Source organism: Pleurodeles waltl, chromosome 3_1 (genome assembly GCF_031143425.1).
Source record: "Pleurodeles waltl isolate 20211129_DDA chromosome 3_1, aPleWal1.hap1.20221129, whole genome shotgun sequence".
In the NCBI taxonomy this organism is placed as follows: domain Eukaryota; kingdom Metazoa; phylum Chordata; class Amphibia; order Caudata; family Salamandridae; genus Pleurodeles; species Pleurodeles waltl.
In genome coordinates this window covers 1,491,923,393-1,492,067,571 of record NC_090440.1, presented here as the reverse complement: position 1 = coordinate 1,492,067,571, position 144,179 = coordinate 1,491,923,393, and positions in this window count along the sequence as shown.

Here is a 144,179-nt window from a genome sequence, read left to right as displayed (position 1 = left end):
GCCTATTGTCCATTTTCTTGCTCACTAAAAGGTCAATATTATCTTGTGCATCTTGACAAGAGATGTGCTAAACTTTAATGCTTAAAGTCTTAGCGTTTTCTGAACTTTGATGCTGAATCCTGATGCCTTGCTGAACGACTGATGTCCTAATGACGAAGTCTAATTTAGCTTGCCCATCCAGCTGTGGAGAGGTATTACTGTATATTTTTTTTTTTCTTTCTAGGTACCAACAGCACTGTTTTGCGAGAGCCATAGTCAGACGTTTTTCCACTTTTGTGTTACTAAATTGTTTTGCATGAAGCCCAACATGCTGATGCTAATCTGATGTTAGTTAAGGACGTTCACTGATGAAAGTCTGTCAATAGGGATTAACGGTTGATGTCTTTCCTTTCTTGAATCTAAATGCATGTGATCTCGTTTGCACAATCGTTCTTGCTATTAATTTGCACCGTAACCTTAGAATGTGTAATAGTTCAAGCTTTGATTAGATTACATTTCTTCCCTCACTTTGGACAGCCAGTGTTGTTTCTGTATGCGTTTCATTGTCATTTTGAGATTAATTTACATGACGTTAGCATTGTTAATATAGGGAAATAAATATTCTAAGTTTTACTAAAAGGCGTGATTATTCATGGCTGTAAGGTCATGGTGCATAACAATTACTGACTCCATTGATTGTTGAATGTTATTGGCTATTGATTATTAATCTGTATGTATTGGAGTTATGGTGGGATCATCTTCATTGCAAGTCCAAAGGTTCAATGGCCTAATCGCGTCCCCTTGTAAGTTTACTTATTAGGGTCAGACCCTCTAACACACTCTGGGGACTGAATGTTGGTTATTCTCAAACAGTAGTCATCTTGTGGGAGCCAAACCCCAATTATCATTTGAACCCCAATATTTTGGAACATCTAATTCTTACCCAATTAATTTGGCTCTATTGTCTCCATTTGATCTAGTAGTTAGAGGCTACAGTGCTCTTGAAAACATAAATAAAGAGAGCAAACTCCAATAACTGAGTACTAGATCAAAAATATGGAAAACAGAGATTTATCACAGAAGGTTTAGTAAAAGCGGTACAGGGGAAAACACATAAAAATTCCATAAAGTCTCAGTTATGGAAATACAGAATCATAAACCTTAGCCCAGTTGGGCAAGTCTAGGTATAAATATAAGGAAAATGAAAAAGATCTCAGAAAAGAAATCCAGCAGCAGGAGCACACATCATGAAAAGCACCATGCAAAAAATGAGCCCCTAAGAAAAACAGAATGGACCACATAAAAATAAGCCCAGTACTACCAAGACCCAAGATCATTTGCACACAAATCAGATTTCTATTAACAGATTTTGAAAATTCAGCATGGTATGATCATGGTTAGAGTCACATTTGGCAAATCAGAAACAGCAGTTAATATTAAAAACTATGAAATTATTTTGCACTAACCCATTTCTTAAGGGAAGTGAACTCTTCCACCTAGTCTCACAGCAACTGTTTCCCAGAGGTGATCAGCACAAAATGAAACATTTCTTAAACAATAGTTCATAGAGCTAGCACCAACAAGTCTTTAACTGAACTTCCATCAGAAGTACATGAACATGATACCTTGGGTACAGGGTGGAAGCTTCATTGACAATACACATTGTATAATAAAATCATCTATTTTTAAACCTTGATGTCAAGCACTAGATGTTCCATGGAAATATGAGAAGATATGATCTGCAGCAAGACACTGATTGAGAGGGGGAATGAACAGGAACAAGTTGAAGATAATGAGCAGAGCACCTTAAAACAGCATCCATATTAAAGCAAATGGCACCTCATTATAAAATGTGGCACAGCTATTTCATAATGTTAATTACACTTATAAATTGTCTTACTAAATTTGTTTCAAGTGCAACATCATTATTTCAGCCGCTACTACTCTATGGATCATTAATTAAAAATATTTTTCACATTGCACATTTGCATGGTTGTACACTTCAAAAAACACAACTACAAATCACCCCATGTGATTAAAATTCAAATCAATAAATGTGTTCATCAGCAGTATGTCTTTTGACCTCATCTGCTTGGTAGGGGAGTGTGACGGGCCAACCGGCACGGTGTCGGCCCTGCAGTACCCCAGGGGCACCTTTGGCTCTGGCCTGCCTGACCCTGAGGTACTGCTTCCATCCTCCAATCAGGGGCGACTTCCAGGTGAAGGAGGGATCTGGAAATCCCTCATCAGAGTTTCCAGGAGGTGACGAGGAGGAAACCAGGAGATCACTAGGGATTGCGGCAGGAGGAGGAGGATCGTGAGCACACCTAAAGAAGTCAGACAAGCGTCCATGTCCAGAGACCAGCACAGCAGGCCCCGACTCGGCAAGCGGCACATGACGACGGCAGTGTTTTCGCTGAGGCCGGGACCAGAGGACCCGGATGTGGCAACACCAAAAATCTGTCCACGCTCTGGGGCGAGCATGGCCTTGGCAGGAACGGTACCGCAGTGGACAGATCTAATGTATAAGCAATGTGAGGCGGGAGGTGGGAGGCGACATGCCAGTTGTGCTCTAAACGCTAGTATTGTAGAATTGGTAGTAGGATTTTGTTGTTTTGTAATTGGCTGACTTGGGTTTTATAGGTTTATGTTCCTTATTTCCATTTTTTTTTTTGGTTAACCATACAAAAAAAACAGAAAGTGGTTTTAGGTTGAGATAGAAGGGGTCGCATAAAAACCGTCTCTTAAACATACAAATGAAAACAAAACAAACCTCAGACAGAGGGATGTCGAAACTTTCGCTTATTTTGTTTTTCCTGCTGTACTAAAGTTGACAGAAAAGCCAAGACGGCTGAATTTTATTGTATTTTTAATTTTGTAACATTAAGAAGAACAGTGACTAAAAGGAACAGGGACAGCAACAGGAAGAGAGATAAGAGAACCTCAGAGGAGTCAAAGTGAGCCAAGAAGAAATAAGAACAGATAGATCCAGAGGATAAATAGCAAGAAAAGAAGAAAGCTAGAAAAGTAGAAGATAGCCAAAACGTACTTCAGAAAAGTTAAGACCCAGAGAAGGGGAGCAGGATTCAAAGAGAAAGAACAGTAGACAAGAAAAGATCAGGGAAAAGACAAACAGTGTAGAGAAAAGGGAACACAGAGAACCAAGAGAATCTTACCATTCCACCAACAGTTGTGTTTATCTTCTTCTTCCCCACATGCGCCTCTTGAGAATCCATCTGGAAGAAAGAAAAAGAAGAAGATGAACACCTTGTGAATTCCAAAAAGCAGACCAAAGAAGCAACCAAGATTATAAACTATGCACCATTGATACTATCAAATAAAGACAAACTTCACAGCATACCACTGACTATGAGTCGTCATTATGGTATCCCCCGTCACAGGAAGAAGTATCCTCCATCTTCTACTCTATCTCTATAATTATCTAATTCAAAATCTTTTGATATTTTCATTTTCCTTGAAGAATTGTCCTTGTAGCTTCTACTTTTCCCATTGCAGGCATATCTTTTAACCACAACTTCAATTAATTTTATACAAGAAATAGGGAAAGGTCACAAATCAACATTAATATTTTTATTGGTATTGATATAAATTGTAAAATTCGGCCACCAAAGCTACTCAGCCACTTATTTCCCTTCGTAAAAAACACTCTCTGTTTTCTTTATCCAAGAGCGTATATCTTCCCACAAACCTGATTCTTCTAATGACCTAATCTCATCATTCAAATTAGTTGTAGTTATGACATAGTTATGTTAATAATATGAATCAATGGGCCTGCTTCACAAAGGTAAAACTAGACCAAAAGTCTAAGTTTAGATGAAATTCTAAGTTTGGACCTAAAGTCTAAGGGCCTGATTTAAGAAAAGTGGTAGTGCACCCTGTGCAGCGCCACTTTTCTTCCGCCCTATAGCGCCCCCTAATGCCACCATGTGTGCTCCATTGCTAAGATACGGCGCAGCAGGGTGGTAGTTAGGGGAACTAATGTCAAAAATGGTCACGCAAGTTCAGAGCTTTGTAGGATTAGCATTAAAAATGATGGAGCTAATCCTGCCCATTGAGCCCATTGTAATCAATGATGTGCCTCTTTTTCACACATGCTCTGAGTAGGTGTTGAAAATGCTGAAAAAAATTATGAAAAGAAATCTTTTAGATTTTTTGGTGCCCTTTTTTTGGTCCCCTGTACCAGGGCAAAGCCCCTTTACATACATTATGCCTGGTTCAGGCATTATCTAGCGTAAAGTGTAACAAAGTGGCACAATGCATGCATTGCACCACTTTGTAAATTTGGGGCCAGATGTATGAAAATATTTTGCACTCGCAAACGGTGCGAATCGGTAAATTCAGCCGTTTCCGAGTGCAAAATAGTGGTCTGCAATGCATGAAAGGCATTCGCAGACCACAAAGTAGAAACCGCTAAAATAGCGATTTCTTGCGTTGCGACCTGGATTTTGCAAGTCGCAATTTGTGATTCGCTAAATCCAGGTCACAAGGCGATGCTGCAAAAAATCGCAAATTGCGATTTTTCGCAGAATGGCATTTTGCACATGCAAAATACCATGATATGCAACCAGGTGGTAACCTGGTGCAAAATTTAAAAATGCAGTTAAACTGCATTTTTAAGTTGAACATGTAAAGCACACATGCCCTTTTGGCATGTGTGTACCTTACATAGTGCAAAAAATGATTTTGGGGTGCAGCAGAGGGGGCATTAGGCCCCCGGCACCCTGGCCTTTTGCATTTCCAAAATTTTGATTTCTGGTTCAGAAATCGCAAATATGGAAATGCAAAAAATTTGCAGCTATGTGCCAATAGGCCCATAGCTGCGAATGGGGCCTGTATCGCAATTTGCGATTCGGTAATAGCATTCGCGATTTTTAAGAAATCGCTATTACCGAATCGCAAATGTGATACATGGCACTTTGCGAGTCGGTAATAGCGATTTCTTTAAAATTGCTATTACCGAATCGCAAAGGGCCGTGATGATACATCCTTGGTGCAGTGATTTTTGCTTTGTTGGGCCACACTAGCGTAAAAAGAAATTACGCTGATGTGGCACAACAAGGCACTTGGGGCACATAAATCTGCCCCTAAGTTTAGACTAAAAGTCTAACTTTACTTGTAGACCAAAAGTCTAAACCCAGACCAAAAGGCCAACTTTAATTAAAGGTAGACTTTTGGTCTAAAGGTACACTTTTTGTCTAAGTTTACCTTTCTAAATTTGGCCCAATCTCTCTACAATAAGAGATGTAGTTGCAACACTTCTTCTTCTTAATTACTTTACAGACACCACCCTTCTTTGCCAAAAGTATATATAAGACGAGACAGATTTGCAACACCTTTGCTCATACAGCTAACTGTAGGAAATTGGATTACCGGTTGAGGCAGGTGACACCCTAATCAACCAGAAACCAGAATTTTTATCAGGGTGAAGCTCAAGTAAACCCTAAGTTAACCTTCTCAACCATTTGGTACCTTGGCAGAGAGCAGTCAGGTGTAATTTAGAGGCTCTGTGTTTAGTATTTTTGCAGCACTTCAAACAGAAATAAAGTGAAACCGCCCACAAGAAAACGTCCACCACAATTTAGAAGAGTAGAGTGCAAGTATGGTAGGTGATAGCTCCTCCCCCTCATTAAAGAGGGCTGTTAATTGCAACTCTATAGACAGCAAACTCAAACTGTCGACCTACTCAAAATTGAAAGTTATTGCTTATTTAAATGTGATAAGGTAACTCCAATGTTGTCCGATGGGAGAGGTACACTTTGCAGTAGTGAAAAATCTGACATGAGGTTAATCTCAACAGGTCAAAATGTCAGTTTGAAACTGAAAACACAGACTGCAGTGCAGGCCTGAGACATGTTTAGAAGGACACGTTAGGTGGGTCGCACAATCAATGTTACAGGCCCCCTAGTAACATTTAATTTCTGGCCCTGGGTATACATGGTATCACTTTACTAGGGACTTATAATTAAATTATATGTGCCAATTGAGTATTAGCTGATTCCACCAAGCAGTTTAGCTCTGGTAAAGTGTGAAGAGTCATAAGGCCAGCAAAAACAAAATCTGTAAAAATAGGAGTGAAGGCAAAAAGTTAGGGAGGGAAGATCACCAGAAGGCTGACAGGTATAACACTAACATTTCAACACTTACTCATTTTAAGGACCGTGAATTATCGACAGCAAGTCTAGCTACAATCCTACATAATCTCCAAATCTTTGCATCATTCATGGGTTTTCCCATAGGAGGAACAATAACCACTAAAACATCCATGACTACCTGATTAAAATCTTTTTACTTTTCTCTCATCATGTTCCTCTTCTAAATCTTCGACATGATAAATTCTTGGAAAAACGGAAGCCAAATAACAAGAACCCACCCAGTCTTTACAAAACATAATAAATGCCTCTTGTTGGACCTGTCAGCCTTACGGTGGTATTCCCCCAATAGTTTGCCTACTTACCTTCATTTTTGTGCTGAAATTAATTTGTTTGGGCCTTAGGACTCTGTGCACTTCACCACTGCTAATCCATGCTAGAGTGCTCGTACTCACTGTCCTAAATATGGTTTGATTGACTTACACCTGATTGGCATATTTAATTTACTTATAAGCTCCTTGTAAAGTGGTCTACCATATACCGAGGACCTATAAATTAAATGCTGCCAGTGGATCTGCAGCACTTCTTGTGCCACCCACTTATGTAGCACTTAAAACAGGTTCCAGGCCTACCATTGCAGCCTGAATGCAGTTTAAACTGCACATTCGACTTGGCAATATAACCCTCTTGACCAAGCCATAAACTCTCCTGTTGTATCATGTAAGCCATCCTTAAGCATCAAGTTCATGCTTGGTATCTATGACATTGTAATAAAAATCCTCTTTAATGGTGAAGTCAGATTTTTAATTAATATTTTGTAAATGCCAATTTTGGAAATTTGCAATTTTCCTGCTCTTATTCCTTTGTGCCTACAGCCTGTCTTTGGTTTCATGGCTGGGTGTAACTGACAGTTAGACTTCGTGAATTCCTCCATGACAGTCACACAATAGCGAGATAAGGGCTCTGATTTATACTTTTTGATGCAAACCTGTGTTAGCATAGGTTTGCATCAAAAAGTTTACCGCCAGCTAGCGCCATTCCTGGATGCCAGCCGGGCATCATATTTAAGGAATGTTTGTGTTACTGTATGAATTACTACACAAATATGTTACCCATTGCCTTCTAGGCTAAGACTGTCTGCTCTGAGCCAAGTAATCGGAGGGTGAGCACAAGATAATTTAGGTTGTGTTGTGGCTCACACTGACTAGGATTGCGGTCCCTACTTGAACAGGATCCACACTTCTGCCAACTAGAGACCCAATTTCTAACAGACTTGTTTTAGTACTTCTGAAATCGAAGGTCAGGAGTAAACATATTTTGAAGGTACTCACTATTGTGTGAGAGACAACAGAAGCACCAGATCAGTGTAATTTTTAGGTCTGGTCTGGAGACAGCTTTAGCTGTTGGGCTAGCCCCATTTTTTCTAAAAATATATATATTTATGTATACAGATGTGAGGGTTTTCAGTAATCCCTCTTCATCCATTGTCCTGCTCAAGCGTAATTCACATTTTGCTTCCACCCTCCACACAAAATAGCATACGGTAGTGGCAATGGTGTAACAAAACTAGAGGGGGCCCTCTGCAAAGAACATGGAGAGCCCCCTCCTGACTCATTCAGGTCTTGTGCTGTGCTCAAGCATGTCCCTTAGCACTGTGAGAGCTGTGGGAGCCTTTGTTACACCACTGGGCAGTGGCTAGGCAGCCCACCTAATCCATTGGCTGTCTTCCGCTGTGAGTGATGGTATTTTGGCTGATCACATGTGCACACACCCCCTTAAAGGAAATTAATTTAAGTCCTAATACCGGTGGTCTACAGTATGCTTTCATTTGTGATTTTATCTTTTTTTTTGGCTTTGCAATTGTTTGAAGGTTTTCCCCAGTAAGGCCTTATCCTAGTGCAGCCCAAATGCAACTACTTCATACTGCTCCTGCATGGTCAACATTCATTTCAGTCCACCTTTGCTTTTGTTTTCTGTGAAGACAAAACCATCAATGCTATCAGGCCGACACCCTTAAATGCATCCTCTTGGTAATAGTAGTGGAGACAGATGTATATTTTGAATGCTGGTGACTTTTTTGAAGACTGCTGTGTATAAAAAATGCATGATGTTTGTGCTTAATTTGTTTCTGCTTGCATTTAATATAGCTAATTATGGTGTCCTATTGCTTGGTAACAGTTGCTCACACATGGCACGTGTTCAGTAGACTGCATGTAGTTAGAGATTACTTTGATGCTTCTATGCATGCTGTAGTGCCTCTCGTTTTTTGCATCCTTCTCTTGATCTTTCTGATCTATTTATTTCACACTTAGATCCTGTGATTACAATGCTCCTAACTTTGAATAACTGTGAAAGGGACCCTCTGGTTCATCACATTAGTAAATCTGTTTTATATATATTACACTTAAACATGAACACTTAGGGAAAACACTGCTTTACTATAGCAAAAGAACTGACTTGACCTGTGTGGATTTGAACATGTGGACAGGATTTTGCTGTGTTACGCACAAATGAACGTCCTGGCAGAATTTCTACGAGTGATTCAGCGTTTGTACTCCAAAACCGGGACAAAGATGAGCCTGTCACAAACAAGGGCCTAACCCCGCCAATCAGAACTGGATGAGATCTAAAACAAGTGTGTGTGCTGGCCCATTTTTTGTTCTACCTCTTCATTTTAGATCTAAGTGAAACGTTGGACAAGGCGCACTTACATTCTCCAAAATTGGAAAAACAACTGTTGATGTCACTCTAATAGGCTGTGACATAGTGCTCATGAATTTACCTTCAACGGGTTTACAAAACTTACTGAAGATGGCTCTGTACTGAGCAAAAAACCTGATGATAGTCAATTTATACAAAACTAAACTAGTAATCTTTAGAAACGGCCTCTAAAAGAAGGGAAAATTGCACATGGAGTTCCAGCTATAATTATGTATGCGTCGGGCTTCAAGATTGTCGTTCCCCTAGACTCCATCTAAATACACTAAAGTCCTGGCTAGCATCACTTATCACTGCTTTAAAAAAATATATACAATAAACTTTGGAAGCCAATTTTGGTAGCAGTTAAAGCAAAATTGATTCCATTGTTGGCCTTTTGGCCATTAGCCTTCCCAGGGAAGTTAAACTAATTTCTAAAGGACACCAAGAGTAACGTTTTCCACCTCACATCCCACTTCCCACAGAACACCTCCCCAGCACAAATGTGTTTAGTATTTGGACTACAAGAGCAAGAGCTGCCATAGCAAAGTGTGTTCAAGTACTTGTTATCTTTTAAGAGAAGGTGTGTCAGACTCAGTAATGACACTTATCTGGAAAGAGATTGAAGAAGGCAGTAGAACAAATTGTTGGTTCCATGCCAGAAGTGAGGCTACAGATGCACTGAACGAACATCGCCTCTCGGAAGCAAGTATTCCTCATAACTCTTTTGAACTCGCAATAAATAAGCAAACAAAATTACTTTCATGAGAGAAAGACAAGGAGCGCTTCAAAAAGCGCAAACACTTTTGGCTATGTGTAAATACATACAAATCACCATTCCCACAGTACTACCTGTTAGAAACAATCAGTCTTTCAAAACTTCCAAGTTTCTAGTGCTATGGTTTAGCCTAACAACAATAAATGACACACTGGAGCCATGTGCCCCAATTCCAAGTTCAATGCTTTAAAAGCTGTGGTCGGCGCCAGAAGGAACTCTTTTGCATATATTGTGCATATGGACCAATTTGCAATCTGCATGGAAAAATCTCCTACATAACACCTTAATCACTCACAGAATAAGGATTTGCCGTCATGCTATTCTTTTCTTGTCTGCAAGAGTCGAGCACCCAGGTAATAGTCTGTCTGGTAAAGTTTACCATCATTACAAAGAATTTGCTTAAATGTTTCAAATAACGACCCTGAGTAGTACATTGCTGCATACAGTTGAACAGAAGTGTAAAAAGCCTCAGAATCCCCATTGAATCTGAAAGTGATAGAAAAAGGGAGCAAAAATGGAACTTCTATCATGTAAGTTGTCAGCCCTATAACTGGAACTGAACATAGTACTGCAGGACAATGACACTCAATACGTATGTAAACAGCGTTACCACCTGTACCCAACTTCTGACTTTTCCACGAGCTCTATAGCATTAGCCATCCTGAGTGCTCCTCTGGATTATACAAAGATCACCACTTTTGACTTTGTATGTCCAGCCTTTAACTTGTTGCTAGTTTGATATCATTTAAGTGCACTTTAAAAAGGAACCATGTGCTACTGCAGAAACCTTCGTGTAGGCTTAGTTGTACTTTTTTGAACCACTGCCACTGTTATCTTGTACTTTCTTCCACCATTAAGGTCAATGTTGTAATGGATCACTGGCACTAGTGCGCACGCTTTGAAAAATGGTATTGGATGACCCTGACCATACAGCTTTTTTAAACATGCTTTAAAAAAGATTTTGGATAGTGCCCATCCTTTGTATCTGTTTTTATATTCGTTACTTGCATTTCTCTCATCATGGAAATATTTTAGTTAACTATATCATAGTTATTAAATTAAATTCAAGATGTATGTGGAATGTGTGTATGTGTCAGTGAAGTTGGACCAAGTTACTCACATGTCTAAATGCCCCTGACCTCTTTCTCACATGTGGCACATGTATAGTAAGTATGATATAGGGTCATTTTCACAAGAGGGAGACATGCTTCCATTTTGAGGCAGTCTGCAGACACTCTCTTTCAGTCCGATGACTCGAAAGGCCTCATTTAGAAGAATCTGACACATCAGCTCCGATGTGTCAGATTTCTTGCGCTGCTCTGTGACCCCCTAATGATGCAATTTGTGCTCTAAATTTACAATACAGAGATTCATGGTGCATGTTTCCACAGATGTGTCAAAAATTCTGACACATCTGTGGTGCTAAACTGACTCATTGCTGGACTAGCATAAAAAAGTGTGGCGTAGGACCTTACAAACTGGTGCAATGGTGCCATTGCGCAGAATTGTAAATGAGGTGAAGTATCGAGCACTGCTTAATCCACTGAAGCATTAAAAAAGGTGATGTTACGGTGGCTCAATGGGCTTGTAAATAAGCCCCCAAGTCCCTTACATAGCAAACAGACATTGAGCATTATGGCATATGCAAAAATAAAAATAAATGCTAGAGCTAGAGCTTTTCCATCTCTTACTGTATTAAGTAGACTTCATCAAAGAGCATGTGTAATAGGAGGGTGAGAAAGATATATAAAAAAAGTCTTGGTCTGTGCAGACTCGAAAGGTACTTTTATGAGACAGAAATATATAGAATATATTTTAGCTGCTAAGCACACCTAAAATGAACATTGCTAACAATATTTTCATGTAGCTGACATCCTCTCTTGTTCTTAATAGGTAACAAAGCAGTCTTATTGATCAATTTTTTTAAATTCTAAATGCTAATTGCTTAGTGGCCTTAACACAGTTCTGTTGGAGTGTGTCTTTTAAAAGCAATATTAATCACGTAATCTTGCAATATATTGTGTAATGAAGCTGCGTAGAAAATGTGTTAACATAGAAAAATAATGCACGCATTTGAAATGTGCCCACGGGGAGTGGCTACCAATGTATACGAAGACTAATGAAAAGGCTTATTTATTCTGAATTATTATGCAATAATGTTTGAATTTGCATTAATATATCATAATTAGAGTTATGTGTTAAGAGAGTTGCTTTATTAAATCAGAGGACCTTAGCTTAGCGAGGGTTTGGGCCTAGCTGCCTGGACTCATATTGAATTGTATTTTCTAATGAGCAATGTGCTGTTTTCCTGAAGGACACAAAGCTGTATTTTTCCAGGAGCTATATGTGTGTAGCCATAGTAAATTCTTTCTCATGAGAACCGGCTTGCTCATGGCGACGTTCTTGCTAGATGCAACAGTGTAATTTGTAACAGGTGCAAGGCTAACCGTACTAGGAGAAGACAATGAAGACACTGACTAGAGCGTAAAGTGTAACATTTTCTAACTGACATTCCAACCGTTGAAGACGTCAGTAACATGGACCAATCCGGACTTGGGAACTGTAAACAGTGGAAAATTCTAGTAAGGTGCTTACCGAATTATTGGATAGAGATAATAATGAACCAAACTTCATCCAATGAGGAATAAGGGAATAGTTAGACAGTTTTGATTTAACGGCGTAACCCAAGGAAAACGAGAGACACTTTTTCTTTCACTTAAACGGGGACTCTTACCGTTGCCGTTTGCCATTCTCTTTGCTATGAGACTTTTGCTAGAGGACCTTTGCTAGTTGCCATATATAATCCGTTCCTTAGCTATGCTATCTTGAGACTTTGCCCCGCCCTATCTCTGCTGATGGTGAATCGACTGATGTCCTGAGGACGAAGACTGACGCTGCTTGCTGATTTGTGGGATTGGTAACTATCCGATGCAAATTGTAATTATCTGTTTGCCTTTTCTTTCTAGGTACCAACTGCTATTTTGATAAAGGCCTTAGTTTAGATGTTTTCTAAATTTGTGTTCACTGAAATGTTTTTCATGAATCCCAACATGCTAATGCTGATTTGAGGTTAGTTAAGGCGTTCACTAATATATTGTGCAAATAGACAAATGACTGAGTTCTTGCTTTGTTGAATCATGTACTAATGAGACTGTGCTAAATTGCTTCATTTTAATGATGTGCCTAAATACTGAACGAATATAACTGATGCATTGATTAAGTTGTGCTTTGATTACTAATTAGGCTTGTTTGGCGTGGTTTATTGCTATTGAGATTAATAGACATGATATTAGATTGTAACTAATAGGGAAATACATATCCTACCACTAAATTAAACTGGTGTGGTTATTCATGACTGAGAAGTCATGGTGTGTTCAAATTTTGATTCTTATTAAATGTTTATTGAATAGTGATTGTTTATATTGATTGTTTATTGATCTATTGATTGGTGATGCCAAGAAAATATTTAGTACTGGGAAGTTCCCAAACGTGGTCCAAAGGTTTGTCGACCTAAATGCGGCTCCTTGTAAGTTTACTTATCAAGACTCTGACGCGCTAACAGTTCTGGTCCACGTGTGCGACGATTCAACAGCTAATGTTTTATTTTTGTTGCTGTGAAAGCGGTCTACGAGCTCACCTAGTTTTAGCTCACATGACAAATGGCTGATTTATTAGAGACCCTGGGAGATTTGTTTCAAGGGCTTACCATGTATCTGATCAAGAAACAATTATAATAATGATAATAATGCTAATAATGCAGGTGCACACACAACAGCAATAGAAAAAGTACAGGCCACACTTTTATAAGCTCCTTATCACATCTAATAGTCGTTAAGTATTCATTTAAAGAAAGTCACCAATGTTAGGGAATTTTTGTTTTTACTTTTATATCAGTGTTTCTCAAGCTGTGGGTTTTAAATTAACTTTTTGGTTTGTGGGTCGTGAAAGCCGGAGCAATAAGTAAAGATGGATTTAAGTTCTGTAATTATCCTGTAACACTGGCTGCACTTCAAAGACTGGGGTTGAAAGGGCTGCTTAGGTGTTTTTTTTAACATGGGTATTGGTCTTTACAATTTCCTTTAACTTTGCATTGTAGAATAAAAAAGAAAAGCAAATTATGTGACAATCTTGAGTCGGAAAGGCTGTGGGGTCCCAGCTTTTGTAAGACATAACAACATGTAAATATCTGCCAATGAACTGTACATATTCAGCAATTAGGAAAGCAAACAAAAAAAATAAAAAAAACTTTTTTTATTTTTGATGTACAATGGAAAGAAAGATTTCAATAGGATCAAAACAAATCAAAACACTTAAGTTGTTGATGTATAAATGATAAATATTCACTGAAATCCGATTTCCACACATTATCATTTGGATGCTGTTAGACCTGGCATACTTGGCATAGTTTACCCCTTAACTTTTTGCCTTTACCCTTCATGTTTGCTGACCCCATTTTTGCTTATGTTAGGTCTCTGCACACTTTACCACTGCTAACCAGAGTTAAAGTGTGAGTCCTCCCTATTTGAAACATGGTCAGTATGGCTTATACACTGTCTCCATATTTAATGTATCTGTAATACCTTAGTAAAGTGGTACTACATGCTCTCAGCGCCAGCAAATTAAATGCTACTACTGAGCCTGCAGCACTGAATGTGCCACCCACTTAAGTAGCACTTTAAGCATGTCTAAGGCCTGCCTTTGAGCCAAGTGTGTGTGTGTGTGTGTGTAGTTTTCAACTGCCATTTCGACCTGGCATAATAAACCATTTACCATGCCCAAACCATCCTTTTTAACACATATGTTATACCTAGAGTAGGGCCTGGACAGCCCAGGGGGCAAGGGTGCAGTGCATTTAAATAGTTGGACATGTACTTGCATGTCCTGGAAGTTAAAAAACTCATAAAGTAATTTCTCACTACCCGAAGGCATACCTCTTCTGTATGATAGCATTGGAGTTACCTTATTACATCTTATAGGGTTACTTTCCAAATGGTAACAGGCAATCATTTTTTGGTGTCTTGAATTTAAATGAAAAAGCCTAACTTCTAGAGAAGTTGGATTTTTAATAGCAATTTTGAAAATGCCACTTTTAGAAAGCCACTTTTTTCCTGCCTTAACCAATTGGTGCCTGCAGCCTGTCTCTGGGTCACATGACGGGGTGCTTTTGAAAGTTGGGCATTGTGTACTCCTCCTAGATAGCCACACACAATAGGGATCTGAGGTGTGCCTGCCCTGGATGAGCTATCACTGGCAGGATGGGGAGAAGAAACTGGAGCCAGCCCCACTTACACTTGCCTCAATACAAAGGGCTGCATTCCACCTGTAGTTAGTCTGGAGCAGGGGCCAGGAAGGCAGGGCACTTGCTCACTTCAAATACCTGTCTCTAGTAGCTTCTTCCCACTTCAAGGGCACAACTGGGTATAAATACAGGGCCTCAGACACCACCACTTTAGTTCACTTCTAGACCTGTGGATACTTTGCCAGTGAGAAGCACTGCTGTGCTGCTGAAAGGACTGCCACTCTGCTAAATTGGTGCTCTGACTGACTTCTGTCCTGCTGTGCTGACCTGCTACCAACTTGTCCAGATGAGAAGGACATACCTGCATCTCTTGAACTCATAAACCTAGAGTGACTCCAAAACTAGTTGGTTGGCCTCCCGATCTGAACCTTCTGAGACATAACATGCTTCCAACAATCTTACACCATCATTTGGACTCTGCCATCTTTGAGTCTACCCTCCCAAGTAAGTCCATCCCAGTCCTGGACCCTCCGAAATTGGATTAAGGTGCTCTGCCATCCTTTGAGATCCAGTGGAACTGATGCATCTATTTTGCTGCACGGTGCAAACCCGAGAAGAACAGACACATTACCACTGAAGAGTAGATCGGACCCTCCCAAGGACCTCCATCGCATTGCAGCCCATTTGAACCACTGCTGCATGGCACATCCTCAGCACAGGTGATGATGGCCCCGGACTCCGTATCATATCCTTGCAGCTGCTCTGAAGTGAGGCATCACTTTGACTGTGTGACGCATCCTCAATGTCTGACTTTGCATCGCAAGCCCTCAATGATGGGATTTTCAATGCCCACCAAAGCCCTCGCATCGAGACCTCATCTCAGAACCTGTCACGTAGGCTCTCATTATTCTAATGAGACTACTGGTTTTTGAGTGTCCAACCCACTGCAGGTGATGCATGTCACACCAAAATGGGTTTTGCTCCTGCTAAGTAGCAGTGCCTCATCTCTGCCCAAAGGCAGGGATGATTAGGCAGCAGAGCGCATGACATAAATGGTTTCTCAGGAAAGCCGTGGTCACTCAGGTCTCATCCATTTCTCTCAGTTACATTAGTCTCATGTACACAATTCCAAACAGAGGCAGTATAGGTTTCATAAGATTTTAATGAAGAGACTGCATCTTAGATAACAAAGCGTGAGCTGCAATAACCAGGACGACACAAAATAAGATTAAAATAGTGACTAGGAGAGTAAAACATAGGAATAACGCTATCATATTGTCACTAGAATCAATAGACTAATTCCTGCCTAGGCTATAACAGAGCACAGCATGTTAAGCTCTTATTATGTCCTTCAGGTTCCGCTGGGAAGACATCATCCCCGATACCTGAGCGAAGTCCTGAAGTCTGCGTTAGCAGCTGTAGCGAAGCATTTGGCAATCAGCATACAGTTGTAGTTCTCTTGCTGGAATCTCCCTTTAACGTGTAAGGGACAGGGAAGTGTTTTCATAATAAAACAGCTGATGTTATGAGAAACTGCCCCCACGTAAGGATGTGTGTTTTCTAAGAATGTCAGAGACTAAACTCATACCACGTTCACTGACAACCTATATTACTGCAGCCTTTGATGAAGTACAGCATGAGCAAGAAAGTCTTGCTTGAGAACAGAGTGCTGGTTTAGGCAAAAACAGTTAGATGGAGTAAAATAAAACAAGACCGTAAAAGTGGCTATTGTAACAATAATAAAGCAAAGCTGAATAAAATATATCTAGGTTACAGTGCACAGCTGCAGGCCTAGTATGTTAAAATTATGTGCATGAAGTTATAACTAAAATGGCTACACAACAAACCGATGCACTACTTTGACTGCTGATGCATCTTCAACACGGATCCCCTCAATGCACCACAATCCAGGATTTAAGGTACTTTGTTCAGCAGACGTAACTGGATCCCTGTAGCTGGCCCACGCTCCAGCCCAGTTGGCCTGAACTTGTGTCTTTGTCCCAGTCGAGCATGACCAGATATTCAGAGTTGGCGCTTTGTAATTATTTGCATTATGTTGGTTAAATCTTTAACATGTTATAACTCCTGTTCTACTGATTAGTTTATTCATTATAGAATGTTCTTACCTACCCTGGGATTCTTTTTATGTTGTGCTTTCTCTTTACTACTGTTTGAGTGTTGCACAAATACTTTACATATTTTCTCTAAGCCTGACTGCTCTGTGCCAAGTTACCAGAGTGTAAAGCACAGGTTATTTTATGGTTGGCTTGTGCCTAACCCTAAAAATTATTGTAGTTGCTGCTTGACCAGGGCTCACACCCTTGTCAATCAACAACCCAATTTCTTGCAAATGCAATAAAGTTTTATCAGTACAGCACAGGTTATTTTATGGTTGGCTTTTGCCTCACCCTAAAAATGATTGTAGTTGCTGCTTGACCAGGGATCACATCCTCGTCAATCAACAAACCAAATTCTTGCAAGTGCAATAAAGTTTCATCAGTACAGCTGTATGTCTGTGCAAAGTATTGGGCAATTCAATGCAAAATGTGCTGTCTGTAAAAACAGTGCTCTACGACAGGATGCTTTAGTTACATTAAAAAACTGCCAGCTTCAGGTCCATTAAAGCTAAGTGGATTGCAGCGTTTGTAGTGCTGAAAAGCAAATCTTAGTTCTGAAATGTTTGAGAGGCACTGTTTTAGGTTATTGGTCTGTTTGATACTGCTGTCAATAACACTGGCTTGCATCCAATTTTGCACTTAGACTTGTGAGTCTGTTCATGCATAGTCCCACACTATGGCCCTCATTATGATATTGGTGGTAAGTGCTGCTTACTGCCATGCTGACTGCCGCAAACATACTGAAACCGCGGCAGTATACCGCTACCCATATTATGACCCACACATAGAAATCCGCCACTATACAGACCCACAAACAAGTCCGCCAGACCAAAGGTCAGTGATAAGGTGGCAGTACCAAAATCCACACCGTTACACCAACAGAACTACGCCCACAGCATTATGACGCACGAATCACTGCGGCGGACATTCAACTGCGGTAAACCATTGGCGGTACATACTGCTGCGCTCAAAATACACACACACTAACAAAACACCACATTGGACAATTAAAACTACACACAACTGACACACATACACACACCACACCCACACACCACTATAAAACATACACCCACATTACCCACAACCCTTCACCACTATAAACAATTTACAACAGAGAGAGAGAGACACACCGGGAGTACCCACAGAACCAGAGCCACAGAAAACCATCACCCATACACCATCCACGCACCTCACAGCACACAGCCCAACACATCACCCCACACACACTCACACACACCACACACACTACACCCACGGCACCACAAAGACACCCGAGGTTCTCAGAGGAGGAGCTAAGGGTCATGGTGGAGGAAATCATCCGGGTAGAGCCACAGCTATTTGGATCACAGGTGCAGCAGACATCCATTGCTAGGAAGATGGAGCTATGGCGGAGGATCATGGACAGGGTCAACGCCGTGGGACAGCACCCCAGAACAAGGGATGACATCAGGAAGAGGTGGAACAACCTACGGGGGAAGGTGCGTTCAGTGGTTGCAAGACACCAGATAGCTCTATAGAGGACTGGTAGTGGACACCCACCTCCTCCCCCACAACTAACAACATGGGAGGAGCAAGTCTTGGCAATCATGCATCCTGAGGGCCTGGCAGTAGTAGCAGGAGGACTGGACTCTGGTAAGTCAAATCTTTACTACTTTCACCCCCCTTACCTGCATGACATCACATACCCCCACCTCTACCCTCACCCCATCACCCCACCACCTCACATATACCCCACCGTCACAACCCACTCATTCCAGTACCCAGCACTGCATGCAACAACAATTCATGGACACCACTCACAGCCCTGCATGGACACCCATCACCACAGCATGTCCAGCTGTGACAATCACTTAGCCAACCAAATAACAACTCACACATGCCAAAGCTGCCTTGGTAATAACAACCATAGAGGGAAACATACCCATGCACAAGATGTCACACGCAGAAACAATAACACTGCATTTACATCCCCACAGGACCCCCACACAACGTTACCTGAGAGTTGCCATCAACATCCAGTCCCCCCACAGAAGGGGCCCACAATGGTGACAGCAGCTCTGCACGCCTGGATCAGGATGACCAACCTGGCCCATCTGGGACCTCTAGACAGCTGGTTACCCAGGCACAGTCCCATCCCACCACAGAGCCTCCCCACTCAGGAAACACCAGCATAGCACCCACCCAGTGGGCCCTTACCACTGTCCCCAGGACACGTCAATCAGCAGTTTGTCCACCACTACAGGGATCCCAGGCAACCCCACAAACACAGGACGATCAGGGACCTGGGGTCAGTGGCAGTGGGCACATGGTTCAGGGGACAGAGGCACAGGACAAAAGGGAAGCTGAAAGGACTGCTGTGTGACAGGGGGAGGACAGGCCCAGGGAACCGACTCTCCACAAGGCACTCACCCACATCCTGGGATCATACCACCTTTCCCAGGAGACCATGGGTCAGATACTGGCCAAATTGCAGGAGACACAGCAGCTGCAGGAGGGACAGTACCTGGGGATCAGGGAGGACCTGAAGGACATCCCCACCACCCTTGTCACCATTGTAGGGGTGCTGACAGACATGGCCAACACCACAAGGGAGGCGGTGGCACGCCAACAGGCCCCTGACACTAGCCACACCGATGAACAGCCTTCCACCTCCACTGGCACTAGTGGACAGGAGGCCCCGCCACAGAAACAACAGGCCACCTGCACCCCACCCCCTGCAGAAGGAGAACCACCCCGCAAATGGTCCCTGCGATCCAGGCAGAAGCCAGAGAACAGTGCCAAGACCCCACCAGGATACAAGACTCTCCTGATTGTCACCCTTGTGTCCCACTCTGTCACCCTGTCCACCTTGAACTGACATTGCTCCCTTTCCTAATCCCCCTTGGACAATGCGCCTGTGATACCAATAGACTGGACTCCTCCCCGTCACTGTCCACAGGTTCCACCGCTGCCACACGACCATCTCCAGCCTCATCCTTCTGCAGAAAAGGCACATGGCGTCTCAAGGCTAGGTTGTGCAACATGCAACGACGATCTGGCAGACCTTCTTGGGTGAGTAGCACACGGATCCACCAGTCAGATGGAGGCACCTGAAGCTGGTCTTCAGGAGGCCAATGGTGCACTCAATGATCCTCCTTGTTCGCCCATGTGCCTCATTGTAACGTTCCTCTGCCCTTGTCCTGGCATTCCTCACTGAGGTCAGTAGCCATGAGAAGTTGGGATAACCAGAGTCACCAGTAAATATCGAGGGAATCCTGTTAGCCAGACATTCACCCTTAGGGCCAACCCCACACCCATATACCAACATACACTGGGTGGGGACCATGGTCTCACCTATTAGCCACACTCGGTGCCTCTGGAATTGAGCCAACACATATGGGATGCTGCTATTTCTCAGGATATAGGCATCATGCACAGACCCAGGATACTTTGCATTCACTTGGGAGATGTACTGGTCCTCCAGGCACACTATCTGCACATTCATAGAGTGAAAGCTTTTTCGATTTCTATACACCTGTTCATTTGTCCGGGGGGGGGGGGCAAAGGCAATATGTGTACCATCAATAGCACCAATGATGTTGGGGATATGTCCTATTGCACAGAAGCCAGCCTTCAATGTGGCCAAATCCTCCACCTGGGGGAAAACGATGTAGCTGTGCATGTGTTTCATCAGGGCACACAACACTCTGGTCAGCACGTTTGAGAACATAGGCTTTGACATCCTTGCTGCCATGGCAACTGTCGCTTGGAAGGAGCCACTTGCCAAGAAATGGAGCACTGATAGGACCTGCACAAGAGGGGGGATCCCAGTGGGGTGACGGATAGCTGTGATCAGGTCTGGCTCCAATTGGGCACACAGCTCTTGGACTGTGGCCCTCTCAAGTATGTAGGTGAGGATAATGTGCCTGTCCTTCATTGTTGCCAGGTCCACCACGGGTCTGTACACAGGGGTTTGTCTCCATCTCCTATTCATCCTCAGCGGTGAGTAGATGGTCATATTCTAACATATCCTTACAGTAAAATGCCTTGCATGTTGTGACAGAAACAGTATGTTAACGTGCAGTCCCGTAAATGTGCCTATGTCTGCTGTGACGCAGTTAGGTACCATGGCTTGTACCCCCTGAAATGGCGGCCGCCTCACCAGTGTGGAGGGACAAGTGGAAATTAGGTAATTCCGTTGACATGGACCGCTGTGCAACACCTCATTGGTTATCATTGGGCCCTATGGATTCCAGTAGCCAATGGTGATGTGTGACGGTACCCACCGCTGCGCACATGACCACCGTTTTCTACCTGTTAACTCACTTGCTACCAGACCCTCAACAGGAGAAGACCTACACTGCAAGTGCTGCTGTGACCTGTCTCTGGAAGCGACCATGGCTCGAGTGTTTGGGGAAAGGGCCCCTGCCTTAACTTTGGAGGAGTTGGAGAGATGAGTGGATGGGGTCCTACCCCAGTACCGTTTACTGTATGGTCCTCCAGACCAACAGGTGAGTAAACTGTGAGCACGATGCATGGGGCATGAATGCATGGAGTGCAGTGTGTGTAAGCCTTGTGTGGGGGGGAGGGTGGCTGAGGCGTCCTGGGCAGAGTGCTGCATGTATGGTGGTCAATGTCTGTGCGGAAGGGGATGGGAGGGATATGGTGGGCAATGAGTGTAACAGGCAGGACGGTATGGCTGATCCCCTTTCGTATGTATCATTGTCTGCAGGTCAGCACCCATCAGATAAAGGGTATTTGGAATGCCATTGCCAAAGATGTGTGGACCCTGGGGGTCTTTGACAGGCGGAGCACTCACTGTCACAAACAGTGGGAGGACCTGCACCACTGGGCAAGGAAGACGGCGGAGGCCCAGCTGGGGATGGCCTCCCAACGAGAAGAGGTGCCCGTCGAACCCTGAACCCCTGATGTTCCGCATCCTGGCAGTGTCCTATCCAGAGTTGGATGGGCGCTTAAAGGTATCACAGCAGCCACAAGGGGGTGAGCACAGTTTCAGAATCAGAAAAGTGCACGTGGTGAGGTGTTATCAGGGCGGGGAATGTGGACCTGTGGGTGCCCCTAGGCCAGGATGAACATGTCAGGATAGTTTCCATTTTGGGCAGGGTCTGATGCACTCCAGCCCCAAATATGCTAGTGGGCATCTACTACTGGGCAGGGTCCTGTGGGTTTCAGGTGCGCTGCTGTTGGCGTTAGGCATTATACTCCACGGCCTGGTGACTAGCATTGTAACTGGTAGTGCATGGCCTAGTGCATAGGCTATTCCCTGTGTGTTGTGTACGCCAATGGTGGTGTTGTTGCTGGCATTGACCAAGTGTATCCTCTGTCTCTTCCCCCCCTTTTTGTTTTGTCACCCTGTCCTTGTGTGCATTAGCATCATCTGGCGGAGGAGCAGATGCACCGGTGACGGAGGGAGTTGCATCCCACATGGGCCATGAGGCCAAATCCACTGACGGTGAGGCCTCTAGTGGGACGGAGGGCAAGGGGAGCACCATGGCAGAGACTGGAGGGGACAGTTCGGACAGCGACACCTCTGTTGCCACCACACCTACAGGTACAGACGCCACCCCCATACCAGCACCGCCCTCCCAGCAGCCCATCAGTGTGTTTGCCGTGCCCACTCACCCAGGAGGGAGGGCATCTCCTTCACGCCAGGCACCTCAGGCCCTGCCCTAGTCAGCCCTGCTGCCCTCAGTGGGGAGTCTCTTGACCTCCTGCGATCCATCTCTGTTGGGCAGTCAACCATAGTGAATGCCATCCAGGGTCTGGCAGGGCACTTGCAACAAACAAATGCATTCCTGGAGGTCATTCACTCTGGCATGTCAGCCCAACAGAGATCATTCCAGGCTCTGGCCAACTCCCTGATGGCAGCCATTGTCCCTGTCTCTAGCCTCCCCCTCCAGCTTCCTCTACCCAGTCCCATTCTCCTCAACCCAAGCCTATCCCAAGTACACCATCAGACCAGCATGCACCCAAATCATCACACAGAAGTGGCTCAGGCAAACACAAGCACCACACTTCATCCCACAGGCACTCACACAAGCACCATCCAGATGCAGACACACCAACAACCACTGCCTCCACTGTGTCCCCCTCCTCCTCCTCGTCTACCTCCCTCCAAGTAGCGTCTCCACTCATACCCGCATGCAATACATCCTCATCCACTACCCCCATCACCATCATGCCTATCAGTACACGCCCCTCAGTGGCAGTCACCACCCCCACATCCATGCACACATCCCCTGTGTCCTCTCCCACTGTGTCTGTGCCCCCTTCTCCCAAAGTACACAAACGCAAGCACTCAGACACCCAACAGCCATCCACCTCATGACAGCATTCAGCCCATGCACCTGTACCCAAACACAGCAGACGGACACCTCCTACAGCCACTCCCTCTTCCTCCACTCCCAAACCTTCACCCTCTTCCAGTCCCAGTGTTCCTAAAAAGCTTTTCCACTCCACCCTTGACCTGTTCCCTGCCCCTCCCCCCATCCTTCACTTTGGGCCAGGGTGGTCAGGACTCAGGCTAGCACCTCAGCCACCCAGTCCTTGGCCACTGTGGTTTCTGCAGCTACTGCAGGCTGAGAGGATCCAAGGAGGCACCTGTCAGCCCAGCCAGTGTGCCTGCACCAGCTGCCAAGGGCAAAAACGGAGCACCAGCTGGCAATGCCAGAAAGGGAGCACCAGGTGGCAAAGGCAAGGAGGCACCACCAGCTGGCAAAGGCAAGTAGGTACCACCTGCTGCCAAAAGCAAGGAAGCACCACCAGCTGGCAAAAGCAAGGAGACACCACCAGCTGGCAAAAGCAAGGAGTCACTACCTTCTGCCAAAGGCAAGGAGGCACCCCCAGCTGGAAAAGGCAATAAGGGGCCACCAGCTGTCAAGGGCAGGAAGGGACCACCAGTTGCCAAGGGCAATGAGAAAGGCACAGACGCTGCAGGCAGGATGGACATGGAGCCTGGTGCTGGAGCAGCATCTGAGCAAACAACACCAGCCATGGCACTTCAGCCATCCGAGGCTGCAGGGTATGGGCTGGAGCCTCCCCCACCACGGCCTGCACCGCCACCTGCACTGCCACCAGCACCACTGACAGCAGCAGTAGCCCCCATGGGCAGCCGTCCGAGGCTGCAGGGGAAGGGCTTGAGCCTCCCCCCACCATAGGCAGCACCGCCACCTGCACCGCCACCAGCACCGCAACCTGCACCACCACCAGCACCACTGCCAGCAGCAGCAGCCCCACTGGGCAGCCGTCCGAGGCTGCAGGAGAAGGGCTGGAGCCTCCCCCCACCACTGGCAGCACTGCCGCCAGCACCGACACTGCCACCACTGAGCAGACGTCACCGCTGGAGGGCAGTGTGTAGTCGTGCCCCCATGGGCTGTAGTGCATCCGGGCCCCTGCAAACACTGTAGGTGTGACACCCAGGTGAGAGACTGTGACATTGCACTCCCCAATATCTGCATCACGGGGCACAAAGCCCCCTCCCAAACCAGTGGAAGAAGGCATCCACTCACCCCCTCCTTGCCAGGATGAGGCACACTGGACACAAAGCCCCCTCCAGAACCAGTGGAAGAAGACATCCACTCACCCCCTCATGGCCAGGATGAAGCACACTGGGAACAAAGCCCCCTCCAGAACCAATGGAGAAGGCATCCACTTGAGAGACTGTAGCCTTACACTCCCCAGGACCAGGCAGTGGGCAAACCACCCACTAGAGAGACTGTGGCTTTGTACTCCCCGGGACAGAGTGATGGGCATGTCCCCATCTCCAGGAGCAGTGGCATTGTACCATCTTCTGGCTGAGGTGCCCCCCTTCCCCTTCCCCCTGAGGTACTTGTGTATTTTTGACCTGATGTCCCAGCGGTGTTCCCTCCATATTGAGGCAGGAGTCAAGTGGGACCTTGGCCTATGTGATATGGCCCTGTGGCCCACGGATTTTACAGACTGGGCAGGGTACCTCCATTTGTATATATTGTAGATACGGTTTTGTGCTTTCAGGACGTATAGAACTTTATATTATTACACTGACTTTACTCACTTCCTCTTGCGTTATTCCTAAGGGGTACTGGGTGGATGGGTAATGTTGTTGTATCAGTTTGTTGTATGGTGTTAGGGGTGGGGGTGTTGCGTGTTGCGTGTGTATGTCAGTTTCTTTTTCTTCTCCCCCTTGTGTGCTAGGTGCAGTACTCACCATGGTCGTCTTCACTGCCCTTGATATTCCTGGTTTAGGAGGAGGTAAACCTGCATTGGTAGCACCTGTAGTTCCATCTCCATGGCGTTGTAGTTCTTCCTTGAGTGGCCAGAGGTGAGTCGCTTCCCTTCTGTGTACTGTTTCTGCTGTGCTTTTGATGGCGTTGGTATCCGCCCCGGAAAAGCTGGTGGATTGGCTTGTTGGGTGGGCAGTACATTGTCTTCCGCCTGGCTGTTGGCGGTTACCGCCATGTTGCTTTTTGCTACCACCGTGGCAGTCGTTGTGTTAAAGTGGCTGTCTGTGTTGGTGGTTTCCACTGTGGCCATAATTCAATTTTTTTTACCGCTGGCCTGTTGACGGTATTACCGCCGCTTTATCACAGACCGCCAGGGTTGTAATGAGGGCCTATATGCATTTAGGGTAAAACATAGCAAGTAAGCCAGCGTTTCAAATGAGATCGCAGAAGAGCATAATAAAAAATATTGAAAAAAAAATTCTGTCATATTTGTGTTACAAAACTCCCACATGTAAATTTGTAAACATATTTTAACCCCTTAACTGCTGGCCCCCTCCATGCTGACCCCTTTTTTGGCTATTTGGGGTAGCTGGAGCTTAGGCCTTCATAACTTTTTGTCCACATAAGGCCAAATGTGCGTCCTTTTTTACCAAAGTCCCAGGGATTCTAAAGTTACCCAGCGTTTGTAGGTTCCCCTGAAGGAGACCAAGAAATTAGTCAAAATACAGCTAAAATGTATTTTTTTCAGACAAATGGGAAAAAAGGACTGCATAAGAAAGCATGTGTTTTTTTCCCTGGAAATGGCATCAAGAAAGGGTTTGCAGTGCTAAAATAACCATCTTTCCAGCTTTGAAGAACAGGCAGACTTAAATCAGAAAACCAAAGTTTTCAACACAATTTCGGCATTTTACGGAAACCTGCCCCATCATTACTATTTTTTATGCTTTTAGCCTCCTTCTAGGTAGTGACAAAAATGGGTGTGAAACCAATGCTGGATCCCGGACAGGTAAACATTTCTGAAAAGTAATCAAAATTCTGAATTAAGCATGGGGTCATTTGTGTAGATCCTTCAAGGTTTTCCTTCATAAAGAACCAGCTAAAATAAAAAAAAATGAAATTGAGGTAAAAAAAGAGCCATTTCTGTCTACGTTTTCTTCTACAACGTTTTCCAGCTATGGCAGATTTTTTAAAGCAATATACTGTTATGTGCGCTAGACTCTTCTGTTTGCGGGAAATATAGGGCTTATACGTTCATCAAGAACCCTAGGGACCCAGAACCAATAAATGAGCTGCACCTTGCAATGGGTTTTCATTGTGTGCCGGGTATGCAGCAATTTATTTGGTAAAATATAAAGAGTCAAAAATAGGTATCAAGGAAACTTCCGAATTTCCAAAATGGACACAAGATAAGGTGTTGAGAAGCACTTGTTATTTGCACATCTCTGAATTCAGGGGTCCCCATACTAGCATGTGAATTACAGGGCATTGCTCAAGTAAACTTCTTTATTACACACTGTCTTACATTTGGAAGGAACAAATGTAGAGAAAGGCAATGGAAAATAACATTTGTTCTTCTATTCTGTGTTCCCCCATGTCTCCCAATAAAAATGGTACCTCACTTGTGTGGGTAGGCCTAGTGCCCGCAACAGGAAATGCCCCAAAACACAATCTGGACACATCACATTTTCCCAAAGAAAACTGACTGTTTTTTATGCAAATTGCCTGGCTGTGGAATTTGGCCTCTAGTTCAGCCGGCACCTCAGGAGTCCTAGCAAACCTATACATTTTGTTAAACTAGACACCTAGGGAAATTCAGAATGGGGTGACTTATGGGGCTCTCACCAGGTTCTGATAGCCAGAATCCTTTGCAAACCTCAAAATATGGCAAAAAAAACTTTTCCCTCAAATTTGGGTGATAGAAAGTTCAGGAATCTTAGAGGAGCCACAAATTTCCTACCACCCTGCATTCACCCAAATCTTCCGATAAAAATGGTATCTCACTTGTGAAGGTAAGCCTAGTACCCACGACAGGAAATGCCTCAAAACACAACTTGGACACCACATTTTCCCAAAGAAAATGTATCTGTTTTTTTAAAAGTGCCTAGCTGCAGATTTTGGCCTCGAGCTCAGCCGGCACCTAGGGAAACCCAGCAAACCTGTACATTTTTTAAAGCTAGACAACTAGGGAAATTCAGAATGGGGTGACCTGTGGGGCTCTTACCAGGTTCTGTTACTCAGAATTCTTTGCAAACCTCAAAATTTCACAAAAAATGTTTTTTCTCACATTGCAGTGATAGAATGTTCAGTAATCTGAGAAAAGTCACAAATTCCCTTCCACCCAGAATTTCCCCAAGTCATCCGATAAGAATGGTACCTCACTTGTGAGGGTAGGCCTAGTGCCGTGACAGAAAAAGCCCCAAAACACAACATGGACACATCCTATTTTCCAAAAGAAAACTGACCTGTTTTTTGGAAAGTTCCTAGCTGTGGATTTTGGGCTGTAGCTCAGCAGGCACTTAGGGAAACCCACCACACCCACACATTTTTAAAAACTAGACTCCGCGGGGAACCGAAAATGCTGTGAGTTGTTGGGCGCTCACCAGGTTCTGTTACCCAGAAGCCTTTGCAAACCTCGAACTCTGGAAAAAGAAAAAACACTTTTCTTCACATTTCGGTGATAGAAAGTTCAGGAATCTGAGAGGAGTCACAAATTTTCTTCCACCCAGAATTTCCCCGAGTCATCTGATAAGAATGGTACCTCACTTGTGAGGGTAGGCCTAGTGCCGCGACAGAAAAAGCCCCAAAACACAACATGGACACATCCCATTTTCCAAAAGAAAACTGACCTGTTTTTTGGAAAGTTCCTAGCTGTGGAGTATGGGGACTATAATGCACGTTAATTGAACAGAACCCCTACCATGTTCTGACGGTGGATATAGGTCTCAAACAGGCGATAAGGAAGTTCATGATTTCCTGAAGTAGATTAAGTAAAATTCTGTGGCTGCTTGCCTAACAAAGCAGTGGCCCATGAACATTCGGTATCCATACACAGTCACTGAAAGGATTCCCCAACTGCAGCTCCACCTCAGTCGATTTCCCAGAACCTTGCTTGAGTATGATACAACGTAAAGCAAGTAGGGACACAGAGGCCTGGCTGAGATGGGTACTGGGGACAGTAATACCGACTCTCCTTCCACTTTCCATGCTTCCAGCACACTTTACAGCAACAACAAGGATGATCCTTTTTGGGTATTTTAGGAATGCGATCAGCAAAGTGTCGCTCCTGCAGCCTTGCCACATCCTCCAGAACGTATGAGGTGGAGGCTGCTGCTGCTTCTGTAACAGAAGTGAGACCTTCAATTACAGACAACTTGAAGTCAAGGCAAGTCATGAGTCTTTCTGTGGTTGTCTGACGGTAAACATACGCATTGTATGTTGCCATCTGGATCAGGTGGGTAAACAGTTTCTTGTACCAAGTGCGAGTTTTACGACACACATTGTATAGTTGAAGAACTTGGTCTTTCTTGTCCACTCCGGCCATGTACTTATTGTAATCAAGTATACAGACGGGCTTGTGGACTTCAGCCATCTGACCCTAAACCATGATGGGGGAAGTGCTCTCTTCATGAATTGCAGTGAGCACATATACATCACGCCTATCCAAGGACTTCACTACGATCAGTTAGTTGGAATGCAACGTAGTACTCTGGGATTTCTGGAGCTCCTGCTGGAATCCTTTGCGGTTACAACAAACTGTACGGCAGGCAACAGTGCCAGCTTTGTAGTGCTCACTGAACAGCTCTACTCCTGTATAGAAATTGTCCACATAAAGGCTATGACCTCTGTGAAGGAGTGGCTGGATAAGTTCTCATACAATCCTACCTGAGACCTCTAACGCCAGAGGGCAAATGTAGGAAAGTACCATCTTGCCTGGCATGTTACCCCTATTTTTCCTTATGTGTCAGTTTGTTTTTGCCTGTGTCACTGGGATCCTGCTAGCCAGGACCCCAGTGCTCATAGTTTGTGGCCTATATGTGTTCCCTATGTTGTGCCTAACTGTATCACTGAGGCTTTGCTAACCAGAACCTCAGTGTTTATGCTCTCTCTGCTTTTAAAATTGTCACTGCAGGCTAGTGTAGTGAATCCTAGTTTGTTTTAGTGGGATAACAGGAGTTAGCTTAGCCGTAGGCTTGTAAACTCATGCCCCCGTCACCCAGTGACTTTTAACCTACTTAGCTTGCTCTGTCATAGTCCATTTAATTATTTATTTCCTTTAAAATGGCGGCCTTGTTTATAGTTAGGCCACTTGTTATGGGTTCTATTATCAGTGTCATTGCGCCAAGGCGTCAAGATCAAGCACGAAAGACAAACATACAGTAGGCATTCACACTTAGGGATTTTCCCTCTCTATACTTTCGAGGGATTGTTGATATTAATTGCCGTCCCAAGCATGCCTGTTATCTATTGTTATGAATAACACTTATGTCAGGGGACCTTGTAGATCTGTATAAATACAACACACTTTCAGACAGATAATCAGAGGGATTCCGACCAGAGGGCATCGCCACCATCGCTGTTACCGATGCTGCAGTCATCTTGACACTGATCCAGTCTTCGTGTCCCTGCGGAGTCTGAGATAGAGACCTCATTCCAAGGTAACGAGGGTCGGGGGCTCCTCTCATGGACACGGTTTTGGCAGATTAGGTTTAACGAACCCAGCTCTTCCATTTTAGGTAGGAGGTTAGACCTACTCTCCTTAGGGTAGTAGGGCTTATTCCATCTTTTACATATACATATATTTTTATCTTATATTGCATAATGGTGGGGGTCTTTATAACAATGACTCTCCTCTTTACAATACTGTTGCTTGGTATATTCATTATCCTAATCATTGCAGTTCATGCAACTTATTACATATTGCAGTTATGTTGAATAAAAACTATTATAACTTTACTGCATCAGTGTTATTGCCTTTGTTTGTATAAGACATTATAAATCTGTGAGAAAAGGGTAATTTCCGTTTAACCACGACAACCCTGAGATATTGTATTTTGAGTCCATGCGTAAGCGACTGCTACAAATCACCTTTTACTATTGTGTTTTCGGTGAGGTACTGCTAGTAAGCCGGTAAGGTTTGGACAACAGTTACAAATAGTTGTAGGAAGAGACTTAGTCACCTACGAACGAAAGTACTGTCATCCTGAGACCAGCAGTCTTGCTCAGAGCAAGAGTCCAAACTACGACATGGCGCCACCAACGATGGTGTTTAGGCACTAATTTACGGATACCCTGACTATCACTGTCTCACAGACAACAGGTACCCTCAGTACCATTATACGGAGACGTCCGTGGTCTTTGGGAGAATCCTCCTCAGCCAAACAGGTAACACCTGCTTAGGCTGTAGGTTGTTCGAGCTCGAACTCACAAAAGGAAAAACTTCCCCTATTTTGGTGTTCCGTTTCTCTAAACAACTATGGCTAATACCATAGACATTCCTGCAAATGCTAGACATGCACTTACACAACATTTATTAGCGCATGGCCTTACAGAAGAGGGCGGGGAAGTTACTTTGATTATAGAAGCAACTGAAGCATACCAAACAGAAACATTTTATTGTTGGGTTGCCTTTCCTGAGGCAGACCAACTAACGCACACATTTCACACTTATGACATTGCGGACGTACCCGTACGGTACGAAGCATACCAGTATCATGAAATATCGCTCACATATCAGGAGCATCAAAACTGGTTTGAAGGCGCCCTACCACATATACTGCGGCGGGTGAGGTTAGGTCCTTTAAGTAATGAAGGGCCTACGTGGCCCATGTTTGCCACATATACACCTCACCCAGGCATACAGACTATGCCGCTTGTAGATTTAAGGATATTATATAATGAATTAGTAGCATTATATAGACGATTGGTCCAGTTCGTAATGCGAACATTGAACACTACACCAGCGCGTCCAGCACCGCCAGGAGCTGGTGGATATCAATTGGCTACTGGGATTAATCCACAAACAGTGCATACCATTATGGGTAAAGTGCCCTTGGATCGAGAAAAAATACCATTCTGGATTGCTCAGAAAACAAATCAGCTGGAAGCTGTGTTCCCCCATACGGGGCCACAGGAGAAACATAGATTGCTCACTATGTGCTTGCCATTCGGGATGGTTCCCTCGGTTGATGAATGTGCCACTTGGGGTACAGTTTTCGCTGCCGTTTATACTACCACGTATGGTACCCCTACACTGGCCAATTTGCCGGAAGTATTGAAACAAATACAAAATGAGCATGGGGCTGCACCATCCCTAGATCTGGGGATGAAATTGATGCGTAATTTTGACGCCGTCTCCTCGATAATATTGAGTAATATTAAAGGGGAAGCAGTAGCACTGGCGATACGCCAGCGTCTCCGGGAAACTCCACACCAGGAACAAGAGAGACAGCTACCGAAAATAATCTCTGATACCTATACTAGTATAGGACGGGATGGGCTGGGAGCCAAACCTAAAAAATTGGACATACCAAGTACCACCCATAAGGAAGGTACGAAGCAGGCACAAGAGGGCTCTAAGAAGCGCTGGGAAAAACAAAAAGATTTCAAGGATAGGAGAAACAAAAGAGCTGATTCTCCTCATCCGGAGTACTCTGAAAGGAGATATAATCTCAGAAATAGGGATAACATTAGAACTCCAGACAGATATACTGATTCACGTCCTTCTCGTTCCTTTCAGGACGCACCGGATAGACGTAGCGAGAGAGGGGGCCGTCAAGATCGACGTCCGGAATACGTGAAAGAAAAGAAAGACTCGCCACAGTCTACTGTTAAAAAAGAAGAAAAGACTCCTCAACAAAAGCCACAATTTAAAAAGAAAAAAGTGGCTGCACTGACCATTAAAAATGCCAGTAGTATTGAGAACACTGTTGAGGAACAAGAAGTGGGCAGTGACTCTGTTGGACAGCGCGGCAGAGGTCACGATATGTCGCCAGAATCTGAAAGATCATCTGGATGCGACAGCAACTAGCGATTACATCGCAGTTGAAACGGCCGATGGCCGCGTACTTCCACCCAATAGGGTTTTTGATTTTATAAATTAAGATAGAGGGAGACGTGGAACGCATTATTAGTGTAATATTCTGGGATGAACTTACTAGTGATATCCTATTGGCCGAGAGAGACTGGCCACCTGAACATGTCCGCATGCTCCCACATGGGGAAGATGTCATTTTGCCTTCTTTCTCCGATCTTGTTTCGGAGACAGACAAACGAGCATTAGCTGCTGAATGGGCTTTAGCACAGGCACCTGCATTATACGGTAATCATGTAGGATGGAACAAGGACTCTCCTTGCCATGTTATTCCCGTTCGGTCTACACCACACCCGCAGCCACAATACCCTGTTAAATATGAAGCAAAAGCTCCAGTGACGGAGATACTGTCACAACTTGAGTACCAGGGAGTAATTGAGCCCTGTACATCGGCAATGAATAATCCGCTATTTCCCGTTGCGAAACCTGATCATTCATATAGAATAGTGGTTGATTATAGGCACTTGAATAGTCATGCACGCACTTATGCTATACAAAATTCACACAGCACAGCGCTAATTAATAATATAGTGCGTAAAAAATACAAAACTACATTGGATATATCTAATGGTTTTTTCTGCCAGAATTTAGCACATGAAAGTAGAGACCTAAGTGCATTTTCCTATGGTTCTCAGAACGCTTTTGTCGTTTACCACAAGGCTATAAAAACAGCCCAGGACTGTTTTCGGCCCGTGTCACATCAATCTTACAGGAGCTTGATTCCGAGGCATTATCATATGTGGATGATATCTATCTCACTGATGACACCCTTAACATTCATCTTGCCAGGGTCGATCGGATTATTTTGGGATTTGCCGCCTTCGGATATAAATTTAATTTTAAGAAAAGCAAGATAGCCTTTCTTAGTGTATTGTTCCTAGGATATGAACTATCAAACGAGGGGAAGAGCCTGGCCCCACACTTCCTAGAGAAGTGTGCTCAGCTACAGCCTCCGAATACGCTTAAGAAATTGCTGTCATTACTGGGTTTCTTTAAGTTTGGCAGAACATATATTCCAGATTATGCTGAACGCGTAAAGCCACTATATGATTTAATTCAGCCCAATTATTCTAGCAGGCGATGGACAATTGAACACACACACACCCTAAGGGACATACAACGAGACATGCTAGAAGCTAGACACTTGTACACATGGGACAATAAAACGAATTTTGTCATCAGAATAATAGCTGGTGCCCTAGGATTTACCTATGTCACCTTTAATGAGGGTGACACGGTGCCAATAGCATACAAATCACATTTGTACTCCAATGCAGAAAAACGTTTTGCTCCTACTGAAAAATTCTGACGGCAGTTCAAGCCAAGGAGAGACGCTTGCCCAGGGGAAACGCATTGTTGTTGTCTCCCCGGTTCCGGCCTTAGAGGCTGTCACTAAAGCGAGCGTTCCTAACGCTAAGGCATTGCATCCACGCTGGATTCAATGGGCAACATCTCTGACCGCCACTGATGTTGATTATGTGTTTGACCCAAGACTTCAGACACAAGAATTTCTCCAGTATGAACAGGAGTACCCCGCTCCCTTACACATATTGCCAATAGACAGTTATGATACCATCATTTACACTGACGGATCGGCACAACCGGCTGTGGGTACTAAACATCAATACTCTGCAGCTTACGCAGCCGTGTGCGGGGTAATGGAAGACGGAGTTTTTCATTCTCATAACACGTACACTCAGACCTTAGGGGACTGTACAGCCCAGTTGGTCGAGCTTAAGGCTCTTCTTCTAGCGCTCGAACATTCAGAGCCAGGAACACAGACTTTGATCGTCTGTGATTCGTATTACTGCGTCCAGTCATACAATGAATACCTCAATCATTGGATACTGAACAGGTTTAGAGATTCTAAAGGGAACACCATTAAACACAAAATATTGTGGGGAAGGGTGGCTGATCTTAAGGATAAGCTGCCATGTGTCCATGTAGTTCATACATTGGGGCACCAACGTGTAGGAATACATGTTGCCGGTAATACATTGGCTGACGAAGCAGCCAAAGCTTCAGTAGCTACGGCTTCTGTGGCTGCAGTGACTCATTCTCGGACGAGGTTGGATAGTGAAATACTGATTGCCGTTAAAGCCTCGGCTGCAGGCAAGCCCCTTCCGAAAGGATACCCTACGAACTACACATATCATATCAGTGCACAGAATGTTGCTTTTGCAACAATTCCTGATGTTGGTGATCGAGTGATCCCAAATGAAGACCAAAGGTTGGAACTGATTACAGCTGCACATGAGGGTGTCGCTTCTGCACATGCTGGTATACAGGCCACTATCACCATTCTACAACAACGATACTGGTGGCCTGGTCTATGCAGACGGACTAAACAGTATGTCCTTTGCTGTGACATTTGTCAGCAGATTAAGGGCTCGAATGTCAGACGCCCTCCGCAGACATCTCTCTTAGTGTCAGACAAACCACTCCATTGTGTGTACCTGGACCATTGTGGTCCTTTGCAACCTGATGGTGCATACAAATACATTTTGGTGGCTGTAGATTCCTGTTCTAGATTCCTGTGGGTATGGCCACAGCGGTCGGCTGACGCCCGGACTGTTATAAAAGATTTGCTGATCTTTATCGGTACATATGCGGTTGCAGCATTCCATTCGGACCAGGGCCCTGCATTTGCCTCTAAGGCTTTCAGGGACACCATGAGGACGATGGGTGTTGAACTCCATTACTCCTCACCATACCATCCCGAGGGAAATTCGGTCGTGGAGAGGCGGAATCGTGATCTAAAGCAGTCCTTAACAGCTTGAGTATTAGGTTCAGGCCGTAGTTGGTTACATCACCTATATGGGGTCCAGAGAGCACTGAATAATCTGCCAAGACGGTCCTTGAGGGGCAAGTCTCCATATGAGGTTCTCTTTGGGACAACTATGTATGTTCCCGATCTTGATGCCCCTGGTATGGTGGCAGCAGAAACACCATTTGACATAAAAGAACGTCTCGCTGTTTTACAGGAGCTTCAACAATTCCGTGATGATAAATCATCTGCAAGCGCTGCCACCTTGGGAATAAGGGATTTGGCGAAAACTTCGACTGGCTGGATTCCTAACGTTGGGGATCTGGTTCGTGAGAAGATCGCTGTGAGAAAAGAGTTTGGTCCAGCATACAGAGCACCTGTACCGGTCTTGGGGATAAAAGGCACCAGGACTGTCATCCTTCCGCCATTGTCTGGTTCCAAATCAAACGGATTCATCTCTATTAATGACATCAAATTACACCATGTGGCCGATTCTTCACAGTAGACCAGGAGGTCCCTTGGGTGGTTCCCGATCCCCTCTCACTACTCAACAGGACATCCCTCTACATAGTAGGATGACCATCGCTACTACTGACTATGCAACTATGTCAGCTGCTGTTCCAGACACTTCCTCGACCATGGGGAGGGCGGAAAATGAACTTTTGTTGGTTCCTGTAACAACTTCGGAGAGCACACCGCTACATGATTTGGCTGTATTTTACACGAACCCTTCCACGACTGGTAACGTCATCTATCATGAACCTCCACGAACAGTGGATGGGAATTCGATGAGTCCTGTGTTTGCAGAGACTTCCTCTGGCTATTTTGTGGACATTGATGATTTTTCTTCAGATTCATCCTCAACTGAGACTGACAAATTTTCCAGAGGTGGCAAGTTCTATCAATGGCTTAAAAAGAACTATTTGATATATCCATGGAACTATCTCTGGTTCTGTTTGATATTTATTGCATTGTTTTTATGGATTGGTTTTGTGACTGTTTTCTTTTTACTAATTAATGGTCACTATATTGCTGATCGCTCCTTAGTGGAGCCTGTTGATGTAATTTTAACACCGCATCATTCATCACATAAGGTCCAACGTGATTTGTCCCCTGTCAATATTACAGCTATTCCAATTTCTGATGGGAGTGTTTGGGACAAAGTTCTGTTCGATATATACGGGCCTAAAGAGATAATTCAAATACCATACGTGTTCAAATTTTCTATGTCTGATGTTATTACACCTAATGTTGTCTCTGATGATTGGGATGTCCAAACAGTGGATTCCATGCTAAATGAAATGAAGGACTACTCTGCTTTTGGAAGTGATGATGTATATGATTTTACAATGAATTATGGTGAAATGTTCTGCTATAATAATTGGGGACATCACTACCTGCACCGTGCAACTAGATATAGGCCTCTTTTTTAACTACACAGAATGGGAACATTGTTCAACACCACGGGTGGGGAGTCCAAAGTATTACAGTGACAAATTCACATACTTTTCTGGGCATGATACAACAAAAGCTGAATCTTATTATTTTAAATTACCTAAGACACACATTAGAAAACTGTTGCTAACAGATACAAAACTGATTTATTCAGATCCCTTTGTTTCCCGACTTTCAATTGAGGGTTATGAATATTGGAAGAACACTATCGATTTGAAGAGTGTATGGGGGATGCAAGATTGGCAGATACAGGGTAGGGAGGCTTTGTTTCGAGCTTGCTTGATTCCTGTGCAAATGATTTTTTTAAATGACACTGTTGAGCAGACATAGGCGGTCATTCTGACCCTGGCGGTCAAAGACCGCCAGGGCGGAGGACCGCGGGAACACCGCCGACAGGCCGGCGGTGCTCCAATGGGGATTCTGACCGCGGCGGTAAAGCCGCGGTCGGACCGGCAACACTGGCGGTCTCCCGCCAGTGTACCGCCGCCCCATTGAATCCTCCAAGGCGGCGCAGCTTGCTGCGCCGCCGAGGGGATTCCGACCCCCCCTACTGCCATCCAGATCCCGGCGGTCCGACCGCCGGGATCCGGATGGCGGTAGGGGGGGTCGCGGGGCCCCTGGGGGCCCCTGCGGTGCCCATGCCACTGGCATGGGCATTGCAGGGGCCCCCGTAAGAGGGCCCCTAAATGTATTACACTGTCTGCTGCGCAGACAGTGAAATACGCGACGGGTGCAACTGCACCCGTCGCACAGCTTCCACTCCGCCGGCTCGATTCCGAGCCGGCTTCATCGTGGAAGCCTCTTTCCCGCTGGGCTGGCGGGCGGCCTGAAGGCGACCGCCCGCCAGCCCAGCGGGAAAGTCAGAATTACCGCCGCGGTCTTTCGACCGCGGAACGGTAACCTGACGGCGGGACTTTGGCGGGCGGCCTCCGCCGCCCGCCAAGGTCAGAATGAGGGCCATAATGTCTGGGATTAGCTAAAATAAAGGATCTAAACACACCCAGTATCCCTACACCGATAAAATTTAAAGATTGGCAACACTTTCTAAATGTTTCTGAGGAAAGGCTGGATGCATTGGTTAAGGCTGGTGACTATAATTCTTCACTTTCCAGTCCCGGGGATGGTTGGTATGGCCCACCGATACTGATGAGTGTCAAAGGCGTTTTTTGAACTCTTCAGGGTTTTTTTCCATTCATAGACCAGACCCTCGCTTTTTGTCAGGTCAGCATGCTGGTATAATTACAACTTACAGTGTGGGCAAGCTGTGCCAACAATGGGTACAAACGAACACCTTAACAGCGGTGAAACAACACCTGAATACTCTTTCTGACAGTATAGACCTACAAGATTTCCTATTAGGTCCTAGAAAGCAACGCTCGAAACGGTTTTTATATGCCATGTATAATGAAATTTGGAAACTTTCTCAAATAGAGGCTGCTGCACGTTTACAGCAACTTGATAAAGAGAATTTAGAAAATACATTGGCTGTTGTCGACAATGGCATGAACACGCTTTCCAACAGGATTTATTCCCTGTCGAATATAGTGTCATCTGCTATTGATATCACTCAGACTGATTTGTCTCGGTTATATCATGGGCAAACACAGCTGCGTTCCATCATGCAGCTGAGTTGGGCATTACAGACGCTGAAAAGTGGCCACATTCCATGGAAATACCTTAATGGGAGTGAACTGTTCGCTGCTTTTAATTTTTCCGGGGAACAAGTGACAATGGCTAAAAGAGAGGCTCGTTTCACCTTGCTTCAATTAGAAAAGTTAGATAAGTTGCCCTTCACGGTAGCAGAGAGTCCTTCAACTATCTGGCTCTTACACGGCATTATTAATTTACCGTTTTCAATGTTTCGTTTCTCAAGCTGCCTGAAACATCTTGCAGTGGGACGATATGAACGGCTAGGAGATAGCTTTATTAAGGAAGAGTGGGAGTTGCCCTTTGAGTATCGATGTCTGAACGGCGAACAAGAAGTCTTTCTTAGCGGAAGTGAATGTGAGACTAATGTTCGTCATTCCATGATATTCAAACAGGTGTCTCTTCACAGTCTTTGCAATGCGGGGGTCGCAAATTTGGCCTGTTTTCTGAAGGGTACTCCCGTCCCCTTGATTCGTTCAGTGTTTCATGTTCTTTCTAATGGGAGTTATGTTCTTCTGAGTGATGACAGCTGTTGCGGCTTGCGACCTGGAATTGCCTACGCAATCTCAGTCACGAAGGTTGTTACGTGTTGTGGCCATGTTTTGTTTCCCCCCACACGAGAGATACAAGTATCTGAAATGTGGCCCCACATTGATACTATTAATGTGAACTATGACAAGTTGAGTAGACTGAAGGCGCTATTGTTTCAAAAACAGGTCGCCTTGACATCCGCAAAAGAGACGTATGCTCTCCAGGTTGCGAGATCATCAGCCGAGATACAATCCCTTTTAAATACCGATTTCCCCATACACTTTGGAGAGCACCACTGGGATTGTTAATTTCTTTAAGGCTGTCGGGTCTGGTTTCGTGTCCATCTTCCAGACTGTCTTCGGAGTCATCCCATCAGCCATCCATTCACTCTTTTCCAGTGTGTTTGGTGGCTTTCCAATTATTTTGGCTTTAATTGGCGGACTACTACTGCTATATTTTCTGATTCGCGGTGTTTTTTTTTCCAGCGACACAGAGCAATGGAGCCGCTCCCGTCAACCCCGCTGTGCCGGGAACGCATGGTTCGGATCTTCGGTACACCTTGCTGGTGGAACTAGAGTTTGACTGGTCATTGTCATTCCGGCCTCTACTATGGTGTGTACAACCGGTGTTCCGCTGCATATGGTGTCTCTTTGAACATCTGCCTATGGTCTGTCTTGCTGTTGAACCAACATCTCCTGTGGACCACGAACTGCTGATGTCCCCGATGAGGGTTCATACACGGTCATGCCCCTTGAGACTGAGGTTGCTCCGCGAGGCCACCTATGAGCCTTCTGTTATACAAACTAACATGGGTGAGGACGCTGCAGCGAGTGTCGATTCACCGATGAATATGGCTCACTTCTGCTCTGTGGATCCGTTTGTCCGTCCAGCTCTCAATTTCACTTCAGACGATGTTGACTCATTTTTAAGATCCTTGAATGGTGACTTCGATGACATTCTTCAAGATCTTGCATATAGCACATAATTTGGTGAATTAGCTTGCCAGTTCCCGGTTCTAAAAACTAGGAATTTAACTGAAAGTTTGCTATACTTGTCATGGTTGATATTAACATCTCTGATTGTTTTAAAAAAAAAAAAAAAAAACATTTTAACACACAGCATTTATTTTTGTCATTATGTACATTTTTTTCGCTTGAGTTTTTATTATCGTTTTTTGGCTTTTTGGTTCAGTAGCAGCTTTTTTAGCGCCTGGGTTTCCTTACCTTCATCATACCTGTTACGGCAATGGGGAGGGTGTAGTGAATCCTAGTTTGTTTTAGCGGGATAACAGGAGTTAGCTTAGCCGTAGGCTTGTAAACTCGTGCCCCCGTCACCCAGTAACTTTTAACCTACTTAGCTTGCTCTGTCATAGTCCATTTAATTATTTATTTCCTTTAAAATGGCGGCCTTGTTTATAGTTAGGCCACTTGTTATGGGTTCTATTATCAGTGTCATTGCGCCAAGGCGTCAAGATCAAGCACGAAAGACAAACATACAGTAGGCATTCACACTTAGGGATTTTCCCTCTCTATACTTTCGAGGGATTGTTGATATTAATTGCCGTCCCAAGCATGCCTGTTATCTATTGTTATGAATAACACTTATGTCAGGGGACCTTGTAGATCTGTATAAATACAACACACTTTCAGACAGATAATCAGAGGGATTCCGACCAGAGGGCATCGCCACCATCGCTGATACCGATGCTGCAGTCATCTTGACACTGATCCAGTCTTCGTGTCCCTGCGGAGTCTGAGATAGAGACCTCATTCCAAGGTAACGAGGGTTGGGGGCTCCTCTCATCGACACGGTTTTGGCAGATTAGGTTTAATGAACCCAGCTCTTCCTTTTTAGGTAGGAGGTTAGACCTACTCTCCTTAGGGTATTAGGGCTTATTCCATCTTTTACATATACATATATTTTTATCTTATATTGCATAATGGTGGGGGTCTTTATAACAATGACTCTCCTCTTTACAATACTGTTGCTTGGTATATTCATTATCCTAATCATTGCAGTTCATGCAACTTATTACAAATTGCAGTTATGTTGAATAAAAACTATTATAACTTTACTGCATCAGTGTTATTGCCTTTGTTTGTATGAGACATTATAAATCTGTGAGAAAAGGGTAATTTCCGTTTAACCACGACAACCCTGAGATATTGTATTTTGAGTCCATGCGTAAGCGACTGCTACAAATCACCTTTTACTATTGTGTTTTCGGTGAGGTACGGCTAGTAAGCCGGTAAGGTTTGGACAACAGTTACAAATAGTTGTAGGAAGAGACTTAGGGCCTCATTCTCACCCTGGCGGTAATTACTGCCAGGGCGGAGGTCGGCGGTAGCACCGCCAACAGGCTGGCGGTGCTCCGCCGGGCATTCTGACCGGGGCGGTACAGCCGCGGCCAGAAGCAGAAAGCCGGCGGACTACTGCCGACTTTCCGCTGCCCGTCTGAATCCTCCATGGCGGCGGAGCGCGCTCCGACGCCATGGGGATTCAGACACCCCCTACCGCCATCCTGTTCATGGCGGCTCTCCCGCCATGAACAGGATGGCGGTAGGGGGTGCCGCGGGGCCCCCGTAAGAGGGCCCCAAAAAGTATTTCAGTGTCTGCCCAGTAGACACTGAAATTCGCGACGGGTGCAACTGCACCCGTCGCACCTTCCCACTCCGCCGGCTCAATTCTGAGCCGGCATCCTAGTGGGAAGGTTGATTTGCCCTGGGCTGGCGGGCGGCCTTTTGGCGGCCGCCCGCCAGCCCAGGGCAAATGTCAGAATCACCGCCGCGGTCTTTCGACCGCGGTGCGGTGTTCTGACGGCGGTACCTTGGCGGACGTCCTCCGCCATCCGCCAAGGTCAGAATGACCGCCTTAGTCACCTACGAACGAAAGTACTGTCATCCTGAGACCAGCAGTCTTGCTCAGAGCAAGAGTCCAAACTACGACACTAGTGACCATTTTTACCAATTCTGATTGGCATACTGGAACACCCTTATGATTCCCTAGTATATGGTACTTAGGTACCCAGGGTATTGGGGTTCCAGGAGATCACTATGGGCTGCAGCATTTCTCTTGCCACCCATAGGGCGCTCAGACAATTCTTACACAGGACTGCCACTGCAGCCTGAGTGAAATAACGTCCACGTTATTTCACAGCCATTTTTCACTGCACTTAAGTAACTTATAAGTCACCTATATGTCTAACCCTCACCTAGTGAAGGCTACATGCGAAGTTACTAAGTGTGAGGGCACCCTGGCACTAGCCACGGTGCCCCCACATTGTTCGGGTAATTTCCCCGGACTTTGTGAGTGCGGGGACACCATTACACGTGTGCACTACATATAGGTAAATACCTATATGTAGCTTCACAATGGTAACTCCGAATATGGCCATGTAACATGTCTAAGATCATGGAATTGCCACCCCCATACCAAATTTAGTATTGGGGTGCCAATCCCACACATCCCCGGGGCTCAAGCATGGACCCCGGGTACTGCCAAACTAGCTCTCTGGGGTTTTCTTTGCAGCTACTGCTGCTGCCAACCATCAGACAGGTTTCTGCCCTCCTGGGGTCTGGGCAGCCCAGTCCCAGGAAGGCAGAACAAAGGATTTCCTCTGAAAGAGAGTGTTACACCCTCTCCCTTTGGAAATAGGTGTTAAGTGCTGGGGAGGAGTAGCCTCCCCAGCCTCTGGAAATGCTTTGAAGGGCACAGAAGGTGCCCTCCGTGCATAAGCCAGTCCACACCGGTTCATGGATCCCCCAGCCCCTGCTCTGGAGTGAAACTGGACAAAGGAAAGGAGAGTGACCACTCCCCTGTCCATCACCACCCCAGGGGTGGTGCCCAGAGCTCCTCCAGTGTGTCTCAGACCTCTGCCATCTTGAATGCAGAGGTGTGAGGGCACAATGGGGGCCTCTGAGTGGCCAGTGCCAGCAGGTGACATCAGAGACCCCTCCTGATAGGTGCTTACCTGGATTAGGTGGCCAATCCTCCTCTGAGGGCTATTTAGGATCTCTCCAGTGGGTTTTTCCTCAGATAACAACTTGCAAGAATTCACCAGAGTTCCTCAACTTCTGCCAAGGATCGACCGCTGACTGCTCCAGGACGCCTGAAAAAACGCAGCAAAGTCGCAAGACGACTACCAGAAACATTGTAGCACCTAATCCTGCTGGCTTTCTCAACAGGTTCCTGGTGGTGCATGCTCTGAGGGCTGTCTGCCTTCACCCTGCACTGGAAGCCAAGAAAAAATCTCCCGTGGGCCGACAGAATCTTCCCCCTGCTAATACCGGCACCAAACTTCTGCATCACTGGTCCTCTGGGTCCCCTTTCATCTTGACGAGCGTGGTCCCTGGAACACAGGAGCTTGATACAAGTGACTCAGACAGTCCAGACGTCCTCCTGTTTAAATTTGGTGTAGGTAAATCCTTGCCTCCCCATGCCAGACAGTAATCCTGTATACTGCATGATCTGCAGCTGCTAGAGCTTCTCTGCATTTTTACAAGGAATCCTTCATGCACAGCATAGCCCTGGTCCCCAGCACTCTGTCCTGCTTTGCTCAACTTGCTGAGTTGACCACCGACTTCGTGGGACCCTCCTTTGTAGTGTTGAGATGACTGCCGTGCTCAGATTTCTTGAACGCCTGTTCAAGTGCTTCTGCGGGTGCTGCCTGCTTATGCATGGGCTCTCCATGCTGCTGAGGACCCCCTCTGTCTCCTCCTCCAAGGGGTGACCTCCTGGTCCTTCCTGGGCCCAGGCAGCACCCATTTTCTTCACAAGTGACTCTTGCAGCTAGAAAGGCTTGTTTGTAATATTTCTGCATGGAAACAACTCTGCATTCTCCAGCATGCTGTGGGACATCTTCTGACCCAAGGTGAAGTTCCTGGCACTTTCCGTTGTTGCAGAATCTTCAGCTTCTTCCACCCAGAGGCAGACCTTTTGCACCTTCATCTGGGGTTTAGTGGGTACCCCCCCCCCGGACACTTGCGTGACTCTTGGACTTGGTCCCCTTCCTTTACAGGTCCTCAGTTCCAGGAATCCGTCTTCAGTGCTTTACAGTCAGTTGTTGTCCTTGCAGAATCCACTATCTCAACTTTACTCTCTTTCTGGGGTAGTAGGGTAACTTTACTCTTACTTTTCAGGGTCTTGGGGTGTGGTATCTTGGACACATTAGTGTTTTCTTACACTCCCAGTGACCCTCTACACACTACACTAGGCCTGCGGTCCATTGGTGGTTCGCATTCCACTTTTGGAGTATATGGTTTGTGTTGCCTCTAGGCCTATTGTTTCCTATTGCATCCTATTGTATTTTACAGTGTTTGCACTACTTTTCTAACTGTTTACTTACCTGATTTCGGTTTGTGTGTACATTTTGTGTATTTTACTTACCTCCTAAGGGAGTATATCTTCTGAGATACTTTTGGCATATTGGGGGTCATTACAACATTGGGGGTAAAAGGCGCTTACCGCCGTGCAGAAGACCGCCAATACACCGCTGCGGCGGTGGCATTCCGCCACAGCTATTATGACACACATCTTGGAATCGGCAGAAATTCAGACACCCACACAAGACCGCCACATCAAAGGTCAGTGATAAACTGGTGATAACAAATCCTCCACCTCCACGCCAACAGAAACACGCCCATGCTATTACGACCCACGAATCCACGCTCAAAATACACACACATCTCCAAAACACCGCCACATCGGACAATTCCAAATACACACACCTGATACACATACACACACCACTCCCACACACCCAACACTATATAAAACACACACCCACATCACCCACAAACCCCTACGACCAAAAATTAGAGACGAAGGCGACAGAGAGAGCACAGAATAGACAACCCCACTACACAGAGGCACACAACACCATCACCCACACAACATCCACTCACAAAACACCACACACCACTACACTCACCACAACCATCACCACATACACCACCCCACACATCACCCACACCACCCCATGGCACGCCAAAGACACCCCCGCTTCTCCGAGGAGGAGCTCAGGGTCATGGTGGAGGAAATCGTACGGGTAGAGCCACAGCTATTTGGCTCACAGGTACAGCACACATCAATAGCCAGGAAGATGGAGTTATGGCGCAGAATGGTCGACAGGGTGAACGCCGTGGGACAGCACCCAAGAAATAGGGAGGACATCAGGAAGAGGTGGAACGACCTACGGGGGAAGGTGCGTTCAACGGTCTCCAGGCACAACATCGCGGTACAGCGGACTGGCGGCGGACCCCCACCTCCTCCCCCACAACTAACAACATGGGAGGAGCAAGTCTTGACCATCTTGCATCCTGAGGGCCTCGCTGGAGTCGGTGGAGGATGGGACACTGGTAAGTCAATTCTTAACTATCATATACCCCACCCTACCTGCATGCTATCACACACCCCCTCCCTCACCTCCTCCCCTATCACCACAACTCCTCACTAATGTACCCATGACACTGACCAACCATCCCAACACCAAGCCCTGCATGACACAACTAAGCATGGACACCCATCACTAAAGCATGCCCACTGCACATACCCAGTACACCCCCCCAACCATCACCACACAAACCAACACACAGGAATGCTTGCACTGGGGTACACAAACACCCACCCATTGCACACCATTACACACACACATGCAATAATCATGCACTTATGCCCCTGCAGGAACCCGAAGGACAGTCACCACACCAGAGGGTCCAGACAATACCACTCCACCCCCAGAAGAGGCCCACAGTGACGAGAGCAGCTCTGCCCTACTGGATCCTGATGACCAGCCCGGACCATCGTGGGCATCGGGACAGTCGGTTCCCCTTGCACAGGCACAGCCCAACACCGACCTTCCACCCTCTGGTAAAAACAGCACAGCACCCACCCAGCGGGCCCAAAACTCCCTACCCAGGACAGGCCAATCAGCGGTGTGTCCACCACTACAGGGCACCCAGATAACCCACCACCCCAACAACAACCGGGACCTGGGGGCAGTGGTAGTGGGCACATGGTCCAGGGGACGGAGGCACAGGAACACAGGGGAACTGGGAGGGCTGCTGTGCGACAGGGGGTGGACAGGCCAAGGGAACCCACTCTCCACGAGGCCCTATCCTCCATCATGGGAGCATACCACCACTCCCAGGAGACGATGGCCACGGTCCTGGACAAGTTGCAGGAGACCCTGCGCCTGCAGGACGAACTGTATTTGGGACTCAGGGAGGAGCTTAGGACCATCAGCTCCGCCCTGGGCACCATCGTAGGGGTGGTGAAGGACATACAGCAGACCTTGAGGGACACCGTGGCACTCCAAGGGGCCCCTGACACTAGCCAGGATGAGGAATTGCCCACCACCTCCGCCGGCGCTAGTGGACAGGACGCCCCGCCACAGGGCCACCACACCAGCACCCCACCCCCTGCAGACGGACAACCACCACGCAAGCGGTCCCTGAGATCCAGAAACAGGACAGAGCAAGATGGCAAGACCCCCGCCAGGAAATGAGACCACCCTGATTATCACCCCACTGTCCCACTTTGTTACCCTGTCCATACTTAAACTGCCCCAGCTCCACTTCCTATGCCCAGTTGGGCAGTGCACCTGTGAGACTAATAGACTGGACTCTGCCATGGACATTCCTCCGCCATCACCCATCCTCATTCTACAATCCCCTCCCATTTCTGAGCACTTCAATAAACACCCTTGAAACACAAAACAATCTGGAGTAAGTCTGTGATTTAGTAAACATGTAGTATCAATGACAGTGTCATAATGTGTGTACCATTGTAAAGCTAACATACCTATGTCATACATCACAAGCCCTTGAAGGATGCAAGCAGTTGACACGTAGGTAACCACACCTGTGAAACCGTATGGGAGGTACAACTCAGTTACCAAATAGTGATTTAATTCGAAAAACAGGATAGAGGTAGACGTGTGAAAGTTAATGTAATGCTAAAAATGTAAATGTTCTCACCTGTGTCTCACTGGAAATATTGCTGTATGACTGACTCCCTGTTGTCGTTGTCTTCTTCATCAGCTTCATCCTCATCACTGTCCACAGGCTCCACAGCTGCTACAACACCGTCATCTGGATCATCCTCCTGTAGAAAAGGCACCTGGTGTTGCAAAGCCAAATTATGGAGCATGGAGCAGGCGATGATGATGTCGCACACCTTCTTCGGTGAGTAGAATAGGGATCCACCTGTCATATGGAGGCTCCTGAACCTGGCCTTCAGGAGGCCGAAGGTGCGTTCGATCACCCTCTTAGTCCGCACATGGGCCTCATTGTAGCGTTCCTCTGCCCTGGCCCTGGGATTCCTCACTGGGGTCAGTAGCCATGACAGGTTGGGGTAACCAGAGTCCCCTAATAGCCACACACGGTGCCTCTGGAGTTGACCCATCATATCAGGGATGCTGCTATTCTGCAGGATGTAGTCGTCATGCACTGAGCCAGGGAACATAGCATTTACCTGCAAGATGTACTGGTCTGCCAAACAGACCATCTGGACATTCATGAAATGATAACTCTTCCTGTTCCTGTACACCTGTTCACTCCTGTGGGGGGGGGACCAGAGCTACATTGGTCCCATCAATGGCACCTATGACGTTGGGGATATGTCCAAGGGCATAGAAGTCACCTTTAACTGTAGGCAAATCTTCCACCTCAGGGAAAATGATGTATCTCCGTACGTGTTTCAGCAGGGCAGCCAACACTCTGGACAACAGGTTGGAAAACATAGGCTGGGACATCCCTGATGCTATGGCCACAGTTGTCTGAAAAGAGCCACTTGCAAGGAAATGGAGCATTGACAGCACCTGCACGTCAGGGGGGATTCCAGTCGGATGCGGATTGGTGACATCAGGTCTGGCTCCAACTGGGTGCATAGTTCCTGGATTGTGGCACGGTCAAACCGATAGGTTACGATGACATGTCGCTCTTCCATTGTCAACAGGTCCACCAGCGGTCGGTACACTGGAGGATTCCGCCATCTTCTCATATGTCCTAGCAGACGGTGCCTACGAAGGACAACAGCAAAAAAACAGTCATTATTCCTCCAGGTATTTACCCACAGTCACACACAAGACTACACCACTCACAAAACCCTTCCTGGATGTGTGATGAGTGTAGGCCTAGCTATGTGTGACGCAGTAGTAAATGAAGCCAAATGGGCCCCTGAAATGGCGGCTGCCTGACCTCTAAAGTGGGACAATGGGATTGTGAGGTAACTGCGCTGGCGTTGCACACCGTCGCGGTAGGCGGTCGTACACCGTGGCGCAATGCTGCATTGGTTAACATTGGACCCTATGGGTCCCAGGAGCCAATGAACAGGTGCGCTGGCGGTGATGATGCGCACCGCCGCGGACGTCACCGCCACGGACGTCACCGCCATTTTCTATCTCTTCAATCACTAGATACCTGACCTTCGACAGGAGAGGACCTACACTGCAAGTGCTGCTGTGACCTCGGTCTGGAAGCGACAATGGTTGCTGCGTCTGGGGAAAGGGCCCCTGCCTTCACTGCACAGGAGTTGGAGAAACTGTTAGACGGAGTCCTCCCCCAGTACACGCTACTATAAGGTCCTCCAGACCAACAGGTTAGTACACTGGGAGCACGTTGTATGGGCTAGGCCTGGGTGGAGAGGGCTGGTTTGAAGAGGGAAGGGGGCAGAGTTCATAGAACATTAATGCATGTGAATGAATGGGCCACATGGCCAGAGTAGGGAGGGGGCCACTCACAACGACGGTGCAGTTGGTAATGACTGTTCCTCTTTCCTTGTGCATTTCATGTAGGTCAGCGCCCACCAGAAGAGGGACATTTGGCGTGCCATCGTCAAGGAGGTCCGGACCCTGGGGGCCCACCAGAGACAGGGCACCCACTGCCATAAGAGGTGGGAGGACATTCACCGCTGCAGCAAAAAGACGGCGGAGGCTCAGCTGGGGATGGCCTCCCAACGTGGGAGGGGTGCCTGTCGCACCATGACCCCCCTGATGTTCCGGATCCTGGCGGTGGCCTACCCGGAGTTGGATGGGCGCTTGAGGACATCACAGCAGACACAAGGGGGTGAGTACACAATCATTCTGCGGACTTTGTGCGCAGTGGAGGTGTCTGGGTGGGGGAGGTGGGCTGTGGGTGTCCCTAGGCCAGGGCGAGTTCGGTAGGCAAGGCCCCTCCGTAATGTAGGCCATGTGGCACTCTACCCCACCTCAGCAGAGTGCCAAGTCGAGGTATAGTTGCCCCTGTGGCATCCATGTGCGCAGATGTCCACCATTGCCATATAGGCCATATCCCAGAAATTGCATGTGCAGACGGCAGAAGCACGGTGTAATGCAGGGGGCAGCTGCGTTTGTCTTGTCCGCCAACGGTAGCGGTATGCCATGCACTAAAACCCTCTTTCTTCTGTCTCCCCCCCTTTTTCTGCTCTCCCTGTCCTTTTGTACATCAGCATCAACAGGCGGAGGTACAGTGGCACCGGAGCACGAGGGAGCTGCATCCCACATGGCCATGGAGGGCCGCACCACGGACTCAGAATGAACCAGTGGGACGGAGGGCGAGGGGAGCTTCACGTCGGCCACCGGATCACCAAGCAGCGACACGGACTCGTTCGACGATGTGGGCTCCCTTGTGGTGGCGGCACCATCTGTGCCCCCCACCTCTACAGGTACAGCCGCCACCTCCCCTACCAGCACCGCCCTCCCAGCAGCCCCTCAGCGTTCGCCCCGTGCCCACTCACCCAGGAGGGTGGGCATCACCTTCGCCCCAGGCACCTCAGGCCCTGCACCAGTCACCCCTGCTGCCCTCAGTGAGGAGGCCGTTGACCTCCTCAGGTCACTCACTGTTGGGCAGTCTACCATTGTGAATGCCATCCAGGGTGTAGAACGAGAGTTGCAACATGGTAATGCATTCCTGGAGGGCATTCATTCTGGTCAGGCTGTCCTTCAGCGAACTCTGCAATCTTTGGCCTCAGCACTGATGGCAGCCATTGTCCCTGTGTCTATCCTCCCCCCTCCAACTTCCTCCATCCAGACCCAATCTCCTGTACCCCAGCCCATCCCAAGCACACCTACAGACCAGCATGCACACAAGTCAACACACCCAAGTAGCTCAAGCAAACATAGGCACCACACACACCACAGGCACTCACGCAAGCCTCAGCCACATACAGACACAACAACATCCACTGCCTCCACTGTGTTCCCCTCCTCCTCTTCTCCCTCCTCCCTCCCAGTCTTGTCTACACACACACATGCATGCACCACATCTACAGGCACCATGAATCGCACCAGGACACCCAGCACCACAAGCCGCTCATCTGCACTCACCACCTCCACTGCCATTTACACGTCCCCTGTGTCCTCTCCCAGTGTGTCTGACGCCCCCTCCCAAAGTACCCAAACGCCGGCAATCACTCACCCAACATCCATCCACCTCACGACAGCCTCCAGTACCTGCACCTGCACCCAAAACAGCTAAAGTGACACCTCCTACAACCACCTCCTCTTCCTCCACTCCCAGGCCCCCTCCAACTACCCATCCCAGTGTTCGTCAGAAACTGTCCCTCTGTAAAGTTGACCTTTTTGCTCCCACCCCCCCCCCCCTCCAATTCATCAGTCCCGTCGTAGCGCCTCAGCCAAAAAGCCTCCAATACCAGTGGTGCCTGTTCAAGGTTTTTGGAGTGCACCTGCCACCAGGGCAGGCAGTAGGACCTGGAGCCAAGGCACTGGCAGCCCACCCCCTGTAAAGGCTCTGAAATTGGAGAGTGGACGAGGGGACTGTGTTAAGACTCCTGGTGGGAAAACAACTGACATGGGTTCCAAGGGGATTGGAGAGTCAGCTGTGACTCCACCAAAGGTGGGGAAGGGCCAGAGGAAGTCTCCCCAGCCTGTTGTGAGTGTCACGGCGGAGAAGTGTGTCAACATTTCCGGCGGTCGAGACACAACCGCCAGCACCGTCGTTACTGGTCCAGAGACCACCGCCATTGGCATTGCCCAGGAGGGCCCAAGTATCGTCACTGGTCAGGAGACCACCGCCGGAGTCACAGCCCAGGAGGGCCCAAGTATCGTCACTGGTCAGGAGACAACTGCCGGAGTCACAGCCCAGGAGGGCCCAAGTATCGTCACTGGTCAGGAGACCACCGCCAGAGTAATTGCCCAGGAGGGCCCAACTATCGTCACTGGTCAGGAGACCACCGCCGGAGTCACAGCCCAGGAGGGCCCAAGTATCGTCACTGGTCAGGAGACCACCGCCAGAGTCACAGCCCAGGAGGGCCCAAGTATTGTCACTGGTCCAGAGACCACCGCCATTGGCATTGCCCAGGAGGGCCCAAGTATTGTCACTGGTCAGGAGACCACAGCCGGAGTCACAGCCCAGGAGGGCCCAAGTATCGTCACTGGTCAGGAGACCACCACCAGAGTCACAGACCAGGAGGGCCCAAGTATCGTAACTGGTCAGGAGACCACCACCAGAGTCACAGACCAGGAGGGCCAAAGTATCGTCACTGGTCAGGAGACCACCGCCACCGCCGGAGTCGGTGCCCTGGAGGGCCCCGGCTGCCACAGCCCCACTGGGTAATGATGAAACGTCATGCCACACACCAATGTCCAGTGTAGAAGACGTAATGCCACACACCAATGTCCAGTGTAGAGAACGTCATGCCACACACCAATGTCCTAATCAGAAACGCCATGGCAAAGCACCGCTGAACAGGGCAAAGACCGCCATGGCAAAGCACCGCTGAACAGGGCAAAGACCGCCATGGTGAAGACCGCTGAACAGGGCAAAGACCGCCATGGCAAAGCACCGCTGAACAGGGCAAAGACCGCCATGGCAAAGCACCGCTGAACAGGGCAAAGACTGCCATGGCAAAGCACCGCTGAACAGGGCAAAGACCGCCATGGCAAAACACCGCTGAACAGGGCAAAGACCGCCATGGTGAAGACCGCTGAACAGGGCAAAGACCGCCATGGCAAAGCACCGCTGAACAGGACAAAGACCGCCAAGCACCACTGAACAGGGCAAAGACCGCAATGGTGAAGACCGCTGAACAGGGCAAAGACTGCCATGGCAAAGCACCGCTGAACAGGGCAAAGACCGCCATGGTGAAGACCGCTGAACAGGGCAAAGACCGCAATGGTGAAGACCGCTGAACAGGGCAATGCACCGGGTAGGAATGAATGGCCCGCCACATCAGGCATCCTTATCCCATGTGCAGCTGGGACAGTGACAGGACACGACCTTTCAAGGGGAGACTCATCCAGTCTGGGCACCAGTCCCCCCCAGTACCTGTAGAGACCTGCATCAACTTGAGAGACTGTGGCTTTGCACTCCCCAGGATGGCACAGTGGGCAAACCACCCACTGTATGGACTTGAGAGACTGTGGCTTTGCACTCCCCAGGATGGCACAGTGGGCAAACCACCCACTGTATGGACTTGAGAGACTGTGGCTTTGCACTCCCAGGATGGCACAGTGGGCAAACCACCCACTGTATGGACTTGAGAGACTGTGGCTTTGCACTCCCCAGGATGGCACAGTGGGCAAACCACACACTGTATGGACTTGAGAGACTGTGGCTTTGCACTCCCAGGTGGCACAGTGGGCAAACCACCCACTGTATGGACTTGAGAGACTGTGGCTTTGCACTCCCCAGGATGACATACATGGGCATGGAGCCCCGTCGTGGATCTGGCTTTGCAGTCATCCGGCTGAGGTCATCCCCCTTCCCTTCCCCCTGAGGTGCCTGTAGTATTTCTATCTGATGCCCCGGCAGTGTTCTCTCGGATTGTGGTCAGGTATCGTTTGTGGACCTCGCCCATGCATTTTTGGACTGTTGGTGCACGGACATTGTTATGTACATATCTGCACTACTTCTCGTCTTGTATATAAATATGACTGATTTTCAAATATATATCTGTATATTTTTGTATGACATGTATATTGGCACATTACATTGTTTGACCGATTTTCGCTTTGTGTATTCATTCTTCCGGGGGGATTGTGGGTTGTTACTGTGATTTTTTGTGAATGCATTGGTGTGTATGTTGTAATATGCGAGGGTGGGGGTGTTTGGTGTGTGTCCCCCTAACTTTTGCCTCCCCCATCCCCCATGTCGTAGGTGCAGTACTCACCATTGTCTGCGGCGCCTACGTAGCTGTTGGTCGTAGAGGAGCAGAAAGACAAGGGCAGGGAGTATTTGGAGTTCCGGCTCCATGGATTCCTCCTTCCTCGTGGGATATGTTCAGGTGAGCGTTTTCCCATAGCAAAAGCTGTTTCCGCCGTGTTTTTATCGACGGCGAATCCGCCCCGGAAAAGGTGGCGGATTGGCGGGTTGTAATAGTGTGGGCGGTACATTGTCTCCCGCCTGTCTGTTGGCGGTGACCGCCGCACTGCTTGTCTGTACCGCCGTGGCGGGCGAAGTGTTACAGTGGCTGTCTTTGTTGGCGGTTTCCGCCAGGGTCATGATTCCCTTTTTTTTCCGCCGGCCTGTTTGCGGTATTTCCGCTGCTTTAACACCGTCCGCCAGGGTTGTAATGACCCCCATTGTCACTAAAATAAAGTACCTTTATTTTTGGTAACTCTGAGTATTGTGTTTCTTATGATATAGTGCTATTTGATATACGTGGTATAGTAGGAGCTTTGCATGTCTCCTAGTTCAGCCAAACTGCTCTGCTATAGCTACCTCTATCAGCCTAATCTGCTAGAACACTACTAATCTACTAATAAGGGATAACTGGACCTGGCACAAGGTGTAATTACCATTAGGTACCCACTATAAGCCAGGCCAGCCTCCTATAGCAACCTACAGGGTTTAGGGTAGAGTCCTTCCCTGTATACACTCTCAAGCTTTACAAATAGCTAGAAGAGCTCTCACATAGCATGTATAGCTTTATGCCACAGCAAGCTCTTTTGCTTGCAATGTACGGTCTAAACAGCAGCAGCTCCTATATACAGGATAAAGGACTCATCTACTGCTATATTTTTATCCAGGAGTATAGATCTCTGGAAACCTTTCAGACAAATGTTCTATGATAGGCCGCATTTTGAACAACCTGTCATGATCTGGATGGTCATGGGGTAATGCAGCAGAATTTTCATTAAAATGCAGCATGTTCTGCAGTAGCAAAAAATTAACTATGCGAAGATGGGGGTAACCCAAACCATGCGAGTCGTCCAGTAGGATTGCAAGGTGGGGGTTCTACACTAACCCCATTTTGAGCATAAGGACCAAAAATATCTTCAACTCGGCCAGCAAAGTGGGAGTTCACTGGCATGCCCTAGAACGGGGGACCTAGAGTGCCTCCATGCTCCTGCAGAAATTGGTCTGCGCGCAAATTTGTTTGCTGCACAATTTCCTGAAGGAAGTCAACATCCAAAAATAGATGGACGTAGTCGACTGGCAAAAAGTTGGCCGTGTCAACTTTACATCCAGGGTTACTAGTAAAAGGTGGATTTTGGTGTTGAACTAAATCAGGGGGCTGCCAAGAGAGCACTCTCTCTGTGTATGCCGCTGCAAGCACCTGCTCTCTGGGTTCGGCTAACCCACTGTTGTCCCGCTGCACAGACTTTGCTTTGCGAAGGGACAGCATGACTGTATTCACCGTCTCCCTCAGAATCACTGGAAGAGGTGTCGTCGAATGGGACTACGCTGACTAAAAAATCCCTCCCAGATTCTACACCATTGTCCTCTCCCTCAGATGCTGTCTCGGTCTCTGACCCTGCCTCAGAGCTATCCTCCATAACCTGAGTTAGGTATTGAGCTGCAGTCATTCAATGAGACGCCATCCCTGCTACTGGTTAAACTGTCCCTCTAAAGTACTAGGCTACGTAGAAGGCAGATAGAGGCCCTCATTATGATACCTGTGCGGGCAGTCTTCTGCCCGCCATATCACGACTGCTGAAGGATTTCCGCCACAATTTGGGCAGAAATCCTTCAGCAGTTTTGCTGGTAGATGGAGGCGCCGTGGCAGTTCCACCACTGGCAACCCCCCCACCAGTAGGAAACCACCCACTGTATTATGACCAATAATACGACTTGGAGGTGTCCTGATAGCGGGGTGGTGTTGGCAGTGATAGTGCCCCTTCCCGTTCCATGACGGATGACCTCCTCGCCGGTCAGGGTAAGTCGGGCGTCTGACAGGGGAGGGGGCTGCAAGGGTGGAAGGGTGTTGTGTGTGTATGTGTGTGAGTGTGGTTATATGTGAGTGTGAATTCATATATGAATGCTGAAGTGAATATGAATATGGATGTGTGTGTGTGAATGAGACTATGGATGCGTGTGTGTGTGAATGTGTATATGAATGTTGAAGTGAATGCAAGTATGTAAGTGTAGGTGAATGAGTGTATGCGTGGTGTGTGTCGGTGTCTGTGTGCATGCATGTGGGGAGTGCTGTATATGGAGGGGGTGGGGAAAGGGGATAATGTGAGTGCGTGTCTGTGCATGAATGGGAGGGTGGGGAGTATGTGCGTGTATGCAGGAGTGCTGGGGTAAGTACGGTGTTCAGGGGTGAAGGGTTAGTGTTTTTCGATGGGGGTTAGTGTTTGGATGGGGGGAGGTTAGTGTTTGGATAGGGGTGGTGGGTTCCTACATATTGAGGGTGGGGTGGGGGAGTCGTCTACTGGTGACATGGATGGAAATTCTTGTCGCCAGTAGCCTTTTCGCTAGGTTTAAATCCTGGGAGGAAAGGTGACTCATAATACCACTGGCGTTCCAAACGCCCTGGCGGTACAAGTGGTGAACTGGCTGTGTTGCAGCCAGGTGACCACCACGGTCATTATACAGCAATGTGCACAGCCGGCCTGTCAGCAGTCTGACTGCCACCTTTACCCTGCCGATCAGAAGACTGCCAGGGTCATAATGACCCCCAGAGCCACAAAATTGCTTATGGGTGTGTGTGATGTGTCCAATAGTAAATGTCATCACCTTACCTTCGCTTCTTCTCTAATTCAGCAGAATCTCTGAAGACACTGAAAAAAACAAAAGAGACACAGGGGGTCATTACGACCCCGGCAGTCCTGGACCACCCCTCTGCCGGTGGCGGTAGTACCGCCAACAGGCTGGGGGTGTCAACCAGCCGTATTATGACCATGGCGCATTTGCCACAATCATACTGCCAGTACCGCGAGGCTACCGCCAGGCGGCAGCCAGGCAGTCATAATCCTCATCTGCCAGCCTTTCCATGGCAGTAAGGGGGACTCGGGTTGCCCTGGGGGCCCCTGCACTGCCCGTGCACTTGGCATGGACAGTGCAGGGGCCACCAGGCACAACCCCATCATGCCCCAACCGAATTACGGGCAGTGAAATGCGTGACGGGTGCTGCTGCATCAGCTGCACATCAACATTGCTGCTGGCTCTATTACGAGCCAGCTTCAATGTTATTGTGACTTTTCTGCTGGCCCAGCGGAAAAGTCAGAATAGGGTGATATGTTGGCACCCGCGGCGGTCTTTAGAAAACACCACTGAAGTCGTAATGACCACCACACTATTACTCATTCTACTACATACCCATCATCACAGACTTTAATGCTGGTGGCATCCAGTGTGACAGTCATTTTGGTGCTATGCCTCCCATGACCTCCTCTTCTTTTTCCCTCAGTACCACCCAGCAAAAGTGCCCCTCATATTTCCATAGCCCCCATCCACATACATACATTTAATTTGTCTTAAATCGCAGGTAATGCCTGGCTTTACTAATCCCCTCAGCTCAAGACAGATCTATTTCTATATAGAGAGAATGTAAAAAAGCGATATATTATACATATGTGTGTACATACTATGCTATGACATTCTATGCAATTGTCCAAGTCCTCATTAATGAACGAGCAGGGGACAGGGAAAGGAGACAGCTAGAGTCAAGAAACTTTTTAGAGATTCGCACCTTGACTCCTCTGCATAGTGTCTATAACCATAAAGCATGTTTGATATTGTGAAAGTCACCCCATAAATGTGCTGGACATCTTTGAGTCTATTAATATTGTGATAAATAACATACGGCTCCATTGATAATCAGTGCATGAATAAACTGGGGTAAAAGACAAATATATAAACATAGCTTATGGGTGCCAACTACTATATCCACAATGCAATGGGATGCACAGGGCTCACTGATTGTTACATTTGGATTTACCTTTGCATGCTTTATAAGGTGTGGAGAGCAATAATGCTTGTTTAACTTTTATAAATGCGCATATGTAAATTAAGTTTGCAAATAGGTGTTGTGAGCATGTTAAAATTGTGGATATAAAAACGGAAGCAAGGGGTCACAACCGGAAATGCCTGTGAACAAGGTTTGGTGACTGAGACGCGTTGGGCGGCATTGCGTTGAATATAATTGAAATTAAGCCCAGAAATAAAGGAGCATTGAATACGTCAACTTTGGAGTGCGGTTGTTCCTTCACTTTTGCTAAGGAATTTGATTTTCATATATATATATATATATATATACACACATATACATATCTATAGAGAAATGTGTCTCTTGTTACACACACACACACATATATATATATATATATATATATATATACATATATATATATATATGTATATATATATATATACGTATATATGCATATATATTTAGAGAGAGAGAGACTGCCACTCTACATCACTTCTTTTTTTTATACCTGTGTGCTTTCCCTGGGGCCGATCTTGACCCCATGGCAAAGCACACATGCGTTTGCTCGAGTTAAAGCTATTAGCATTGTAAAATCCTAACTGGACTTTTCTTGCCACATAAACTGAAAAGTAAAACAGTTTCACATAAGCAAGCAGACGGCCACTATAAGCTCAAAGCAAACACACAAAAGGAAACAGAAGTTTGCTTGCAGTGAAACGTATCGGCAAAGGTGCAATTATCCATGGAACCGGCAAAAGTGCAAATATCCAAATATTTCACTAATTAAATAAAGCAAATTTTATTAATCAAGCCCACAAACTAACCAACTGATGGGCTTGACATGGGCGTCATTAAAAGCCCACAGAGAAACTACACCAAGGAAAGAGCGCTTTGAGATCGCCCCTTAAAATGCCCCAACATATTAATTTTTCTTTAAAAAATATTACCTTGGGGGTTGCAATCGCCCACCCAGGGAAAAACATATTTTTTTAATTATAATATATGCCCCACCCCTGGGGTCAGCCCTTGTAGGAAGGGCTGACCCCGACATTTTAATTTTTTTTTATGAAAAAAACATTATTTTTACCATATGGGGGGCACGATCGTCTCCCATAAGAACCGCAACATTTTTTTTCTTCAACTGTGCCCCATGTAAGTGGGCCGGCCCCCCCAACCAAGATCCCTGGTGCTAGTGGCGTTTCCTGCCCATGGATCTCAGCCACACTGTGATCCATGGCCAGGGAATGCTGCAAGGAAGTCATTGATACAAAGAGGAGCCTCTCCCCTTCCCATCTATGCCTCCCTGGCATCTGGGAGGCCGTTTTGGCCTTTTTTTCCCCACCAGCGGGGAGAGGATGCTCACTTGCTGCTCCGCTGCTCCAATGGGGAAAAAGGTGATGTCAGCGCACCTCTCTGCATGCTGACATCATAGAGGGGTGGGTGAGATGGGCAAGTGGAGACCCAGAAGTTCTTCAGCATCTCCTGGGATGGAAAACAAACAAAAAATTTAACCACCCCACATGGCGTCAGCCACTGGTCGTGACCCGCACCAAGGAGGGTGTGCGGGAGTCAGCCAGTGGCCATTGCCCGCACCAATGGGGTTAACCACGGAGCCAAAATGTATAAGAGTGTAAAGAAATTGACAAAATAATGTCAGTTCTTTGTTGTTTGCTGCATTAACATTTGAGCTAAAATGACTTTGCCCCCTGTAATGTTTCAGGCCATCCTATAGTTGTCTAAGACTGTCTGAAGGTGTTTCACAAGATATGGAGCAATTTGAAACTGTCAATATATTCAATATTTCAAGCATTTTACGTAAGTTCAGTTATCCCTTTTAAAAATAAATGGAAATAAAATTTCCAGCACTTTATTGGCAATCTGATTTCCCTAAAAGTCACCAGAATATTATACTTTATCAGGAATGGGGGAGAAGGCTTTGGAAGTTATTTGATGCTTGGCTTTTTTGGCACCAACTCCTGGCCAGAATATGACTGACTAAAGTCATTATTAATGGCCCATTACAGTGTGGTTCTAGGCCACTCTATTACATTTACTGAAATCAAAGCGTTTTCAGCATTTTGATTGTCTCTGTTCCTTAACAGTTTACCAAATGCTCCTCTTGGCCCAAACCAGTCTTTCTTCTGACATCAAACTGTGCCCTCCTACATAGGAGGTCTAATCCTCAGTTTAACAAAGCTCTTTTTGGAGGACCTTTACCTGCGGAAATCTCAAGCTTTACTGCTCTCTGATTCCTCACCATGGAATATTTTTTGTAACCTGTTTGTGGCTACCCATACACTTACCTGCATTCAACCACTGATGCAGGTGCACATTTAGCAATGCACTCTGTCACTCATGCACTCCAAAATGTCTCCAACCTTTTAACCCTTTACTTATTCTCACATTCACCCACTCACCCAGCCACAAAATGAAGCACAAACTCTCTCATCAGAGAAAAAGCACAATGACTAAACATGGCCAGACTTATTGGCTTTGTCTGTGATTGTTCTTATTAAGCAGCACTTCTAAATCCCTATCTTTAGTGTGCCAGCATAGGTAGCCTTGTTATTTATAGTCTATCTTGTCAGAGGTGAGCTTCAAAGTATAGGTGTTAAATAACATTGCAACTGTTTTGATCTTGGATGGCTTACATAGTATTCAATGCATTCATTTCAAAGAGAAAACATGGTGTTGGAGGGTATTTAAAATGGACGTGCTATGTTTGATATAGTAGTGCATCACATTTCTGTTCTGAATTTTTATAACAATGTCATCAATTGTAGGAATATTGCTCAATCATACAGGTAGTCAACCATTTTTGCTTATGCAGAGCCACATATAAAAAACCTTTGATAACCTCTTGGTGAGCATAATTTACCTGAAATGGTATTTATCCCCCAACACATTTTCATCTCCAGGCCCATGTTATCATCGTGAGACAGTGCTGTGCTTATAATTTTATTGAGCAAGAAGGTGCCACCATCACTTACAGAAAATACATGGGTTACTGTTTTCCTGATGTCATGTTAAGCCTCTGATGGTAATGGCATCTGGCTTACAGAAGCATGGTCACTATCAAAAGCCATCACCGGAAACTCTCTGCCTAAAGATTTTTGACATAGAACAGATTCTACACACCCTGATCCCAACGTACTGAAGATGATTTTGTTATTGACCAGGGGTGTGTGTATGATTCCACCTACAACACATTTATGTCTACCAATGGTCTAAACAAACTGCCTCTGAAAACATGCCTACATTATAGTCAAGTGTCTGTGCACTCCTTACTGTAAAAGATCATTCCATTACATATATATGTATATATATATATATATATATATATATATATATATATATATATATATATATATATTCCAATCCGATACTGATAGCAGATTTATATCTTTGCTGAGAATTATTTATTCATTGATCTTATGCATTTGTTTACCTTCCATTGGTTACAACCTGTATAGTCTGAAATTTTGGCTGACTATTTCACTGATGGGAAGTCTTTTGTAGTAATCAGTAGACAGTTATAGAGAAATTGTATTGGAACTTGAAGCACTAGAATGTAAACCTTTTATGCACAAATACTTTGAGAGTTCTATTACTGGAGTATGCATTCCAAATATTTTATGTGCTATCTCTGGAGCACAGTAACATAGTCATGGAATAGTTTTGATCATATATATGATCCGTGCTCGTTTTTTTTTTTTTTTTTTCGCTGGCGTCCCAACATAGCTGCCAACACTTCCTTGGTGAAATGTGGCAGCCAATCAGGTCTCATCACGAGATTGGGAGGGTTTGCAGAGCATTTGCATCCCTATATATACAAATTTGGATTTTCTTTAATTTTGGAAAATCTACTGAACGAATTTACACCAAATAACAAAAAGGGTGGTTTCTGGACCTAATGTTACCTTTTTTGCCAAATTTGGTATAATTCCACCAAGTGGTTCGGGCTATAGACCTCTCCAAAATCCCTATGGGGATGAACATTGGAAACATACTTTTTTGACCAGTCCTTTTTCTCAGCCTGCTTGACAGATCACCCTGACCTTAACAGACAGCAGCTGACATGAATGTTGAATTTTTTCAAAAAAATGTGAAGATTCGTCAAGTGGCGCCAAAGATATAGGCAAGTAAATAAGTGCTTTTTCTATCGATACTAGGTCCTAACTTTAACTTCTTAGTGGCAGTAACCACCAGGTAGTTATAGTTAGGACCATATTTCCATAGAAAAAACTTTTTTTGACTTGACCTTGGTATTTTCTTATTTTTTTAATTCTTTCAAAGGAGGGGTCACAAAACTTAAGTTTCGGTTTCATTTTTTCCCATGAGTTTTTCGACTTTCCATTTCAATACAACTGTTACTTTTCACCCTCGCACTGCATAAAGGGTGGGAAGGATGAAGCATATATATTCAGGCTGTCTTTCAACTCCAGCAATTTCACTTCCTCCTGACCTTGGTGTCTTACTACGCAGAAGGAAATGTTCCAGGTTTGTGGCTGTGTCCGTGTTTGATTTGCCCCACGACAACAAGGAACGGCTAACTTCTGAGGCTTATGTGGCACAACTGGAAGAAGCAATGCTTCTTGTGTGGCCATGTCTCACTTTTGATGTGATCAGGCCTATGCAGTGCAAACAATGTGTTTCTGTACATCTACACTAAGTGAGCAAGAATGCGCTTGTATACATCTACACCAAGTAGGTTAGGGTGTGTACGTCTTAATAGTTGTTGCAGCACATAACTTTAATTTACTATTTTACACTTGGACCACGCTCAATCAGGAACACCTCGAAAAAAAAAAAAAACAATGACCTGATTTAAAATGTATTGCCTGAGGGTCTGCCACAAACGACACATTAGTTCTGCCTGTTAGATTATCTCTCAGCTACTATGTGATAGCTATGTTGCACAAGGGCTGTAAGATTCAGGTAAAATGCAGGGGAACTATCCTTAACCTCAGTCACCAGAAAACAAACTGATACCTTCTCCTAGCAGTGACAGAGTGAGCCCTTCTTTAGATTTGTTGATTTTGAAGTGATTGTGGAACAAGGCATAACGAGAGCACGGTTCTAACATAGATGCAAAAAAGGTAAGCATGCGCAGATATGGAGCAACAGTATCAGAAAGGCAAGAGAACACTGCACAAGAATCAAAGTCTTTCCTGGCAAAATTTAAAGGACACCAACATAATGTGTGTAAGCTCTTGTTTGCTACATGGTCTAGCCAAAATTATGCTAGGTCATGTATTATGCTGCAGGCCGAAAGTGTTGGATGTGTTGGATACTAAGAACAACCTCCAGAAAACAAGCAGCTGTTTGAGGCACTTGCTTTTCTTTCTTTTTCAAGCATAAAATGGTGGATTTACATTATGGTTGCGTTGTATTGTGGCTTCTGTGGTGCATTAAGTTTAGATTGATGTGTTGCACTCAGTTATGCTTCTGAGTTATTATTTTGTTTCGCTATGGGTTATTGTTCCAAGTTTTTGGTGCTCTATATTCACTTTACTCAGGTCATCAAGTGCTGCTAAATTTGCAGTCCACCACACCATGTTCCTTAGTTAGTGACAACCGCATATCACCTTCTTGTGTGGTAAAATAGGTCTGAAGGATAGTGCTACCATTTAAGCCACCAGTAAATGAAAAACGGTTCAAGTTATCGGTCCCAGATTAGCATTTAAGCACAGTGGCAGCTCCGCCACTAGGGCGGAGAAGCATCGCCCCCGCCAGCAGCAACCGCTGCAAATGCTTTAACAAGGAAAGTTAAATAAACTATGTTTATTATCCTTTCCTTGTTAAAAGGGTGGGGCATGTGGGATGACGAGTGTGAGGAGGAGTGCTTAGAACTCCCCCTTAAAGCGCATGTGTGTTTGGCTGGCCGTCTCGGGCCAGTCAAACACACACGCGCACAGGGCTATTTTCAGCCCGGCCACACTGTGGCTGGACTGGAGAGAGCCCCCACAGGCTCCCAGTCTGCCTGGGAGCTCCATGGCTGGGCATCAGAATTGGCCACAGGGTAGGTTGGGACCCTGTACCTGCAGCGACGGAGGAGAGGATCGGCACTCGGATCGGATCGAAGGTAAGTTTTAAAAAAATGTATTTTATTGTTTGTGTTTTTTATGTTCTGCCACCCCCTCCCCTGCGCGCCGGCCACCCCGCCCCCTGCGAACCCCAAAAGCCACAACTGTTTAAGTATTCCCCTTGTGACATGTTTCAGATTCTTGCTCACCATGTCTACATGCGACAAACAATAAGATAGACTTGCGTTCAAAGGCTTGTAATAATCCTACTACCTAAATGCTAGTATTATCATCGTCTGCGGCTCTGCCCTACTGCTGTGTCACGTCTGTAATGGCAGATGGCAGTACTTACTGCAATTTATCTCTTAGCCTATAACATGCTTTCAGAAGGATTTATAGGTAAAGGTTTTGCATAAGTGGGATTACACGAGCACGTGAGTTGTATGGAAATTGTCTAATGCGCATGGCCCTATGTGGGAGCTATCTCAGGCTCATAGCTCATACAGCTCTTACTATCAGGAAGATTGGAAGCATGTTTTTGCTTGTTGTCCATGTCGGTATCAATGTTAGTGCAAGTGCTAGCAGGTCCTTAATTCTAATTGTTCAGTGGAGCAATGGAGAGGATCCAAAGGGAGGCAGAACCAAAGAAGAGAGGAAATGAGGTAACAGGAAATTCAACTGCAAGATGGAACCATCATCCCCTGCTCAATTGTCAGTATAGTTCCAGGCCACAATCCAGCACCCTGACAACAAACTAGGCCACAGACCACAGCAATCCCTGCAACTGAACCTTTGCTGAATGATGCCACAGCAGCCTTTGGCAGTCATCCAAAAATTGCTGCTGAACATTGTCCCAAAACACTGCATTGTCCAACTTCAAATGATTTGCCTCAGGTCTCTAACAGCCAAGAAGAGTACCCCAGACTATCTGGATAAAATATACTAGTGACATACCCTAAATAGTATCCTGTAAAAGGCCATCTTCAATCTCAGCATGGAGCCCCTTTACATACTCAATCACAGAATTGAGATCAACCAATGATATCCCAACAATACTGAAAAGTCCACGTACACAGAAAAAACATAGAAATTCACTGAAAACACCAAAGGTTACAGGGACGTTATAGTTAGGTTTTGAATTTACTTGTCAAAAACCATAGAAATTCAGCAGTTTTAGAGTTCTTTCAAGTAACTATAACTCGTACCCTAAGATAACTATAATTCCCGCCCTAGCCATGCACTGCTTCTTACCCCAGATATTACAACAGTCATGACAACTTCTAAAACATCGTTAAAAATATAAATGAAATAGTAGCACTCAACTTATTGAGGAAAAAACTCTATGTATTTCTATGTTTTTAAAATTCTATTTCCTAATTACAACGTCCCTAAAACCTTAGTTTTTTTCAGTGACTTTCTATATATTTTTTTAATGTATAGTAATTTTCATTACTATGGGGGTCATTCTGACCTCGGCGGTAAAAGGCGCTTACCGCCGGTCAGAAGGCCGCCACAACACCGCCGCAGTCGCGGTAAACCGCCACGGTCATTCTGACCCGCAACTTGCAAACCGCCCTGTCATACAGCAGTCTTCCCAGCTTCCCTGTTGTCCTGTGCCTCTGTCCCCTGAACCATGTGCCCACTGCCACTGACCCCAGGTCCCTGATCATCCTGTGTTTGTGGAGTTGCCTGGGTTCCCTGTAGTGGTGGACACACTGTTGATTGACGTGTCCTGGGGACAGAGGTATGGACCCACCAAGTTCAAAATTCTACCCCAGCAGTTAGATCAGGCTCAATCTACTCCTTTATTGTGGTCCTGTTTTGAAAAAAACAGTTACATGTTTGGATCTAATCAAATCAAATCAAAATCAGCTTTATTTAATTTTTTGTTAAAATCATAAAAGTTCAAGATAAAAAACTATAATAAATAGTTTTTTATTTTTTTATTTCTTTATTCATGCTTTACAACACAAGTTAATACAGAAAGCGATTGCACCATCGTGCAACATAATATCCACATAGCCCACGCAGTCAAATATTGTCTTCCATAGCCTTCACTTATTTTGGCAATAAATACAACAAATGGCAGTCCCATTCAACTTGGACCCTCTCCCGTCTCTCCCCACACCTACCCACCGAGGAAAATAATATGTCGCAGCTTCCTACGGGCCACAAGGAACCACGAAACTGTAACAGCATGTATTTAGGGGTTATTGATCGTCCCATCTTCAAGACCTTCTCCCTCCAGCTCACCCATTTCTTTGCCAATCAGGTATTTTTGATAAACTTCCCAATATTGTGCAGGCCTGTTGGTTGGGGGAAATAATTCTTTGTGTGTCAGTTTGCGTGTTGCGGTACACCATATTCTTGTGCCACTCCTCTATTGTTGGCACCGGACCCCGATCCCAGCGCATTGCTTTGCAACGCTTAGTCAGCAGCAGCCCAATAGCTATCAAACATCGAACCGACTTCTGTACTCCCCTGTCCCAGCCTAGCAGCACCACAAGTGGGTTGCGTTCCAGCTGATGCCCTCCTATGCCTTCTAGTTCTGCGAATACTTGTCCCCAGAACGGCTGAATGTCTGGACAGGACCATGACATATGGAAAAAACCTGCCTGGTCTTCCCCACATCTTGGACAAGTGTCCTCCGTATGCAACCCATATCTACAGAGTTTGAGGGGTGCATAATATACCCTATTCATGTATTTAAAGTGTATCAAGCGGTGTCTGCCATTCAAAGAGACTGTGTGGGTTATCGAACAGCAGTATTGCCACTGTTCATCCGTTAACTGCAACCCCTAATCTCTTTGCCATTCAACTCTAGCCTTTATCAGCTCATGTACACGCTCCTTCTGTACCTGCGCATAGAGTTTAGACACCAAACGCCAGGGTTTCTCATCTGTAATAATCACAGAGTGGGACTGAATGTCCAGTGGTTCACGCAACTCCTCACCCAGAAGGGCACCCATTACATGTCTGGCTCTATAAAACTGAGATTGCAGAAGCGTAGCCGTCTCACTCGCCCGCTCCATCGCCATGTCGCATGTACACATGCTACCATCTTGGAAAAAATCCAGAGTCGCATAATATTTAGCTTATGCATGGCCTCCAACGCACTTTTATCTCACCACAACGTGTACCACGCACACCACTTCAGAGGCACATGCGGAGAATATAGCAGGGTGAGCCCCTGCCAGACCATCAGGCTATGCCAGGCCTGTGTGGTAGTGTTCAAGGAAGCAAATTCCCCAAATCTTCGAGACGGGGAATGAAGACCCTACTCGGCAAAACATCTGGGGCTGCCAGCTCACGTTCTATTTTTAGAAATGGCAAGTCTTGAGAGCCATCTATCCAGGTTTGGGCAAACATAGCATGGGCGACTCTGTAATACAGCTCCAGATCAGGCGCGTTAAGCCCACCCATCTCATACGGTAGGGTAGGGGCTGCCATTTGACTCTCAGCTGCTTTCCTGCCCAGGCTAGCTTAACAAGCAGAGCCCTCAAGGTCGCAAAAAATGCCCTCGGTAACGACATAGGGAGATTCTAAAAAAGGAACAAATATCTTGGAAGCACCACCATTTTCATGAGGGCTATTTGACCCACCAATGAGAGCGGCAGCCTGACCCATCTCTCCACATTTCTTGCCAGTGCTTTAATCGCGACCTCATGGTTATCCGCCATTATTATCTTAGGATCTGTAGGGCCTCGGTTGCCTAGGTACCAAACCGATCCCGTTTCCCACTTAAGGGGGAAATCCACATCCACTGGAGTCGTGGCTGGCGTCAGGGGGAACACTATGGACTTATCCCAGTTAATCCTTAGGCCAGAATGGGTGCCGTTTTTTATAATCTCTCTTAATATCGGTGATACATTACGGTGTGGGTCTTGGATATATAGCAAGGTGTCATCCGCATATGCAGAGATCACCAAATTATAGTTCTGGAAACGCAGACCCCGATAACTATGATATTCTCGCGATGCACATGCTAGTGGCTCCACAACAATCGCATACAGCAGGGGTGACAGCAGACATCCCTGCCTAGTACCCCCAGTAATATGAAAGGCGTCTGAAACCATGCCATTAACTCTGAGTCTGGCCAAAGGCTTCGCGTACAATGTTGTCATTCGTTGTAGAAAGACAGTCCCCACTCCCAACCGCCGCAGAACCGCTGTCATAAAATGCCACTCCACTGAATCGAAGGCCTTCTTCACATCCAAGAAAACAGCCACAGCTTTCGTCTCCGGATTCACATTCTGTATAGCCCCAAAGACTGTACGGAGGTTAGCAGTAAGACTACGGCCTGGAATAAACTCCGATTGCTCAGGCTTAATCAATTTCGGTAAGAGTATGGCCAGTCGGTCTGCCAGGATCTTAGCATAGATTTTGGTGTCAACATTTATTAATGATAACGGGCTGTACGACGAGCACTGCTTTGGAAGTTTGCCAGGCTTCAGAAGCGCAATCAACATCGCCTCTAGCATCGAGGGCGGCATAACACCAGCCTCTGCCATCTCTGCGTAGACTGCCCTCAGATGTGGGAATAATATGTCCTTAAAAGCCTTATAGAACCTTACTGTCAGTCCGTCAAGCCCCGGGGTCTTTCCCTCGGCCATACCCTCTTGAGCCCTGCTCATCTCTTCTAGGGACAGAGGCGCCATAAGGGACTCTCTGTCTGCTGCTGTCAGCCATGGCAATTCTATATGTAGCAGGTAATCTAGCGCTTTCTCCTGATTCGGGGCAATCTTGGAGGTGTAGAGTGCCTCATAATACGTGCAGAACCTATTTGCTATGTGCTCTGGATCTGTGATCTCGCTGCCATCATCGGCCTGCACCCCCATAATAGTGTCTTTCTCAATATTGGGACACGCCAGGTTAGCCAGCACCGCCCCTGGTCATGCACCCTCCCCATAAATGCGGGCTGTTGCGTATTTCCCCATATGTTGTACCTCAGTGAGTGCCGTGTCCTGAAATTCCACCAATTTGGTGCGTATGCGACCCAAGTTCTGACTGTCAGACGTGCGTAGGTGCTCCCGCTCTAACTGGGCAAGCTCTTTTTCCAAAAAGTCCAGACGTCCTGGAATCAATTGTAGAACCTCAGCGTGCTTTGCTATGTTTATCCCACGTATGTATACATTAAGGGGGTCATTCTTACTTTGGCGGGCGGCGGAGGCCGCCCGCCAAAGTAACCCCGTCAGAACACCGCACCGCGGTCGAAACACCGCTGCAGTGATTCTGAGATTTGCCCTGGGCTGGCGGGCGGCCGCCCGCCAGCCCAGGGCAAATCAACCTTCCCACGAGGAGGCCGGCTCAGAATTGAGCCGGCATAGTGGGAAGGTGCGACGGGTGCAGTGGCACCCGTCACGTATTTCAGTGTCTGCATAGCAGACACTGAAATACTTTGCGGGGCCCTCTTACGGGGGCCCCTGCAGTGCCCATGCCATTGGCATGGGCACTGCAGGGGCCCCCAGGGGCCCCGCGGCACCCCCTACCGCCATCCTGTTCATGGCGGGTTTCCCGCCATGAACAGGATGGCGGTAGGGGGTGTCTGAATCCCCATGGCGGCGGAGCGCGCTCCGCCGCCATGGAGGATTCAGAAGGGCAGCGGTAAACCGGCGGGTGACCGCCGGTTTACCCTTTCTGACCGCGGCTGAACCGCCGAGGTCAGAATGCCCTTAGGAGCACCGCCAGCCTGTCGGCGGTGCTCCCGTGGCCGGTGACCCTGGCGGTCACCGCCCGCCAGGGTCAGAATGAGGCCCTAAATGTCTCCCACACAGTGCATATGCTATCTACAGAGCCAATATTGATCTGATTTTTTTTTTTTATGGCCTCAGCCAGCTCATCGCGAAATGCTGAGTCGAGCAGCGAGTATGGGGGAAATCATAATGTAAACGGAGGAATAGGCCTGGGCCTCAAGGCCATCTCCAATGGAACCGGGGAATGATCTGAGTATGTTCTGGGCCAGGGAGCCTCCACCTGCAAGTTACCTGCCATACTTTTGGACACCAGCCAAAGGTCAATTCGTCTATATAAATCATGTGCTGCTGAGTAGTGTGCGTACCCCCCTAGAGCAGGGTGCCTGTATCGCTATATGTTGACCAGCCCCAACTCCACCGCCACCCCGGTCACCACTCTGGCCGCCAAAACTGGTTTCCTATGTGCGCCCCCGACCTGTCTTGTGAAGGGTCCAATGTGAAATTAAAGTCCCCTCTCCAAATCTGCGTGAGCTTCCCACAGGTGCCCGCCCTGTCTGCCAGGTCGTAATTAAATTGGGGGTTATCAAAATTAGGCCCATAAAGCCCAATCAGGAGAAACGTGATAGCCCCATTACTGCAACGTGCCCCTATAAACCTGCCATTAGGGTCCGTTTCGTTCTCTTGAAGGCAGAAACGGGAGGTCCTCAATGCCCAAATCATCACCCCCTGAGAATAGGACGTGAACTCCGCGGCCAAAATTTGCCCCACATCCTCCTAGGGGTAAGCATAGGGCTACCCGAAACCAGGTGAGTTTCTTGCAAAAGACCTAGGTCCACTCTGTGCGGCTGTAAATAGGCCACTACCTTACATGCCTTTCTGGCATCATTTAAACCTCTCACATTCCACGTGATCATGCGTATCATATTCCCACCCTTATTGGTATCTGATTCTGCATTGCTATTTGCCATTAGCTACAAAATGCTTAGAACCCTGTGCCTGCCAACCAGCGCATGTGAGTCTGCAATCACTTTGCTAAAAAAAAACATCGGAGCATATAACTCCCTGTGAATCTACCCCCCACCCACAACAGGAATTGCCCCAACCCGCCTGTCTGCAGATATACATCCCATCCCCCACCTTTGCATGGACCAAAGTGACCCTCTCTTAAGCCAACAAGTGTTCGACAGGCTCGTGAGGATGTTCCCCAGCTATGCTTATCGTCCCTCTTGTGCCGGCCACCTACTGTGTTGTAGTGGTCAATTAGCTAAGTACTTGAATCTTACACCAGAAGACAACTGGTCATCTGTTTTGTAGCATACTATGCAGCGCCACTGCCGACAGCCAGTGCCCCACTAAAAACATTCCACTCCCAACCGGTATTCATCTCTCATGTCTTGTCTCCAGCCCTGTATCACCCTTGTCCAGCGTCCACAGGACATCTCTCCCACTGGCACCTGTGGTTGCACAAATTCTAGTCACAGCCATTTTGCGAGAGGGTGTCCACCGTTTTGCGTCCTCTCCCCTCAGCCATTCTTCGCTTCAGGAATTGGGCAAGGTTTTTATGGTCTGTATGAGGAGCGGATTGCCATCCACCATCACTCGCAACCTGGCCAGGTATAGCATGTGGTATTCCAAACGTAGATCCTGCAGCTGCCGTTTCCCTGCGATAAATAAATAAAAAAATGCTGAAGCGTTTTGAGTTCTCTAGCTCGTTGCAGGGCAGCATCACGGTCTCTGTAGTTTAGTAATCTTGCTATAATGGGACATGGCGGGGCACCCGGGGGCGGCCGGCCTGCCAGCGAGTGATGTGCTCTTTCTATCGCAAACAGACTGTAAAACTTGTCACGCTCCAGCAGCTGGATGAGCAGGCATTCTATGTAACCCTCCATGTTATCTATAGCAGTAGGTTCAGCTACACCCACTATACGTAGGTTATTCCTGCGGGATCTGGCCTCCAAGTCATCCTCTTCCGTTTGCAGGGCCACCAGCTCTTTTCCCATCTTAGCCTGTCCAGAGGACTTAGTTGACTGGCCGTCCTCCACCTTTTAAATGCGCCTCTCCGACTAGTCTAGCCATTCCACGTGCCTATCCATCCGCTCAGTCATTCTGTCCATTCTGAAGAAGAGGGAGTCTATTTTACTGTCTATGTGGGTCAGGCTTTGCTGCATTGCTGCTAATATTTGTCTCAGTTCCGGTTCCTCCCCCGATGGCATATCAGCTCTTCCAGACACACCCACCACCGGGCGGTCCCCTGCAAGAGGTCTGCGATTTACGCTGGTCAAACTGTAGTATGGCTTGGTTTTTGTCCGCCTTGCCCATGTTTCGAGCCTTAGTTGGCGCACAGGTTATACTCTCCCAAAGGCACTACTTCAGGATGCCTCCTCCGTGCCAATATATACCGGGTTGTACACCAAGGCCTCTGCACCACTACCGTGGGACAGGGCTCCCGCCATCACCAGACAGCCGTATTTTTAGCCGCCACTGCTGCAACTCACCACCCGGAATAGATCCCACTCCGCGCAGCTCACTGTCCTGTGGCGCTGTCTGTAGTTCTCCTACTGTCTCCACCGATGTCTGCTGGGACACCCCAAGACGCTCCACAACTCGACCAGGTTCCAGCACAGGACCACAAGGGCTCCCCCACCTCACCTTAGCGAGGAGCGTGCAGAGCCAGGGGCTGCCTTGTGTCGCCACCAACCCGAGGCTGCATTGGCCCACCCCGCTGTCACCAGCCCGGCCAATTCACTAGCCTCCAGGCCCAGCCTATTTCTCTCGCCAGCTGTGGCGCTGCACAGCCCTTTTCAGGCCACAGCGCTGAGCACCAGTGGTGCACCCATTTTGTTCTCACTCGGTGCTGTGCACTACGCAACCCAGCTGCGGCCCTTCCGAAGGCAGAGCAGGCCTCCATCAAGCTCCCTCCCAGGCCAGCTCACTTATGGACCTCTCCGGTCGACTTCATCCAGTCCTCCTCCTTTCTGCTCTCAGCAGCCAAGGTGAAGCCTCTCCAATCGCCACGATCTCTATGTGGTCCCCCGGTCGGGGGCACTACCGGCCCAGGCCACCTCCCATGCCACGTTGGTGTCCAGGCCGCTCCAGACTCTCACCAGGCTTGTATCATCTTTCTACACCTTAAAATAGCCCATAAAAACTTAGACATAACATTACAAATATAACTAGTTGGCACAGATTGTTAAAACACATAGGCTGGGTGACATTGTACCAAATCCCTGGATCCCAACAATGGTAGCAGCAGTGCCTTTCTTTGTGTCTTATACAAGTTTATGTTTGAATCAATCATGGGGGCATCAGCCACCTTATTATGAAGGGACAGGCGAGGATACTTTGATTTTAATTTATTTTTGGAGGACTAAGAAGTGTCTTAAATAAAATGAAATATAATCTGACACATGATCAGAAGGGAGCCATTCGGAAGAATATGAATGATGGATTAACGTGGGGTCAAACATGGGCTCTCCTAAATGATCTAAAAAATCATAGGACACTGAATCTGAAAGAGAAATGTTGTGCCTTTTTTCTGGAGGCCCATTATTAGAGGTATCATTGTTGACATTACAATTAGCCCTGTCATCATTCATGATGCCATCATTATTCAGTGGTGGCTCCTCCCAGCAAGGCAGCAGCTCCTTCTTAGTGGCAGTGCGGAAAAATTGCATTCCTTTCAGCAGCACAGAAATCCTTCCTGGCAGAGCATCCACAGGTCCACAAGCTTACTGAAGCATTGGTGTCTGAGGTGCTGCCTTTGCAGTGGGGGAGACTTATGAAGACCTGCCTTAAAAGTGCATAGATGACCTACCTTTCCTGCCTCCAGATGAAATACAGGGGGTATGCAGCCCATTGCGTAGAGACAAGACATCACCTATTCTGGTGTAAGTGAGGCTGTGCCCAGCTCCTCCTCTTGCCAGTGATGGCACACATTGACACACCTAAGGTCTCATTGTGTGTTGCTGTCCAGGAGGAATACACAAAGCCCTGTGCTACACTCAGTCAGGTGATGAGACACAGCTGCAGGCACCAAATTGCTAACACAAAAAATGCAAACTTGCTAAAAGTGGCATTTTCAGAATTGCAATTTAACATCCGACTTCACTATAAATTTGGGTTTTAAATTGTGATTCCAGAGACACCAGACGTGAAGGTATAATCTCCTCCTAACTGGAAATTACACTTTAAATTAAGTGAAGCAACTCCAATGGTATCCTATGGGAGAGGTAGGCCCTGCATTAGTAAATACACCTATAGGAGATTTTCACTACCAGTACATGTAAAACTTAAAAGCACACGCCCAACATTTTATATACAGTGCATCTTTTGGCCTGTTAAAAGCTTTACTTTGTTATGTCAACATGGCATGAGGCATATTTGAAGTGCTACTTCAGTAGGTGGCACAATCAGTGCAATCAGTGCTGCAAGCCACTAGTCCCATTCAATTAATGGGCCATAGTCACGTGAAGTGCACTTTGCTAGGGGCTTATAAGTACATTAAATATGCCAACTGTGGCTAAGCCAATATTACCCTGTTTTAAGCAGGAAGAACAAGCACTTTAGTGTTGGTTAGCAGTGGTAAAGCGCACAGAGTCCTAAAGCCAACAAAAACGTATTCAGCAAAAATGTAGGAGTGAACTTAAAAAGTTTATGGATGATCCTGCAGAGAGGGCCATTTCCAACAAGTGCCTTCTATATTAACACAGTTTCAGTTAGTATTAACATGAAAGCCTAGTTGATGTAGCACCCCATCTTAAATATTGCACTATACGATAATCATTTTGATACTTAAGTTCCCCAAACCAATAAGTGATGTACAATATCATTGTGATTGCATGTGACAGGATATTCCTTTGTTTGGAACAGATTAGATATGAAAAAGAATCAATATAAGCATGAAAAACAACATGTTTGTGATATGTTCATCCCATTTACTATTACAAATACCATCATTTGCTTGGTTTTATAATTAAAGAAACCACGAAAACATTTATGCATATTTCCTTTTAGCCAAAAATAGCTTATTAACAGTTTTTTACTTAAATCATGTGTAATATTATAGAAGAGTTGACATAAATATACTAAATAATAGTTCAATGTACTGAACAAGGCAAAACAAAAGTCCTATTTTAGAGCATCTCTTTTGACTTTTTTCATTGTTTGAACTTCATCAAGTTCATCCTCATCAGAGGGTAGGAGGTATCCTCTCATTAGCACTAGTTCTGCTTCATATCTATTTAGGCCTTCTATTTTGTGGAGAAGTTTGATTGTTATCTGCAATAGAAAAACAAAAAAAACATAACAAATCTCCATACATTTGTACTTTTAGCATTAAAGGTTACATAGAAAGTAAAAATACTATTTGACATGCCTTACAAGAAAGTCACCTGTTATTTCTCTTTGATATATATATATATATATATATATATATATATGAGCAACAATGTTTACTATGCATTTCTCCCCAAGCTTGTCATGGACGGAGAAGGCCAGGGTGCTTTACAGTACCTGCAGAATCCGTCTTATAAAAATATTTTCAGCACACTGGATATTATCAACCCTCATGTATCCCCATACATCACAGCCACATAGACCTGGCCTGATATAGCTCAACTAAAATGCTTGGAGACCAAGAGCTTGAACTCTAGGTTAAACTGGCTACTGCCCCTGTGGCCTTATCAAGTTTGTATCTCCTTTCCTCAATCTGGAGCTTCCAATTGTTATTCACATCAAATAGCGCCCTAGGTAAGAGAAAGCCAATACTTTGGCCAATGTGTGATTGCCCACCTTAAACGTTTTGGAACTGGTGTATCAGGGACCTGAAATATGATTTTGTGAAGTTTACCTCAAGGTCAAAACTGTAGTTTACCGGTGCTGTGTAGGCGGGCTAAACACTGGAAAAGTCATGACGTATGCATGCCTTTAACAAATGAAAGCAAGCAGATTTTAAAGAGCAAGCCCAGGAACCAATGAAAGAGACTGACGTAATCTGGACGTGGTTTGAAGTCCAAGGAGAGATTACTTTATGGATGGAACGCTTTGCGCTCACCCATAAAATGGGATGCACTTGGAAATACACTGCACAGGTGAACTTACAGGTAAGTCCAGTGGGTCTCCTTGGAGGAAGGAGGTTGCAAAGGCCTTGGGACCAGAGCAGCACAGCTGGGTTGTCGGTGCCGGGAATGCTGGGGCCGTGTGCAGTGTGGACTGGTCAGCCGGAAGTTGAGCATCTTGGAGACCTGGGGCTAGGAGCAGGCAGCTTTGAAGGGTGCTCACAGCGCAGCTGGGCCACTCAGGAGGTGGGTCTTGGTTGCCCTGAAATCTCTCAGCGGGTGCTTATCCTGGTGCTTTTGGAGTCCACAGAGGACTCTGGGCCTTATTACGGTGTTTGCAGATGGTTTAGGCCGTCAGAAGAACTTCATGCAGGAAGGTTGCCACTATAGTGGCTACCTTCCCGCCGAGCCCATTCAGATTTTCCCGCTCGGTTAGCGGACAGAAACCTGAGTTTCTGCCCACTGGCCTAGCAGAATGCACCCTACAAGCATTGTCTCCAGTTCATAATGGAGCCAGCGGCAATGCTGTAGGATGCAGTGTGCACCAGCACCATCGCAATGTTCACTGACTGCAATGCAGCCAGTGAACATTGCGATGGTGCTGGACAGGGGGTCCCCTTCACTGTCCATGCTAATAGCATGGACAGTGCAGGGGCCCCCCTGGGGCCCCCTGCACCCATTCTCTGCTAGCCTTTTCATGACTGTGCTACCACTATGAAATCACTGGCAGAGAATGAGGTCGTAATCCCCATAGCCGTGCTGCTTGCTGCGCTGTCCTGGTGGATTAGGACAGCCGCAACCACCACACTGCCAGGATCTCTGACCCTGGCGGCACTGGCGGTCCGACTGCAGCACAACCACTGCGGTTATAATGTGGTGCTCGGACCACTGCATTGGCAGCTGCCCGACCGCCATCGTGAGCCTAGCGGTCAAGTGACTGTCAGACTCATAATGAGTGTTTTTATTCTTTCAGCTGAGGGTCCGGTACCCTAGGTATTCGTGCAGTGCAGCCCAGGTAAATCCTCAAACTGGGTGTGGATGCAGGTCTTGTCCTCCAGGGTGGTTGCACAGGCTTAGGTTGCTCTACTTCATCTCAATCGTCAGTCAGCAGCAGGTCTCAGAACCGGACTTCACGGCTCTTGGTACCTCCAGGTTGCAGGGAGTGATGTTTTTACTCAGAGGGAGGGTTGTGGTAATTTGCAGAAGGCTGGAGGTGCTCTGGGATTTCTGTTAGTCCTTCAGTGTTTTCAGGACGACAAAGGAGCAACTGTTGAGTCCTTGTCACAGTTGGCTGGGTTCTCACCTTTTTCTTCTGCAGACAGGGCTTCAGTTCTCATGCAGATGTCTTCTTTAGTCCTTTTCTTTTTGTGTCCATCCAATCTGGTTTCTTGGTCTAGGGTTGCCCTCTAAATACTAAATTTAGAGGGTGTTTGAGGGAATACCTCATGTTAGCCAATGGGCTACCTACCTTAGGGTGATTACACCCGCTAAGTGCCCACTTCCTTTGGGAAGTGTGCACAACCCTAAACCTAATTGAATATTTTCCTTCCATCCAAGATGGAGGAAGATGGAATAGAAAGGTGACCTCAACTGCCACACCTGAGGGTTGGTGCAGGCTGAGGATAGACACTCCTTGGGTCCTTTGTTAATTTTCCTGACGGACCGCCCGCCAAAAGTGGGGTCTGGTCCAGGGGGTGGCCATCTGTTGCTAGCAGCAGAGACCAGGGGTAGGATTTCAAAGGCAGGTAGGCCTTTAAAGCTTCCCGCCCAAGCAATGTGCCTTCCTGGGGGAGAAGGTGTGACACATCCAACCAGGAAATGCTTTGTATTTTGGTCCCTGGGATTGTGAGCTCTCACCCCAGGAACCTAGACTCTTGTCTGGTGGTGGCAGGCTGGTAGAGACCGGCCAGCAATCATGCCAGAGCTGTTAGAGTTTCAGGGGGCACCTCTAAGGTTTGATGAATGCACAATGCACATTAAAACATGCAATTCTTACACAGGTAAGAAACTCATGACAGCTGCAAAATTCACAGACTTCTAAAATTAATCTACTAATTATTATTTAAGCAAGACATATTTGGAATTAGTGAAACAGCATGATGCGTTAGGTAAGGTGACTATAATTCAAACACAGTTAACATAAACTCACCTTTATGAATTCTGTACATGCCGTACACTGTTGCATTTTTTGTAATTAATTTAGGCTCAAGCAGTGATGGTGGTGTGGGTCCAGGGCAGTAAGGACAATGCGTTTCTATTGGAATGAATTTTGGTGGAATTTTTGGGTCTTCCATGGTTAATGTCTCAGGAATATATTCTAGAATCCGCTTGTGAGAGTGCATGTATTCCACCATTTTCCTCATATGCTTTTTGTTTTGAGGGTACTCCCTCACTTCCACGAGTGCTGCAGGAACCATTTCAAACTCTGAGTCCATTGAGTTTTCAAAACTGTCATAATTTGATATACTTTCTTCCTCCTGTTCTAAACTTTCTTGCCTAACAGTTCGGGACGTTCTTGGAATAGCCACCATCTTGAAAGATATCTATGAGTGCATATGGATGCTTTGTGGGTGCCCTTACATTGGCACTGCCATTGTCCTGACTTAGTATCGAAAATAACACGTGTCCTTAGGAAAAGACACCAGTAGTCCTGTTTGCCAGTGTATACAGAAAAATAAACAAATCTCCCAGAAAAACCATGCTCAGAAAGAAATACTGGAAATACTGCACAAACACATGCTTCAGCAGCTGATGCTATTATTTCTTTGTATTCTTTTTCTCATGTTATAGAAATTACATTTTTCTGTAGCATTTGCCTTAATGATGACTCTTGAAGTTCTTTTGGACATTGGAATGGTTTTGCATTTTTGGCCATTTCAAGTTGTTTACATTCAAGTGCAGGATGTCAACTGTGGCTAGCCATTGCTATAAATTCTCTAGACCGAGCAATTTCACAATTGTATTGTTGTTTAGTAATTGTTTTTTTAACATGAATTGGTGCTCTTTGTCCACTTTTGCAACAGGGCATGAAATATATTCAATTTTTGCAATCCACACAATACACTGGAATTGAAAAAATGTTGTGAATGGTTTGTTGATGACGCCGGAGTGTTGAATGACTTACAAACGTTATACTGCAAATACTCCACTTTATTGTTTTTGAAATACCATCATTTCTCTCATTGGAAGCTGGTATTAATTGAAGTAGTTGATTTGATTTCTTTATATCCTTCACTAAAATAAGTAGAATAATAATGCTATTTGAAAGCTAAACATTTATGTACATGGCCATAAACATGAATTTGCATCTGAACATATGCATTATTACTGTATGCACTTGTAAAATGTATGCATTTAGTGGCTTTCCATATTAGAACATTAATAAAACATTGTTGGAAAACAATTAAATGAAGTTAATAATTTCTCTTTACTATTACGAAAAAGGTAATTGAAAATAAATCTTGCCTTCGTTAGTCTGATTTTCTTTCACTTTGTAGCCTAAAAGAAAGAAGTACTTAAAATGAGTAACATTGTACAGAATGAACATTTTGTTATTAATTTTAATGTCAAATTGCCAGCACAGCAGTGAGATTTTATTAAAACATGCCAAGAATTACTGGTACATTACTTTTGTTAATACACTCTAGATATTTTGTAACCATACACTCCCTTCAGGCCTATGATCTTAGAACAATGAGATTTACAATACATTCGATATGTCAAAACTCTGAAAAAAGAAGTTAATTTATTTTATCTTTATACCTTTGAAATTGATATGATAGAACAAATAACATACCAAGTTGTTTATCCATATGACCTTTGAAGTTTAACGAACGGGTTATAAGTATCTGACAGAGAGGACAGTGCCAATGGCTTCTAGATGAGCTGGATTGTAACTGTAGACAATGTAGATGTTCCTAGTCTATGACGGAAAGTCTTAATTTTATTAAAGACACGGAGGCGAGTATTATGCGTTTCTTTTCTTACTTTATTCCATAGCAGCAGTCAAGAAAAAACTACAAATCCCATGAAGCTAACACAAACAACCAATGGGATTCAAAACGTAGTTCAAGACATATCGACCAATAGGGGTACACATATAGCATTATGATGTCACTTGACTGCAAGCAGCCCTCTTTTCTTGCGAGCGAAGTCAATCAGAGGTAAATAAAGGGAATAAGGAACAAAGAATAAATAGAGCCATAACAAAAGCGAACACGTCAGAACAGAAGTCCAAAATTCCATTAAGGTAAATATGCTCTGAGAATCCAAAAGGGGAAGTTCCAGAACTTGAAGATATCTAAGAGTTCAGCTGGAAGATAGTGTTGGAGCAGGATGGACATCTAAGCCGCCGGTTGATTGGTGGAAACTGGCGCTGGAAGAAAGGGAGGGAGAAACAAAATGTATATCAGAGGTGGGGTAATACTCACCTCTGTGTCTTTAATAAAATTAAGACTTTCCGTCATCGACTAGGAATATCTACATTTTATGAAAAGACCGGAGGCTCTTATTATGCAGTTTAAAGTATATTAATTACATTGACTGAAACACTATCAACAGGTTTGCAATAAAAAACTTTAAATATATTATCATTAGACCAATCTGCAGATTTCAGAATATCCTCCAGGCGGGAACCAGCCCAAAAAGCCTTGGAAGCCATAGCCCCTCTGGAAGAATGAGCTCTAAATCTGGAATTGTCAATACCCGCTAAGGACATGATCCACCTAACCCAACGGGCCAACGTAGCGGAAGAAACAGGATTATAGGGTTTCCTGAAGGAGATAAGGAGTTGGGAAACAGAGGATGTTCTCAAATCTGCAGTCCTTTGTTCATAAACTTTTAAACATTGACCCACACATAATTTCGGATGTTATGGAAAATAAGGATAGAAAACTATAAGTTAGTCTTAGTTCATCGTACAACTGAGAATAACACCCCAGAAGGAGTGAATTGCCGATTGGAGACGTCCAAAGCTTTAACGTAAGATAAATGTTTGATGGAAACCAGACATAATAACATTGTTAATTTAGCAGATGACAATTTCAAGGAAAGAACCGAATTATCAGGTAAAGACATCAGGAATTTTAAAACAACATTAACGTCCCACAACTGACTGTACTTACGTAAAGGAGGTTTGGAAAATTTTACTCCCTTCAAAAGTCGGCACACAAACGGATGTTTACCTACTGGTTTCCCGTTGACATGGATATGATTAGAAGAAATGGCTGACCTGTAAAGGTTGATAGTTCGGAAAGCTTTACCTTTACTGGCCTCTGCGGCCAGAAAATTGACTACAAATATTACATCTGCTGAAAGGGAATCGATCTGTTTTCCCAAACACCAGCTGTGCCATAAAAACCAGGCTGATTTGTAGGCCTTATTGGTGCCAGGGGCCCAGGAATTTGAGATGTATTGTCAAGCTTCTGACGAAATAAGAGGGGTAGATTGTGAATTCCCGAAATCTTCAAGGCGGATCGGGTGAGGATGTTGTCCACAAAAAGGGGATGGGGTCGATGAAGAGGGTCCAACAATAGGTCTGGGAAGGACGGAAGGATCAAGGGAAAGTCCACAGAAAGTTCCAAGAGAGTGGGGAACCAGACTTGGGACTGCCAAAACAGGGTTATCAGAACTAAAGTGGTGTGCTGATGTCTGAGGTGTGCTAGTACCCTGTTGATCATGATGAAAGGGGAAAGGTGTAATTGAGGGAAAGAGACCAATCCTGTAAAAAGGCATCTGATGCCAAGGCTAAGGGATCTGGGCGCCAGCGGTAAAATTGAGGAAGCTGAGTGTTCAGACGGGATGCAAACAGGTCTATAGACAGAGGACCCCATAGCGACTGAATTTTGTGTAAAATCGATGGATGGAGTTTCCAATCGGTGGCATCTCGAAGATGCCGGGAATGCCAATCCGCTACTGAATTGAGAGCACCTGCCAGATACTCTGCATGAACCGAAAGATGGTTTGAAAGGCAAAATTCCCAGAAGCTCTTGGCTAAATCCACCAGGGGTTTGGATTTTGTGCCCCCGAGGTGATTTAAATACCTGACCGCTGAGATATTGTCCATCCTAAGAAGGATTGCACAGTGAACTTTGTGTTTTGCTAAACGTCTGATTGCAAAGGAGCCGGCAAGCATCTCTAAACAATTGATGTGTAATTTGGACTCCTCGGATGACCAAATACCTCCAGTCGAGATGGGACAACAACGGGCCCCCCAACCCAGACGGCTTGCATCTGATTCTAACACAAGATCTGGGGCTGATGGAAAAATACTTTTCCCGTTCCAAGCATCTAAATGGTCTATCCACCATTGAAGCTCTGTACGTGACTCGAAGTCTAGAAGAATGATGTCCGAATATGATAGCCCCTTTCTCAACTGTTGAATCTTTAGTCTTTGAAGCAAACAGTAATGAAGGGGACCAGGGAAAATTGCCTGGATAGCAGAGGATAGAAGACCTACTATTCAAGCTAAAGGCCTGAGAGAAATGAGGGAGCTGCAAAGGATTTGGAGAATTTCTGACTTTATGGATTTTATTTTTGCAGCAGGTAGAAGAAGAGTTGCCGAGAGAGAATTGATTTGGAATCCCAAGAATTCTATGACTTGAGTGGGAAGTAGAAGAGATTTTTCCCTGTTTATTATAAAACCTAAGTCCTCTAAGAGAGAGCAGGTAATCTTTAAATGAACGAGAAGAGTCTGAGAAGACTGACTTAAGATGAGGATATCGTCCAGGTAAATTAGAAGTCTTATCCCTTGTGCTGTCAAGAAAGCTACAACAGGTTTCATGAGCTAGGTGAAGCACCAAGGAGCTGACGATAGACCGAAGGGCAGAGAGGTAAAGTGATAAGATTTGGTCCAACCATTAAAACTGAAGAAATTATCTGAAATTTGGATGAACAGGAACCACCAAATATGCATCCTGTAGATCCAGATGAACCATCCAGTCGCCTCGGAGCAGGATATCTCTGAGGTGAAGAATGGTCTCCATTTTGAAGTGGCGGTATACCACAAACCGATTGAAATGTTTGAGATTGATAACTGGTCGCATCTTTTTGTTTTTCTTTTGAACTAAGAAAATTGGGCAGGTAAAACCCAACGGATGAGGATGAGCGATTGAAATCGCCTATTTTTGTAGCAGAGAGTATACTTCGAGAGAGATGAGGTGGACCATTTCTGAGGAAAAATGGGGGGAAGGACAGGGGTTGAATAAAGATCTATTTTGAAACCCTGAACAGTGTCTAGAACCCACGAGTCTGAGGTAATTGCTAACCAATTTGAAAGAAAATGGCAAATACGACCCCCTATCAGAAAGGAACCTACATGAGGGCTTACCTGTTGGATTGGAGGTTCTTGAATCCCTGAAGGACCTGGAACGGGTACCTCTGCCCCATTGGGGGTAAAACTGTGGTCTGAATTCTTGATGAGAGGAGCCCTGATTGACAAATCTGTGGCCGGTAAAGCGGCCCCTACCTCTACCGGCCCTGGTAAAAACACGCTGGCTAAACATTTTCTTCATGGACTGCTGAGCCTTGTCCAAGGAAGCGAATGTGGCAACGTATTTACTCAAGTCATTAATAAAAAATTCCCCAAAAAGCTGTCCTTCCGTTTTTAAATGAGGGTGAACGGTTGCCAAATTGATTAATTTGGGTCGAGTTTGAGAAGGAGACCTTTCCTTCGCTCATGGATGAGAGATGAGTTTGCATTCCCCAAGAGGCAAAAACAGCGTTGGACCCACAATGACAATTCTTCCGGGTCTAAAAAAGTGCCTTCCAACCTGGCCGATTCCACCAGGTCAAACATCTGCGTAAGCGGACCAATGACGTCCAAGAGTTTGTCCTGACAGGACGACCACGCTTTGTCAACCCCTTTACGAGGGTCTTTGCCCAAGTTGGTGAAAAAGGTCAACAAAGGCTGATCAATAGCAGGAGTGATGGTAGCCTTGTGAGGAAGAGCCAACCGAGGGCACTCTGACTTTAACTTGGCTCTTATTTGTTTGTCCAGAGGCGAATATAGTTTTTCAGCCACATAACGACCCACATGGTCTGCGGGGGACCATTCCGTTGAGTTAGGATGAAGAATATGGGGGTCATTCTGACCCCGGCGGCCAGTTCTGAACAGGCTGGCGGTGCCCCGCAGGGCATTCTGACCGCGGCGGTTTGGCCGCGGTCAGAACAGGAAAACCGGCGGTGTCCCGCCGGTTTTCCGATGCCCTGAGGAATCCCCCATGGCGGCGCAGCTTGCTGCGCCGCCATGGGGGATTCCGACCCCCTCACCGCCATCCTGTTCCTGGCGGTTCCGACCGCCAGGAACAGGATGACGGTGAGGGGTGTCGTGGGGCCCCTGGGGGCCCCTGCAGTGCCCATGCCAATGGCATGGGTACTGCAGGGGCCCCCGTAAGCGAGCCCTACATAGAATTTCAGTGTCTGCATTGCAGACACTGAAATTCGCGACGGGTGCAACTGCACCCGTCGCATCCTTCCCACTACGCCGGCTCCATTCGGAGCCGGCGTCCTCCTGGGAAGGGGTTTTCCGCTGGGCTGGCGGGCGGCCTTCTGGCGGTCGCCCGCCAGCCCAGCAGGAAACACAGAATGGGCGCTGCGGTCTTTTGACCGCGGTGCGGTCATTCGGTGGTTCCCGCCAGGCGGGCGGCTCCCGCCGCCCGCCGGGGTCTGAATGACCCCCTATGTGTTGGATCAAACATGGGGAAACCCTTTGCATCAAAAAGGGGAGAAACAGCGGAGGAAACCTTATGTTTCTTTAAAGGAGGAACAGATAATGAGTCATTATCATCCTTGTCAGAAAAATAACAGTCTGAGTCCACATCAGGCATGTCGTCATCCGTATCAGGGATGGCAGAGACAGCGACAGGTAAAGTAATATTATGCGCCTTGAATTTACGTTTTAAAGGAGGTTTGGAAGAAGCCATATTATTATACTCTTTGGCAGGAGCCTTATGAGGAGCCGCGTCCTCTGTCATGTGTGAGACAAGCTCACTATCCTTTTGCGCCAAAACAGTTACCTTGGGTCATAGGCGCTGACTGCATTCCCCCGCAGTTTGGGCCGAAGATCTGGACAAAAGATTAGAAAAGGAAGTTTCTACATTTTTTGATAATTTTTGAATGGAAGATGACTCATGTACAGAACTCCTAATGAATGTGCAGAGTTCATGTCTAATATCTTCCAAATCACTTGGAACACCCTGTTCCATTGCAGGAGTGTCTGTTTCCATACCAAAAGTACAGAAAAACCAAAGCTCTAAGCTCTATTAGACAGAACACAGGCAACAACCGGTTAAAAAACTGAGGAGAAAGAACAGGAAGCCAAAACTCCTCTCCTGGGTGGAGTTTTATAACAAGACGACGCGCTGGCACAATGAAATAAATGCCGGTCGAGCGACAACGAGGAAAGCAGGTAAACAAAGTAGGAATGCGGAGAGCGCTTCGTAGGGGTTTCCCTCGCCTCAGGAGCAACGCGAATGACAGTTGCTGCCTGAGGTTAGAAGATTATTAACACACGCGCGCGAGTAGCGCTGATATTTAAAGAATGTGGCAACTTGCCGACAACAAGCAATTAAAGCGAGCAAAGCAAGATAATTAGGTTTAGAGCGCAGTCAAACTATAATGACTAAATATAACAAGTAATTTTAACAATCGACATGAAGAGAAACGTGAACAGTGAACTTATCTTGACTGCAGCAGCAAGAAAAGAGGGCTGCTTGCAGTCAAGTGACATCATAATGCTATATGTGTACCCCTATTGGTGGATATGTCTTGAACTACGTTTTGAATCCCATTGGCTGTTTGTGTTAACCTCAAGGGATTTGTAGTTTTTTCTTGACTGCTGCTATAGAATAAAGTAAGAAAAGAAACGCATAATAGGAGCCTCCGATCTTGTCATAAAATTACATGGAGTCATATATTTATCAGAAGAGGAAAAATAAATGCCACATAGTGAATAAATATCAGCCTATCAAAATGTATCTCAGTGTCTTTGTTTGGGGGAAGCAGTTGGGGTGGTGCAGCCAGTCCCTAACCACAATAACCATGGTAGGGAGAGAAGAGAGCTGCTGGGTCTCACAGGGACAGTCTTAGCATTGGGGACACTCAGTGCAACAATCTATGTTAGCGCTCCCCCATTGACCCCCTTCTGCACAGATTCCCTCACTACCACCCACCATGGATGACCCTCATTTCTCCTTTACCCTTTCCCACATTTATTTATTTTATAGCGCTACTCATCCCAACTTAGATAGTCAAACTGCTTCGCATCACAAACATGAAGATACAATGAGTGATACACATAAATAAATCAATATATACAAAATGTTACTTAAGCAAGAGGAACTAAAAGGTGCTGTGTCCGATGAAATGAAGGGGAAGATTAACTATATTTTTAAGCTACATATTAACCAAAGTTGCTGTGGTCGGGCGCCTGAAAAGGAGAGAGCACAACAGCACCATATCTCCTAAATTGTGGTAATGTTGCTCTTCTTTCCTTCCCTGTAGTGCTGGCGTACATTTGTCTGCCTCACGCCAATGCACACACTTTTGCACTATAGTGCAAGGTGTGTCTGTGTGATGTCAAGCATAGATTTTAAAATAGAAGGGTATCCATCCAACATAAAATTCTATGGTTTAACTGAGTTTCACATCCTATGACTTTGTCTGAGGTGACCGCTCAGCCCTCCACAGGGCTTGGTCGCCCCACTCACTGCTGCCGCTCCTGCCTGCCTTTGCCGCCTCCTGCCTGCAGATTCCTTCGCTCGCTGCTCCTGGGATTTCCCGCCGCTGCCTCCCTGCGGCCCGCCCCCCTGTGATTCCATTCGCCGGACCGCTCCCGCCACCCAGCTGCTCCTCCCTCCCGGCTCCTTACTTATGACACCCCAGAGCGACCGCGCAGCGGACGCGCGCAGCGGGAGCACCGACTGGGCGCCGAAGGTGCGCAAAAGGTAAGCCCGTCTGCGCCTGTCCGCGCCTGGACCGCGCCCAGCGCCAGACCCCCTGGTCCTCGCCCTCGCCAGCACACCCTGCACAGCTACGATGCCAGAACCCTCCACGCACTCAACGCCGGCCGAAACACCGCCTGCTACCGAGCCACCCCGAGACGCACCCACGGACCCTTCACCTGCCTGACCTGCCGCTTCACCAGCCTACGACCCAACACTGCACCTACTAAACTGAGCCCCAGCAACAAACACCTGATGTGCATCCTGCTCAACACCCGCTCCGTTCACAGGCATGCCGTCGAACTCTGGAACCTCCTCGACTCGACAGCACCAGACATCGCCTTCCTGACGGAAACCTGGATGAACGCCTCCTCAGCACCCGACATCGCCATCGCCGTCCCAGAAGGCTACAAAATCACCAGGAGGGACCGCGTCAACCAGACAGGAGGAGGCATCGCCATCATCCACAAGAACACCATCCGCATCACGACCAACTCCGATGACACCTTCACCTCCGCCGAACACCTCCACTTCCAGATACACACCAACCCCAAGACCACGCTCAGAGGCACCCTCATCTACAGACCACCGGGACCACGCACACAGTTCAGCGAAGACATCACAGACTTCGTCAGCCCCCACGCCATCAATTCCACCGACTACATCCTCCTGGGGGACCTCAACTTCCACCTGGAGGACGACAAGGACCGCAACACCACTGCTCTACTGGCCAACCTGGCCAATCTCGGACTCAAGCAACTGGTAACCACCCCTACCCACCACGCCGGCCACACGCTTGACCCAGTCTTCTCATCCAGCAAATATGTCACCTTCAGCCACTCCACCAATCTCCAGTGGACTGACCACAGCTGCGTCCACTTCAGCTTCAGTAAAACGACGACCCACCACCACCCTCAACAAACCCCCCGCAGGAGCTGGAACAAGATCACCGGCGACCAGCTCACCACCTTCCTCAGCCAGAACCCCCCCACCAGCTTAACGGACCCCAACGAAGCCGCCAACAACCTCACACAGTGGATCACCAACTGCGCAGACGCCCTCGCACCACTGAAGAAGAACCCCCCCAGCAGACGCAGCAGCAAGAAAGCCTCCTGGTTCACCGACGAGCTCATCACCTCCAAGAAGAACTGCCGCTCCCTGGAGAACACCTGGCGCACCAACCAGACCACAGACAACATGACGGCCCTCAAACACGCCACCCGCAAACACCACCCACTGATCCGCGCCACAAAGAAGACAGCCTTCAAGGAACGACTGGACAACAACACCCACAACAGCAAGGAACTCTTCAGCATCGTCAAAGAGCTCTCCAACCCCGACGCCGGAAACAATGACATCACTCCCTCGCAAGACCTCTGCGACTCCCTTGCAGCCTTCTTCCACGACAAGATCGCCAACATTCACAACAGCTTCGGCCCACCAACCACAAACCCCACCACCGAACCGATGCCCCCCACCGCCACCCTCCGCACCTGGACCCCAGTCAGCACCGAAGACACAACACGCACAATGAACACCATCCACTCCGGATCCCCTACGGACCCCTGCCCACACCACATCTTCAACACGGCCGACCACATCATCGCACCCCACCTCCGTGACATCGTCAACGCCTCCTTCAACACCGCCACCTTCCCGGAGTGCTGGAAACACGCCGAGATCAGTGCCCTGCTGAAGAAACCAACTGCAGACCCCTCCGACCTCAAGAACTACCGCCCCATCTCGCTCCTCCCGTTTCCTGCCAAAGTCATCGAGAAGACCGTCAACAGACAGCTAGCCGCCTTCCTCGAGACCAACGGATCCCTCGACCACTCGCAATCCGGCTTCCGAGCCAACCACAGCACGGAGACCGCCCTCATCGCAGCCACAGACGACATCAGATCCCTAATGGACAATGGGGAAACTGCGGCCCTCATCCTCCTGGACCTCTCCGCAGCGTTCGACACTGTCTGCCACCGCACCCTGGTACAGCGCCTGAACAACACCGGCATCCAGGAGAAGGCCCTGGAGTGGATCACCTCATTCCTCGCCGGAAGAACCCAGAGAGTCCGCCTCCCCCGTTCCGGTCAGCGGCCACCGAAGTCATCTGCGGAGTTCCACAAGGGTCATCGCTCAGCCCCACCCTCTTCAACGTCTATATGAGCCCCCTCGCAACCATCGCACGTCAACACAACCTCAAGATCATCACCTACGCCGACGACACCCAGCTGATCCTCTCCCTCACCAGCGACCCGGACGCCGCCAGAGCCAGCCTACACGAAGGGATGAAAGACGTCGCCGAATGGATGAAGAACAGCCGCCTGAAACTGAACTCAGACAAGACGGAGGTCCTCATCCTGGGATCATCACCATCCGCCTGGGACGACTCCTGGTGGCCCCCCGCCCTGGGAGCCACCCCCAAGCCAACGGACCACGCTCGCAACCTAGGCTTCATCCTGGACTCCTCCCTCTCGATGACCAGACAAGTCAACGCCGTCTCATCTTCATGCTTCAACACCCTGCGCATGCTTCGAAAGATCTTCCGGTGGATCCCCACCGAGACCAGGAAGACGGTCACCCAGGCCCTCGTCACCAGTCGGCTGGACTACGGGAACGCCCTCTACGCCGGCACCACCGCCAAACTCCAGAAGAAACTCCAACGGATCCAGAACGCCTCAGCACGACTCATCCTGGACATCCCCCGACACAGCCGCATCTCCGAACACCTGAGAGACCTGCACTGGCTCCCCGTCAACAAAAGAATCACGTTCCGACTCCTCACCCACGCACCAAAGGCCCTCCACGACCTGGGCCCCAAGTTCCTCAACAGCCGCCTGACCTTCCACAAGCCCACCCGCCAGCTCCACTCTGCCAGCCTCGCTCTCGCCACCGTCCCCCGCATCCGCAGAGCCACCGCTGGAGGAAGATCCTTCTCCTACCTGGCAGCCAAGACATGGAACTCCCTCCCCATCCACCTCCGGACAACGCAAGACCATCTCGCCTTCAGGAAGCAACTCAAGACCTGGCTGATCGAGCAGTAGCGTTCCCCCCCCCCCCCAGCGCCTTGAGACCCTCCGGGTGAGCAGTGCGCTATACAAATGCCTTTGATTGATTGCTTGATTGATTGGTCTGTGTTCTCTACGGTGCAGCACACATGCAAAGTTGAAAAGGTTTGGAGAAAATAAACCTTTTATCCAAATTTAAGCCTCAAGGAGGTGTAATCTTTTGTTTCAAATCCCTTTCTATCAAAGTTAATAGATGAGGATTAGTGTCAAAGTCCATTGTTGAATGAATGGGAACGTCCATGTACAATGCATGCTATAGCTGCTTTACATAAGGTAGTGCTTAGTGCTACTTTGTGTAGCCTAATTAACCTCTGAGCTAACTACAAATGTGTGATCTGCATGTCACACATTGTGCTTTCAAGATGGAACACTAATTCATCTCTGCACTCTTTCATAAGCCACATCTGTGCCTTGATCAATCCCAGATCTATCCATCAAGAGCATTAACCACCAGACTTATCATGCCTTTGTAATTCTTCCTTGAAAAATGACATAAACAAAAACATCTCTCCAGGATGCTCTTATCTGAGTTCAGCATGTTATGGAGTGGGCGCTTCCTTGACCCTGGCTCCCGGTACGATGGCATCAGTCACACAACCCTAAAGCCAGCACTGGGCTCTTCCACTAATATTGTAAACTGGGTCATGTTTGAGGGAGTTGGCTGGGGCTTCAACAACATGAGCCTCAATAACACATTATTTAATGCAAGAGTACAAAAAGTGTACAGTTGCATGTTTATTACAGCAGTAAACATGTCATGTTCCATAGTATTACAATATCAAAGTTAAAGAGATATAAGATAAAAATATTTACTGCCTCACAGATTGTATTCTCAAGATTTTTACTGTAGGAAACAAAACTCCTAAGAAGCAGGAGGCCTCCTCAAATTTATTTTACCTGGCTCTACAAACATAACACTTGCATCCTGTTCTTTAATACCTTTTTGTGAAACATATGCACTTAAAAAGTTCCTTGGCAGGAACTATTTATGCAGGTGCACAAAGTTGTTATATGCAATCTGTTACCATTTTATGACGTGGCGTGGTGAGGGACGTCAATAAACAAATTTGGTTTCACCGGTCATGGGTCATGCCATCTTTCCACATTTTGCAATTTATATTACATATGATACAAACAGGGGTATTGCTGACATCTTAAGCCACGGGGCAGATAACTGAGTGTATCTTAAATATTAGCAGAACCTCAAAATATCTATCTAAGACCCTGTTGAACATTTTATGCTTTATACATTTTTACATAACATGTTTATTTAACAGGATTTAGCTTGAGAAACATGTTTTATTCAAACCACAGCTATTGTTATATATGCAAGTATACATTAGAATAACAATAATGATGAAATATCAGAACTGGAAAGTTATAGTGCTGGTGAACACTAAATGCACAAAACACAATACAAAATTAAAACAAATGATATTTAAATTGTTCCTATGCTGCTAGAAGATCATGAAATAATACATCTGTACTCATACATCCACTACCTGCCTATTAACTACAGCTAGAGAAAGGCACCATTGACAATACACAAGTAACTGCTTCAAACATGCAGCAAAACAATATTCCATAAGACAAAAACACACCAATGTTCGAACATACAAAACCTCAGATACTTTAAAAGAGATACTTTAAAAGACTCCATGAAACCTTTCATTTACCATCCTGATCAATCCTCATAAAATCATTTAGACAGTGGCAATTTTCATTGTTTTGTCAGATAGCTAAAGAAATATTAACCATACTGAGAGATCCTCATATGCTTGAAGGGGATATCTGTACTGTGAAGGGAGCAACAACAGTAATGATACCATTCATAGCACTGAGGTTTTCACAGTGGGCGCAATGTTTAAAGCACCTACTCTGCAAATGTTGTTTTGTTTTCAAGAAACAAAACTGCCCTGATAACAAAATCATGGCCACGATACCAGGGAATTTGCTCTCTGGCCACCTAGACCATTATTACCCGTCCTTACACATGCCCACTGTACATTATACAGCAGACAGAGGTATGGAAAATGAGTGATAGTCACCCTGCATTCAATATTGCAGCATGACCATTACTCTAACCTATTGGCTCCTTAGTTGATGGGCCACCAATGGACCCCCCACTTTTAGGGAGGTAGGAGCCTTCCAGATTTTCAGTTGTACTTCACAAGGAATCTGGGAGTTATATTGAGAAAAGTACAAATAAAGAGACAAAAACAGGGCCAGTGTAAGAAAGTAGAGGATAGGTCTATGGTGCTGGGACTGAGGAATAGATACTGGCAGAGTATAAGGACCAATCAGAGTTCCCCTCCCAGGCTACAGGATGGGATGGGCACTTCCAGGGAACCACTAACTACAAGCAACTGGAATAACTTAGTGGCAAGCAATATGGTTCCTAAGGTAAGGTTCCTGGTTCTCTTGTTTGCACCTCCATTCGTATTACATTAATTTATATGACATTTCATCTCACTGATGTTCCATGTGGCATTTACCTGCAGTGTGTCACCCTACTGTCTCCTGTCCTTCTGACTTGCTGACTTGGAGAGAGTGTCTTGGTAAGGTCTGTGGTATTCACAGTCACCACTTAGAGCATATGGTAAATCTATTGTGTCACGAGAGATGAAGGTTGTCATTCCTATTAAACCGCTAAAGAAATGTATACTCTGTTCTTTAAAGATTTTACCCTGCTGCTGGAAAGCACATTCCATCTCTCCAGTAGCATTCACCTGCTGAAGTTCCACAGACTAGGGTCTTCAACAGTTGTATTCTCTCCCTCTTCTGTCGTATAACCCTTCTATTTCTTTCATAGTGTTTTTGTTTTCCAGATATACATGATGAGTATTATAATCACTATATAGCATCACTCTACATATAATTCGTTTTCTATCTTCTTACAAGGCACTTCATTCTGAAATTGAAGGAAAAAGACCAAATAAACCCAAGACAAGCATCAATTTTTGCTACACAGTATTAGCTTTGATTGAGACACGTGGCCAGCAACATTTGATTTGTTGAGTTCCTTACAAAGAGTACAAAGTTATAGCTGGCCCATGAAAACTGAATTGCAATCTCAAAGTTCAACTCTTAACCACTTCGCTGCCAGGCCTTTTCCCCCTCCTGTGCCAGGCCTTTTTTTGCCTATTTGGGGCAGTTTGCGCTTAGGCCCGCATAACTTTTTGTCCACATAAGCTAACCAAGCCAAATTTGCGTCCTTTTTTTCCAACATCCTAGGGATTCTGGAGGTACCCAGACTTTGTGGGTTCCCCTGAAAGAGGCCAAGAAATTGGCCAAAATACAGGGAAAATTTTGTTTTTTTCAAAAAAATTGGAAAAAGTGGCTGCAGAAGAAGGCTTGTGGTTTTTCCCCTGAAAATGGCATCAACAAAGGGTTTGCGGTGCTAAACTCAGCAGCTTCCCAGCTTTCAGGAACAGGCAGACTTGAATCCGAAAACCCAATTTTTCAACACAAGGGGCAATAACACTTGTTTTGCTATTCTATGTTCCCCCAAGTCTCCCGATAAAAATGATACCTCACTTGTTTGGGTAGGCCTAGCCCCCGCGACAGGATATGCCCCAAAACACAACGTGGACATATCACAGAAAACAGAGCAGTTTTTAGCAAAGTGACTACCTGTAGATTTTGGCCTCTAGCTCAGCCGCCACCTAGGGAAACCTACCAAACCTGTGCATTTCTGAAAAACAGAGACCTAGGGGGATCCAAGGAGGGGTGACTTGCGGGGCTCGGACCAGGTTCTGTTACCCAGAATCCTTTGCAAACCTCAAAATTTGGCTAAAAAAACACATGTTCCTCACATTTCTGTGGCAGAAAGTTCTGGAATCTGAGAGGAGCCACAAATTTCCTTCCACCCAGCGTTCCCCCACGTCTCCCGATAAAAATGATACCTCACTTGTGTGGGTAGGCCTAGCGCCCGCGACAGGATATGCCCCAAAACACAAAGTGGACATATCACAGAAAACAGAGCTGTTTTTAGCAAAGTGACTACCTGTAGATTTTGGCCTCTAGCTCAGCCGCCACCTAGGGAAACCTACCAAACCTATGCATTTCTGAAAACTAGAGACCTAGGGGAATCCAAGGAGGGGTGACTTGTGTGGCTCGGACCAGGTTCTGTTACCCAGAATCCTTTGCAAACCTCAAAATTTGGCTAAAAAAACACATGTTCCTCACATTTCTGTGGCAGAAAGTTCTGGAATCTGAGAGGAGCCACAAATTTCCTTCCACCCAGCGTTCCCCCACGTCTCCCGATAAAAATTATACCTCACTTGTGTGGGTAGGCCTAGCGCCCGCGACAGGATATGCCCCAAAACACAACGTGGACATATCACAGAAAACAGAGCTGTTTTTAGCAAAGTGACTACCTGTAGATTTTGGCCTCTAGCTCAGCCGCCACCTAGGGAAACCTACCAACCCTGTGCATTTCTGAAAACTAGAGACCTAGGGGAATCCAAGGAGGGGTGACTTGCGGGGCTCGGACCAGGTTCTGTTACCCAGAATCCTTTGCAAACCTCAAAATGTGGCTAAAAAAACACATGTCCCTCACATTTCTGTGGCAGAAAGTTCTGGAATCTGAGAGGAGCTACAAATTTCCTTCCACCCAGCGTTCCCCCAAGTCTCCCGATAAAAATGATACCTCACTTGCGTGGGTAGGCCTAGCGCCGGCGACAGGAAACACCCCAAAGCGCAACGTGGACACATCCTAAATTTTGGAAAAAAACAGAGGTGTTTTTTGCGAAGTGCCTACCTGTAGATTTTGGCCTCTAGCTCAGCCGGCACCTAGGGAAACCTACCAAACCTGTGCATTTCTGAAAACTAGAGACCTAGGGGAATCCAAGGAGGGGTGACTTGCGGGGCTCGGACCAGGTTCTGTTACCCAGAATCCTTTGCAAACCTCAAAATGTGGCTAAAAAAACACATGTCCCTCACATTTCTGTGGCAGAAAGTTCTGGAATCTGAGAGGAGCTACAAATTTCCTTCCACCCAGCGTTCCCCGAAGTCTCCCGATAAAAATGATACCTCACTTGCGTGGGTAGGCCTAGCGCCGGCGACAGGAAACACCCCAAAGCGCAACGTGGACACATCCTAAATTTTGGGAAAAAACAGAGGTGTTTTTTGCGAAGTGCCTACCTGTAGATTTTGGCCTCTAGCTCAGCCGGCACCTAGGGAAACCTACCAAACCTGTGCATTTCTGAAAACTAGAGACCTAGGGGAATCCAAGGAGGGGTGACTTGCGGGGCTCGGACCAGGTTATGTTACCCAGAATCCTTTGCAAACCTCAAAATTTGGCTAAAAAAACACATGTCCCTCACATTTCTGTGGCAGAAAGTTCTGGAATCTGAGAGGAGCTACAAATTTCCTTCCACCCAGCGTTCCCCCAAGTCTCCCGATAAAAATGATACCTCACTTGCGTGGTTAGGCCTAGCGCCGGCGACAGGAAACACCCCAAAGCGCAACGTGGACACATCCTAAATTTTGGGAAAAAACAGAGGTGTTTTTTGCGAAGTGCCTACCTGTAGATTTTGGCCTCTAGCTCAGCCGGCACCTAGGGAAACCTACCAAACCTGTGCATTTCTGAAAACTAGAGACCTAGGGGAATCCAAGGAGGGGTGACTTGCGGGGCTCGGACCAGGTTCTGTTACCCAGAATCCTTTGCAAACCTCAAAATTTGGCTAAAAATACACATGTTACTCACATTTCTGTGGCAGAAAGTTCTGGAATCTGAGAGGAGCCACAAATTTCCTTCTACCCAGCGTTCCCCCAAGTCTCCCGATAAAAATGATACATCACTTGTGTGGGTAGGACTAGCGCCCACGAAAGGAAAGGGCCCAAAACACAACGTGGACACATCACATTTTTTTATAAAAAGCAGTGCCTACCTGTGGATTTTGGCCTGTAGCTCAGCCGACACCTGAGGAAACCTAGCAAACCAGTGCATTTTTGAAAACTAGAAACCCAGGGGAATCCAAGATGGGGTGACTTGCGGGGCTCTGACCAGGTTATGTTACCCAGAATCCTTTGCAAACATCAAAATTTGGCCCAAAAAACACTTTTTCCTCTCATTTCGGTGACAGAAAGTTCTGGAATCTGAGAGGAGCCACAAATTTCCTTCCACCCAGCGTTCCCCTAAGTCTCTCGATAAAAATGGTACATCACTTCTGTGGGTAGGCCTAGCGCCCACAAAAGGAAATGGCCCAAAACACAACGTGGACACAACATATTTTTTCACAGAAAACAGAGGTGTTTTTTGCAAGGTGCCTACCTGTGGTGTTTGGCCTGTAGCTCAGCCGGCCCCAGGGGGGGGGGGGCAGAAATGCCCTAAAATAAATTTGCCCCCCCAACCCCCACCCTCCCCCACCGGGAGCGACCCTTGCCTACGGGGTCGCTCCCCCTGCGTGACATTGGCACCAAAAAACAAATCCCCGGTGCCTAGTGGTTTCTGCCCCCTTGGGGGCAGGTTGACCTAAAATTGGCCAATCTGCCCCCAGGGGGGCAGAAATGGTCTAAATACAATTTGCCCCCCCAGGGGAGCGACCCTTGCCTGATGGGTCGCTCCCCATCTCTAAAAAAAGAAACAACAAAAAAAAAAAACACAAAAAAAAAATTGCCCTGGCGCCTAGAGTGTTCTGCCCCCCCCCCCCGGGGGGCAGTTCGGCCTAATAATAGGCCGATCTGTCCCCCGGGGGGGCAGAAATGGCCTAAAATAAATTTGCCCCCCCAACCCCCACCCCCCCCCCGGGAGCGACCCTTGCCTACGGGGTCGCTCCCCCTGCGTGACATTGGCGCCAAAAAACAAATCCCCGGTGCCTAGTGGTTTCTGCCCCCTTGGGGGCAGATTGACCTAAAATTGGCCAATCTGCCCCCAGGGGGGCAGAAATGGTCTAAATACAATTGGCCCCCCCAGGGGAGCGACCCTTGCCTGATGGGTCGCTCCCCATCTCTAAAAAAAGAAACAACAAAAAAAAAAAACACTCAAAAAAAATTGCCCTGGCGCCTAGAGTGTTCTGCCCCCCCCCGGGGGCAGTTCGGCCTAATAATAGGCCGATCTGTCCCCCGGGGGGGCAGAAATGGCCTAAAATAAATTTGCCCCCCCAACCCCCACCCCCCCCCCCGGGAGCGACCCTTGCCTACGGGGTCGCTCCCCCTGCGTGACATTGGCGCCAAAAAACAAATCCCCGGTGCCTAGTGGTTTCTGCCCCCTTGGGGGCAGATTGACCTAAAATCGGCCAATCTGCCCCCAGGGGGGCAGAAATGGTCTAAATACAATTTGCCCCCCAGGGGAGCGACCCTTGCCTGATGGGTCGCTCCCCATCTCTAAAAAAAAGAAAGAACCAAAAAAAAAAACACAAAAAAAAAATTTGCCCTGGCGCCTAGAGGTTTCTTCCCCCCCTGGGGGCAGATCGGCCTAATAATAGGCCGATCTGCCCCCAGGGGGGGCAGAAATGGCCTAAAATAAATTGCCCTCCCCCCCAGGGAGCGACCCTTGCCTAAGGGGTCGCTCCCTTTGCGTGAAATTCACGCAAAGAAAAAACTCCCTGGTGTCTAGTGGTTTCTACCCCCCTTGGGGGCAGATTGGCCTCATCAAAATAGGCCAATCTGCCCCCAAGGGAGGCAGAAATGGCCAAAATATAATTTTCCCCCAAGGGGAGAGACCCTTGCCTAAGGGGTCGCTCCCCACCAAAAAAAAAAATGAAACAAAAAAAAAAAAATGGTCCCTGGTGCCTAGAGGTTTCTGCCCCCAGGGGGGGCAGAAAAGGCCTTCCCAAAAATATGCCCCCCCTGGGAGCGACCCTTGCCCAAGGGGTCGCTCCCTTTTGTCAATAACAATAATAAAAAATAAAAAAAAACTGGTGTCTAGTGGTTTCTACCCCCCTTGGGGGCAGATTGGCCTCATCAAAATAGGCCAATCTGCCCCCAAGGGGGGCAGAAATGGCCAAAATATAATTTTCCCCCAAGGGGAGCGACCCTTGCCTAAGGGGTCGCTCCCCACCTCAATAAAAAAAAAAGAAACAAAAAAAAAAAATGGTCCCTGGTGCCTAGAGGTTTCTGCCCCCCCTGGGGGCAGAAAAGGCCTTTTCAAAAAAATGCCCCCCCTGGGAGCGACCCTTGCCCAAGGGGTCGCTCCCTTATGTCAGTTTAAAAAAAAAAAAAAAAATCCCTGGTGTCTAGTGGGGTTTCAAAAGCCGGATTGCAAGCAATCCGGCTTTTGAAACCCTCGGAGGGACTTCAAAGGGAAGGAAATACTTTTCCTTCCCTTTGAAGCCCCTCCGGGCCTCCCAAGTGATTGAAAAAGAAATGCTTTTGGGAGGCCCCTGTGACAAATCAGCGCGTGCTCGCGCGCTGACGTCACAGGGGGGGGTTGGGGGGGTCGGGGGTGGAAGGGGAAGGGATTCCCCGGTCAGCCCTGACCTGGGGGGGTGGGGGGGCGTCCCTCGGGAGGAGCGCTAGCGCTTCTCCCGAGGGAAGCATTCAGGACGTAATGGTTACGTCCATGGCGCCACACGGGCGCTGCCATGGACGTAACCATTACGTCCGTGGCGGGGAAGGGGTTAAAGCCTGTAGCTTCATCAATTTTGTAACATTAAAAGAATGTTTTAAAATGTTGTATTCAATTCTGGTGTAGCTTACCGAGCCCCAATAGCACGAAGCGGTTCTTCATAGCCATATAATAGTAACGTGATAAGAGAGACAGCACAATAAATAACACGAAAACAGCATTGATTTAGTAAGTGAACAAACTGTTTTCAATTGCAGTTGACACATATAGACAAAAAATGGCATTCCTATAGAAATGATTAATACTGGAAATAATGGAAATGGTCCTTTATCTGCATTGTGTCTGCATACAGCTACAGAGAATGTGTAATACTTTTCTCCAAATACTAACACCTTTGTTTTGTCAATGTTAGTTATATGATTATTCAACTACACAAAAATTACTGGAAGATGTGATATTGCTCTGTATTTCAAATAGTCTGAGATGGAATAATGCCTAAACATAAACATATAAAAACATACTTAAATAAAGAACATCTAATTTTTGGAGAGGTGTTTGTGTTATTAGTCTACAGCGAAGGTCCATTAAGGACAAACAAGAGAGGCTAATATAGGACCCTACTTGGAGATGTTGTTTATTAGTGTCTTAGAAGAAAGGGTTGTATGTCACAACACTGAACATAAAAATATAGATAGATAAAAAATGTACACATGAAAAACCTTTACATCTAAAGAAAAGGCAAAGTTAACTATGAGTGAATTATTGTAATGATTGATTATATATAGACAGCCTAATAATTTATATACTTTTAAACAACTCAAATAAAAATATTTCTTACAATTCTAAGGTGGCCATTCTGAGTTTGGCATGCAGCGGAGGCCGCCTGCCAAACTCAACCCGTCACCTGACTGCTAGTGCCGTCAGGACACCGCTGGCCCTATTCCAAGTTCACTGCAGGGCCGGCGGTGAAGAGGACCTTAACATTGACGCCAAAGTAGCAGTGCAGCGGTTGCAGCATTAATTCGGGCAGTGAAATGCACGACGGGGCTGTGCATGGAGACCCCTGCACTGCCCATGCCAAGTGCATGGGCAGTGCAGGGGCCCCCAGGGGGCCCCAGGCACCCCCATTCCACCAGCTTTTCCATAGCAGTGTAAACCGCCATGGAAAGGCTGGCAGAATGGAAGTCGCTGACCTGGCAGCTTACAACCGCAGGGACCGCCTGGCTGGAGGCTAACTGAAGCCTGGCGGTGTCGGCGGTTTGACCTCGGCGGTCCGATGGCCACCCCGAGTGTGGCGGTCTCAAGACCCGCAGACTCGGAATGACCCCCTAAGTGTGCAAAAAATATCTCAAACTTAAAAATGTTTCTTAATTATTTAGTGAATACAAAATCTGGAATATAGTTTTCTTTTAACATGAAAATTATTTCACATAACATGCTTTAATAATAAAATGATTTAGGTAGAGAAAAGCAAAATATCAATTGACAGGAATATAAATACAATAAATGAAAAATATTAATTAAAAACTACATATGGATAACATCATCAAAGATATTGTGGTCAGAAATCAATTAAAAAAGATTCAGGATTGCCATCCTGGTGGTTGATATTAAACAGATTCTGCAAATGCCTATCTCTATGTGGCTGTTTTGCACAAATAATTTTTCTTAAATATGCTTTTGTTTTTACAGACATAAGCATGGACAAAAAGCACGATATATTACTAATTGAATCATCTTGATATTTGAAGCATGGATGCTTATATTAGTAGGAAGACTGAGGAAATATCATGGACTAAAATTTAATAGAGCTGTTTTTTTTAGTACTTATAGGGGCTACATTGAGATAATAGTTAAAATTAGCAAATATCATTCAGACTACTTCAGCTGGCTCTACTTATGAAGAAGTAGTTAATTTCTCTAATAAAACAAAGTTAGTTACTGCCATAACTATTTGGTGCCTGCAGCCTTTTCTGCGGGTGACATTACTGGGTGTAGTAGCCAGATGGACTTCGTTTATTCCTCCCGGACAAACACACAATAGACACATTAGGTGAATTTGGATGGGCCATCAGCTGGAAGGAAGGGGGAATGAACCTAAGCACAGCCACATTTGCAAATGAATGGACTGAGTCCTGCCTTTACATAAAGGTTGTGTCACTGCTGCATTGGTTATGAAGCCAGCTTGAGGCCAGCACAGGGGAGGCAGGGAACTTCAAGGACTTCAAAGGGAATTCTCCAGAACCTTCTCCTACCTCAAAGTGGGCACCTAATATAAATATTGGACCCTCAGCCACCACTTTTCAGTGCACCTCTGCACTTCCTGCTGCACTGCTATATGAGATAAGTGCTGAAACTGCATCTTGAACCCAGGACCACTGGAGTTAATCCAGGGGATAGTTGGATTACCTTCTAATCAGAGCCTCAGAGACAGGAATGACCTTGAACCATGCACCTAAACTCTGATTGCTGTGAGTCCTGCCCGTCAAGTGAAGCCACCCTAGTCCTGGACATTTGGAAGCCGACCTAAAGGTTCTCTACCAGCCCAGCTGTGATCCCCATCGTACCTGACGTAACTAACGTAACTGGCGTAAAGAGACCCGGAGAACTGCAAAGCCTCACTCTGGAGCTGTCAGCCTCATAGGAATCAACTCAAAGCTCCACAAAACCATCACTGCACAGCTTCATTGAAAGTGGCGCCAGACAATGGGAAGCCCCACAAAGCAACGCCACAAGGGCTGTGCACCAGAACTTAAAGTATTTGGCTCAGTCACCAGACACCGCTCCATTGTGGTCAAATGGTAACCCAATTTCCAATACTTGAATCCATGTGTAATAGCACATTCCTTTCCTAGGGCCGATATCGTCCCTTGTATTGCACAAATGTAGAGTGTGTAGTGAGACCTAGTATTTTTTGTTTTATGAGTATACAAAACAATTGATGTTCAGAAATTGTATTTCCAAACAAGGCAGGATTTGTATGAATCTTTATGAGCTGCTTTAGTATTACAAGCTTCCAACAGGAATGTACCATGTAAAGATGTAAACAACCACATACATCTTAAGACAACAATAGTAACTCATGGAATGAATTAATCAGCCAAGAAAGTAGGAAGTCCAATGCAATTACAGGCAAAATATCACTATATGAAATAATTCCTACATTGTATGTTATTCGCACAATTGATCATGAATATGAATGATTAGCAAATCTGTGTCCATAAGCTATAACACTTCTGTGAGTCATCCTTAACATTACGATATGCCCAAAATTCTTAATTTGTGGAAAGAGAGATAGAGGGAGCTTGTATGGTAAAAATAAATGAATGGGCCCAGTACCAGGGTGAACGAAAGTAAGGGTTATTTGTTGCTGAAGTGTGAAAAGCAACTGTGAATTTGTGTCATGTAACCTAAAAATCCTCATGGACATAAAATAAGGACTTCATCACTGTCTCTCTGATTACAAGGCATTTTTCCAGCCAAATGTAGATTTTCCTAGTAAATTTATGAAGGAAAGTCTTAATTTTATTAAAGACACGGAGGCGAGTATTATGCTTTCTCTTTTCTTTATTTTTAAACAGCAGTTGCAGTCAAACTACAAAACCCATAAGGCAAACAACAGTAGCCAATGGGAAACGATTAGTAGTTCATGAAATACACCAATGGCCATCGAGCTGACCCAATAATACGTATCTTGACTGAGAACAGCCCTCTTTTCATGCGTGAGCTTAATAAGAAACGAATAATGGAAAAATGGTACAATACATATAGCCATTAGAACGGATAACATTTCCCGAAGAATCCCCAAGGGTCCAGCAACAAAGTCCGTAAGAGTCTGTGATTGTGAGAATTGAGAATTCCAGGAAGAAGGACAGGACTGAATCCCAGCCAGTGGAGAAAATAATCAATCCTTAGGCAGGAGGCTGTTGAGTCATTGAGGAAGCTGAGGGAATAAACAAAATCGTGAGAATTGTAGAGGTGGGATAATACTCGCCTCCGTGTCTTTGATAAAATTAAGACTTTCCTTCATAAATTTACTAGGAAAATCTACATTTCATGACAAGACCATAGGCTCCTATTATGCTGTTTTAAAGCAAATCAACAACATTTAATGAAGCATGGTGAATTGGTTTACAATTAAACACTTAAAAAACATTATCATTAGACCAATCAGCCGATCTGAGAATGTCCTCAATGCGAGAACCAGCCCAAAAGGCTTTAGAAGCCATAGCTCCTCTGGCTGAGTGGGCACCAAAAATGGAGGTCTCAATACCAGCAAGGGACATAACCCAACGGACCCAGCTGGCCAAAGTTGGAGAGAAAACAGGATTGAAAGGTTTTCTAAATGATATAAGGAGTTGGGAAGAAGAGGAGTTCCTCAAATTGGCTGTCTGGTATTCATAGACTTTCAAACACTAGCCCACACATAACTTGCGGTGATCAGGGAAAAAAGGGTAAAAAAAACTGAAGAATAGGTTAGTTTTGGTATGTCTATAAACATTAAAAAGAACACCTGTTGGGGTAAACTGACGAGCTGTAATATCTAACGCTCTAACATCAGATAAACGTTTGAAAGAAACGAGGCATAGTAGCATGGAAAGTTTGGCAGACAATTGTTTTAATGAAAGCATTGAATTATCAGGCCAAGAAATAAAAAGATTTAAAACGGTATTCACATCCCATAAAGAACTATATTTAGGTGTAGGAGGATTAGAACATTTTACTCCCTTTAACAAACGGCAGACTAGTGGATGTTCTCCAACCGGTTTTCCATTGATGAAAGAATGGTTAGAAGAAATCGCTGACCTGTACAAATTTACAGTACGAAAGGACTTACATTTGCTGGCCTCCGCAGCCAAAAAATGAACAATCAAAAGTACATCTGTTGTAAAGGGCTCAACGTGTTTTCCCACACACGAGCTATGCCAGAGCGACCAAGCTGATCTATAAGCCTTTTATGTTCCTGGGGCCCAAGCCAGATCGAGGAAGTTTGAAGCTTCTGCTGAAATAGGAAGGAAAGATTGGGGTTCCCTGATACTTTCTAGGCTGAAAGAGAGAGTAGGTTTTGAAGAATTAGACTGTTGGGGGAGCCGAGAGGATTGGTCAAAAGATCTGAAAATGAGGGAATTAAGAGAGGAGCATCTATTAAAAGTTCCTGGAGGGTAGGAAATCATACCTGGGAATGCCAGAACGGAGCTATGAGAACTAATGTTGCCTGTTGACGTATCACTTGTGCTAGCAGTCTGGAGATCATGATGAACGGAGGGAAGGCATAGTTGAGGGAAGAAGACCAATCTTGAGAAAAAACATCGAAGGCTAGCGCTAGAGGATCTGGGTGCCAGCTGAAGAATTGAGGGAGCTGTGTATTGAGACGAGAAGCAAAAAGATCTATGTAAAAAGGACCCCACTTGGGCTGTAGAGATTTGAATACTTCGGGATGGAGCTTCCAATCGCTGGAATCTCGGAAATGGCGAGAATGCCAATCAGCCACAGAATTGAGACTGCCGGAAGGTATTCCGCTTGTACTATCTTGTTTTGAAGAAAAAACTCCCATAACCCTTTCGCCAATTCCGCTAAAGGCTTGGACTTTGTGCCGCCTAGGTGGTTGATGTAACGAACTGCCGAAATGTTGTCCATTCTGAGAAGAACCGAACAACAAACCCTGTCTCTTGCCAGGCTTTTGATTGCAAAGGAGCTGGCAAGCATCTCTAAACAGTAGATGTGCAATCGTGACTCCTCTAAAGACCGTGGGGCCAGATGTAAGAAACTGTTTGCGACTCGCAAATGGCAAAATTTGCCGTTTGCGAGTCGCAAAACGCAGTTTCCTATGCAGAAATGCATTTTGCGAGTCGGAACCGACTCGCAAAATGCATTTCCGACTCGCAAATAGGAAGGGGTGTTCCCTTCCTATTTGCGACTCGCAGTGGGATGCAATACCATTTGCGACCGCGTACGCGGTCGCAAATGGCATTGCAGTTACCATCCACTTCAAGTGGATGGTAACCCACTCGCAAATTGGAAGGGGTCCCCATGGGACTCCTTCCAGTTTGTGACTGGACCCACAAATATTTTTTCAGGGCAGGGAGTGGTCCAAGGGACCACTCCCTGCCCTGAAAAAATTCCGAAACTAAAGGTTTCGTTTTTTTTTTAAGTGCAGCTCGTTTTCCTGTAAGGAAAACGGGCTACATTTAAAAAAAAAAAACTGCTTTATTGTTCAAGCAGTCACGAACATGGAGGTCTGCTGACGACAGCAGGCCTCCATGTTAGCGAGTGCCTATAATCGCTATGGGGCCGCAATTTGCGACCCACCTCATGAATATTCATGAGGTGGGTCATTGCGACCCCATAGCGAGTCGCAGTCGGTGTCTGAGACACCGTACTGCATACAATTTGCGACTTGCAAATTGCGAGTCGCAGGGACTCGCAATTTGCAAGTCGCAAATTGCCGACTTGCTACATCTGGCCCCATGTGCCTCCAGTTGAGATTGGACCACAACGGGCTCCCCAACCCAGCAGACTTGTATCTGATTCTAACACGGGATCTGGGGCTGATGCGAAGATAGTCCTGCCGTTTCAGGCATCTAAATGGTCTATCCACCACTGGAGTGTCAAACGGGAATCTTGGTCTAAAACGATGGTATCGGAATAAGCAAGACCTCTTTGGAGATGATGAATTTTTTATCTTTGTAGAGCCCGATGACGTAGTGGCCCTGGAAAGACGGCTTGAATTGAAGAAGAAAGGAGGCCTACAATTCTTGCCAGGGATCTGAGGGAAAGGAGAAAACTGTGAAGGATCTGAAGGATTTCTGGTTTAATAGATTTTATTGTGGCTGACGGAAGAAGAAGGGTAGCAGAGAAAGAACCTAATAAAAAACTGAGAAACTCGACTCTTTGCGCTGGATCTAGAAAAGACTTCTCGTAACTGATAACGAAACCTAGATCTGAAAGAAGGGAGCAAGTGAGGAGAACATGAGATTGAAGAGTCACACGGTTCTGGTTCATGATGAAAATGTCGTCCAAGTAAATAATCAACCTGATTCCTCTGGCTCTGAGAAAAGCCACCACTGGTTTCATTAGCTTAGTGAAGCACCATGGGGCTGACGACAGACCGAAGGGTAGGGAAGTGAAGTGGAAAGTTTGGTGAAGCCATTGAAATTGGAGAAATTTCCGCGAATCTGGGTGCATGGAAACTGAGAGGTACGCATCCAGCAGACAGAGACGTACCACCCAGTCGCCCTGGAGCAGAGAATCTCTGAGATGGAGGATAGTTTCCATCTTGAAATGGCAGTATACAACAAATTGATTGAACTTGCATCTTTTTGTTTTTCTTTTGGACCAGAAGGACTGAGCTGACGAAACCTGAGGGATATAGGGAACAAGGTGTGATCGCTTGTTTGAGTAATAGCGATTGAATTTCCACGGAGATTAATTCAGTCATTTGAGCTGAAAACTGAGGAGGATGTGGGAATGATTCTTGAAAAGGTTCTGAATAGAGCTCGATAAGATAACCCTGAACGGTATTTAACACCCAAGGATCTGCTGTTAGATCTCGCCATTTTGGAAGGTACAGAGCAATACGGCCCCCCACAACAGGAGAACAAGATATTTGACTTACCGGATTGAGAAGAGTATCTGGTGCTGCGATTGCCTCTGTTTTTGAACCCCCTGTTTCTTTGGGGGTAAAATTGTGGCCTGTACTCCTGGTAACTGTTGTCGACATAGTATCCACAGGAACCTTGGTTGAAGTAGCCACGGGCGGCAAAGCGGTTCCTTCCTCTGCCGGCCCTGGAGAAAACCCGAGATGAGAACATTTTTCTCAAGGATTGCTGAGCTTTGTCAAAGGATGCGAAAGTAGCAATGTATTTCCTCAGCTCCTTTATCAATGAGTCGCCAAAAAGAAGACCCTCAGCCTTGGTACCTGGATCTGAACCTGCAAGGTTAACTAACTTGGGGTCCAGTTTAAGCAAGAAACCTTTCCTTCATTCGTGAGTCATTGCCGCGTTGGCGTTACCGAGGAGACATAAAGCGCGCTGAGCCCACAGCGACAATTCCATAGGATCAATAGTGTTGTGCTCCAAACTGGCAGATTCAGCTATATCGAATATCCGGGTCAAGGGACCGGCAACATCCAAGAGTTTCTCTTGGCAGTTAGACCAAGCTTTGTCCACACCCTTCCGAGGGTCTTTCCCAAAGTTTGTAAAGAACGTAATTAGAGGCGAATCAATAGTGGGAGTAACTGTAATTTTTTAGGGTGAATTGGGACGTGGGCCTTAAGACTTCAACTTTGCACGTACTTGCTTCTCTAAGGGGGTATGTAGCCTAGAGGTAACGTAATCCGCCAAATGATCAGCAGGCAACCACTCAGTAGAGTGTGGGTGCTGAATATCGTTGGGGTTGAACATTGGGATCCCTTCCACATCCATTATTTTGCATGATCCAAGGAGCTCTTGGCTCTCACATTCAGATTTCTTGGGAGGAGGAGGGGAGAAAACATCTCCGTTGTCCTTATCGGAATTATCCGAATCCGACCGAACAATGCAATTCATCATCTGTGTCAAGAATTTTAGTAATAATAATCGGGGAGGACACATGCTTAGATTTTTTCAGACATTTTTTATAAGGTCTGGATAAGTTTAACCCCTCCTTTGAAGGAGGCCTTTGAGGAACCACGTCCTCTGTCCTGTGTGAGGAAACCTCACTTCCCAACAGCGTCGTTTTGAAATCTTTTGAAGCACTAGGACGCTTTCTGCTATCCCTCGCAGATTGGGCCATCATGGTTTTAGAAACCAACTTCACTACAGAATTCTCTAAGTTTTTAGATAATTTGTCCCAAGAAGCTGAGACAGCTTTCTCCACTGAAAAATGAATAAAATCATTTAAATTGTCTTTAAGGATTTCTTCCTCCTCCTCCTGGACAAGCTGAGAAAAAGGGGTCCATGTTAGAAACAAAATGCAGTTTTAATAATAAAACAAAAAACATGAATGAAGGGGTTAGATTTCCTCACAGGAAAGGCTAGGCCCCGCCTAGGGGCATGTACGCTCTGAAATTGGAGAAAAGCCGAGGCTCGTAGGCTGAAAGAGCACACTCGGCTGCTTGAGGGCAAGGATTGAGGCTGGACGCGTTACCGTTGATCGGAAAAAAGCACCCTGACAGCGGTAAGCCGGGCCGACGTTCAGACGTTTCCCTTCAGCTGCGGGTGAAAATGGCCACCGCGCGCTGAGGGAAAAACTTTGAAAAACATCCACATACAAGAAGTGGCAAGTGCGCGACGCGAGTGCAAGGTTGTTCATGCTGCTACAAGCCGACTTCAGGAAATATACACGCGCAAGAAAAGTGCGTATTAGTGATGAAAATATAACATGCAGAACACATAAACCACGTTAAGTAGCAGAAACAGATAATACTTATCTTGACTGCGAGCAGCTAGAAAAGAGGGCTGTTCTCAGTCAAGATACATATTATTGGGTCAGCTCGATGGCCATTGGTGTATTTCATGGACTAATAATCATTTCCCATTGGCTACTGTCGTTTGCCTTATGGGTTTTGTAGTTTGACTGCAGCTGCTGTTTAAAAATAAAGAGAAGAGAAAGCATAATAGGAGCCTACAGTCTTATTGTAAAGTGCAGATTTTATTAAAGACACAGAGGCGAGTATTATGCGTTTTTTTCTTACTTTAATAAATAGCAGCAGTCAAGAAATATACTACAATTCCCAGAAGGCAAAAGAACAATAGCCAATGGGAATAAAAACGTAGTCAGAACAGTGTACACCAATCACATGTATACAAGGGTATTATGACGTCACTTGACTGCGAACAGCCCTCTTTTCTTGCGAGATAGTCAATTAGAATTAAAAATGGAACAATAGAAAACAGAATGAGAATTGCCATAATGAAAGACAGAACATCAGAACAAAAGTTCAAAATCCAAGGTAACCAAGACGGATTCCGGTAAGTAGTTCCAGTGGGAAGACCAGCTTTGAACGGTGCCATGGAAGCTTAAAGAGTAGAAAACCAAGCTGAAAAAGGAGTCTTAAGTGGAAGGTTGAGTGATGGCCAGCGTGCTGAAAGAAGGGAGGGGAAATAAAGAAAAAAGTTAATAAGTGGAGGGATAATACTCGCCTCCGTGTCTTTAATAAAATTAAGACTTTCCGTCATGGGACTAGGAAAATCTATATTTTATGACAAGACCGGAGGCTCCTATTATGCAAGTTTAAAGCATATTAATTACATTCAGAGACACATTATCGATAGGTTTGCCGTAAAAAACTTTAAATACATTGTCATTAGACCAGTCTGCAGATTTAAGAATATCTTCTAAACGGGAGCCTGCCCAAAACGCTTTAGAAGCCATTGCCCCTCTGGAAGAGTGAGCTCCAAATATAGAAGTATCTATGCCCGCCAGTGGTTCCCAACCTGTGGTCCGGGGACCCCTGGGGGTCCGCGAAGCCTCCTCAGGGGGTCCGTGAGAGCCTAGAAAATCAAAAAATATTAACAAATATTGAAAAATTAGGTCCCCAGCTTCCAGCAATGACTCAGGTGGGGGTCCCCAGATTCCTATGATGATTCAGTGGGGGTCCCTTGGTTCCATTAATGTTAAAGTGGGGGTCCACAGAAATCAAACGGTTGGGAACCACTGTTTTAACCCATCGAGCTAGGGTAGCAGCCGAAACAGGAGAGTGGGGTTTCCTAAATGAAATTAGTAATTGGGAATGAGAAGAAGATCTTAAATCTGCAGTCTTTAATTCGTACACTTTTAAACATTGTCCAACACATAGTTTCGGGTGATCAGGAAAATATGGGTAAAAGACTGAGGATAAATTGGTTTTGGTTCGACGAACCACAGTAAACAAAATCCCCGTAGGTGTAAATTGCCGATTATAAATATCCAGAGCTTTAACATCTGAGAGACGTTTTATAGAAACAAGGCACAATAACATGGTCAACTTTGCAGATAACATTTTTAACGAAAGGATGAGATTATCAGGCCATGAAAGAATACATTTCAAAACAATGTTAACATCCCATAATTGACTATATTTAGGCAAAGGAGGATTGGAAAACTTTACTCCCTTTAGTAAGCGAAAATCAAAGGATGTTGTCCCACAGGTTTTCCATTAACTAGGGCACGATTGGCAGAGATAGCTGATCTATATAGGTTGATAGTACGGCAAGCTTTGCCTTTGCTGGCTTCACCCGCTAGAAAGTTGATAATAAAAATCAAATCCGCTGAAAAGGGGTCAATGTGTTTTCCCAGACACCAGCGGTGCCAAATAGACCAGGCTGACGTGTAAGCCTTTTTAGTGCCTGGGGCCCAGGACCGTGAGATGTATTGGGAAGCTTCTGTCGAAATGCTTGGGAAAGTTTGAGATTGCCCGAGATTTTCCATGCAGAGAGAGTTAATAAATTGTCCAGGATGAGAGGATGGGATCGGCCTACAGGGTCGAGCAGTAGATCCGGGGAGGAAGGAATAAAAAAACGGGAAATCTATTGATAGTTCTAGAAGAGCCGGGAACCAAGTTTGTGATTGCCAAAAGGGAGTTATGAGAATTAAAGAGGCTTGTTGACGCCTGATATGGGCCAGCACCCTGCTGATCATGAGGAAAGGGGGAAAAGCGTAATTGAGTGAAAGGGAACAGTCCTGTAAAAAGGCATCTGATGCCAAGGCCAATGAATCTGGACGCCAGCTGTAGAATTGGGGAAGCTGAGAATTGAGGCGAGACGCAAAAAGATTGATTTGTAGAGGACCCCATTTGTTCTGAATGATCTGGAAAATTGAAGTGTGTAGTTTCCAATCGCTTGAATCTCGAAGATGACGAGAATGCCAATCTGCCACCTAATTTTTAGAGCCCGGAAGGTACTCTGTATGAACCGAAATTTGGTTTAAAAGGCAAAATTCCCCAAACCCCTTGGCTAGTTCCGCCAGAGGTTTGGATCTTGTGCCCCCAAGGTGATTGATATAACGAACAGCAGAGATGTTGTCCATTCTGAGGAGAATGGCACAGCAAACTCTGTTTTTTGCAAGGCTTCTGATTACAAAGGAGCCGGCAAGCATCTCTAAACAATTGATATGCATTTTGGACTCCTCTGACGACCATGTGCCTCCAGTCGAGATTGGTCCACATCGGGCCCCCCAGCCGGTTCGGCATCTGATTCTAATACTAGATCTGGGGCTGATGCAAAGATAGTCCTTCCGTTCCAGGCCTCTAAATGGTCTATCCACCATTGAAGTTCTGTGCGAGAATCGACGTCTAATGGAATGATATTTGCGTATGAGAGGCTTTTCCTTAAGTGACAAATTTTTAACCTTTGAAGGGCTCTGTAGTGGAGAGGGCCTGGAAAAATGGCTTGGATTGAAGAGGAGAGGAGACCCACAATTCTCGCTAACGTTCTGAGAGAGATCTGAGAACTGCGTAGGACTTGTAGAATTTCCGACTTTATGGTCTTGATCTTTGCAGAGGGAAGCAAAACAGTGGCAGAGATTGAATTTATTTGGAAACCTAAGAATTCTATAATTTGAGAAGGGGTTAGGATAGATTTTTCCCTGTTTATGATAAAACCTAGGTCTGAAAGGAGGGAGCACGTAAGGGATAGATGAGACAAAAGGGATTGTGGAGACTGGCTCATTATTAGGATATAATTGAGGTAGATGATGAGTCTGACACCTTGAGCTCTGAGAAAAGCTACCACTGGTTTCATGAGTTTGGTGAAACACCATGGGGCCGATGAGAGACCGAAGGGTAGAGAGGTAAAATGAAAATACTGGATTGACCATTGAAATTGGAGAAACTTCCTGAAATGAGGGTGGATTGGAACCACTAGATACGCATCTTGAAGTTCCAATCGCACCATCCAATCCTGTTGAAGAAGAGTATCTCTGAGATGGAGGATGGTTTCCATCTTGAAATGATGATAGACTACAAAGTGGTTGACACCCTTGAGTTTTATCACAGACCGCATTTTTTTGTTTTTCTTTGGAACCAGGAAAATTGAGCTGGTAAAACCTGTTGGATTGGGAAGGGTAAGAGCGATGGCCTGTTTTTGAAATAGGGATTGCACCTCCGAGGTAATGAGAGATGCCATGTCTGAGGAAAAACGTGGGAGGGGGGTAACTGAGTCTGAATAGGGATTGCATAAAGTTCTATGGAATAACCTTGAACAGTGTGGAGATTCCAAGGGTCTGCCGTGATTTCCGACCATTTTGGTAGGAAAAAACTGAGACGGCCTCCTACAGGAATAGAAGAAAGTATAAGACTTACTTGGTTGGGAAGAGGATCTCGAGTTCCTGAAGCCTCTGCAGCGGAAACCTCTTCCTCTCTGAGGATAAAATTGCGGCCTATACTCTTGGTAGGACGCGTTGTGGTATCCTCTGGAACCTTGGTTGTGGTATGGACGGCCAGCAAAGCGGTTCCTTCCTCTGCCAGCCCTTGCAAAAACCCGCTGGGCAAACATCTTTTTTAGCGATTGTTGAGCCTTATCCAGCGACGTAAAAGTTGCTACGTATTTACTTAAGTCTTTGATAAAAGACTCTCCAAATAGAGCACCGTCGGTCTGAGCATTGGGTTGGACAGTCGCCAGGTTGACTAGTTTAGGGTCGAGTTTCAAGAGTAGACCCTTGCGTCTCTCATGCATAAGAGCAGAATTCGCATTGCCTAGAAGGCAAAAGATACGTTGGACCCATAGGGTAAGCTCTTCAGGGTCGATGAAGGAGCCGTCAATTCTAGCTGCTTCAGCGATGTCAAATATATGAGTTAGAGGACCCATAACATCAAGCAGTTTGTCCTGACAAGAAGCCCACGCCTTATCCACTCCTTTGCGTGGATCCTTGCCTAATTTCGTAACGAATGTGAAGAGGGGTTGGTCAATAGAGGGAGTAACTGAGAGATTACGGGAAAGGGAGGTGCGAGGACACTCTGATTTTAATTTCGCTCTAGTTTGTTTATCTAAGGGACAATTAATTTTTGCAGAGACATATTGTGCAACATGGTCTGCAGGAACCCACTCAGTAGAGTTGGGGTGAAGGATGTTGGAAGGGTCAAACATCGGGAAACCCTCAGGGTCTAAAAGGTTGGAAGTTTGGAGGGAGGATGGCTTGGATTTCTTAGGGGGCGGGGGAGAAAAAGAACCATCATCCCCATTGTTAGACACATTGGAATCAGAGTCCAGGTCAGGTAGATCGTCATCCGTATCAGGGATGGACAATATTATCAAGGGAGCAATAACATTTTTTGCCTTGGATTTGTGTTTCAAACTTGGTTTCCCAATGTCCACATTTTTATACTCCTTGGTGGGAGCCTATTGAGGAACCTCCTCCTCTGCCACATGTGAGAAAATCTCACTTTTCTTTTGCGCCAATTTTTTGGGATTTTTATTGGTGAAAGGTGCTGACTGCATTCCCCCGCAGCCTGGGCCGACATAGACCTAGAAATCATGTCAGAAAAGGAAAGTTCTAGGTTCTTTGAAATTTTCTGCATAGAAGAGGATACTGCCTGTTGGACAGAGGATTTTATGAAAGCAGACAGTTCCTGCCTGATATCCTCAACATCATGTGAAGGGGAGTTGTCTGAATCCATGATGGGAATGAAAAAGAACTGGAAAGTCAGGGGTTAACAACCAGGTAAAGAGAAACCACTGAAGCTCCGCCTGTGGGCGCCACCAAACTTGAAAAGCTGTGAGGAAACAAAGGAGAAGGAAGGGCTGTGGAGCCTCGACAAAAGCGAGCCGGTAAGGGAGCCAAAACCTTGAATAGTGGATGTGAATGCTTAGCAAATTGAACTGAGCGCGCGGGCCGCTGAGCGCTGCAGGAATGCGGCAACCTGTCAGGGAAGAGAAAGTGTGTAATGCGCTGGGGTTTCCTCAAGGGCGATACCAACTGCCTTGTGAGGAAACCCGGTAGTTGTAAACAAAGCGCACAGGCCGCCGAGCGCTGAAGGAATGCGGCAACCTGCCGTCTGAACAAAGGGGAAATGAGTTAGAAACACAGCGCGTTAGCACAGCGCGAGCGGCCAATATATAATTATTAATAAAACAAAATAAATCTACAAGACTATAAAATTTATGCATACAAAGATAAAAGGGTACTTAACTTGACTGCGAGCAGCAAGAAAAGAGGGCTGTTCGCAGTCAAGTGACATCATAATACCCTTGTATACATGTGATTGGTGTACACTGTTCTGACTACATTTTTATTCCCATTGGCTATTGTTCTTTTGCCTTCTGGAAATTGTAGTATATTTCTTGACTGCTGCTATTTATTACAGTAAGAAAAGAAACGCATAATAGGAGCCTCCGGTCTTGTGATAAAGTTTGTGGTAGCAGTGCTTGGTTTAGTAGATCGCAGCTTGGGTTAGCATTGCATTTGACCAGTGTTCAAACCTCACCTGGGGAAAAGTTGTTTTTTATTATTTTTTTAATGCTAGCCAAATGAAAGAGGTCCCATTGTAAATCACCCCCTGGCACTGTCTGTGCGATTTGTGGCCTATTTAGTCATGGCAGTGCATGCTAGAAATGTGTGACATGCTGTGGCATGTAGAAGGGGGAGCAAGGTTTGCAGTGAAAGAAATTGAGATTTTCTTAGCTTTAGTGAAAGAAGGTCTTGATTTTATTAAATACACGGAGGCGAGTATTATGCTATCTTCTCTTGCTTTAATTTGAATAGCAGCCAAGAAAAAACTACAACTCCCAGCAAACCTAGCTGGGAAACTACTCAAAATATGTAATACTGAAACAACCAATCAGAATAACAGGTGAGTATAAACATCTTGACTGAGAGCAACAAGTCCTCTTTTCTTGCAGAGCAGTTAATCCACTCTGAATAAAGGAACAATCAGAAGTAAAATTATACATGCCAACAGAATCGAAAATAAGGCTTCAAAACGATATATATTATATAAACAGTCTTTTCATCGAGGTCTGGATGCAAAAAGGAAAGATGGAAGTCTTGAAGTAGAGTACTCTTCTGCATAAAAGAAGGTATGCCAGTCGGAGCATCATGATGTGGTGAAGGAAAAACTTTAAGACGTCTGGTTGGTAGAGGTAGATGGACCTGCTGAAACAAAGGGAGGGTTAAACGAAGGAACAAAAGTGGTGGGATAATACTCGCCTCCGTGTATTTAATAAAATCAAGACCTTCTTTCACTATAGCTAAGAAAATCTCCATTTTATTACAAACACGGAGGCTCCTATTATGGTAGTTCAAGGCATAGAAATCAATGAATTTGCCACATGAGAAACAGGCTTACAATAAAAAGTTCTAAAAGTTGAGACATTTGACCAATCTGCCGATTTGAGAATGTCAACCAAACTCAATCCTGCCCAAAAGGCCTTGGAAGCCATAGCTCCCCTAGTGGAATGGGCCCCAAAAAGAGAAATGTCAATGCCAGCCATGTTCATAATCCATTTCACCCAACGGGCCAAAGTAGTGGACGAGACAGGATTGTGAAGGGACCTGAAGGAAACGAGGAGTTGAGTTTCGGAAGGCCTTCTCAAATCTTGTGCTCTTGATATGTGTTCTTTCAAACAAGTTCCTACGCATAAATTAGCATGACCAGGGAAGTACGGGTAAAAAACTGACATTAGATGAGTCTTTGTCCTTCTTCGAACCTGAAAGAAAACACCTTGAGGAGTATATTGTACATAAGTTACGTCCAAGGCTCTAACATCAGAAATACGTTTGAGAGAAACTAGACAGAGGAGAATGGTAAGTTTAGCAGAAATACATTTTAGAGATAGAAGAGAATTAGATTGTTGAGAAAGAAGAAACTGTAAGATCACATTGACATCCCACATCGAATTATACTTAGGTAAAGGAGGTTTGGCAAAACGTACTCCCTTTAACAGTCGACAAATTAGAGGATGTTCACCAATTGGCTTGTTGTTGACTCGATCATGTTCTGCGGAAATCGCGGACCTGTACATATTCACCGTTCTATATGCTTTGCCCTGGGCTGCCAGGGAGGCTAAGAAATTAACGATAAGAACTATATCCGCTGAAGAGGGATCGGCACCCCTGACCAGACACCAACTATGCCAGACTGACCAGGCTGACTTGTAGGCTTTAGTTGTGCCAGGAGCCCAGGACTGACGTATGAAGCTAGCAGCTTCTTGCGAAATTCCTGGGGTTCTCCAGGCAGACCCGAAACCATCCATGCGACTAGCTGAAGTGAATGGTTGAGTATCAGATCGTGAGGTTGTCCCTGCGGATTCAACAAAAGAGAGGGAAAGAGAGGAAGAAGAACAGGGAAGTCTACCAGTAATTCGAGAGCTGAAGGGAACCAGGGCTATCCCTGCCAAAAGGGGGTAATCAATGAGATTCTGGTGGATTGGCAGCAGACCTGCGCAAAAACTCTGGAGATCATAATGAAGGGAGGGAAAGCGTAATTCGTTTGGTTGGACCAATCCTGTTGAAAAGCGTTGGTAGCCAACGCTTGAGGGTCCGGTCGCCAACTGTAGAATTGAGAATATTTGAGAGTTCAAACGAGAGGCAAAGAGATCGAAAGAGAAGGGACCGAATTTGGAAGAGAGATTCTTGAAGATAGAAGGGTGAAGACGCCAATCGCTGGAGTCCTGTAGGTACCTGGAGCACCAATCTGCGATTGTGTTCATATTTCCCGGAAGGTATTCCGCTCGTAGGGAAATTTGATTTTGAAGACAAAATTCCCACAGACTTTTTGCTAACTCGGCGAGGGGTTTCGACCGAGTACCTCCCAGGTGATTTATATACCGAACTGCCGAAAGGTTGTCCACCCGGAGGAGAATAGAACAACTTACCCTGTCTTTGGCGAAGGTTTGGATCGCAAAGGAACCTGCAAGAATCTCTAAACAATTTATGTGCAGAGATGACTCCTCTCTTGACCATAAACCTCCAGTTGAGAACTGAGCGCATCTTGCGCCCCAACCAGTCCGACTTGCATCGGATTCTAAGACAAGATCTGGTGCTGTAGAGAAAATTGCCCGGCCATTCCAAGCGTCCAGGTGGTCGAGCCACCATTGGAGTTCGATCCAGGACTCGTGATCTAGCAAGACTAGATCCTCGTATCCGAAACCTTCGCGAAGATGGCAAATGTTTAATCGCTGAAGCGCTCGATAATGAAGAGGGCCTGTAAATATGGCCTGAATAGATGAGGCTAGAATACCGATTATCCGGGCTAGACCTGTGATCGTAAGTTGTGACTTGTTCAGAACTGACCGTATTTCCTTTTTTATGTGGGAAATCTTTTGAGCTGGAAGATGAAGAGTAGCTTTGATGGAATCTATGACAAACCCCCAAAACTCCATTTGACGGGACGGAATAAGGTCGGATTTGTCTCTGTTGATAAGAAAGCCTAGGCTCTGGAGGAGGGAAACAAACTTGTCTAAGTGTTGTATTAGTAAAGATTTTTCCTGATGTAAAATGAGAAAGTCGTCTAGGTAGACTATAATCCTGACCTCTTGCGCTCTCATGTGCGTTACCACTGGTTTTAATACCTTGGTGAAACACCAAGGAGCTGAAGAGAGACCAAAAGGAAGACATGTGAAGCAGTAAAATTGGTCCTTCCATTGGAACTGAATAATTTTTCTGAAGGACTGATGAATAGGGATGGAGAGGTAAGCATCTTGTAGGTCCAAACGAACCATCCAATCGTTTGTCAATAACAAATCCCGAAGATGGAGAATAGTTTCCATCTTGAAGTGGTGATAAACAACAAATTTGTTGAAAATTCTGAGGTTTATAATTGGACGAAATTTTCTGTTCTTTTTTTTAACTAGAAATAGCGTACTGGTGAACCCTGAAGGGTGAGGGGAACATGGCTCTATTGCTTGCTTGAGAATGAGAGAATGAATCTCGTGAGAGAGCAGACTGTCTTGTTGTTTGGAAAACATTAAGGGTTTTGGAACACAATGTTGGATTGGAGTGGAATAGAGTTCTATACAATAACCTGAAACTGTCTGCAAAACCCATGGATCTGCTGTTAAAATCTGCCAGTTTGTCAGAAATAATGCTGTCCGGCCTCCCACCAACAATGAACCACAAATAGGAGCGCTTACCTGAGTTTTGTGCGCCTCTAGATCTGAAGCCTCGTCTGAAGGAAGGATACCTCTGTGGGTAGAACTGTGGCTTAAATTCCTGTTGATAGGAAGAGGAGCCTCTGGTCTGGTTGACCGCACCCCTGTGGGTGTATCGGCCGACAAAGCAGCTCCTGCCTTTGCCGGCTCTTCCAAAAACACGTGAATGAAAAATCTTCTGCATGGAAGACTGGGCTTTGTCCATAGAAGTAAAAGTTTGTACATATTTACTAAGCTCCTTGATAAAGGAGTCCCCAAACAGCAGGCCGTTGGCTTCAGGACCCATCTCTTTGGAGGCGAGACTGTTGAGTTTAGGATCAATCTTCAGTAAAAGGCTTTTGCGTCTTTCCTGCGCCATAGAGGCGTTTGTGTTGCCAAGGAGGCAAATCGCCCTTTGGGCCCAATTAGAGCAGATGACCGGGTCAACTTTCTTGTCCTCCATTCTGGCTTCTTCAGCCAAATCCAAAATTCTCGTGAGAGGACCGGAGAGATCCAGCAACCTGTCCTGGCAATTGGTCCAGGCCCTCTCTACCCCTTTCTTGGGATCTTTTCCAAATCTGGTAAAGAACATCAGCATGTTGGGATCAATAACAGGAGTGGCTGTAATATTGTTGGGGAGGGAGGGTCTGGGGCATTCCGATTTGAGTCTATTACGCACTAACTTATCCAAAGGTTGCCGTAAATTTCTTGAAACATATGCTGCCACATGATCACAGGGAGTCAATTCGGTGGAGTTAGGGTGACGGATAAGCGATGGATCAAACATTGGTTGACCCGCAAAATCCAATAAAGAATTATTATTTTCGTTTGATTTAGATGACTCTCCCAATAAGTTTAGAGAAGTTTTATGCCTCTTCTCCACAGGCCCTGACCAGATCATTATGTCTGGATCATCCTTATCCGTGTCAGTATCACCAATGTAGTCGTCTGTATCTCCCTGGTTAGTGATTTGAATGGGGAAGGTGGCATTGGAGGAAGTGGACGGTTGGTTAGAAACATTTTTTAACGGAGAGTCAGAGTTAATGGCGATATTGTCTGCCTTTCTTTTCTTGGACTTGGGAGGGGTAGATGTGGAATCCAAAGACAACAGTTTTTTGACAGAGGCTTCAAATGTCTTAGAAAAATCAGAAATTGAGTTGGAAACCGCCTTCTGAACAGAGTCCAGAATAAAGGAATCTAAATCCTTCTTGAACTGTTGAGCCTCTTCATCTTCAGAATTTTTTTCCATTATGAGTAAAATGGAAACTTGTAAAGAAAAAAATTCATAAGTAATAATGTAAAATGTGGGGTGAATAGATGAAGGGTTAAACTATCTTCGATATCGAAGCAGGTTAAGACTAAACAAGGGGAAAAAATCTGTCAGCCGGGCAGTAAAAACGAAGAAGAAAGGCTTTGCAATGTTGATACGGTCGCGCTTGACAAAGCGTGACCGAGGAGGGAGAACAGCTGAAGAAAACAGCTGATCCTCTCGGGCGAAGGAAAAGGAAAAAGCTCACCGCTTAGAAGGAAAAACAGGTGTTAATAGCGGTAGCGCTTGATAAAGCGTTACCGCGGTGGGGAGAGCTGAGGAGAAACAGCTGAACTACGACACGCTGTGCCGGCAAGCGTTGAGCTGTCAAAACGCTGCTGTTGCACAGCGCGCGCCGCGGGTGTTCGCTTTAGAACGCTAGGAAAAGCTAAAAATAGAGTTAAACAAGCGCCAGGAAAAGGCCAAAAATAGAGTGAAACGAGCGCAGGGAAGAATGCAGAACAAGCGTTTAAGCCATACATTATGATAAAAGTAAAAATTTTATAAAACAGCAATATAAGCGTACCAAATCTACATAATAACATGAACAAGAAAGATAGTACTCATCTTGACTGCTAGCAGCAAGAAAAGAGGACGTGTTGCTCTCAGTCAAGATGTTTATACTCACCTGTTATTCTGATTGGTTGTTTCTGTATGACATATTTTGAGTACTTTCCCAGCTAGGTTTGCTGGGAGTTGTAGTTTTTTCTTGGCTGCTATTCAAATTAAAGCAAGAGAAGATAGCATAATAGGACCCTCCGTGTTCGTAATAAAATCCCTTAATCTGTGGAATGAGAGATAGAGGAAGCTTGTAAAGAAAAGATAAATGCATGGGGCTAGTACCAGGGTGAAAGAGAGTAAGGGTTATTTGTTTCTGAAGTGTAAAAAGCACTTTTTTTTATTTAGTTTACCTAACAGAAAAAGAGCCCCTTGGAACACACACACTAACACTGTCTGCAATTATTCACAAAAGAGCATGTCAGAAAACTTTGACATGCTGTGGCATATGTCACAAGAGTTGTGGCATATGCCTCACTCGAGCGTGGCACGTGTCACATGGCAGACTTGGGCTCCAACCCCTTCTCTAAGTCAGGCTCCCCGGCCTCTAGTAATGACCTAACGGGTAGAGGGAGGGGGCGGCGATTATATTAATGATTCAGAGTGGTTCCCCAAGTTTCACTAATGATTAACTACGGGGGCGCACAGAAGTCAAAAAGTGAAGAACTGTCGAGACAATACTGCAATACTTTGTTAATCGAATAATACATTACTTCTCCCACAGTGAATTTCTAGTTAATATGGCACCATTTTAAAATAACGCTGTTTTCCTATTACGTTTTAATAGATGCCCCCACCCACCTCCACCCCAACCGAAAGAAATTTGCACTAAGTGATGTTTGCTATAAATATTTTTGTGATGAGATGTTTCATACATTTCATGTATCATTAAGTCTTAAGTAATGAAGCAACAGTAATTGAAAAACATCGATGCACTAACCTTTTGAACCAATTAATTAATTTGTTTGGCTGACCCGTAAAAGTGCTCTTAGTGTTATTGAGAATTACTCTATACAGAGCAAGTTTTTAAAGAAATCTGCTATCAACGCAATGAAAATGATAATATTAAATTACTATTTGAAACTGAAAGACGCTTGCATTTTTTATATGCATGCGGAAATGCATCAGTTAAGAAGCGTAAATTTGAAGTGCACTGTACTGAACACAGTGAGTGTAGGAAAATGTCCTTTCCAATGGTTTTCAAGGAAAGGCAGCATTTTACTTCTTAAATAATAATGTTAACTGTACAATCAAAAGTAAACACTTCCAGGGTGCACATATACATCAGCATGCCTCGTTAATCAAGTTGAGGAATTGCACCTAAATCCCATGCGAGGTTCCCACATGCAAATTAATCACATTGCCTTAGCCAAAGAGTTATCACTGATTCTCAGACATAAAAAATTGCATGCGCACCTTCTGATGAATTACAGCTACAAGCACTAGGAATAACTAATATTTCAGGCAAAGAATCGAGCCTTTTGTTTGGTGCTATTATTCAAAATGTTTTTGTGTACAATTATTACAGCTCAACCTTCATACCACTGAGAGGTAGGAAGTTCCAGGTGACAAATGTATGATGCAAAGCGCAGCTGCTGACGTGTATTTATTGTTAAACATGTTAATACAACACGTATAAGCGAATGGTTTCGTAAAAGCTTCCATTTTGCCAGTGAAAGTGATTTTTTATACAGGAAGTCCAGTTGTGACTTTCCATCCCGGCAAGAGCAGTGCTACATTGTTTATAGTGAATGGATGAAATAATTAGGAATGCGAATTTCAATAATGGAAGTTGATATGAACCCTGAGAAAAGTGAATCAGGAAGGTTATATAAATGAGCCACTAACAGTATCAGGAATGAGTATTTAAAGTAGAGATTTAGAGGAAAAATATAAAATATAGGTGCTGAGAAGGATCGCCACCTAGCAATTAATGGTGAGTTAAAACATGACCTCCTCAGTTAATTAAATGAATTTCGCAGGTACAGACAGACAGACAGAATGGAAAAATTGTGTTAATTGAACTTTGCAACTTTGGTATTCATTATCCGGCCACACACTTGCTTATTTGTGATGATGCTCTGTAATTAAGAAATATTTGAAGAAATAATAAGTGGAATGCCCTCTGTACTTTTATTTATTCAATTTAAAAAAATGTATGGTATGGTGGCCATTAACCTGGGGACGTTGATTGGGAAGCAGGGCTTCCTAATGAAATACTTGAGACACATAATATACAATGGGGCATATTTATGAGAGCTTTAAATCATGTTTGCACCACACAGCATGGTACTTACGTGACACAAAAATCTAAGTCAGATTTTCAAAGCCACGCAAAGTCACTTTGCATGGGCTTCAATGACGTACAAAATCGGGAATAATGCAACATAGCACAAATCGCTGTGTTGCATTACTGTCCACAAGGAAAGTGTTCCTTGGGCGTTGCACAGATTTTCCCATGTAACTGCCATGTTTTTTGCACATTTAAACATTTACCAAACCTTATAAACCTAGGAATACACCAAAAAGATGTGCCTCCCCAGGACAGGCGTAATGAGGAGAAATATTTTTGCACACATAGATAGAGGAATATACCTCTAAGGATTATTTTTGTGCAGGAAGGTGCCCCTTGCTCCACAAAAACCATCTTGCATGCAACACAGGCACCCTTGCATCATAGGCAGCCCATTGTGCACCAGCACAGGGGTAAAGGACAGGAATGTACAATATGCCTTAAATACAGTGCTTTCCTGCACTTCTGCAGTTATGAACTGCAGTGCAGCAAGGTGACTTACTGAGCTTCACTGGTCCACTTTGCCATAAATATGGCCTATTTTTGCAACTGAAATATTGCTTCAAAAAAGAATTACAAAAAGGCAAATAGGTCACCTCAAGCACAGGAGTGGTTCTCCCTGTCTTCCAGGGCTGGTAATGTTTGACTCCTATAAACAAAGAGACAGATTTATGATCAGGAGAGCTAAAGTGCTAAGGCATGCTAAATCTTACTGAGAAAAAAGTACTTGGGAAGATTTTCTTGAAACCACTAGAACACATAATCTAAAACCTATTACCACATTGTCAGCCAGGGTTGCAAATATTTAACAAAGACCCCTGAGGTGCACATTCAGCCGAGTGAGTGGCTGGGCAACTTTGAACTACCTTACACTTCTCTGCGCACACTTGAATCCAGATTATCTTGCGTGATATCTGAAATTAACCAATTGCCAACGCCTGTCTCCCCATTTGTTTATGTTCTCTCTATCTGACATGAATGTCTCTGTTATGTCACAAACTCTGGGTAAGGCCCCCAGGCTGCTTTCACTCTGACCCCACCATCTGCGTTCACAATATCAACCTGGGCTCCAATGCGATAGCTGCTGGTGCTCTGAAGTCCTTGCTCCGGAAGGGAGCAGAAATTGTTCCAGCCCAGGTTCTTGCAAAGCTATCTGAGTGGATTGTGGGCAATAACGTTTTAAATTCATGTACAAGTGGGCTTTGGAAGAAAAAATGGAATGGTAGACCAGGTTTTCCATGTTTTGTTGACCAAATGGAAGATCATTGATATCAGTAAAGGAGTCTTTTTTGTCACATTCACTGACCTCCACGCCATGTTTAACTTGGTCCAGGTAGCTAGGAAACATTTGCAAAAATGGGTGCTCCAATCAACATTCTTAATAATTTTATGCAACTTCCTGAGGGTACCTATGCACAGGTCCGGTAGGGAACCAGTGGAAATTCATTGAGAACATTGATATTAAGAATGAAGTCCACCAGGGTTGCATTTTGGCCCACATTGTCTTCCTTCTGCTTATTATTATTTGCACTTGCATCACAAAAGTTTGAGCAAATGATTCCACTATTTTAGGTTGTCAAAAAGTTCCTGCACCCCGTTTCCCACCTGACACTTTTTCAATTACAAAGACTGCAGTGGTGGACTCGCAAAATCTTATTAATAGATTTTAAATATTTTGTGAGTCCCGTGGCCTAAGAATCAGTGCCATGATAAATAAATTCAGAGGCCTGCAATAAATTAAACAACTTCAAGGGAACCAAATATTTGAGCGAGTGATCGAATTTGACTGTTTAGGCATTCGATTTTCTGATTGAAAATTATGGGTGTACAAAATCACCAAGAGTTGTTTGTTGACTAAACAGCGGGCTTCCACCTTAGTTAGGTTTGCCAGAAGGTCACCATTTCATCATATTTTTCCAGCAGTGGAAATTTACAATGCCCAGGTCAGGAGTGTGGCACTGTACAGTGCATATCTCTGGGGGCATTGCAACACATCCTCTCTGGGGGTAGATAAAACAATTTTATGAGGGCCTCCTTGAATCTTGGTGAGGTACTCCTTTAATGCCCCTGGGACTCAATCTCGCTTTAAAGCTGATCACAGATCTCTCCAATTTGTGTCCTATTTTATATTGTCTCAGAGTATGGAGTACAAATGCATTGAAACCATACAGAGATGCCCCTACAGATATTATTAGCTGCCAAAAGACCCAGAGAATCTCTTGACTGTCTTATATCAAGCAGTCTTTGATGAACCTGGGACTCAAAGATGGTTGGTACTATCCGTCATCCATCCATGCATATATGACTTTTGTTATCAAGCATAGATTCTGTTATAAGTACATCAAGATAAGCAAATTATCTGATACCAAGTGTAGCCAGTCTAAATCCTTCCTTTTTTACAAATATGTATTCAGGGCTGAGGATTTTTTGAACTACTTTAAACCCACACTTGCTAGATCATACTACTTGAAGTTCAGATATGTAATTTTGCAAACTGCTGTTTTTACTTCACCTTGGCTGTTCTCCCTGATTTAATCCAGGTTGTGCCCGGTATGTTGCTATTAATTAGAAATAGAAAAACACTTCTTGGTTTTCTCTCTGGCTTACTCCAAACCTAGATCTTGATGAATTGCGCTCATGCACCATTTATTGGAGCTAACAAATCGGGCTAATGCACTAAGAATTTGTAAACGCAACACTAGCAAAGTTGTGATAATTGCCGCATCTAAATGTTTGCATGCAATTGTAAACTTGCATAAAAATGTATGTTCACCATTGTGAGTAAGCCCAATTTACCATATCAGAGGCCATAATGTATACAAAACAAAATATATATTTTCAAAAAGTCCCACAAAAAGAATAGAGAATTTATGAGGAAGAACTTATAAATACAATGCCACAAAAAAAACAAAAAGCCATTAGATGGAATTGGAGATATGGGTTTTTCAAGTTTGAGTTAGAAATAGTGCCAAAAAGGACTAGGACCCATATTTATACTCAAGTTGCGTCAAATTTGCATCATTTTATTTTACTCATATTCAGCTCGAACCTAACTCCATATTTATATTTTGATGTTAGACCCATCTAATGTCAAAATATAGGAGTTTGCACCATTTTTTGGACATGTGCACCTACCTTGCGTCAATGAAATACAAGTTAGGCGTTCCATCTAAAAAATGGTGTAATCCCCATCGCCCCATTTTATCGCCCCGTGCTAAAATGACACGTGGGTGGGAGGAGGGGCTAAATAATGGTGTAAAGCTTGCTTTGCACCATCATTTAGTGCCTGGTCTGACCAGGCCTTAGGGGACCTGTGGACCCATTTCCATGGTTAAACACCACTGAATAGGTCCACAGGTGCCCTCCCCATTTCCCAGGAACACATCTACCCCCACCAGAGGGACACCAGAGGATGGGGGACCCCATCCCAGGTAAGTATAGGTAAGTAATTTTTGTATTTTTTGCCATCCGGGTACCACATTTGGAGCCCCCTACATGGCACAGGGTGCAATGGCCATGCCCAGGGGACACTTGTCCCCTGTGCTGGCCATTGGGGTGCTGGGCATGACTCCTGTCTTTCCTAAGACAGAAGTCATGTTTTTGTGGTTGTGCACCAGGAAATGGCGCTAGTCTGGTTAGAGACAGTTTTTTGCCTCTAACCAGGCTAGCGTCATTTTCTGAAGCACAACCTCCTCCTTTCCTACCGCCACCCCCACCTGGCTAGCGTCTTCTTCTAAGACGCTAGCCCAAGTTTAACGATGCCTTGCGCCATTCAATAAATATGGCTCCCATCTGGCGTTGTTAAATGACGCAAGCTGGTGCTTAACTTTTTGCCACAAAACTGCATTAGCACAGTTTTGCAGCAAAACTATAAATATAGGCTTTAGTGTCAACCATGGGTCATGTTTGCCAGGTCAACATGAAAAGGTAAGTCTGACAGTGACAGAGTTCATATTGGACACAGGGGCCATCTTCTTGCTGGTCAGAAAGTTACCTTCAGACTTCATTTTTTTAAGGAGGTAGTGGTCAGGCAACTGACTGGATCAGACAATGGGCTCAACGATGAGGGGGAGACTCAGTGTGAGGTCTCGGGTTGATGGACGGGCACTGTGCATCAGGCCTAGTGAAACTGTCTACAATAATTGTTAGCATCAATGCTCTTATGCTTTGCAGCATTATTTCCAGTGAAGCCAGTAACTGGGTGCTGCTCGGCAACGAGTCCAGTGATGCCAGTGACCAGGAGAGCTGCTGGCAGCAAGAACAAAAAAGCTGTTGATGGATGTTTTGGCATTGATGCTCAGTATTGAGTCTGGTTAAGCATTCAGTTAGGTAATGAGAAATGCACTCTGATTACAGCCGTGGGTTCAGGACCTAGGGAACAAGACTCAGTGTCAGGGCTCACTCCCACAGAAGTTAACAGGTGAGGTCCAGTTAGGGCTGGTCAGCTGAGAAGCGGGAAAAGTCATGGTGAATCTTGTTGTAGCCCTATAGGTCAAACTGGAAGGCAGCCAACTGACACTTGTAGTAACTTCTGGGGACCCGGGTTCAAGGCAAGAAGTTCCATGTTTTGATTAGGTTCTTCAGACAGCAGGGCCAACCTTCTTCTAATTCTTCTTAGGTCAGGAGTGTTCTGAGAAGAGTTCTGGGGATGTCATGTGCATGCCCAGTGTCAGCCTTTTTGTGGGGGGCAATCCTTAATCCAACCCCTAACCCTTTTTTTGGCCATTCCACCCCCCTACTGGTTTTTGAGCCAGCCTGACAAGAATGAGAAAAGAGAGGCAGGTCTAAGTGTGAACTTAATCTGCCAGTGGCAAGGTAGGCATACTAAGGGGCTTAGAGAGGCACTGAGCACAGCTTCCTCCTGGCCATCACCTCAAGGTGGAAAAATCCCTCCCCACACCCAGGGCGTAGAGCAGCACACATCTTACCACAGGGGAGCCATCATGGAGAAAAGTCACAGTTGTACACTGGCAGAATAACCCTTTGGGTTCAGGCAGTAAAGAGACAACTTTCTAAAAGTGTATTTTCCTTAATAGTAAATTAAAAATCCGACTTTACTGTTAATTTGGACTTTAAGTTGCAATTAAAATGAGTGCTTGGATATTTTCTAGCTGCTCCTACACTGAAATAAAAACATTTAATAATGTGATCCATAGTTTTCCTATGTGAAAGCTATCCTTGCCACAACAAAAATTTACCATGGTGTTTTTTCACTGCCAGGACATTTAAAACATTGAATACACATAGCTTATAAATACCATACACCAAGTCCTATGGGCATTTAAGACCTATGTAGTTGTAGCGTATATGTATTATAGGATAAGGTTTAGGTCTGCCAAAATGATTATTCTGACACATTGAAATATCAGTTTAAAATGTACATCCAACCTGCAGTGGAACGCTGAGAGCCAGGCTTTTACAGTGCTTATTTAGCGAGTGACACAGTGAGTGCTGCAGCCCACGGGTAGTATTTAATTTACAGACGCTCAGTACATGTAGGCCCATATTTATGGGAAAATGACAGAGCGCGATGCTGCGCCAAAATTGGCAGAGCCACACTCCATCATTTTCACAACGCAGCGAAGCGCCATATTTAATTGAATAGGGTGCACCCCTGAGTTGTCCCCTGCGCTGGCGCTAAATTTAGCTGACAGCATCAATCCAGGAATTCATTCACCATCGTGCAAGGATATTTGCGTTGAGGGGTGTGATTGTTTATGTACGGGAAGGTGAACCTTCCTGCACAGGAACAATCACTCATGACGCTTTGGCACTTCTGTGTGTGCAGAACGCATAGAAAAAGCAAAAAAACTAGGAGGAATAAAAGTATTCCTCCTCATTGTGCCTTGCTAACACCACCCCTGGGGTGGTGTTGTATTTTGGATCCACCTAAGGTTTACGAAATCTCGTAAATCTGAAGCATCGTCAAAGTGAAATGGGTGCTACTGCGGCACACCCAACGCAACACCCATTGCACGTCCTGCTGACACAGAAAACTGCATTGGAAGGGCCCATATTTACAAGGAGGCGTAATGCCACAAAAAGTGGCATAACACCTCCTTGTAAATATGAAGCAGAGGTTAGCGCCACTGGATTGTCACATAAAGAGATGCTCCAGTGGCACAAGAAGCTCTTAAATATGCCCTTAGTATCTAATACTTGAGGCTTACAAGCAAACCAATGTGCCATTCTGATATATTCACATTTTAACATGTTTGAAAGGGAGAGTGCAAGCATGTTACCACTGGTTAGCAGGGTAAAGTTTGAAAAGTCTGATGGTCAACAAAAACGTGTTCAGTAAAAGAAGGCAAACATTTGGGAAATACCATGCTAAAGAGGGTAATTTCAACACTGTGTGGAAAACCTCCAGCTATGGTTTAAAGGAAATAATTGCATCTTAGGCCCATTCTTTTAATGTTTTATTATTATTCCTGGGCTACTAACATTTTAGGTTTACTTGTGTGAATGAGTTGGATAAGAATAAGGTAGAACATTAGGGAAGTTAGTATTTATCATGATTAGGGATTTATTATTATTCCTGGGTTACTAACACTTTAGGTTTACTTGTGTGAATCAGTTGGATAATAATAATGTAGAGCATAAGGGAAGTTAGTATCTATCATGATTAGGGTTAGAGTAAGGGTTAAGTGCATGGGTAAGTCTGAGATGGCGTTAATGATCATTAAGTTAGGGTTAGTATGGCTGGTGGGTTATTGTTAAAGTGATTGAAGGTTAAGTCAGATGGTGTAAAGGAAGATGCAGTGTCAATACACTTTTGACTATTGGCACAGAGAAGGGAGCCTTAGACTCATGTTCATGTCTACCACTGAGAGTTCAGTGCAGAAGGAGTTCTGCGTCCATTTGCTTAGCGTCCATAGTAGGTCTGGCCTGGAACATCAGGAGTAAAAGGTCTCAACCCCCATGGTTGGGCCCAGTATCCCTGCAAGAACCTCAGCCCTTTGACAGGGGTTCTGACAGTCACATCCAGGTTAGAACTCACTAGCAGCCTGAGTCTCAGAGGTACCCATTCATCTCTGTTCGAAAAGTCAAAGGTGTTCCAGTGCTGAAGCATCATCTGGTAGACATGTTCCCTAGGGTCCTCTGGCCCTTCACTCAATCAGGCAGGGATTGCCTGACTGGTGTCTCCAGGAGCATCTCTCCGGCAGTCACAGAGGCAGCAGAAGCTGCCTTGGGTGAGTATAACACATGTGGCTCTGCAGGGGCCATGGTTGGGGTCTTCGATGATCATCCAATGCAACGCTAAATTTCCGTTGGTCTTCCCAGCAAAGGTGAGTGGAACTTAAGTGGCTTCTAGTTCTGACCCTCAATGTGAGCTTTGTCCTAAATAAGTCACTACTTCTGCCTCTCCTCACTACATTGGCATCCATCAGGCTGCAATCGTTCTGGTGCCCCTCTGGCATACATGACCATCACACCTACTCTTCACTCAAAAGATGGCTGGATTAGCAGAGCGCCCACAGCAGTCTCCATGGCATCTCCTCTGGCCTGAAGAGCCACAAACCTACACACAGCACATGGACAACTGCCGGATTGGCACAGCAAACTTAATGGTGGTCCTCTCTAGCATGTGGGGATGTCAATTTACATACCACACATAGGTGATGACCCAATCACCAAGGAAAACTTCAAAAAGGCCCCCTCTGACATACAAGGCTGCCAATTTACGCACCACTCACAGGTGATCGCTCGATCGGCATGGCAATCTTCATGGTGGCTTCCTCTGGTATATGGGGCTGCTGACTTACATACTGATTTTGCCAGCACACACAGGCGATGGCATGATTGGCATGGCAATCTTTCCAGCTAACTTCATGGCGGTCTTCTCTGGCATACAGGGTCACTGACTTGGACCTGCACATGGACAAAGACTTCATATGTCCAGCAGCCATCTTCTCGCTACATGGATCCACATGGTAAAATCCCTCCCTGGACTTTGTTCCCTACAGCACTCTCATCTTCTTCACAGTGCTCATTGATCTTAGGAAAACAGGAAGGCACTGGTGCTCTAGGTTCCAGGGGAAGGTGGTCTTGGATGTCACGGGGTGATGTGTTCTGATCCAGCAGAGACACTGGCAGGCCTTAGCCAACAGCCCTGCTCACAGGAAGATGTCTTTCAGGGCTTTTTCTCCTCCCACAACCCATCTAGCTGGTTGAGAGCTAACAATTTTGGGTACTTTCTGCTCCCCTTTTTATTATCCATTTCCAAACAACAAATGTGATTTAGGGTCTGAGTCTTTGAAGTATGCGCAGGGGTTTGCTTATTTTATAAGAGCCTTCTCCTCCACCTCACCGTCCCTCCAGAAAACAGTCTATCACAACAGGAGTGACTCCAAATCTGATAGACCCATACAGCCATGAAAGTAACTAGAAGTTCACACCTGGATGTCAGTCACAGGGGCATGTGTATTAAAAGGTTGCCCCAGGGCCTCAGCCATCATATTTATGATTCTTTTCTGGAGATGTGACCAGGACCCTTTCCAGATACCTCTCTCTGAATCAACGTTTTAAGTGTGTTAGAAAGCCTGGATCCTCTTCCTCCAATTTGTGTCCAACAAAGCTCACAGAAATGCACAATCCAAAAACCTGTCTGGGGGATTCCTCTATCTCCTCATGCTCCTCCAGTCAGCCCTGGGTGTAGAATTCACAGACACATATGCACCCAGCATATAAAATGCACACACTGCTCAGCAATACATACTAACTTGATGTAGGCCATGGGTTAGTCAAGCATACAGCAGAACTTTAAATGAGTGGGCCAAAGGACCTCACTCCAGTGACACATATAAAAAGACTTGGGGGGTCATTCTGACCCCGGCGGTCAGAGACCGCCGGGGCCAGGGTCGGCGGGAGCACCGCCGACAGACCGGCGGTGCCCCGCAGGGCATTCTGACCGCGGCGGTTTGGCCGCGGTCAGATTCGGGAAACCGGCGGTCTCCCGCCGGTTTCCCGCTGCCCAGCAGAATCCTCCATGGCGGCGGAGCGCGCTCCGCCGCCATGGGGATTCTGACACCCCCTACCGCCATCCTGTTCCTGGCGGGACTCCCGCCAGGAACAGGATAGCGGTAGGGGTGCCGCGGGGCCCCTGGGGCCCCACAAAGTATTTCAGTGTCTGCTATGCAGCGTCCTCGTGGGAAGGCTGATTTGCCCTGGGCTGGCGGGCGGCCTTTTGGCGGCCGCCCACCAGCCCAGGGCAAATCCCAAAATACCCTCAGCAGTCTTTCGACCGCGGAGCAGTATTTTGGTTGGGGAACTTCGGCGGGCGGCCTCCGCCGTCCGCCGAACTTAGAATCACCCCCTTAATCACTTCTATGGATCACTACACGGTATGCTGCCATCACCGTGCTTGTGCTGCTTAGCTCATAGCAAAGGCAGTAGTCTTTCACAACTGTGATAGTAGTGTTTCAGCTCTCTTCTATGTCCATCAAGACCTCAATCTGTTAGAAAAGCCTATATCATGGGGTACAAGCATGATTAATGTTTGCCATGATAACAAAAATAAGCGCCAAGGATCCAGACATCATTGTAGCTGGGGCATTCAGGACAGGCTTACAGTTCCATCACCAGAGGAAGGACAGTACCATTACATCAAAGGTAGTGCACATAAGGTTCCAAACCAAACTTGCTTTCGTAATGTTTGGGAGATCACTATGATAATGTAGTGTAGCCATTTTTTGTGCCATTTTAGTGTAGCGTTATGCACGTTAGGTTTTCATATTAGGCCTCTGTGCACTTTACCCTAGACACGTTTTTAGTCCACCTTGCACTGTTATTTTATAATAACCAGTTTTACGGTCTTGTTTTATTCTTTCTATCACACTGTTTAGCCTAGCTCAGCTCTGTGTTCGCTAACACTGCATTCTTTCTCACTCTGTGCTTCCGTCAAGGCTACAGTCTGGTACATTGCCGGTACACGTGGCAGAGGTTTAGTCTCTGGTGTTCGTAGACAATACACATCCTTACGTAGGGACCTCTTCTTAGAACATCTGCGTGTTAGTTATAAAATCACTTTCTGGTCCTAGTACAGGCAGAGGGAGATTCCGACCAGGAACCTACAACTAAATGGTGACTGCCCTGTTGCAGATGCTGATGCAGCTTACAGGCCTTTGCACAGGTATGAGGGTTGATGTCCTCCCGGGGAAACCTGAAAGGCAGGCTTAGAGCTTCCCATGTTGTGCTCATAATATAACTTAGAGAGAACGTAATATAGTTGCACTATGATAGCCTTATTCTTGTGCTCCACTGTCACCATCACTATTTTAATCCTACTGAGTTGTTTTGTTCTGGTTATCGCAGCTCATGCCTTACTATATAAAATGCAGTCGTTTTATTAAACCAATCTTTAAAACTCAAACTGCCTTTGTCATTTTTATATGAGACCGTACTATGTTTGAGAGCACCGGTTGTGACCTGAGTGACCACGTCTTCCCTGGGAAGTAATAAGATGTCATGCGCTCGGTTGCCCAATTGTCCCTTCCCTTCGGGAGAGATAAGGCACTGTTAGTTAGCCGGAGCATAACCTGGATTTGGGGCGACAAGGGTCCTTCACCGTGGGTCAGACGTAGTCCCTCACACTGTGACACGATCTTGCCACCCAAAAATCCAGTAGTCTCATTAGGATAATGAGAGCCTACGCGACATGGCGCCGCCAACGATTGGTCAGGCTCTAATTTTTGGGTCCACCGGTATATCTCGGTCTCATATAATATAATGATCCCTCAGTTCCGTATACGGAGACGTCCGTGGTACTGAGGAATTCAGCCACTGTTGCATAGGTAACCCTGTTTTCAGCAGATGGTTGTTCAAGCTTGAACCTTAGAAAGGAAACAAACGATTCCCCTTTTTTGGTGTGCCTTCTCTGAGTTCATGGTGCATTGCTGATGGCGAATCCCCAGGTAATACAAATTGCTCTGAACATGAGACAACCGCTCACAGCACATTTGCTAGCACACAGCCTTACGGCCCAGGGTGGTCCAGTCACGTTTGTGGTGGATGCCCACGCAGCCTATAGAACATAACCTATCTACTCTTGGGTCAAATTTCCAGCAGTTGATGGGAACACACATGCATTCCATACATATACAGTAGCGAACGCGCCTGGACAATACAGAGTGTACGCATATTTAGAGATACCTCTATCTTATCAAGACCATAATAATTGGCTTGATGGCCCCGTACCCAATACAATGTTACCAGTAAGGTTAGGTCCCCTGAGCAATGACGGTCCCACCTGGCCTTTATTGGCCACCTATACACTGCATCCTGCGAATATGGCGGTGGTTGAGGATATATATACTGACTTAACGGCAATATATAGACGCTTAGTACAATTTGTGATGCAGACACTTAGGGGGTCATTCTAATGCCGCCCGCCTGGCGGTCACTGCCATTTGGCCGCTCCGCGGTCAAAAGACCGCAGAGGCCATTCTGGCTTTCCCGCTGGGCCGGCGGGCGCCCGCCAAAGGAGCGCCCGCCGGCCCAGCGGGAAAGGCCCTGCAACATAGAAGCCGGCTCCGAATGGAGCCGGTGGTGTTGCAGGGGTGCGACGGGTGCAGTTGCACCGTCGCGATTTTCACTGTCTGCTAAGCAGACAGTGAAAATCATGCTGGGCCCCCAGGGGCCCCACGACACCCGTTCCCGCCATCCTGTTCCTGGCGGTAAAAACCGCCAGAAACAGGGTGGCGGGAAGGGGGTCGGAATCTAGCAGTGCCATGGAGATTCAGCCCAGACAGGGGAAATCCGGCGGGAAACCGCCGGATCCCCTTTTCTGACGGCGGCTTTACCGCCGCGGTCAGAATGGGCAGGGAAGCACCGCCAGCCTGTTGGCGGTGCTTCCGTGGTCCTCCACCCTGGCGGTCGATGACCGCCAGGGTTGGAATGACCCCCTTAATACACACCCAGCGCAACCACATGCTGTGACACCAGGTATTAATCCGGTGACTGTACATTCCATTATGGGAAAGGTCCCAGCCAAACGGGAGGAGACTCCATTTTGGCTGGCACAGAAAATTACTACGCGGTATTTCCCCATACGGGACCTCAGGACAAACATATGATATTAACTATGTGTTTACCCTTTGGGATGGTTCCCACAGTGGAACTTTGTAATACATGGGGCACGGTGTTTGCCGCGCTCTATACCATGGCACACGGTATACCTACACTGGCTAACCTACCAGAAGTGCTTAAACAGATTCAAGATAAATACGGGGCTGCCCGGCCTTACATTTGGGAATGCAACTGATAGGCAATTTTACCACGGTTTCTTCAATGCTCCTAAGCAATCTTAAAGGGGAAGCAGTTGTGCTTGCAGTGCGCATGCGTCTTCATGACGTTCCGCAACAAGATCAGGAGCAGTAACTGCCTAAAATAATAGCGGAAACATATTCGAGTATTGGTCGAGATAGCCTAGGGGCTAGACCACTAAACCCCAGATTCAGGGGAAAATTACTAAAGATACTACAAAACAGCAACCTGAGGGTACTAAGAAGCGCTGGGAGAAAAAACAACAAACACCTAAAAAGGAAAGGGGAGGATCTCCGCATACGGAGGCCCTGCAGAATAGATATAATCTCAGAAATAGGGATAATATTAAGACGCCTGATAGATATCAATATACTGATACACGCTAATCTCGTTCCTTTCAGGACTCATCAGAAAAGAGAAATGAGAGAGGTGGGCAGTCAGAGCCGAGAACAGAGTACGTGAAACCGAGACAGGACGCACAACGCTCTTCTGAGGTTTCTGTCAAGAAGGAAGAGAAACCAGTACAACAGAAACAACAGTTTAAAAAGAAAAAGGTGGCAGCAGTCTCAGTTAGACATGCCACTAAGGAAGAGGGTTCTCTTGAGGAACAAGACATGGGCTCTAGCACTGCTGGACAGCGCAGCAGAGGTCACAATAGTTCGCCGGAATCTTCTAGAGCATCTGGAGGTGAAAGCAACTGATGACTTCATCCAGGTAGAAACAGCAGACATGCGTGTCTCTGAACCCGATAGGGTGTATACAGTGAGCTTACAGTTGGAGGGAGACATTGAACGCACTATACACGCAATCTTTTGGGATCGTGTAGTTAAGGTATATGACATTTTGTTGGCAGAACAGGATTGGCCCCCAGATTTTGTCTGCACCTGCCCTGCTGGGGAGGGGGTTATTAGACCTTCCTTCTCGCCCCTTGTTCCGGAGGAACTCGCTGAGTCCTATTCTATGAATTGGGCTCTTGCACAGGCACCTGCATTATATAGAAATCACGTTTGGTGGGATAGGGATTCTCCATATCATGTAATTTCTATTAAAGGTGAGCCTCAACCACAGCCGCAGTATCCCATAAAACATGAAGCAAGGACACCGGTGAGAGAAATACTTACACAATTAGAATACCAGGGGGTACTTGAACCCTGTGTTTCACCGATGAATAATCCCTTATTTCCTGTAGCTAAACCAGACCATTCATATAGAATAGTCTTAGACTACAGACATCTGAATGGACATACACGCACATATGCTATACAAAATTCACATAGCACTGCACTAATGAGCAACATTGTGTGGAAGAAATATAAAACAACCTTGGATATCTCGAATGGATTCTTCTGCCAGAATATAGGCCCTGAAAGCAGGGATTTAACCAGCTTTAGCGCACTAGGCTCTCAGAAAAAATTCTGTAGTTTGCCTCAGGTTTATAAGAACAGCCCAGGACTGTTTACAGCTCGTGTGACTGAAATTTTGCACGAACTCGACTCTGAAGCATTGTCATATGTGGATGATATATATCTCACGGATGACGAGTTGCTACAACATTTAAGACGGGTAGCCCGCATTGTTGTAGGATTTGCCGAGTCGGCTAAAAATGTAACTTCAAAAAATCGAAAATTGCCTTCCTCAGCGTCATATTCCTGGGATATGAGCTGTCAAGTGAGGGTAAGAGCCTAGCGCCATAATTTTCTGAAAAATGTGCACAATTGAAACCACCAAATATGATTAAGAAACTCCAATCATTGTTGGGCTTTCAAAATTTTGGCAGAATATACATTCCTGATTATGCTACACGCATAAAACCTTTATATGAATTAATACGTCCTGATTTTTCGAGTAAGTTCTGGACAATTGAACATACACATGCTCTTCGAGAGTTACAAGCAGATATGCTAGCAGCGAAACATCTACACACACAGGACAATAGGACACATTTGGTCATCAGGGTGATAGCTGGGGCCATTGGGTTTACTTATGTCACACTTAATGAAGGTGAGACAGTCCCCATAGCATACAAGTCACACTTGTATTCTGCTGCCGAGCAACGATTTGCACCCACAGAGAAAATTCTCACAGCTGTACAGATGGCTGTTCTTAAAGAACGACCTCTGGCCCAAGGAAAACACATTATTGTCGATTCTCCTATTCCGGCCCTTGAGGCTGTTACAAAAGCTAGCGTCCCGAATGCAAAAGCACTCCACCCACGATGGATACAATGGGCCACGTCCTTGACAGCCACTGATGTAGACTATGTTTTTGACCCAAAGTTACAGACACAGGAGTTTTTACAATATGAAGTTGAACATCCAGTTCCCGCTGACACATTGCCTATTGCCCCATATCAGGTAGTCATGTACACTGATGGCTCTGCGCAACCAGCGATAGGGACAAAACATCAATATTCTGCTGCATGTGCAGTAGTGAGCGGCTATATGGAGGGGGAGAAATTCTTCCCCCAACATATTTATACCCAGACCTTAGGGGATTGTACAGCACAATTGGCTGAGCTAAAAGCTCTACTGATGGCACAGGAACATACGGATCTGACTCAGTACACACTGATTGTTTGTGATTCGTATTATTGTGTCCAGTCTTTTAACGAATACTTACATTACTGGCGCTTGAATGGGATCAGAGATTTGAAAGGCAACACCATTAAACACAGACTCCTGTGGGGGAAGGTAGCAGACCTGAAAGTGACGCTACCCAAAGTCCATGTTGTGCATACATTTGGACACCAGCGCGTTGGAATACACGTTTCTGGAAACACTTTGGCTGATGAAGCCACAAAGTCGGCAGTGGCCTTCGCCACTGTAGCTGCAGTGACTCGTTCGAGTTCCAAACCAGACACAGAGATCTTGGCTGCCATAAGAGCTACGGTTGATGGTAAGCCTTATCCGAAAGGATTTCCGAATAAATATCAATATTTTATGGGAAGTATGCTGAACGCTGAAGTTAAAATTCCTGGCGTAGGCGTACGTGACATCCCCAATAAAAATGTAAGACCACGATTGATTAAAGCAGCGCATGAGGGGGTAGCATCTGCACATGCAGGCGTGGCAGCTACAATTTCACTATTACAGGCCTGCTACTGGTGGCCTGGTCTCTATAAAGAGGCCAAGCAGTATGTCCTTTGTTGTGTCATCTGTCAACAAATTAAAGTTTCAACAGCTAAGCGCCCACCGCAGAAACCCCTCTTAATCTCAAATAGACCATTACAATGTGTGTACTTGGATCATTGTGGTCCATTAACACCGGATAGTGCATACAAATATATACTTGTCGCTGTTGATTCCTGATTCCAGATTTGTGTGGGTGTGGCCACAACGCTCGGCTGACGCTCGGACTGTTATTAAAGATTTGCGAGTCTTTGTCGGTATATATGTAGTTGCGGCATTCCATTCAGACCAGGGCCCTGCTTTCGCCTCAAGGGCATTCAGGGACACCATGGCTTTGTTGGGGGTCCAGCTCCAGTACTCGTCTCCATTTCATCCCAAGGGAAATTCTGTTGTGGAGCGATTATACCGCAATTTAAAGCAATCCTTAACAGCCAGAGTTTTAGGTACGGGTCGTAGTTGGCTAGCCCACCTGTATGGAGTTCAGAGAGCTCTAAATAACTTTTCTAGAAGGTCCCTGGGAGGTCGTACTTCATATGAGTGCCTGTTCAGAACAGGAATGTTTGTTCCGGATCTTGATGGTCCTGGTGAGGAGGCAGAGGAAACACCTTTTGACATAAATGATCTTGTCACTGTTTTACAGGAATTACAGCAGTTTCGTGACGATAACTCTTCTGAAAGTGCTGCCTCCACAGGAATTAAGGATGTGCCAGTAACACCTACCGGCTGGATTCCCAGGGTTGGGGATCTTGTGCGTGAAAAGGTTGCAGTAAAAAAATAATTCGGCCCTTCTTATCGTGCACCAGTCCCTGTGTTGGGGATACACGGTACGAGAACTGTGATTCTACCACCGTTGCCAGGTGCCCCATTGATAATGTCAAGTTACAACATGTGGCCGATTCTACACAGCCGACCAAGAGGAACTTCCAGTAGTTCCCGAATCCCTCTCACTACTGGAGAAGACGTTCCCCTTCAGGTTGCTTATACCAACACTGCTGCCTCTCCGAGCTTGGGGAGTGAGGATGATGATCTTGCATTAGTTCCATTAACAACAACCAATTTAGAAACATTTGATCGAGTCACCATGAATACGGACATGACGGATGGTGCTGTCTACATGATACCGACGTGAGAAACACCAACTCCTCCACTAACTTTTGCAGCGCCTTTTGCACGAAAGGCCTCTGGTTATTTTGCCGACAACAGCGATGGTCTATCAGACTCGTTTGCCTCTTCAACTACTGACCGGCCAGGTCCACTTAAGCTGATGCATTGGCTTAAACATACGTATTTTATTTTTCCATGGAACTATCTATGGCTTTTATTGACTGTGTTGGCGTTTTTTTAGGTTTGTCATGACCTTTTTTCTGTTGATACATGGTCATTTTCTTCATGAGAGATCGGCTGCTGAACAGGTGGAGGAGGTGTTGAAACCACATTTCTCATCACATAAGGTTCGAAGAGACTTGTCCTTTGTGAACATTTCTGCGGTGCCAATTCCAGATGGGATTGTGTGGGATAAAGTTATGTTTGATATATACAGTCCCACTGAAATAATTCAAATACCATATGTGCTAAAGTTATCTATGAATGATATAGTCATACCAGGCATTGTATCTGATGACTGGGATGTGAGAACAGTTGACTCAATGATGACAGAATTGCAATATTACACTGTCTATGAAAATGAAGATGTTTACCAGTTTAGAGACAATTATGGTGACATGTTTTGCTATAATTATTATGGGCACCATTTCATACATAGAGTGAGTATTCCCAAGATGATATTTGACTATACGCAGTAGGAACATTGCCCAACTCCCCCGTATGCGAGTTCCAAAACTTATTTTGACAAATTTACATATTTTTCTGGGCACCATAAAAAGAATGCTGAGTCGTATTACTTTAAGTTAACTCCGACTAAAGATAAACAAATGTTATTGACCGACACAAAATTTATATATTCGGATTCCTTAGTTTCCCGGTTGTCAATTGAAGGTTATGAATATTGGTCAGAAAATGTTGATTTGAAAAGTGTTTGGGGAACAAAGAATTGGCAAACCAAGGGTAGAGAAACACTGTTTAGAGCATGTCCTATTCCTGTTCAAATATTTTTTTTTTATGAAACTGTACAGCAGACCAGCTGCTTGGGTTTAGCTGCAATCATGCCTAGTATACCTGTCGCTGCGAAATTTAGTAACTGGCAAAAGCACACTAATGCAACTTTTAGTGAGCTTAGTGAATGGGTCCGAAATGGAACATTTAACACTTCACTGACACGTCCAGGCGGGTGGTTATTGTGGTCAATAGATACCAACGGGTGTCATCAACGTTTTGTCACTTCCTTAGGGTGTTTCCGAACGAGTAGGTCAGACCCTCGCTATATATCACCCGAACATGCTGAAATAGTTACGACATATAGTGTGGGAAAATTATGCCAGCAATGGCTGAAATCATCCTCGCTAGATGCAGTTAAGACACATCTCACTCTCCTATCTAATGACACTTACTTACAAGATTTTTTGTCAGGCCCGAAGGTGCCACGTAGGAAGTGTTTCTTGTATGAGGTATACAATGAAATTTGGAAACTTTCACAACAAGAAGCTGCAGCCCGGTTACGGCAAATAGATCAGGATAATCTGAAAAAAGCGTTAGCTGTTGTGGATAATGGTATGCACACCTTGTCCGATAGGATTTATACAATTAACAACATTGTTTCTTCTGCGATAGACATTATACAATCTGATATGTCTTCTTTATATCATGGGCAGAGTCAGACCAGGTCCATTATGCAGTTGGGTTGGACGCTCTAGACATTGAAGGTGGGTCGAGTTCCGTGACAGCACATCAGTGCCAGGGAAATATTTTTTTCCTTTAATTTGACGCGACAACAACAGCTAATGGCTAAGAAAGAGGCGACTTATGTCATGCTTCACATTGAAAAGTTAGAAAGATTGCCTTTTACCGTGGCAGAGATTCCCTCTTCAGAATGGTTGATACACAGGTTTATTAATCTGCCTATTTCTACATTACAATTCACCTCTTGTTTGAAACATGTTCCGGTAGGCAGATATGAGAAGCTAGGAGATAGTTACATCCATGAGGTGTGGGAGCTTCCCTTCTTGTACAAATGCCTCAATGGCATGAAAGAGGTCTTTCTTAGCGGTAGTGAATGTGAGACTTCGGTCAGCCATTCGATGATTTGTAAGCAGCTGTCCTTGCATGGGGCGTGTAATGCCTCGGTTGCGAATTTGGCTTGCTATCTGAAGGGAGTTCCAGTCCCCTTGATTAAACGCACGATCCAGGTGGTTTCAAATGGCAGCTACGCCCTCCTTAATAGTGAAGACTGTTGTGGTATGCGAGCCGGAATAGTTTATGTTGTTTCGGTCTCTAAGGTCGTTACTTGCTGCGGGAACGTGTTGTTTCCCCCCACTAGAATTAGGGAGGTAGCAGATATTTGGCCTCACATTGCTACTTCCAAGGTGAATTTTGACAAGTTAAGCAGACTGAAAGCTTTGTTGTTTCGGAAGCATGTGGCCCTTACATCTGCACGCGAGACCTACACACTTCAAGTGGCAAGGTCATCGGCGGAAATATAGTCCCTGTTAAATACCAACTTTCCGAGCCACTTTGGTGAACTTGTAGGACGTGTATTTAATGTGTCCAGCACGGCTGGACTAGCACATTTTTTCAAAACCGTTGGTGTTGGTTTCATTCATACCTTCTCTTCCATATTCGGTTTGATACCTTCGGCTATTCATTCAATTTTCGGAAGCATTTTTGGAGGATTTCTGATAACTTTCGCTATATTGGCCGGCATTTTACTGTTGCTGTTGTTTTCACGCAATGGCTGTCCCGCCGCTTCGAGGACGAATGTGGGCGCTCCCATCAGCGCAGCTGTGTCGTGAACGCATGATACAGTATTTTGGAGCAACACTCCTGGAACATTTGGGGTGTGATTGGTCTCTGTCATTCAGACCACTTTTGGATTGTGTGCAGCCCGTGTTTCGGTGCCGTTGGTGCTCTTTTGAACATGCACTAGACATCTGTCTCTCACGGCAACGTCCCCCAGTGGTTGATGCTGATCTGTTGGTGTTTTCAATGAGGGCTCATTACCAGACATGCGCGCTGCAGCTGCGTTTCCTTCAAGACGCTCAATACGAGATACCCTTCCAGGAGGAAGTTGATGTTCGCTCGTTTATAGGCACTGCACGGGATGGTGCCTTGGTGGCTACTGAGGCTTTGGAACACACCTGCTCCCTGCTAGTCTTCGGCGTGGATTTTCCAGTTTTGTCATCTGCCGAAGTGGAGAATCTCCTCCTTTCCATGACCACTGCTTAAATTGGACTTATTCGAAATTGACATTATCTCTTGAATTTGGCATTTGGCCGCATGCTCCTTTTTCAAATTACGAAATTCTGTGCTTGTGTGTCCTCTTAACTTGTTGAAATTGGATAGGGTCTTACTTATATTTTAGCATAAGGACATTTTTTTAGCTTTTGCTTAAACCACTTTCTACCGACAAGGGGAGGGTGTAGTGTAGCCATTTTTAGTGCCATTTTAGTGTAGCGTTTATGCACGTTAGGTTTTCATATTAGGCCTCTGTGCACTTTACCCTAGACAAGTTTTTAGTTCGCCTCGCACTGTTATTTTATAATAACCAGTTTTACGGTCTTGTTTTATTCTTTCTATCACACTGTTTAGCCTAGCTCAGCTCTGTGTTCGCTAACACTGCATTCTTGCTCACTCTGTGCTTCAGTCAAGGCTACAGTCTGGTACATTGCCGGTACACGTGGTAGAGGTTTAGTCTCTGATGTTCGTAGACGATACACATCCTTACGTAGGGACCTCTTCTTAGAACATCTGCGTGTTGGTTATAAAATCACTTTCTGGTTCTAGTACAGGCAGAGGGAGATTCCGACCAGGAACCTACGACTAAATGCTGACTGCCCTGTTGCAGATGCTGATGCAGCTTACAGGCCTTTGCTCCGGTATGAGGGTTGATGTCCTCCCGGGCAAAACCTGAAAGGCAGGCTTAGAGCTTCCCATGCTGTGCTCATAATATAACTTAGAGAGAACTTAATATAGTTGCACTATGGTAGCCTTATTCTTGTGCTTCACTCTCACCGTCACTATTTTAATCCTACTGTGTTGTTTTGTTCTGGTTATCGCAGCTCATGCCTAACTATATAAAATGCAGTTGTTTTATTAAACCAATCTTTAAAACTTAAACTGCCTTTGTCATTTTTATATGAGACCGTACTATGTATGAGAGCACCGGTTGTGACCTGAGTGACCACGACTTCCCTGGGAAGTAATAAGATGTCATGCGCTCGGCTGCCCAATTGTCCCTTCTCTTCGGGAGAGATAAGGCACTGCTAGTTAGCCGGAGCATAACCCGGATTTGGGGCGACAAGGGTCCTTCACTGTGGGTCAGACTTAGTCCCTCACACTGTGACACGATATTGCCACCCAAAAATCCAGTAGTCTCATTAGGATAATGAGAGCCTACGTGACAATAACAAGCATCTGCATGGCTATTGGAGTGGTACTTTCTAGTTAACTGCACAACAACAAATGTTCCTTAGTCTCTCAAATTCTGGTTATTCCCAGTCTACTCTATTTACCTTGATTGCCAGCCTGAAAGCATGCCTTTTTTCAACAGGTTTGACGATTGATGGAAGAAATAAAATAAGAATGTTTCACCCATAACAACCAGGTGTAAGACCATCTTGGGCCACCAACCTCCAAGGGACAAGAGAGGCCCGCCCCTCTGCTTTGGAAGCAGGTGAGTTATTTGGAATAATAATGTCTAGTAGTTAGGAACGGATAATGCAAAGCAATTATTGTAGTGAAATGGAAGGCCTTAGCAAGAGCTGCCCTTTATGATGTTTATATGATAAGACTTTCAGAGTATTTGCTACTACTTGACTGAGAGAGGGAATCGATTGGCCTTTAGCTAACAATACTAATGCAAGTATATGCTCCCCTGTCTCTTATCCGTATGGTTCTTCTGAGACTTCATGAAACTTCTGACCTGTAGTTCAGCTCTGCTAATGCCAGAACTTAGGTGAACAATTTTTGTACAGGTCCACCTTACTTTATTATAAATATTTTTGAACTGTGTGTCCTTTCTATTTTGCAATTTATATTCTAGTTCCAGAGTTTCTGGAAGTCTGTTAACTGTTAAAGAATGTTTGACTTATGTTAACGCAACTGTCATTCTACTTCTTTCTCTCTCTTTCAAATTTTCTCTTACTACCCCTACACAATCACTGACTGATTCCCTGACCCTCATCTGCCACTTGTTAGATCTAATGAGATATAAGCTAGTTATACAATCTATTACAACACCTGTTGGAGCAGGTGTTGTGTAAACAATATCAGAACTCTCCTGGAGAAAGGCCAAAAATGCATATCATGCCCTCTAACCTGACTTTTGGACATCCTAGAGCTTGAAATTGTGAATGATAGACTAGGGCTGAGTAGTGTGTACTCCTCTTTTTCTAGTCTACACCCCAATGAGAGTCTACTTGCCCCAACCTCCTGACTTTTGCATGGGTATTAAAACAATGTATACTTTGCCCACACCTGAGTTCTAATTTAAGCAAATTAGTTGTGGTACATAATGTGGATTATGTGTGTGGTTTAAAAATATAAGTTGCTTGATTTCTCTTAAAGCCGCTATCTCAATCAGACGTACAGTGGTAAATGATGGTGGTCTCTGTTTTAGGTTTGCCCATCACCTTGTCCCCATTCATGGTATTGTTGAATACTTTTGTAGATTCACGTGTCTGAAACAAACAATCCTGGGTAAGAATACTAAGAAATCTTGCAATGCAATACCACAATTAATGTTGCTGCATTGTTTTGCAATAGGGGCAGAGCAGTGTAGATCCATGTTTACTAAATATGTCCTGCTGCTGCTCCCCTGTGGTGGTTCTCACCACACTGTCTAGTCCAGTTTTGTGTATAGACCTTTGCACCACGAAGCAAAGATGTGTTTGTTCTCTTATATAGGATTCATACTGTAAAGATACACTATCCAGTACATAATTTGTTGCTTAGACACTTTTTAAAAATAAATTCACAAATCAGATGTGTGCTATACAGTTGAGCACACATATAATGTTAGAAATGTTAGGAAAAATTAAACTATTCTGAGTTTGAGTATGTCTCAAAGAGGCATTATTTTTTTATTTTGAAATCCACCATGCAACAGGGACAGGTTGTTTCCTAGCCTGCTTGCTTCCTATCTAAAAAGGACATTGCAGGTGAGCTGTGTTTTTTTTTACCTACTCTCCTTATATTTCTTTTGTCTTCTGTGATGGACCTAAATGGTTATTACACTGATTAATTTGTTTCCATTGAAACTATAGAATTTCTGCAGGATGAAAACTGCAATTTGTCAACCTTGGAGTGTACACTTTTCAAAAATCATGCATTCATAGGAAGCATAGTTTTTTCTGATATATTTTTATTGCTGTTTATGTTTACCTTCAGGACTTCTTGGACGATCAGTCACATCTTAATCTCTAACAGGCTGGCTAGGAGAGGATCAGTCTTGTATGTGAAAGAGGGAAACTGTTGAAGCAGACACCTTATGCTCTAAGTCCCAAATGAACAAGGATATAACTTAAGAGAAACACCTGTGGTGCTGCCCAATGAATGCCACACTGGCATTACCCTAAGCTGTCAGTAGGTTTCAGATAATAATGGGTGAATACAGCATGCTAAATTTGAAGACAACATATAAGATTTGAATGAGTTCTATATCAAGTAAAATAAATGTATTATTAGAAAACGAAAAGGTAAATATGGACCTTTACTTCAGTAAGCAGTATCAGTTCAACATCAAAAGTATCCCAATGTTTGAGAATGTTGTCCAATTATTATAAAAATTCAACTTAAGTCTGTACATATGTAGCTGTTGGCATTAAAAAGTTTAAAACTACACTGATAGGTGAAAGACACAGGTTAAAAATATATATACAAAGTGTATAGTGCCTGTTAACAGAAGTTGTAATTGCTCCAATTACCATATTATAACAACACAATTACTGTAAAAGTCAAAATGTGCACATTTTCAACCCAAACAAAATCACACCCATTAGAGATATAAATCAGGTTTTAAATGAAGATACCGTAAGATGCTCAATGCAAATGCCATAGGTATTAGAATCCATTGAGATATAACAGCATTGTACAAATAGTATTAGGATGTATTCATTCTAGTTCTGATAACAAACTGCAACCGAGATAGAAAGAAAGATAAAAGTTTGGCCTAATTTAGTTATATTCAAATATTGGTTTCGATCTTCCAAAAGTAGTACATTTGAATTAGAAACGGGATACAAGCACCAAAGGGTGAGTTGAAAGCAAAACACACAAATTCACCTACATCAGCTTGTATACATCCAGAAGCTCACTAATTCAACAATATAGTCATACGAAGTTATAGATATGCCAGAGTTTCCATAGGAAGAGTGTTTTATGTTTTGCTAATAATTTTGATGCTGGCTGATGAATCTTTAAAAACGTTTTTTTTTAAACAATTATCCAGCACAGCTCCTTCCTGGAAAGTTTTG